Source organism: Macrotis lagotis, chromosome X (genome assembly GCF_037893015.1).
Source record: "Macrotis lagotis isolate mMagLag1 chromosome X, bilby.v1.9.chrom.fasta, whole genome shotgun sequence".
In the NCBI taxonomy this organism is placed as follows: Eukaryota; Metazoa; Chordata; class Mammalia; order Peramelemorphia; family Peramelidae; genus Macrotis; species Macrotis lagotis.
Window position 1 is genome coordinate 376,813,752 of NC_133666.1, and position 144,179 is coordinate 376,957,930.

At 33.9% G+C, this 144,179-nt stretch overlaps 1 pseudogene; it reads left to right on the plus strand.

Annotated features, from left to right (window-relative positions):
• The first annotated feature begins 50,168 nt into the window (after positions 1 to 50,168).
• Positions 50,169 to 50,929, plus strand: LOC141501815 (syndecan-4 pseudogene; annotated as a pseudogene).
• The last annotated feature ends 93,250 nt before the right edge of the window (positions 50,930 to 144,179 follow it).

Genomic DNA, 144,179 nt, shown 5'->3' on the forward strand with positions numbered 1-144,179 from the left:
CCTTGAGTGTATTCCATAGGTTTGATATGTTGTTTCTTTATTTTCATTACCTAGGATGAAATAATTAACTCTTCCTATAATTTGTTGCTTGTTCCACTCATTCTTTAAAATGAAGTTATTTAGTTTCCAATTAGTTTGGGGTCTATATCTCTCTGACCCAATATTGTATATTGTTTTTATTGCATTATGATCTGAGAAAGATGTCTTCTCTGTTCTTTCTGCAATCATTAGGTTTTGACCTAGTACATGGTCAGTTTTTGTGTAAGTGTCATGTACTGCAGGATAATAAGGTATATTTCTTTCTATTCCCATTCAATTTCCTCCCTAACTCTATTATGTCTAGGTTCTTTAACAGTCCACTTATCTCCTTAACTTCCTTCTTGTTTATTTTATGATTAGAGTTTTCAAAATCTAAGAATGGGAGGTTGAGGTCTCCCACTAGTAGAGTTTTGCAGTCTATGTATTCCAGTAGCTCTTTCAACTTCTCCTCTAAGAATTTGGATGCTATACCATTGGATGAATGCTTAGTTTGTATTGAAATTATGTTATTGTCTATGGTATGTTTTATGAGGATGTAGTTTCCTTTATTATCTTTTATTGCTATCTGTTTTGGCAGCTGCTTTGTCTGAGATAAAGATTGCTACCCTTGCTTTTTTCATTTCAGTTGAAGCAAAATAAATTTTTCTCCAGCCTTTTACCTTTACATTCCTCTTCTTCTGATGTAGCATTATTATCAAGTTTATCCTCAAAGTACCTTTCCCCTTATCACTCTTTTAAGACTTTTTTGCTCATTACCACACTGCTCACGTGGTATAGGGAGTATCAACCTATGCTTTTTATGATGGGTGTGGGGTCTGATCCCTGACTTTAAATTGTTCAAGATGTTGCCTTTTCTGAGATGTGTCCCTTCCTTTCCATACTGCTTCTGCCTATGTAGTGATTTGTACCCTACCCAGTCCATGTGTATAGACTTTGTTTGGGTTTGGGACCTTCCCTGCTGGCTAGTTTTCTCATTGCCAGGACCTATATTGCTGTTAACCTGTTGGCACCTCATCTGCATTGTGGCTAAAATCCTTCTGTTGACTTTCCCACTTTCCTGCCTAGGTGTGCTTTTCCTCACCTTTTCTCCCAAAGTGAAATATCTTCACTGGAGTTTCTCCATGATAGCTACATTTCAAACCTTATTTTGGATCTTGCCTCATTTTTTGTTTTTTTGTTTTTGAGGATTTTTTGGAGGGATCTGTAGCTTTATTAGCTCTATAGAGGCTTCATTTAGTATTGTGTAAGGAAAGGTTCCAGAAGCATGCTAGCTTTATGCAATCATCTTGGTTCCACCCTAGCAGTTGCTTCTCATTTGGCTTTCATAAATCACCTCTACTTCAGAACTGAACTCTCCACAGTTCTGATGTTCTCATGATATATATTCTGGAACATATGCTATTATTTGATTCACTTGGTTCATCCACTTAGTTGAAAAGGAAATTCCCTTGCATGAATTCAGACATTTTTTTTTATTGTACCCCACACTTGGAAAGCTCTCTTCCTTATTCCCTCTTTCCATATTCTCTCACTTACTTCATGTCACACTAAAATCATGCATATTACAGGAAACTTTTTCCACATCTCCCTAAATTCTACTGCATTGATTATTTACAGTTATGCAATATGTGACTTATTTGTACATTTCTTTTTGATCATTCTTTTCCTGATTACAATAGGAACTTTTTGAGAACAGGGGCTTTCTTTTGTCTGTCTTTATATTCCCCACCTCTTTTTCTACCACATATACCCTCAACAACTGTTTATTGATTAAATATAGTAACATATAATTTCTTAAATGTTTGCTTTAATCAGACCAACTGTAATAATCAAGTGTGTGTATTTATTCCCCAAATTGCAATATAAACCTAGATGCATAAGTGATAATTATTATCCATTGTAGTATATATATATATATATATATATATATATATATATATATATATGTATATGTCTGTCAGTATATGGACAATGTACTCATAATTTCACAGGATGAGAAGTGTATAGATTGCCTTCTGAAACCTGATAAAATCCTTTCCATACTATCCTTAAAAAGGTTTTTTCATTTGGGTGGCTAGGTGGCACAGTGGATAAAGCACCAGCCCTGGAGTCAGGAGTGCCTGGATTCAAATCTGGTCTCAGACACTTAATTATCACCTAGCTGTGTGGCCTTAAGCGACTTAACCCCATTTGCCTTGCCAAAAAAAAAAAAAACCCTAAAAAAAGGTTTTTTATTTTTACTCTTAATAACATATGTGTATATTGGTAGTATTTTAGATACACCTAGATCTTTTTCCCTAGATGATATAGGGAAAAAAAGAAAAGAACCTATATGTAATAAAATATTTGTAGCAGCTATCTTTTTCATGACAAACATTCAAACAGAATTGAAAATTTAGGAGATGTTCATCATTTAGGGAATGACTAAGCATGTTGTGAAATATAAGTATGCTTGAATATCAGTATACTCTAAGAAACAATTATCTCAATGATCTTAGGAAAAAAATTGTAGACACATAAAATAATGAAGAGTAAAATGAGCAGGACCAAGAGAACAATAACAACAGCATTTTAAAAAGAACTTTGAGTTAATAACTTATTTGAATTTTACCATTATCAAAATAAACTATAAAGGACTTATTTAAGAAGCCACTATCTTCATCAAGAGAAAAAAAACCTGATAAATCAGAACACACACACCCCTACACATACACACACCCACACACACATACACACACACAGAACCACAGTTCAGTGGAAATCTATTTGCCTTTATCTGTCACTCTTTTAATGACTTCATGATGGCATCTTTCAGGCCCTTTCAGAAGATAGTCTAGCATGACATAGTTTTAGAACTGAAAATAAATTTATAGGATTTACTATCCAAATAAGAACAATTTCTTTAGAATAAATTATAATACCTAATTTCATTTCATAATATGTAGTCTAAAAAGAAAATTGGAATATGAGATGGGGGTTCAATACAAATTCACCTATAAATAGTGATTATTGGAATTAATTTTAGAGAGAATGAAATCATCTCACCGTATTATGGGAGGGAGGGAAGAAATGTTTATATAGTGACAACTAGGTGATAAGTGTTTTACAACTGCTGTTTCATTTGATGCTCATATCAACTCTGTGAGATTTCTGCTATTATTTCTCCCACTTTTCAGTTGAGAAAATTAAAGAGACTAAATATTTAGCAATCTTATAGAGCTGGCAGATCATATTTGAACAAAAAGAATAGGTAAGTGCTAACCTTAGAGTGCATTTAGGGGGCATCTTCGGAAAGGCATCTTCATGAGTTCAGTTCCATCCTTAGCTGGGTAGACCTGATCAAGTCATTTAAATTCATTTATTTGGGTTCTTCTTAGATAAAGTGTTCTGAAGAAGGAAATAATAAACCACTACTGTATCTTTGTCATGAAAGCACCAAGGAGATGATTTCACAAAGAGGTATATATGATTAAACAACAATAGCCATGTGTACTCTATCTCTGCCTCTAAAGCAGGCACTATATATATATATATATATATATATATATATATATATATATATATATATATATATATATATATATATATTATATAAAAAATACCATATATATATGCTATTTTTTGATATTTTTTTCAGTTCTGCATTCCACTATTTTGAAAAGACATCAATAAGGAGAGAGTGAGTGGTAAGGGAAAATAGTATGATAAATTAGTTTAGATCAGTACTATATAAGAACTGGTTCAATGAACTCTCTTTGCTTAGTCTGAAGAAGAGGAGATTTAGGGAGGAACCCAAAAGTACCTTAAGGACTATCTTGGGTAATAGAGATTAGAATTGTTCAGTCCAGGAATAGTGGGCTGAATGAGATGACAAGCATAACAATGAGAAAAAGACAATGTGCCACTGCTTTTCTAGAAATATGATCTTAAAGGAAATCTTCAGAGAATTCATTGAGAGTGGGACACTTGTACAATTTCACTACTTTTTGAAATATTTTACTCATTTTGAGTTTTACAATTTTTCCCCTAATCTTGCTTCCCTCCCCCTACTCCCCAGAAAAGGAAGTCTGTTAGTCTTTTCATTCTTTCCCTGGTATACATTGATCTAAATTGAATTTGATGAGAGAGAAATATATCATTAAGCAAAAAAAAATGAAGTATAAGAGATAGCAAAATTACATAATAAGGTAATGTATTTTTTAAATTAAAGGACAGTCTTTGGTCTTTGTTCAAACTCCACACTTCTTTCTCTGGATATAGATGGTATTCCCCATTTCAGGTATCTCAAAATTATACCTGATTGCTGCACTGATGGAATGAGCGAGTCCATTAAGGTTGATCATCATGCCGATGTTGCTGTTAGGCTATACAGTGGTTTTTTGGTTCTGCTCATCTTGATCAGCATCAGTTCATGCAACAACTTCTAGGTTTCCCTGAATTCTCATCCATCCTGGTTTCTAATAAAACAATAGCAAGTTTGTTAAGCCATTCCCCTGTTGAAAGACATACACTTAATTTCCAATTCTTTTTACCACACAGAGGGCTGCTATGAATATTATTGTACACGTGATGTTTTTAACCCTTTTTTCATAATCTCTTCAGGGTGATATTATTGGATTAAAGTGTGCACATTTTTTTGTTGCCTTTTGGGTGTAGTTACAAATTACTCTCTAGAAATGTTTGAGGATTTTATGGCTCCACAAACAATGTATTAGTGTGCCAGATTTCCCACATCCCTTCCAACATTGATCACTGTCCTTTCTGGCCATATCGGCCAGTCTGAAAGGTGTGAGGTGGTACCTCAGAGATGTGTTAATTTGCATTTCTCTAATAAGTAATGATTTAGAGCAATTTTTCATATGGCTATGGATTGCTTTGATTTCCTTATCTGCAAATTGCTGTTGCATATCCTTTGACCATTTGTCAATTGGAGAATGGCTTTTATTTTTTGAAAATTTGATTCATTCTTATGTATATTTTAGAAATGAGTCCTTTGTCAGAAATACTGGTTGTAAAAATTATTTCCCAATTTACTACATTTCTTTTGATCTTGTTTACAGTGGCTTTGTGTGTAAAAAACCTTTTTAATTTAATGTAATCATAATTATGTAGTTTGTTTTTAATAATGCTCTCCATCTCTTCCTTGAGCATAAATGTTTGCCTTTCCAAATGATATGACAGATAAACTACCTCTTAATCTTCTAATCTGCTTATAATATTGTCTTTTATATCTAAATCCTGTATCCATTTTGACCTTATATTGATATGGGCTGTGAGGTGTTGGTCTAACCCAAGTTTCTGCCATACTAACTTCCAATATTCCCAGCAGTTTTTATCAAGGATAGAATTTTTATCCCCAAAACTGTACTCTTTGGGTTTATCAAGAAGCACATCACTATAATCATTTCCTACTATTGCACCTAGTTTATTCTACTTATCCCCCCAACCATATTTCTTAGCTAATACCAGACATTTTTGATGATTGATAATTTATAGTATAATTTTAGATTTGGTAAGGCTAAGCCACCTTCTTTTGCATTGTTTTCATTGAATCCATGGAAATTCTTGACATTTTATTTGTCCATATGAATTTACTTACAATAATTTTTAACTCATTAAGTAAGTTTTTGGAATTTTCTTGGTAGGGCACTAAACAACTAGTTTAATTTTGGTAGCTTTGTCATTTTAATTATCTTAACTCAGCCTATCCATGAGTGGTTGATGTTTGCCCAGTCATTTAAATCTGATTTAATTAGTGTGAGAAGTATTTTGTAATTGTTATCAAAATGTTTTTGAGTCTGCCTTGGCAGGTAGACTCTCAGGTACTTTTTATTGTCTGAGTTTAATTTGAATTAGATTTCTCTTTCTAGCTCTTTCTGCTGTATCTTGCTAGACATTTATAGAAATATTGAGGATTTGTGAGGGTTTATTTAATAACCTGAGAATTTGCTAAAGTTACTAATGATTTCTAGCACTTTTTTAGATGATGCTTTGAGATTCTCTAGGTATACCATCATGTCATCTATAAAGAGTGAGAGTTTTGTCTCTTTCTTCCAAATTCTAATTCCTTCAATTTCCTTTTCTTTTTTGTATTGTTGAAACTAACATTTCTCATAAATATTGAACACCAGTGATAGTAATAGACATCCTTCTTTCACCCCTGCTCTTACTGGGATTGTCTCTAGCATAACCCTATTGTATATGATGCTTGTTGATGGCTTCAGATAGATACTGCTTATTATTCTAAGGAATGATTCCTACACTCTCTAGCATTATTGGTAGGAATGGGTGCTGTATTAAATCAAAAGGTTTTCAATATCTATTGATATAGTCATATGATTCCTGATGAGTTTTTATAGAAAAAACTAATTATTCTAACAATTTTCCTAATATTGAACCAAAATTGCATTGCTGTTATAAATCCTACTTGGTCATTATGTATTATTCTAGTGATAGCTTGTAATAGTTTTGCTAAGATTTTATTTAAGATTTTTGTATCTACATTCATTAGTTCGATAGGTCTATACTTTTCATTCTCTGGTTTATTTCTTCCTGGTTTAGGTATCAGCACTATATTGGTGTCATAGAAAGAGTTAGGAAGACTTCCATCTTCACCTATTTTTCCTAAAAGTTTATATAGAATTGGAACCCATTGTTCCTTAAAGCTTTGAGAGAATTCACTTGTGAATTCATCTGACCCTGGAGTTTTGTCTTAGGAAGTTCAATAATGATGTGTTGATTTTCTTCTACTGAGATAGGGTTATTTAGATATTTAATTTCCTCTTCATTTAACCTGGGCAAATTATTTTTGCAAATATTCATCCATTTCACATAGATTGTTAAATCTATTGGCATAATATTGTGAAAATAATTCTGATTATTATTTTAATTTCATCCTTGTTGGTATTGAGTTCACCTTTTTCATTTGTGATACTAGCAATTTGGTACTGTTCTTTCTTTTTTTAATGAAATTGACCAGTGGTTTATCAATTGACGTCCTATTTTTTTCATTAAATAAACTTTTTATTCATTTATTAGCTCAAAAGTTTTCTTACTTTTAATTTTAATAATTTCTCCTTTACTTTTTAGAATTTCTAATTTGGTATTTAATTGGGGATTTTAATTTGTTCTTTCTCTAATTTTTTTAGTTGGATGTTTAGTTCATTGATTTCCTCTTTCTGTAATTTATTCATGTAAGCATTTAAAGATATAATGTATCCCTTGAGAGCTACTTTGAGTGAATCCCATAGATTTTCATATGTTGTTTCATTATCATCATTATCTAGGAAGAAATATTTGATTCTTTCTAAAATTTGTTTTTTTCCACTCATTCTTTAAAATGAGTTTATTTAGTTTCCAATTAGTTTGGGGGATTTATCTCCTTGGTCCTCTATTGTATATGATTTTTATTGCATTATGATCTGAGAAAGATACATTTATTATTTCTGCCCTTCTGCAATTGATCATTATGTTTTCATGCCCTAGTACATGGTCAATATTTTTTTTAGGTTTTTGCAAGGCAAATGATGTTAAGTGGCTTGCCCAAGACCACACAGCTAGGTATTTATTAAGTGTCTGAAGCCAGATTTGAACACAGGTACTCTTCACTCCAGGACCAGTGCTCTATCTACTGCAACACCTAGCTGCCCTACATGGTGAATTTTTGTGTAAGTTCCATGTAATTCAGAAAAGATGTACATTTCTTTCTACTCCTTTTCAATTTCCTCCACAATTTTGTCATGTCGAAGTTTTCCAGTCCATTTTACCCCTTAACTTCCTTTCTGTTTATTTTATGATTAGAATTATCTAAATCTGAGAGCTAGAGTAGAGTTTTGCTCTCATTCCTACTGTAGTTGTTTCAATTTCTCCTCTAAGAATTTGGATGCTGAACCATTGGGTCCATACATATTTAGTGTTTTTGAAATTACTTTATTGTCTATGGTACCTTTTAGGAACATATAGTTTCTTTCCTAATCTCTTTTAATGCTGTCTGTTTTTTCAGCTGCTTGGTCTGAGATAAGAATGGTTAACCCTGCTTTTTTCATTTCAGCTGGTGTAAAATACATTTTGCTACAATTTTTACCTTTACTCTATATGTATCTCTCTGATTTAAATGGATTTCTTGCCAGCAGCATATTGTAGGGTTCTGGTTTTTAATCCACTCTGCTACTCACTTACATTTTAAGGGAGAGTTCAATCCATTCACATTCAAAGTTGAAAATATTAACTCTTTCTTGTCCTCCATTTTATCTTCCTACTGTTTGTATTTCCCCCCTTTTTCCCTTTATCCATATTCCCCAGTTTTTTTTATTTCTGAATACCACCATCTTCAATATATTTACCCTCCTATATCAACCTCCCTCCCCTTTCTTTCCCCTTTCACTTTTATCCTTATTGCATCGATTCCATCTGTTAGTTCCCCCTTATCCCCCCTCTCCACCCCCTTTTTTCTTTATGATACTTGAAAGGTAATATAAGTTTCTTAGCTTTTACTGAATGTGTGTAAGTTGTCTTTAAGCCAAGTCTGGTGAGAAGAAGATTCAGGTGGTTCTCATCTCTTCCCTTCTTCCCCTCCATTTCCATAGGTGTTTTGTGCCTCTTAAGTTAATGTGATTTACCCCCATTCAATATCCTCCGCCCTCCTGTCTCCCTAATGTCCCCTCTTTTAAGGAGTTGTTGTTTTTAAATCATTCTGAGTCACAGGAAAGTCATGACTGGCCATCACTTCTGGCTAAGTATATTCTTTCTAATAGACTTACAATTCTCAAGAGATATTAGAGTCTTTCTCCCAGGTAGGGATATAGCCAGGTTCATCTTATTGGTTAGTAGTATCATGGATAAATCATGTCTTTCAATGACTTCTGGCTAAGTATATTCTCTCTAATAAAGGTAAAGTTCTCAAGAATAATGAGAAGCTTTCTCCCAGTTGAGGATATAGACAATTTCATTTTATTGGAGAGCAATTTTTTTTTCTTTACTCTTTTATTCATTCATTTATTTGTTATGTTTGTTTATTTTACCTTTTTTGTGTGCCTGTTGAGTCTCCTGTTGGTGTCCAAATTTTCTTTTTATATCTGTTCTTTTCACCAGGAAATGTTGAAACTCTCCCATTTTGTTAAATGTCCATCTTTTCCCCTGGAAGAGGAGGCCCAGTTTTGCTGGATCGTGAATTCTTGCCTGCATTCCAAGCTCCCTTGCTCTTCAGAATATCTCTTTCCAGACACTTCGATAACTTAATGTTGATCCTTCCAGGTCCCGTGTAATCCATACTATGTTTCCTTGGAATTTATATTGTTCATTTCTTGATGCTTGCAGGATTTTCTCTTTTATCTGATAGTTCTGGAATTTGGGCACAAGGTATTTTCATTTTAGGATCCCTTTCCTGAGGGAATCAAGGTATTCTTCCAATAACTATTTGCCCTCATTTTCATCATATCAGGGCAGTTTTCTATCACTAAACGCTGTAATATTAAGCCCAGGCTTTTTTAATCTTCAATGGTTTCAGGAAGAACTATAATTCTCTTGTTTCCCCTTCTTGGTCTTTTCTCAAAGTCATTGGATTTGCTGATAAGGTATTTTACATTTTCTTCTATTTTTTTCCTTCTATTGGTTTTGTTTACTGGAATCTTTTTGTCCCATGAAGTCATTAGTTTCCACAAATTTCATTCTTTTTCTTTAGTGTAGACTTTTGTTCATTTACCTTTAGCACCTCCTTATCCAATTGGTGAATTATATTTTTGAAGCAGTTTTCCATTTGCTCAAGTGTAGTTTTTTTAAAAATTTTTTTAAACTTTTTTTTGCAAGGCAATGGGGTTAAGCGGCTTCCCCGAGGCCACACAGCTAGGTAATTATTAAGTGTCTGAGGCTGGATTTGAACTCAGGTACTCCTAACTCCAGGGCTGGTGCTCTATCCACTGTGCCACCTAGCCATCCCCCCAAGTGTAGTTTAGAGAGAATTATTTTCCTTTTGTATTTGTATGATTATATTTTTCACTGATTTGTTTTCTTGTTGTGAGGTGTTAATTTTCTCTTGCAAGGTGTTAATCTTTTCTTGTGTTTCTTTTCCCAAATTTTCCAATTAATTTTTAAACTCCTTCCTGATTTCTTGAAGGAAGTCTTTCTGGGCTGGAGAGCAATTTATTTTCTCCTCAGAAGTGCTAGATCTCTCTGGGTATGAATCTGTTCCTTCTTAGTATTTCTCCATGGGACCCCTTTTCTGCTGGCCTTTCTTCATTTTCATAGGATTTTATGTTGGGGGAGGGGCTGGCTCTCAGAGGTTTGCTTTTGAAAATCCTAGAGGCTTTGTTCACTTGGCTTAGTAATGCCAAGTGAGCCTGCCAGTAGGAAGTGCTGGTTGCTTTCTCTGGAGTGTTTGAAGTCCTCTCCCTAATCCTGGAGGTTCAACAATGTCTGAGTTGAACAATATGTTGGGCCCTGGGGGTGGGAGTTAATCTCCCTTTTATCTGAGTGAACTCTGTGGCCCACACCTGAACCTGAGGGAGAGGGAGTGGGCATGTTTTCTTTAACTTCTGGAAAGTGGGTTGTGCAAACTAAATGGTGTTCAACTCCTGTGACCAGCTGGTTGTTTTCCAGTGGTACTCCACAACACTCTGTGCTTGAACTTCCCCTCCCAATGACTGGGACTCACCAGAGTTCTTCATCCTTCAGCCAATGATTCCATGGCTAAAATATGTACTCGGTTTTGCTTCTCAGCAGTCTCTGCAGCTCGGGCCAGTTCTAGCGTTTCACCCCACTGCTATCTCTACCTTACCCTTCTGCTCTCAATTCCTAGTTTAACCATAGTGCCCAGAGACAGACTTTTTTGGTATTTAGTTGTTTTCCTAACTTTTTTTCTGGCTTTTGTCAAATGAATTTCTGTTAAGAGGCTTCTTTCATGTTATTTTTTAGGAGAACTAGGAGCACTTAAAACAGTGCCTGTCTTCTCTCTACCATCTTGGCTGGAAGTCTGACAATTTCACTTCTGATGGTGAAAGTATAATTGGTTCAATTCATAAAGATTTTCTCCCTAATTTTCTTCACTGCATTCTCTTTTCCTAGGGCCAAGGGTATAAATGGAGCCAATTCCGAGCTCTTACTTTATAGGTCCCAGGAAAATAGAAGTGATTTAAAGGAATTAGAGAATGACTTTCAAGGCATTGTGTTGTTTTTCATCTACTCTAACTACTGAGTATAATGGATTTTAGCCATTTTCAATTTTATCACTGTTTCTGCATTATTCCAATACATAATATTGTCATCAGCATAATAACTTGGTTTTACCTGTTTTTATTTTTTGATCTTAGGAAATTATTGATTCTGAATTTCACATCAGCTTCATTTGGTTCACTAGTGTATGTTCAGGGTTTCTTTGATTCATTTAATACAATTTTTGTAAACAGTATCTTAGTTTTCACTTATAATATTTTATCAATATTTCCAACATGTATATTGTTTGAATGTTTGTGTTATCTTCTTTGACATCCCAGTGGTCATAGGAATTAATCGTGAAGTTTGAAAATTTCTATGAAACAAAAATTATATCTCACATATTGCACTGTATTGGACAGTTTTTGTTGACAACCAATTCAATGTATTATCTGGGTCTTGCTGAGGTGCCAGGATTTGGAAATTTATTGTTGCCTCATTTAAGATTAATCAGTATAGCATTTGCAAAATTTGTCTTTCCTATCCTTTGCAGATTATCTATTTGGAGCACTACATGCAATAATGTATGAACTGAATCAAAGCAATCTGATACAAATAGGTTCTTCCATCATCAGTCATTTTGAGATCTATGTGTAAAAACCTGTAACATATTTTTGAACATGCTTTACATTTATTTTCCATGAATATTAGAGAGTTGCATGTCTTCTTGTTTATTTACCAAAAGTTCTAACTTATCTGAATTTCCTCAAAATCCCTTCCAATATAGAAGTAATGAGCATGAAATATTATGTAATGTCTTCTGAAAATGCAGTTATTCTTGTTTATCAGGGTCATTTGGTAGGACCATAAGGATTGACATTCACAATCTCTCAATTTCAAGTTTCCATTATCAGTGAAAATTCTAGTAATTTTCACCTCTAAGCCAATCATTTTAGGGGGTCATCATCCTCCACAACTGTTTTTTTAGGGCAGTGAGAATGTACTTGAATCCAATCATTGTCATAGAATAAATTTGTGAAAATGTTCACATTGAACTTTAATTCAAAGGAACGGTGCTTTCAAGGTAGTCATGAATCAATTAATGAGTGCATACATTATCCTGTTCAATTCTTTTCTGGTTTGAGGGAGAGGTTATCATGTTTCTACCTTCATTAAAATAATATGAAGAATCATAGAACTCTTATTTATCTCCAGGGAGGGAACTTGATAGTGTTTTTTTTTCCTGGATGTGATTTAAGGAAAAGCGGGAAAAAGCTAATGCTTTTTTTTAATTAATGGAATTTGAATCAGAACTGTAACTTCCCCTATGCAGAGAAGTGTTATGAGGAAATTTATGCCAATGTAGGTTAGTAGCTCTTCTCCAATACACAGCAACAGGTTGCTTACAGCACCTTAAGATTAAGTGACATGGACACATTACCATTACATGTCATGAGTCTTCCTTGAAATCTTATAAATCTTTATTTAAAGCCAGTTATCTATACGCTCTCTGACTTTACCATTGAATATTAAACAATCAAAATTAAAATTAAAATTTATTTTAGAAGTCTTGTAATTAGTTGATTTAGTCAACAATAAAACACTTCGGAATACTGCAAAAGATATTCATAATTTTGAAAAAAGGATATGGATTCTAAAGATTGGTATCAAATTTTAATTCTGGTACCAGATACAAAATATGAATCTAAAGAAAGAATTTAATTTCTTTTAGCCCCACTTTCTTCAATTGTGAAATGAGGAAGTTAAACTAAGTGATTTCTAAAATCCATTCCATGTAAAAATTTTTATAGCTTTTAATAAAGTCACATAGATAGAAATCTTTCTAAAATCCTCCTTGAGTGTTATGATTATCTTTTATTAGAAATTCTTTTTATTTTCACATGCCCCAAGGAGGGAACTCTCCATTAAGTAGGTGTTGTTAAAAGCCTATATAAGTTCCTGTCTAAAGAGAAGTCTAATTGACTGAGATTTTTCTAGGATTTACAGTTTTCAAGATTGTTTTGCGTATAGTCATATCTGCTACTTTAAATAATCATATGAGTCTGGCATTATAATGTTTCTTCTATAAATCGCAAAGTTTAGATTAATAAAACTGTGCAACTTCTCTGGAAGCACAGTTAAAGGAAATTTCAGGGGAATAATTTGAATTCAGGTCTTTTCTAAATACTGATTGAACACCCTTGTCAGTGTGACTGCCTCTGAAACCTCTCAGGAAGATATACATTGCTTGCTTTTCTATTTGTTTGCTTGGGTTTTTTTGGGGGGGTATTTAATATTAATTTCATCTTTTCACACCAATATATACACATTTCTAGAATGACTAAATTTCTTCTTTATATTTCTAAATACTCTTAACTGAAAAATGGGTTCTTGTAATTATTATTCTATTCTCTGTCTAATTATTAAATGATTATCATACTGGATTTTGTTGAACATATATTTCATTTTTATCTTGACTTTTTGTCATATATATGCAGTATTGATAAGGATGGAGTCATTTACTTCTAGTCAAGATGGTGGAGAGAAAACTCATCTTCCCTCATATGTAATATGAAACACAACTCTTAACAGAAATTTGATTGACAAAACCCAGAAAAAGAAGCTAAGAGACCTTCTACCTCAAGGTTTTACTTTGGAGATTGTGGTGAGAGCCAGTACAGAAAGCAGAGAGACTCCTTGGAGGGGTGAGAGCCAGACTAATCTAGGATCATCCTTGGAGGTGTTGACTGTGGGAACTGATGTCCAAGAGCCAACTGGGGCACAGAAGCTTTGAATGTTGGACTGATGGTCTGGAGCACACTGACAGAACTGGAGGGAAACTTCCAGAATGAAGAGTTGCAGATATATATCCACTGGGCTCCTCTGGTCTGGAGAACCTCAGACTCCATATAATAATTTCAGCTGAACTCTCTTCCCAGAACAAACACAGTAACAGCCCACCAACCCTGCCCCCTCCCCCAACTCCCTACCAGGCTCAGATGAGTAGCATCAGCTGTGAATAAGGATAGTAATTATGTTGCCCCAGGGAATAGCCCATATTTTTCAAGGATAAATGTATCTAGTAGCATCACCCATATGCTCTATGCCAAGGGAAATGTCCTCAAATCAAAGTCACAGCCACTACAAAATAATCAGCACCCCTATTGATCAGCCCACTTGCTGCTACTAAGCCAAGTGATCAGACTCTAGAGATCCCAACACCAAGGCTCTGTGAACCAGCCCCCTCCCCAACACAAGATCTTAGGAAAATGAAGAAAGGCCAGTCAAAAGGGAAGGTCCATAGAAAAATACCTAGAAGGTAAAGACACTAACTCAAAGAGATCTAGAAGCTCTGAGGAGAATATGACTTGGTCTCCAGTCCAGAAAGATGTCCTTGAAGAAATCAATTGGAAAAATTAGGAGAGAAAATTAGAACCTTGCAACAAGAAAAAAATCTTGAAAAATATCACTGAACAAATGAAAAAGAAAACAATTCTCTCAAAACTTCAATTGGCAAAATGGAAAACTATTTCAAAAAGAGAATTTGCTAATTAGGAAAAGTAGTTGTCAAAGGTAAACGAAGAAAATTCTTTTCTAAAAAAAGCCTGGATTCTGTGGAAACTAATGACTTCATGAGACAACAAGAATTTGTTAAAGAAAACCAAAAAATAGAAATAGTAGAGAAAAATGTAAAATGCCTCATCTACCAAAACACTGACCTCACGAATACTTTTAAAAGAGACAATTTAGGAATATTTGGTCTCCCTGAAAATCTGGAATGAAAAAAAAAGCAAGGATTTGGTATTACAGGATTTAGTGATGGAAAATTATCCTGACATCATGGAACCAGAGAGTAAAATAGTTATAGAAAGTATACAACAATTCCCTCTGGAAAGGGATCTCAAAACTAAAACAACAAGGAATATAGTGGCCAAATTCCAGAACTATCCGATAAAAGAAAAATCCTGCAAGCAGCCAGAAAAAAAAGCAATTTATATACAAAAGAACACAGTAAGGATTACACAGGACCTGGATGCATCAACATTAAGGCATGAAAGGACTTAGAATGCAATATTCTGAAAATAAAGGGATATTGGAATGCAGCAAAGAATTCACTATCTGTCAAAAATGAGACTTCTCTTCCTGGGGAAAAGATAGACTTTCATTGAAATAGGAGACTTTCAAAATTTTCTGATGAAAAAGACAAGAGGTTAGTAGAAAATTTGGAATTCCAACCAGAGACTCAAGTGACACAGGAAAAAGATTAAAAAAATGCATAAAGGAAAAAAAAAATCTGCTATCCAATAAGATGAAACTGGATATGTTCCTACCTAGGAGAAAGATTTTAATAACTCTTGAGAATTACAACTACATTAGGAAGAATATACTTAGCCAGAAGTGGTGGACATTCATGACTTATAAATGAAACTGCTATCAAATAAGAAGAAACTGGCTATATGTCTACCTGGGAGAAAGACTCTAAAAACTTGTGAGAATTTTAACTTTATTAGAGAGAATATACTTAACGAGAAGTGATGGGCACTCCTTAATTTTCTGTGACTCAGATAGAATGAATGAAACACAATACCTCCTTAAAAAGAGGGACAGTAAAGAAATGGAAGAATGGAAGAATTTGAATGGGGTATATCTCATTATATTAAGAGGTACAAACAACCTCTTGCAATAAAGGGGAAGAAGGGAGGAGTTGAGAGCCCCTGAATCTTACTGTCATCAGATTTGGCATAAAGTTAGCATACATACATGGAGTTAAATTAAGAAATTTATCTTACCTTTCAAGTTTACAAGGGCAAAAGTGGAGGGGAGGAGGAAAAAAAGGGAACTAATAGAAACAATGGAAGGAAGAAGGAGGAAAGGAAAAGGGGAAAGAATTAGAATTGGGAAGGAAGATATAAAACTCTCACTCTTTGCAGATAACATGATGACATACCTAGAGAATCCCCCCCCCCAAATCTAAACACTATTAGACATAATTAGCAACTTTAGCAAAATTGCAGGATATAAAATAAACCCTCATAAATTCTCAATATTTCTATATATATGACTAACAAGATGCAGCAGAAAGATCCAAAAAGAGAAATCCCATTCAAAATAACTACAGACAGTAAGATATACTTGGGACTTTACCTGTCAAGGCATACTCAGAAACTTTTTTAAAACAATCACAAAACACTTCTCATACTAATAAAATCAGATTTAGATAACTGGAAAAATATCAACGGCTAATGGATGGGAAAAGCTAATAGAGTAAAAATGACATTTCTACTTATTTATTGCCCCACCAATCAAAATTCCAAAATAATTTCCTTAATGGGTTAGAATATAATTTAAGTAAATTCATATGAAGAAATAAAAGGTAAAGAATTTCCAGGAATTTAATGAGGAAAGTGAAAAAGAAGGTGACTTAACTCTAACTGATCTAAAATTATATCATAAAGCATCAATCATCAAAACTGGTATTGGCTAAGAAATAGAGTGGTGGATCAGTGGAATAGAATAGGGGAAATAGCAGGAAATGATTATAGTATTAGACTGTTTGCTAAACCCACAGAGTCCAGCTATTGTGAGAAAACCTCTCTCTTCAATACAATAATATCTATTTGGGAAAATTGGAAGTTAATTTGTAAGAAACTTGAATTAGACCAAAACCTCACACCCCATAACAAGATACGATCAAAATGGATACAGTTGAAATACAATAAGAGATAAAGTAATAGTTTACCTGTCAGATATATGGAAAGGGGAACAGTTTATGATCAAAGATGGGATGGAGAACATTATTAAAAACATACTAGATAATTTCAGTTACATTAAATTAAAAAAAACTTTTGCACATTCAAAACCACTGTAACCAAGATCAAAAGTAATGTAGTAAATTCGGCAACAATTTTTACAACTAGTATTTCTGACAAAGGACTCAATTCTAAAATATACAGATAACAGAGTTAATTAAAAAAATTCCATTTCCCAATTGACAAATGGTCATAGGATATGGAAACTCAGTTTACAGATGATGATATCAAAGTGAATCATAGTCAAATGAAAAATTGCTCTAAATCACTGCTTATTAAAGAAATGCAAATTAAAGCATCTCTGAGATACCACCTCACACATCTCAGACTGGCCAGTATACCAGATATGAAATTGATCAATGTTGAGAGGGATGTGGGAAATTTGGGTCACTAATACATTGTTGGTGGAGCTGTGAACTCATCCAAATTTTCTGAAGAACAGTTTGGAAATATGCCAAAAGGGCAACAAAAATGTGCATAGACTTTGATTCAGCAATACCACTACTGCATCTATACCCTTAATAGATTATGAAAAAGGCTAAAATCATCACTTGTACAAAAATATTCATAGAAGCCCTGTTTGTGGTGGCAAGGAATTGGAAATTAAGTGAAGGTCCTTTAATTTGGGAATGGTTTAATAATTTGTAGTATGTGTATATGATGGAACATTATTGTCCTATTAGAAACCAGGATGGATGGGAATTCAGGGAAATCTGAAAGGATTTGCATGAACTGATGCTGAGCACATTGTGCAGAACCGGAAAAACATTGTACACCCTAACAACAACATGGGGCTGTTGATCAAACTTAATTGACTTCCTCATTTCATCAGTGCAACAATCAGGCACAATTTTGGGGTATCTGCGATGGAGACTATCATCTGTATCAAGAAAAAGAATTGTGGAGTTTGAACAAAGACCAACGACTGCTACCTTTAATTTAAAAAAAAATCTCAGTATGTAAGTTTGCTCTCTCTTATGCTTTATTTTTTTTCCTAAAGGATATGATTTCTCTCTTATCACATTCAATTTGGATCATTGTATACAATGGAAACAATGTAAAGATTAGTAGACTGCTTTCTGTGGAGGGTGGGCTGAGGGAAGAGAAATTAGGGGAAAATTGTAAAATTCAAAATAAATAAAATTTTGAAAAAGTTTGAAGTCATTCAAAATTATAGAGGGGGGGGGGAGAAATGTGCCTGTAAGTATCCTTCCACTGTCTCTGTTAATTAATAGTTGATATTTCCTTTTAACAAGTGTCCCATTGCATTAACCTAGTGGTAACTAATACCTTCAAGATCTTTGCTTTAATCCCATAATAAAAATCAGTTTCTAGAAAGGTTTTATGTTTATCTTCCCAACTTTTCATATAAGTACATTTGAGACAAAGGGATAATGATAATATAGTAGACTTTTATGCATCTGATAATATTTATAGGAAGTTTAATTTTATGTCCTTGAAGTCACAGCATATATTTGTTTCCTATGTGACTTTAGACAAATCACCTCAATTCTGATTATAAAGTCATATTTAAAATATTTATTGTATGATCGTTAGACAGCACATTAAAGATAACAGTAGTTTTGAAATCAGGAAGACCTAAGTTAAAATTCAAACTCAGAAACTTACTTATCCTGACATTGGACAAGTCTTTTAGTATATGTCTGCCACAGGTTCCTCAACTATAAAACCAGGTTGGTATATTTCAAAACACTTTGTATAATGCCTGGCATTTTGTAACTCTATGCATATTAGCTTTTACTGTAACCTCTACTCACTCTATTTACTCAATTAACTATACTATTATTTATTATTCCTCATGAATGGATATTTCAGTGGTATAATAGAAAGACCACTGGGCATGAAGTCAGGAATATTAAACTTTAAATTCAGGCTCAGATATTTTGCCAACTGTATGACTCTTGGAAAGTGACAATACATATATTCCTCAGTTCCTCATCTTTAAAGTAGGGACAAACTGAGGAAGGAAATGAAAAATGACTTAACTATGTTTTTCAAATTTTCCTGGGTTTTAAACAATTCCTGAACAACAACAAATATAGCTCAGTACAAATTATTAAAGACATTCCTTAAGTAATTGATAGCATTGTCAATACAATAAGCAAGCAAGAATGCAAAACATTAAAAATTAATTGATAAAAGAATAATAAGTGAGATTTAGAGTCATATTGCAATTTCTATTTCTGTCACTATTTGTGTGACTTTGTGTCACACATATACCCATTTAATTTAATCATATTAAAAATGAGACAATTGGGATAGATTTAAAATGAAAATATGAGAGCTCGATCTATAAAGCAAAAAAAATAATAACCTCCTTCCCACAAAAAAAAAATGAGATTACAGAAAGAGATGAGGTGGGAACAAGACAGAGAGACAGAGATAGAAAGTCAGGGAGTGAAAGACAGGGAGATAGAGAGACAGAGACAGAGAGACACAGAGACAGAGACACAGACACAGAGAGAATATCCTAGCAATTATGAGCATGTACTTTAGAAGTCCTTTGGGTTTATCATGTTGATACATTCTTTCCAGGATGTGTTAACTTGTCTTGGATTGGATGTTTCATCTTAGGCATGTATAAAATAAATAGCCCAGAGAAATAAATGCTGCATTGTAATTCACAGCAGTTTGGTTAAAGAACATGTGAAAGCAGCAATTTCAGCATGAGAAAGATAGGCATTATGTTGACAGAAATTGAGTTAGTCCTTGGCAATTTGCAAAATTCCATTCATATTCTTATAATATACAGTTTGATACTAGATAAATATATTTGTTATGAATCAATGTGCTTGTTTGTGTACATTTAGGCACACAGATCTGCAAACAATCATAATGGAGGAGTACCTAGACAATGAGCTAGATGGCACCATAGCATGTGAATAGTCTATTTACACAGCAAGGTGACCAGATGAAGGAAGTTCCCAATGTAAATCTTCATAAAGCAAAAGAATTGAAATATGGGAATATTAGATGAGAATAGTTTTTCGTCCTATTATTAGACTTGTTCCTTTGAATGAATGTAAGTTGCTGTCAATTATTTTCTTAAAATCCTTATAAAATGGATAGAATTAAAATGAAATATAAGAGACACATTTCCTCTTAAAACTATGATTAGATTTGAGAGGTTTCCTCTCTGGAGTTCTTTGAATTCATAGCAATAACATGAAGTGGGTGTATGGGATGCTAAAGGAGGACAGATACCTCTGGTGTTGGGACTTTTTAGAACACTTTATCAGAAGCGCACTTCCACCTTTGATGCCCACTGAGTCACCCTACTATCAACAATGTCTCCAAGAAGCTATAGCATGTGTATTTACCTCACCCTCATAAAACTGTCTTAACAATCAGGCTGAATCAAATTGAAGGTAATTGACATGTCTTAACCCTTTCAGTGAGTTATGGGGATATCTTTCCCCTGCATGTGAAGATGTTGCTCTAATGGAATGGGCAAATGAGAAAAATTTATTCCACTGGCCATGATGGCAGTTGAAGTGAAGGATGAAGAACAGTTAGAACTAGGTTAAATATTGAAGATGTCAAGATCATTCACAGCATCCCAGGCTACTTCCATTTGACCCAAAAGTTGTTGTGCCACTTAATATGATGACTTTGGAAGAGAGAGTAAGGTCAGCGATTTTGTGCTGTAAAATCAATTCAAGAGTGAGTCAAGACCTCATCCAGTGATGCCATATTCTTCAAAAAAATAAAAAAGGATGAACAAAATAAGATGAAAGGGAGGATGATGTTATATCTGAACATTTTTAGTATAATATTTTTCTTTTCTTTTTTTCTAAAATGAGCTGTCTTCATAATTTTAACATTCTTATATTATTTTTTGGTTTTTGCAAGGCAAACGGGGTTACATGGCTTGCCCAAAGCCACACAACTAATTATTCAATGTCTGAGGCCAGATTTGAACTCAGGTACTCCAGACTCCAGGGCTGGTACACTATCTACTGCACCACCTAGCCGCCCCAACATTCTTATCTTTTCAAAAAAATTGAATATTTTGGTTATTTGGTTTTTTTTTTACCCAAATACATGCAATAGTAGTTTTTACCAGTCATTTTTACAAGGTTTTTATTTTTACAATTTTCTCCCTACCTCCCTTCCTTGGGCTCCTTCTCCTCACAGAGAGTAATCTATTATAAACACTCTATATTTATAACCTTACTAAGCATATATTGAAATTGAACATGTTTTGAGAGAAGAATCAGAGCCAAATGAAAGAAAGAAAACATTAGAGAAAACAAAAGAGATAAAACATAGCACAACTTTTAAAAATTGAAGATAATACATTTTGGTCTTCAATCAACTTCCACAGTTCCTTCTCTCGATAGGGATGGCATTTTCTCTCATGTCTTTTAAAATTTTTTAAATTGCCTTTGATTATAGTATTGCTGAGATGAACAAATCCATCAGGAATGATGAAGATCCCATATTGTTAAAGTGTATAATAGTCTTCTGGTTCTGTTCACTTCACTCAGTATGAATTCATGCAAATTTTCCAGGTTTTTCTGAATCCCACCCCTCATGATTTCTTATAGAACAATAGTATTCAATTATGTATACATATATATATATATATATATATATGTATATGTGCTATAATTACTTTAACCATTCTCCAATTGATGGACAAGCACTCAATTTCCAAATCATTGCCATCTTGAAAAGAACTGCTATGAGTATTTTTGTACATGTGGGATTTTTACCTTTTTCATGATCTCTTCAGGATACAAACTCAGTGGTGGTATTGGATGAAAGTCTATGAACATTTTTTCTTATCCCTTGGGAATAATTCCAAATTGCTCTCCAGAAAGTTTGGATCAGTTCACAACTCTACTGACAATGCAATAATACCCTAGATTTACCACACCCCCACCAACATTGATCATTATCTTTTTTAGTCATGTTGGTCAATCTGCGGTGGTACCTCAGAAGTGCTTTACTTTACAGTTCTCTAATCAGTAATGATTTAGGTCTATTTTTCATAGGACTCTAAATAACTTTCATTTATTTCTCTGAGAATTGCCTTTGTATATTCTTTGGCTATTTGTCAATTGGGGAATAACCATTTTTAAAAAAATTGAGAGGCGGTTAGGTGGTGCAGTGGATTGAGCAACGGCCTTGAAATCAGGAGTGCCTGAGTTTAAATCCGGCATCAAACACTTAATAATTACCTAGCTGTGTGACATTGGGCAAGCGACTTAAACCCATTTGCCTTGCAAAAACCTAAAAAAAAATTAACCCAGTTCTCTCTATATATTTTAGAAATGGGTCATTTGTCAGAAACACTAGTTTTAAATGGTTTCCCAATTTACTGCAATACTTTTAATTTTGCTTGCAGTGGTTTTCTTTGTGCAAAAGTTTTTAATTTAATGTGATCAAAATGTAGTCTGTTTTTGTATAATATTCTCAATCTCTTCTTTGGTCATAAATTGATCCCCTTTCCCTAGATCTGTCAGGAATACTATTCTTTAATCTCTTAATTGGTTTATGATATTATCTTTTGTGGTGAAATTTTGTACCAATTTGGTCCTTATCTTGGTATAGGGTGTGAGATATTGATCTTTGCCTAGTTTCTGACATATTGTCTTCCAGTTTTCCCAACAGTTTTTATCTAAGCACTTACATCCCAGAAACCTAATACTTGGGTTTATCAAACAGTAGATTACCGTAATCATTTACTGCTATATCTTTTGCACCTAATCCACTCCACTAATCCACCACTCTATTCCTTGGACAGCACCAAACATTTTTGATGATTACTACTTAATAATATAATTTTAAGTCAGGAGTGGCTGGGATTCCTCCCTTTGCATTTTTGTTGCAACAGTTCCCTTGATATTTTTTACCTTCTGTTCCTCCACATGAATTGAGTTCCTATTTATCCTAGCTCACCAAAATATTTTTTTGAAAACTTCATTGGTATGGCACTAAATGAGTAATTTTATTTAGGTAGAATTGTCATTAATCTTTTATTTCCTAGACCTATCAACAAGCAATTGCCATTTGCCCAGTTATTTAGATCTGATTTTATTTGGAAAAGTGTTTTATACTTGTTTTCATAAAGTTTCTGAGTTTATCCAGGCAGCTAACCACCCAAGTAGTTCATGTTGTCTAATGTGACTTTAACTGAGATTTTCTTTCTCTCTCTCTCTTAGACATATATAGAAATGCTGAGCATTTATGTAGGAAGTTGTTAATTTTTCCAGTAGAGTTTTTCATTGATTTTCTACTGTTTTCTAGGTTTACAATCATATCAGCTGCAAAGAGTGAGTTTTGTTTTATCATTAGCAATTCTGATTCCTTCAACTTGTTTTTCTTCTCTTTATTGCTAAAGAGAATATTTCAAGTACAATATTGAATCATAGTGGTGATAATGGGCATCCTTATTTCACCCCTGATCTTATTGGAAATGTTTCTAGTCTATACCTATTACATATAATGTTTTTGATGGTTTTAGAAAGGTACTGGTTATAATGTTTAGAAATATTCATTTTTTCTATGCTTTTTAGTGTTTTTAACAGGAATGAGTGATATATTTTGTCAATTTTGAAAATATCTATTAAGATAATTATATGATTTCCATTAGATTTGTTGTTGTTATTGCCAATTATACTGATAGTTTTCCTAATATTCAACTAACCATGCATTCCTGGGATAAAATCTGCATAGACAAGTGTATTTTTCTAGTGAAAACTTACTACTAAAATCACTTTGCTAAGATTTTATTTAAGACTTTTGCATCAATATCCATTAGGGAAATTGGGCTATAATTTTCTTTTTTCTGTTTTGACAATTCTTGGTTTAGATATCAGCACCATTTTGATGTCAAATAAGGAGTTGGGCAGATTTTCGTCTTCACCTGTATTTCTAAACAGTTTATATAGAATTGGAAACAATTGTTCCTTAAATGTTTGAAGGAATTCTCTTGTAAATCTATCTGGCACTGGAAATTTTTTTCTTAGGGAGTTCATTGATGCTTTTTGAATTATTTTTTCTGAGATAATGTTATTTTGGCTATTTTGGTATTTAATTTCCTCTTTATTTAACCTGGGCAACTTATATTTTTGTAAATATTCTTCCATTCACTTTAGATTATCAAATTAATTGGCAAACACTTGGACAAAAAGTTCTGAATTACTATTTTACTTTCTTCCTCACTGCACCTTTTTCAGTTTTGATAATATTAATGTGGTCTTTTTTTTAAAAAAGAAATTAACTAAAAGTTTATAAATTTTATTGCTTTTTTCATAGAACCAACTCTTTGTTTTACATATTAGTTCAATAGTTTTCTTGTTTTCAATTATATTAATTTCTCCTTTAATTTTTAGATTTTCTAATTTGGGATTTAATTGAGGGGTTAATTCATGCTGCCTATAATTTTTTTTATATGCATGGTTAGCTCATTTATTTCCTCTTTCTCATTTTATTCATGTAAATATTTAAAGATATAAGATATTCTTTAATAACTTCCACTCATTCTTTAAAATGATGTTGTGTACTTTCCAATTAGTTTTAAGTCTATCTCTCCATGGCCCATTATTGCACATGATTTTTGTTGCATGTGATTTTTATCTTCAGTGAACTTTTAATTTATCCTCCTTTCACTGGTTTTTCTTCATTTTCCTAGGACCTTGTGTTGGGAGTAGGGACTGGGTCACGGACCCTTGATCTTGAAATCCCTAGAGTTTGCTCACTGGATTTAACATCTCAAAGTAGACCAAGCAATAAGGGGCACTTTTTATTTTCTTTGGAGAGTCTGTGACTTTTGCATAGTGACCCATTCCCTACACTTGAGGGGGTGGGGAGGCACAGCATTTGCCTGCTTTATCCTTGCACAATGTGGGCTGGGTTCTTGGTCTAGCTAGTTAATCTCCTTAATCCCAACTCAGTATTTAGGGAGTTATGCTGGCCACACATGGTGGGGGATGGTATTATTGCTGTTTTTCTTCTGGGAAGAGTTAGTTTCTCCCATGGCTGTAGGGGGAAGGATCTCAACTGGAAAGATGGGAATTTCCCTGAAAACACCGGGTTCACTGTCCTGGTCTTCCAGAGCAGCTGAACTTACAGGTTTGAAATCTAGCCAGACTTCTTGAAATCTAGCCAAACTTCTGGAACTCTCCTACCCACCACTCAGATAACCAAAACTTCTATGGATCATGTCAGGTTAGTACAGGGCCTCACCCTACCATTCCTGTTCTAGCTTTCTGTTCTCTGCCTTTCTGCTCACCTAGGCTCCCCTGAGACAGACTTTGTTGGTAGATGTTCTTCTAGGATTTTTTTCTGGGTTTTGTGGACCTAAATTCTGTTAAGAAGGTTTGATTCATATTTGTTCTGAGGTAAAGGCAGAAACCTTAGGACAGTGCCTAAATTCTCTCCATCATCTTTGTCAATTTCCCTTCAATTTTCAAATTTTTGGCATACAGTTGTACAAAATAATTCTGAATTGTTACTTTAATTTTCTCTTCATTGGTGGTAAATTCACCTTTTTCATTTCTGTTACTAGAAATTTGGTTTTATTCGTTCTTTTATTAAAATCAAATTAACCAATAGTTTATTTTATTGTTTTTTTCATAAAACCAACTCCTGATTTTATTAGTTCCATAGCTTTATTGCTTTTGAATTTTTTAAATTTCACCTTTAATTTTTAGCATCTAAATATTTAATGTTAAATTAGTACTTTTAAATTAGCTTTCTCTAACTTTTTAGTTGCATGATTATTTGATTTATTTCCCCTTTCTCTATTTTATTCTTGTAAGCATTTCAAGATCTGACAAATTCCCTTTTAACTGCTTTGGCTGTATCCCATATGTTTGGTCTGTTGTCTCATTATTGTCTTTGTCTTGGATGAAATCATTAAGTCTTTCTATGATTTGTTCTTTGATCCACTTATTCTTTAAAATTAGATTAATTAGTTTTCTGATTTTGAGACTTTAAGCCTCTTTTTTTAGGTTGTTTTTTTTTTGCAAGGCAATGGGGTTAATGGGGACTTGCCCAAGTCCATATGGCTAGGTAATTATTAAGTGTCTGAGACTGGATTTGAAGTCAGGTACTCCAGGGCTGGTGCTCTATTCACTGTGCCACCAAACCACCCTAGATTAGTTAGTTTTCATTTGCTTTTAAGCCTATAGTCTTTGATATAGTGTCCACGTACTTTTTTACATATGTTTTTATTGCATCATAGACTGAGAAGTATGCATTAAAAATCTCTTCTTTTCTGTATTTCTTTATGAGGTTTTAATGTCCTAATGTATGGTCAGTTTTTGTGTAGGTGCCATGCACTGCAGAAAGAAAAAGATATATTTCTAAAACATTAAATTTTCTCTAGAGGCTTATCATATATAAATTTTCTAACATTCTTTTCACCACCTCTCTTGTTTCCCTCAAGTGTAATGGGTCCTCTGCACTTTGTCAAGTGATGTAATTTACTCCATTCAACCTCTCCACAATACTCCCATATCTTTACAGCCCCCCCCCTTTTTAAAGAAGTATTTTTTTTAAATTATTGCTTCAAAGTGAAGGACATACTATGAATGTCCATATCTTCAACGTAAGCATATTCCTTCTACTAGGGTTATGAGAATTTTCCTCCCAGGTGGGGATGTAACCAATTTAATTTTATTGGATGACAGCTTTTTTGTTTCTCTCCTGTTTTTCTTTTCATGTACCTCTTTTATCTCCTGTTTGAAGATCAACTTTTCTGTTTACTTCTGGTCTTTACATCAGGAAATTTCAATGTCACATATTTCATTAAATGATCTTGTTTTCCACTGAAAGAGAAGGCTCAGTTTGACTGGATAGTGTATTCTTGTTTGAAATATAAGCTCCATTGCTCTCTGGAATATTACATTCCAGGATCTTCCCCTACCTATTGTTGATGCTGACTGTAACTCTTTGGTATTTGAATTCCTTCTTTCTGGCTGCTTGCAGGATTTTCTACTTCATCTTATAATTCTGAAGTTTGGCCATAATATTCCTTGATGGTTTCATTTTGGCATCCCTTTCAAGATGTGGCAATGGATTCTTTCATTGATTATTTTGCCCTTTGATTTCAACATATCAAGGCAGTTCTCCTTAACATTTTCCTGAAGTATGGAATCCAGACTTTTTGTTTTGATCAAACTTTTCATAAGTCTTATCATTCTTAAATTACTTCTCCTGGACTTATTCTCCAGATCAATTGTTTAACTAATGAAATATTTTGCTTTTTCTTATATTTTTTTCATTTTTAAAAATTTTGTTCAACATGTTCTTAGTGTCTTGTTAAGTCCTTAATTCCCACTGATGCCAATCTGAGGGGTTATTGAGAAAAATATTTTCTTTTCTGCATTTGTCAAATTCTATTCTTAAAGGATTTGCATTCTTCCGTCATTTTTCTTGTAAGATGTTGATCTTCTTTTGCATGATTTTGATTTCCTCTTTCATTTATTTTCCCAATTTTTCCATTTGATTTTTACGACCTATCTGATCTCTTCTAAGAAGAGGCCTGGAGACCAATTCTTATTCTCCTCTGAGGCTTCACATATAGCATAGCTCCTGTCCTTTTCTGAGCTAGTATCCTTATCTCCAATTTAACATTCAATAGACCCTGCTTTGTGCTAGTATTTTTTTTCACTTTAATATATTAGCTATTCCTAGTGTTGTTGTTGAAGTGGTTTGTATACAAATCTTCCATTTTGAGTTCTCTGGAAGACTTGTGCTCTAGAGTTAGGAATTCCAGAGAGGTATTCTGTAAATATTACTAGAAGCTACTTCTGGATTATCTTATTGGGGATGTCAGCTGTCCACTCCCTTTGCCTGCAGTCCTCACACAACTCAGTCACTGAGCTAGGCAGACAGAGTTAGAAGTACCAGAGGATCCCTTTAGAGGATCAGTACTGGGGAAGTCCTGTCACCCAAATCTTGGCCTTGGGGGAAAGGTGCAAACACTTGGGATTATTTGTGTGTATACTGGAGAAAGTCAAGTTCTCCAAAGGGACTATTGGGAGTACCCTTGGTACTCTTAGGGCTCCTCTGTGAACACTGGGGGCTTGTGGTTTGGATTGGTATCCTGGGTAAATGCCATTGTAACTCTCCATGTCAGAAGCCCAGATCTCTCCCATGCTGCCCACCATGCTTACACCAAAGCTTCCATTTCCATTGTTGCTCAAGTAAGTCCCTTGCCACTGGTGCTCTGGGTATCTGCTCTCTGCACTGAACTAGCCCATGCTCACCCCACAAAAGACCTTCCTAGAACATGTTACCCTTTGTTCTTTTTGGCCTCTGTCAATCCAAAATCTCATAAGAGTCCTGGTTCATGTCAAAGAAACTGAACAAAAAAGCCAAGAGAGTTTAAAACAGTGCCTGACTGCTCTCTGCCAACTTGGCTGGTCATCCTTATCTTTTTTATTAAGCAAAAGTATATTTGCATGCATTTACATGGCTTCAATTCAATTTACTACATTAGGTCTTGTTTAGAACAGATTTTTCTGGATTCTTAATATCTTTCAGTAATAATTTGTATAGTTTAACAAATTGTTTCACAATATGTAGTTGAATGAAGTTCCAATGAAGAAAAATAAAATGGTTATATAACAAAGCATAGGGGATTTATACTCTCTAATTTAACTCTCTAAGAATTTCAAGTTCTAATTCTGGTACTATTAAAATAGAAAGACAGTTGCTTTGACAACTTAGCTACTCACTCCCTCACACACACCTTCCCCCTTTTATTTCCACCCCCACTCCTGCTAAGAAATAGAGAAGTAACGAATTTATCAAACACTGAACACAAACATTCATAAGGTATAGCTGAACTAACTTTATTAATGTGAATTTTAAAAAATGGTCTGAGATTCCTTTTCTATGTTTTATTCTTTTTGTTATATTCAATGAATCATGAAGTGGATGTTTGATAGGCAACTCAGACTCCCAGATTTCAAAGCAGAACTCATTATCTCTTTCTCAAATTCTCAAACATTCTAAGATACACTATTTTTGTCAAAGGCATCAACAACGTCCAATTTATTCAGGCTTGAAAACTGGATTTCATTTTCAACTTTTCAATCTTACCCCACATAAACAAACTCTAACCAAATTTTGTCTTTTGTATATAGGATGGTGTTCTTTTTCCCTAGTCTTTCAACGACATCCCTAGTTCACCTCTTGCCTGCAATACTATAATAGTTTTCTTATTGATCTCCCTGACTTAGGTCTTTCCACACTCCAATTATTTATCCACTCACCTATCCAAGTGATTTTTCTAATGTACAGGTCAAAATAGGCTACCTCATTCCCCTATTTATGCCATTTAATGAGCTACATTTGTCCTCTAGTAAAGATAAACTCTTTTTTTGGATATAGGACATTCCTGTCCTGACTGCTTCTTAACTTTCTAATCTTTTTTCAATTTTTCCTAGGTTTCAAAATCTATAATATAGTTTTACTGAGTCACTTGCGGTTCCTTGAACATGTATATATTTGTATTGCCTTGCCCTGGTACATAAAATGTTCAACTTCCTCACACATATCTTTTAATATTCTCTGGATTCATAAAAATAAGAGCCCCTCTCCAATTGATAAATAATTAAATGACATGAACAGCTTCAGATGAAATAAAAACACTCTATAGTGATATAAAAAGCTGTAAATCATTATTGTTGGAGAAATTAAATTTAAAAAAATTATGAGGTGCCATCTCACACCTATTGTATCGACTAGTAGGACAGAAAAGGAAAATGTCAAATGTTGGAGAATATGCAGTGTTGGTAGTGTTCTGAACTTATTCATGCATTTTATAGAGCACTTTGAAACTATTCACAAAATATATAAAAACATGCATATTTTTGACCTAGCGATAGGATATGCTTCCCAAAAGATAAAAAACAAAAAGGCAAGAGCTAAATTTTCAAAAAATATTCATAACAGCTCTTTTGGTTGTGGCAAATAATTCTAAATCGAAAGGATGACAATCAATTAGGGAATGTTAGGACAATTGTGAGGTATATCATTAGTAGGGAATACAATTATTCAACTAAAAATTAATGAACAGGAGGCTCTCAGAACAAACTGTAAAGACTTACAAGAACTGATGCAAAGTGAAGTGGACTATGGAAAAAGTAACAGCATAATTGTAACATGATCAACTGTGAATGACTTAATCATTATATTGCAATGATCCACACATTCTGATGGAGTTATGATGAGAAATGCTATCCACCCCTAGAGAAAGAACTGATGGTGTATGAACACAGATTGAAGATTATTTTTTACTTTATATTTCTTGAGATTTTTTAATTCTGTTTACTTCCACAAAGTGACTAATATGAAAATCACTTCAAATGTATATAGCCTATAGCATATTTCTTACCTTCTCAAGGGGTGGGGGAAGCAGAGAGGAGACAGAAAGGATAAGATTTTGCAACTGCAATTTTTAAAAAATGATTGTTGAGGGGAAGAGGGGAAGAGTCAAGATGCCAGAGTGAAGGCAGGAAATACCAGAAGCTCACCTCCAGACTATTCTAAAGTGGATTTAAATTGCTGCTTTGACTAATTTCTAGAGAGGCAGAATCCACAGATATTCTGAGTGAAACAATTTTCTCTCCCAAGACAATTTGCAAGATATGGAGGAAGGGTCTTTTCCAGCAGGGTTGGACAGGGTTGCAGTCAGCTTGGGATGTGCCAGCCAGTGAAACAAAATGACTCCAGCCTTCTAGGAATGTCCTGCAGAGAGCCTGGGTCCTTGGGAATGCTCAAGTTTATCGAAACCAAATTACCAAGGACAACTCAAAAGGCCAACAGGAAAACTCTTCCCCAACAGAGTGAACCTGGGGCTCAGTTGCACGGGCCTCAGCACAGCCCTGGGAATCAGAATCAAGTCTGTATCAGTCCATAGACAGTAAGGGTTCAGGGGAGACTTCAGTGTTCTCTATTATATTCCTAGGGCAGGACCCTGTTGCTTTCCTCATTCTCAGATACAGATCACAATCTGGGGTCCCATATTGACATAGTGGATCAGGAATGACCCTCCTCAAAGTTCCAGGTTTGAGGGGAGTTTTTGTGGTCCTCCTCCACAGACTTCAGCACAAACCAGGATTGCAGTCAGAGCCTCTCGTAAGATCTAAAAGGAATTCAGAACCCTGGTGGGAAGGTGTCCTTATAAATGCTCAAAGACTGGGAATAGTGTGTTCTCTACCCTGGAACCAGAGCCCACTTTAACAAAGAATTAAAATCAAGTCATATATTGAGTAAATGAACAAACAGAAGAAGAAAAAGGAATCTGACAGGAGATAATTACTTTAGTGCCATAGAGGATAAAAATACATAATCAAAACATGACAAAGTCAAAGCATTTGTATACAAAGCTTCCAAGAAAAACAGGAATTGGTCTCAGGTTATGGAGGAACTCAAAAAAGTTTTTGAAAAGCACATAAGGGAGATGGAGGAAAAATTAGGAAAAGAAATGAGAACATTCCAGCAAAAATTATGAAAACTAAGTCATAAGCTTGGTGAAGAAATTACCAAAAAAAAATACTGAAGAAAATAAAAATCTTTTTTTAGGTTTTTGCAAGGTAAACAGGGTTAAGTGGCTGTCCCAAGGCCACACAGCTAGGTAATTATTGTCTGAAACCGGATTTGAACCCATGTACTCCTGAATCCAGGTCCTGTGCTTTATCCATTATGCCACCTAGCCACCCCCAGAAAATAAAATCTTAAAAACCAGTTTAGGTCAAATGGAAAAAGCAGTCCAAAATGTTCATGAGGAGAATTCCTTAAAAAGCAGAACTGGCCAAATGAAAAAGGAAGCATAAAAGTTCTTTCAAAAAAAATCATTCCTTCGAGTGTGGAATGGAGATAAAAGAAGTTGAAAACTTTTTGAGGAATTTAGAAACAATAATACAAAACCAAAATAATAACAATAGTAGAAAATATGAAAATCTCATTGAAATAAGCAAGTGACCTGGAAAACAGATGCAGAAGAGATAATTTAAAAATTACTGGCCTTTCTGAAAGTTGTGTTCAGGAAAAGAGCCTAGACTTCCCTTTCCAAGAAATTTTATAGAAAAAAAATGCACTTTTTATACTAAAATAGAGAGTTAAATAGAAATTGAGGGAAACCACTGCTCACCCCTGAGAGATACTGCAAAATTAAATCTCCCAGAAATGTTATAGACAAATTCTAGATCTCCAAAATCAAGGAGAACATAATCTGAGCAAGAATAAAGAAGCAATTCAATTAGCATGAAGCCTCAGTCAGGGTTATACAGGATTTATCAGCTTCTACATTAAGGGCTCATAGGACTTGGAATATTATATTCTGGAAGGCAAACGAATTAGACTTACCTTTGAGAATCAACTACTAATCAATATTATTTCATAGGAAAAGATAAACATTCATTGAAACTGAAATCAGACATGAAAAGAAAGTTTCATCTTTAAGTATCAGGACTGAGGTGAAAAATAAAGAAGTTGGGCAGAAAAGGCAAATTAAAGGTAATTTAATAATGTTGATCTTTTATTGTATTTCTGTATGGGAAGATAATTCTGTTAACTCATATGAACATTCTCATTTATTAGGGCAATTAGAAGGAGCATATATAGACAAGGCTCAATAGGGAGCTGATGATTAAGGAGTGACATATTATAAAGATAGAGATAATGGGAGAAAAGGAAACATCCTGGCAGAAAAGGAGAAGGAGAGGCAGAATTAGGTAAGATATCCAATGTAAAAGTAGCAAGAAAAAGTTTTTGAAATGGAGTGGAAATGGGGAAGGTGAAGAAGAATGAGTAACCTTTCATTTTTGTTGAAAGTGATTAGAAAGGAAATAATATATACATATAAAATTGTATAGAAATCTATCTTACCCTAGAGGAAAAAAGAAGAAAACTTTGGAAGAAAGATGATGGGGGAGGAGAGGGGTTGTAATTGATAGAAGAAAGGGAAGATCAGTGGATAGAGTAGTCAGATACAAGTCATTTTTGAGGATGAACAGGGTGAGAGAGAGGACAGAATAACTAGAGGTTGAAAGGAATAGGATGGAGGGAAATTCAGCTAGCAATAGCAACTGTGGGAAAAATATTGAAGCAATTTCTCTGATGGACTTATGATAAAGAATGAGAATCCTCCCAATTATAGAGATGTTGGTATCTGAAACAGACTGAAATACACTTTTTTCCCCTTCTCATTTTATTTTTCTTGAAGTTTATCTTTGTGAGGAGAAGGAATATATTTACTTTTAAATCAAGACTGTAGCAGCAATGTGAATCTTTCTCTCTCTCTGTATATATATATATATATATATATATATATATATATTATATATATATTAATGTACATATACTCACACACACAGACACATAAATGAATTTTGAAATTGTCTTTTCATATATATGGGTGAAAATAAAATATTAGTAAATTAAAAGAGAAAAAAATCAGAAGGAAATCAGAAAACTAAGGAAGCATTTGAAAAGAGAAAGCATTCAAAGCAGAAAGAAATGATAATGAAAATGTCCATTGCAAACAAGCAAACAAGGTTCAGTAAGGAGGAAACCATCACTGAATTACAGGTTCTAGGGACCAGATCAAGTATAAAAATCCTAAAAATTGTTAGGAAATAGATTGTGAAGAAACTTATTCTTTTCTATTTTTTTTATCTTTTTAAATGCATGTAAGGTTAGTTCTCAACAGGCATTGTTGTAAGATTTTGAGTTTTACACTTTCTACCTTTCTTCCATGTTCTCTTTCCAAAGAGAGTAAGTAATTTTGTATAGCTTACACATGCACAGTCATATAAAACCATTTCCCTATCAGTTATGTTGTTAAAGAAGAGTAAAAAAAGGTGGGAAATTGAGGGAGAAAACAAATATACAAATAAAAAAGTAAAAATAACATGCTTTAGTTGGTAGTCAGATTTCATAGCTGTTTCTCTGAATGTAGATGACATTTTATGTTGTGATTTATGGGTAATTGCATAAAATCACTGATGTTAAGAAGAGCTAAGCATATTGGAGCTGATCATCAAAAGACATTGCTGCTAATGTGTACAATATTTTCCCAATTCTTTTGATTTCACTCAACATCAGGTCATGGAAGTCTGTTTTTCTGAAATTCAACTGCTCATGATTTCTTCTAGAACAATAGAATTGTATCACATTCATATAATACAACTTGATTATTGATTGCTCAATTAAGGAGATTCCCCTCAATTTACAATTTTTTGCCACCATAAAAAGAGCTGCTATAAATATTACAAATATGAGTTCTGTCCATTTTTTTCATGATGTCTCCAGCTTACAAACTAGTATTGGAATTCTTGGATAAAAAGGAATGCACAGTTTTATTTCCCTTTTGATATAATTAGAAATTGCTCTCCAGAAAGATTGTATTGGTACACAACTCCACCAACAATGCACAAAGGGATAATTTTGATTATATTAAATTAAAAACTTGTGCACAAATAAAACAAAAGCAACCAATAGGAGGCAGAAAGTTATATATCAATTATTTTATTATATAAATACTTTGATGATTACATATAATAGTAGTTTCTAAAAAACATTTTTGTAAAGTTTTGAATTATAAAAATTTCTCCTTCTTCCCTTCCTCCCCACCCCTCAACAGAAGGCAATCTGATAATCTTCACACTGTTTCCATGATATGCATTGATCAAAGTTGAATGTGTTGAGAGAAAAAAAACATATCTTTGAGGAAGAAATAAAATATTAGAGACAGAAAAATTATGTAGTATTTGAGACATTCTTAAAAAGTTGAACATAATAATCTTTGGTCTCTGCTTAAATTCCACAATTCTTTCTCTGGAAACAAATGGTATTCTCCATCATTGTGTAAATTGTCCCTGATTATTGCACTGCTGGGGTGAGCAAGTCCATTGAGGTAGATCATAAGTTCCATATTGCTGTTAGGGTGTATGATATTCTTCCAGCTCTGCTCATCACCCTCAGCATCAATTCATTCATGTTTTTCCAAGCTTTTCTAAAATCCCATCCTTCCTGATTTCTGATAGAACAGAAGTTTTCCATCACATACATATACCACAACTTGTTTAGTCTTTCCCCAATTGATAGACATCCCCTTGATTTTTCAATTCTTTGCCATTACAAACAAAACTGTTATGAATATTTTTGTACAAGTGATGTTTTTTTCCCTTTTCCATGATTTCTTTAACATATAGACCCAGTCATAATAGTGCTTAATTAAAGGGTATATACATTTTTATTGCCCTCTGTGCATAATTCCAAATTGCTCTCCAATATGATTGGATCAGTTCAAAGCTCCACCAACAATGCATTAGTGTCCCAGATTTTCCTCATCCCTTTAATCATTGATCATTTTCCTTTCTGGTCTTATTGGTCAATCTGAGAGTTATGAGGTGTTATCTCAGTAAAGATTTTGAGGAATTTTTCATATGATTATAGATACCTGATTTTCTCATCTGTAAATTCTCTTCACATATCTTTTGTCATTTGGGAATGACTTGTTTCGTTTTACAAATTTGATTCACTTATCTAAATAGTTTTTAAATGAGTTCTTTGTCAAAAACATTACTTGGTAAAATTGATCCCAATTTACTACATTTTTCTGATCTTTGAGTGGTTTTGTTTGCACAAAAGTTTATTTTTAATTTCATATAATCAAAATTATATTCTGTGCTTTTAAAGTATTTTTTTAAATTTTCAACCAATTTTACATGCATATTTCCAGGGGTACATGATTTCCCTCCACCCTTCTTTCCCATCCTTCTCCCCTCAGTAGGGAACAGCCAGGTTAGCACTTTACATATATATTTTGTTAAATCTATTTACAAATTAGCAAATTTGTCACGAGGAATTAGGATTAAGGGAAAGAGATATATGGGATGAATTTTATGAAGTGTTCATCAGATTCAGCAGGAGTAATTTTTCTGTATGTTTTATTTTATTTTGTTTTTCTTCCTCTAGTTGGGAATAAAATAGTCCATAATTAGGCCAAAACAGTTTTCCTAGGTCACTGGGCTGTCTAGAAGACTTGCTTCCATCAAAGGTTGTTCATCTCATAAAGTTGTTGATTTTCCCATTGTTCTCTTGTTCTACTCCCTCTGCTCAGCATCAGATCCCAAAAGTCATTTCATGCTTCTCTAAAGTCCAACCACTTATGGTTTCTTATAGAAAGATAATATTCCATAGTATTCATGTACCATAACTTGTTTATCCATTTCCCAGTTGATGGATATCCCTTCAATTTCAAGTTCTTTGCCAGTACAAAAAGGGCTGCTCTGAATATTTTGGAACATACAGGACTTTTCTCAGTTTTTCCAATTACTTCAGGATATAGTCCTAGAATTGAAATTGCTGGGCCAAAGGATATGAACAGTTTTATTGTTCTATAGGAATAGTTACATAGTGCTTTCCAGAAAGGTGAATCCATTCACAAATCCACCAACAATGCATTAGTGTCCCAATATTCCCACAACTTCTCCAACATTGATCATCTTCACTTTTTCTCATCTGGACTAATATAATGTGTGTGATGTGATACCAAATTGTTGTTTTAATTTGTATTTCTCTAATCAACAGTGACTTGGAGCATTCATTTTCTTTTTAATTTTTTTATTTAATTCTTTAAGGTAATAGTGTTAAGTGACTTGACAAGGCAATTATTAAGCATCTGAGGCCAGAATTGAACACAGGTCCTCCAGTCTCCAGGGCCAGTACTCTATCCTCTCTGCCACCTGGCTTCCCCATTGGAAAACTGTTTGTTCATATCCTTAATCTTTTATCAATTGCAACCTTATAAATGTGATGCAATTCTCTATATATTTTAGGAATGAGACCTTCATCAGTACTCCTAGATCTGAAGATTGTTTCCCAGCTCTCTGCATTTCTTTTAATTTTGGCAGCATTGATTTTATTAGTGTTAAACCTTTTTAATTTAATGTAGTCAAAATCATGTTGAAGTTTATTATATTCTCTAATTCTTGTTTGCTCATAAATTTATCCTTTTTATAGATCAGATATGTAATTTGTTGGTCTATTAATTTATTTATATTATTGCTTTTTATGTCTAAATCTTGTACCCACTTTGACCTTATTTTGCTATAGGGTATGAGATGTGCATCTATGCCTAGTTTTTGCCACACTATTTTGCAGTTTACCCAACAATTTTTGTTAAATAGAGAATTCATCTCCCAGAGGCTGATGTTATTGGGTTTGTCAAATAGTACATTGCTATAATCAGCCATTGTGATTACTTTTGAACCTATCCCAATGTATTTATCCATTAATCTATTTCTTACTAATACTAGGAAGTTTTCTTAACTGCTGCTTTTAGTATAGTTTTAGATCAGGGAGAGCTAGGCCATCTTCCTATACATTTGTTTTTCATGAGTTCCATTGATATTCTTGCCCTTTTTCTTACTCCAGATGAATTTTGTTACTATTTTGTCTAGCCCAGTAATGTAGTTATCTGGTATTTTGATTTGTATGGCACTGAAAATTTATTTAGTCTGGGGTGAACTCTCATTTTCATTTTTTTTTTGTTTTTGATTTTTGGAAGGCAAAAAATTCAGTGACTTGCCCAAATTCACACAGCTAGGTAATTATTAAGTGTCTGAGACTGGATTTGAAGACTGGTACTTCTAACTCCAAGGCTGGAGCTCTATCCATATACCATGTAGCTGACCAAGAATTGTCATTTTTATTATATTAGCTTGACCTAACAATGACCATTTGACATTTTTCTAATTATTTAGATCTATTTGGGGTGTCTAGGTGGAGTAGTGGATAGAGCACCGGCCCTAGAGTCAGGAGTCCCTGAGTTTAAATCCGACCTCAAACACTTAATAATAACCTAGCTGTGTAGCCTTTGTCAAGCTACTTAACCCCATTTGCCTTGCAAAAATACCCTAAAATTTTAACTATTTGGGTTAGGGAAACTTTACAATTCAGTTAATACCATTTCTTGGTTTCTTTTGGGACTTAGATTCTCAAGTATTTTATGTTCTCTACAGTTACTTTAAATGGAATTTCTCTATCATTTGTTCTTAGGTTTTGTTGTTCATATATAGAACTGCTGATTTATATGGTTTTATGTTATATCTTGCTACTTTGCTGAATTTGATGATTGTTTCAAGGAGTATTTTAGATGATTTTTCTCTGACTCTTTTAGGTATACCATCATATAATCTACAAAGAATGAAAATTTTGCTTCCTCAATGCCAATTCTGATTCCATTTTTTCCCCTCTCTTTTTGTTACTGCAAGCATTTCTGATACTATATTGAACAGCAATGGCGATAATGGGCATCCATGTTTTACCCCTGAATCTGTTGGAAATGCTCTGAGTTTAATCTCATTAAATATAATATTTGTTAATGATCTTAGATAGATATATTTATTATTTAAGGAAAACTCCATTTATTCCTAAATGTTCTAGTGTTTTTAATAGGAAAAGATGTTGTATTTTATTAAAGGCTTTTTCTTCAGCTATTGAGATAATCATATGATTTGTGCTGGCTTAGGTGTTAATATGTTTTAGTTATGTTGAATGTTTCCCTAATGTTGAACCAACCCTGTCTGTCTGGTATAAATCCAACCTGATCATGGTTTATTATGCTACTAATATCTTGCTGTAGACTCTTGCTAAAATTTTATTTAAGATATTTGAATCAATTTTCATTAAGGTTATTGGTCTATAATGTTCTACATCTGTTTTGGTTCCTCTTGGTTTAGGTATCATCACCATGTTGGTGTCATTAAAGGAGTTTGGCAATGTTCCTTCCTCTCCTATTTTTTAATTAGTTTATGTAGAATAGTAACTAATTGTTCCTTAAATGTTTGATAGAATTACTTGTAAATCCATCTAGACTGGGACACTATTTTTAGGGAATTTATTGATAATTTCTTCAATTTCTTTTTCTGCAGTGGGTTTAATTAAGTAATTTATTTTCTCTTCTGTTAATCTGGACAGTTTGTATTTTTAGAAATATTCATCCATTGCACTCAAGTTGTCCAGTTTATTTTCATATAGCTCTGCAAAGTAACTCCGAATGATCTCTTTAATCTCCTCCTCATTGGTGGTTAGTTCACCCTTTTCATTTTTGTTACTGGCAATTTGGTTATCTTCCTTCTTTTTTAAATCAGATTAAGCAGATGTTTGTCTATTTTGTTGACTTTTTTCATTAAAACCAACTCATAGTTTTATTTATGAGATCAATTGTTTTCTTGCTTTCCATTTTATTGATTTCACCATTGATTTTCAGAATTTCTAATTTGTTATTTAATTGGGATTGTTTTATTTATTCTTTTTTCTGGCTTTTTAGTTGTACATCTAATTATTTGATTTTATCTTTTTTACTTTTGTTAATATAGGTATTTAGAGATATATAGTTTACCTTCAAATCTGCTGTTGCTGCATTCCATAAATTTTGTATGATGTCACATTATTAACATTTTCTTGGATATAATTATTTATTATTTCTATTATTTCCTGTTTGATCCACCCATTATTTATGATAAAATTATTTCATTTCCAATCAGTTTTTTGTTTATCTTTCCCTGACCCTTTATTACATGTAATTTTTATTACATCATTGTCTGAGAAGTGTGTATTTATAGTTTCTGCCTTTCTGCATTTCATTTTAGGGTTTTTGTGCCCTAGTACATGGTCAGTTTTTGTTAGGCTGCCATGTACTGCTGAGAAAAAGTTATATTCTTTTCTATCCCTATTAATTTTTTCTCCAAAGTTTTATCATATCTGAATTTTCTATGTCTTCATTCACCTTCTTACCTTCCTTCTTGTTTATTTTGTTGTTATAATTTCCCTTCCCTTTTATCAGTTCCTTCTTCCCTTATCTTTACTTTTCCCTGTGCCCTCTTCATATCGATTAAGTTACATTTTTAAACCCAAGGGGGAATTTATCTTATTCCTTCACTGAGTTAAATATATAGAATAGAATTTACTCAGCATTCACATTCTCCCTTCTTTCCCTCTATAGTTAGAAATCTTTGTACCACTTCCATTCATGCTCTAATATTATTAATCAGGTATCATCAATCACATTTCAATTATTTGATTGCTTGATTACCTCATATTGTTATCAAGACATCATCACAGATTTTTACTTGATTGCTTAATAAGCATCATTGACTCAAATTGCATCAACTTATAAATATAATCATTTTTACCTTACCCGCTTTTCAAGTATCTTTCACATACTCATATCATCCAAAATATCAAACATATAATTTCTTGAACTATTGGTGCTCCTCCCCCAGGCCTATTTTCTTTCACACTTTACCACCCCCTTGCCAACCAGGTTACTTAACCCCTTTTTACGTGAAACACTGGACGTTGATCTGATTAAATGTAAAAATCTTGAAGACCTCTGAATACTGTGAGGCTCTTGAGGTTCCACTGAGAACTTTAGAAATGATTGTAAGTAACAGAGATACTATCTCAGGTCCTCACAGTTTATGATTCCCTGATTATACAAGGTGCTTAACCCCTTGTGATTAAAGTGAGTCAAAGTATGAGACACCTAATTTAATGTTAACACCCTCACATTTTTTTCAGGGCCTTTCGATAAAACATATTGATGTGATCTTGGACCTCTTCCATTGAGAGACAAGACACAATTATACCCATATTCTTCAAGTTCATTTTCTTCAGTTAGAATCTACCTTCTTATTTTCCTTAGAGAAGTAAAGTTCTAAAGAATTAGAATTGTCATATCTTCCCTTTTAGGGACCAATGTTTGTTTAAAACAATTTTCCTGCTTTTTCACTCAGTCTTGTATTTGACGATTGAATTCTTTTTCAGTTCTAGTCTTTGTGTCAGGAAATTCTGGAAGTACTGTATTTAATTGGACATCCATCTTTTCCTCTGACAAGCATATGCTGAATTTTGCAGGGTAATACATTCTGGGTTGTAATCCCTGGCCCTTAGCTCCCTAAATGTATTATTTCCAGTTTTACAGATCCTTCAGTGGTGAGGCTGATTGTGTTCCCTATGTATTTGAATTGTTTTCTTTGTGCTCCTTACAATATTCTCTTTTATTTCAGGGTTCTGGAATTTGGCTATTAGAGTGCTTGGAATTTTTACCCTGGGGTACCTTTCTGAAGGGGTTTTGTGGATTCTTTCAATTGCTATATGGTTATCTTGTTCTAGTAGTTTGGGGAAGTTTTAGTTTCTAGCATGACCAGGTTCTTTTGTTAGTTCAGGCTTTGTGGTAATTCATTCATTCATAGATTGTCTCTCCTGGAACTATTTTTAAGGTTGTTCTTAGAAGGTACTTTACATTTTATTCATTTTTTCAGCTATTTTATATTTTTTGATGTAAACTGGTATTCTTGTAGATTCATTAGTTTTTAACTGTTCCATTCTCATTTTTAGGATTTTTAATTTCTTCAATTATCTTCTGTGTTTCCTTTTCCAGCCAGTTATTTTTACTTTTAATGGAATTGATTTCTTTGGTCAACTTCTCACAGATTCCTGCATGACTTTTATTTCTTTTTTTCATTCTCCTTCCTCCTTTCTTTTTTTGTTTTTTGCATTCTTTTTTAAGCTCTTCAATGAACTTTTGTATTTTAGTCCAATTCATAGACTATTTTGATACTTCTCTTTGAGCTATTTTTCATAGCTTTCTTCTTGAGCCATGGCATTGCTGTCATGTTTACCTGTGAAGTACTTTTCTATAATGAGCTCTCTTTTAGCTTGTTTTTTCATTCTTCTTGTTGTATTTATGCTCCTCAGCATATGGTATATAGATATAAGTTTTTATCTTGCTGGGACTGGGATCTGATCCCTGGCTTGTTCTTGGCCAGGATGCTGCCTATGCATTCCAGACCTAGCCTGTGCATTGGTTTGTTTCCTCCTTCATGGCCCGGTTCTGTTTTGACAGAGGATTGTTCCTGACCCAATCCTGTCTTTTACCCTGTTGCTCTTAGGGTTCAGACTTTGTTTGGGTTTGGGATCATCCCTGCTCAATTGCTTTCTAGTTGCTGGGAACTCTGTTATTATTAAGCTATTGGGACCTGACTTGCATTGTGTTTAATAGCCTTCTGCTGGCTTTTCCTGTTCTTCTGTCTCATGGATTTTACTTCTCCCTTTCCTCCAAAGAGACAGACCTTCACTGAAGACCCTCTATGATGTCTACAATGGAAAATTTCTTTGAATCTTCTCTTTTTCTTGGTGGGATGTATCATGTGAATGTCAGAGTAGAAGCTTCATTTATCTTCAATAAGGAAAAACTCCAGGAGCAGGTTAGCTACTGGCCACCATCTTGGCTCTGCCCCTGAAGTCCAGTTTGATTTTTATGATGTTTTCTATCTCTTCCTTGGTCATAAACTGCTCCCCTTTCCATAGATCTCACTGGGAAGCTATTCCTTTTTCTTTCTGTTTTCTCATGATATTGTATTTTATGTCTATATCCTGTATCCATTTTGATCTTATAATGCTATAGAGTATGAGATGTTGATCTAATAAAAGTTTGTGCCATAATATCCTTTCAGTTTTCTCACAAGTTTTTTTTTTTCAGAGTGAGTCCTTTATTCATAAGATGGACACTTTGGATTTTCAAACAGCAGATTCCTTTACTCATTTCCTGCTGTCTCTTTTGTACCTAGTCTATTTCACTGATTCACCACTCTGTTTCTTAATCAAAAACAGTTTAGATGACTGATGTTTCATAATGTAGATCTGGTAAGAGGATAAATCATCTTCTTTTACATTTTTTCATTAAATACTTGATATTCTTGGCTTTTCTCTATATGAATTTAATTGCAATTTTTCCTAGCTCACTGAAGTAATATTTTGGAAATGTGATTATTGTGGCACTAAATAAGTATTTTAATTTAGGGAGAATTATCATTTTTAGAATATTATCTTGGTCTATTCATGATCCCTTAATATTTGCCAGTTATTAGAGATATGATTTTATTTCTGTGAAACAAGTTGTAAAAATATTTTCATAGAATTTCTGAGTCTGCCTTGGCTTGTAGATTGTCAAGTATTTTGTGTTGTCTGCAGTTATTTAAATGGCATTTCTTTTTCTAACTCTGACTGCTGTATCTTGCTAGTAATATACAGTAACTCTGAGGAATTATGTGCATTTATTTTGTATCTGCAACTTTACTAATTATTACCAGGAGTTTTTTTATATGACCTTTTGGGTTCTTTCATTATACCATCATGTCCTCTGTAAAGAATGACTTTTCTTTCTTCCCTCCCAATTCTAATTTCTTCAATTTCTTTTTCATCTCCTAATACTCAGGCAAATATTTCTAATAAAATATTGAATAGTAGTGGTGATAAAGAGCATCCTTGTTGCAGCCCTGATCTTATTTGAAATGCCTCTAGCTTATTCCCGTTGCATATAATATTTGATGGTTTCATATAAATACTCCTTATCATTCTAAGGAGCAATCGTACTTCCTCTAGTGTTTTTAGTAGTAATGGATGTTGTATTTTGTCAAAGGTTTTTTGAACATCTCTTGAGATAATCATCCAATTTCTGTGAGGTTTTTTATAGGTCAATTACGTTGACAGTTTTTCTAATATAGAACCAAATCTGCATTCCTGGAATAAATCCTCCTTGGTCATAGTGTATTATCCTAGTCTTAACTTTAATCACTTTGCTAAGATTTTATTTGTACTTTTGTACCCATATTCATTAGGGAAACAGGTCTATAACTTTCTTTCTCTATTTTGACTATTCCTCATTTAGGTATCAGAACTATATTGGGATCATAGAAGATTCTGTCTTTAGCTATTATTTCAAATAATTTATATAGAATTTTAACCAATTCCATCAATGTTTGATAGAATCAACTTGTGAATCCAGCTGGCCCTGGAGATTTTTTCTTAGGATGTTCATTGATGGCTTGTTGAATTTCCTTTCCTGAGATAGTGTTATTTAGGTATTTAATTTATGCTTCATTTAAACTGGGCTACTTATAGTCTTCTAAATATTCCTCCATTTCACTTAGATTATCAAATTTACTGACTAACATTTGAGCAACATAATTCTTAATTGGTATTGTAATTTCCTTCCATTGGTGGGGAGTTCCTCTTTTTTCTTCTTTGTTACTAATAATGTGGTTTTCTTCTTTTTTTTTCAATCAAATTAACCAATGTTTATTGATTTTATTGATTTTTTCATAACAACAACTCTAGTTCAATAGTTCTCTTGCATTCAATTTCATTAATTTCTCTTTTAATTTTAGTGTTTCTAATTTGCTAAATAATTGGTTTTTTCAATTGTTCTTTCTCTATTTTCTTAGTTTTGTGCTTAGTTCATTGATTTCCTCTTTCTTTATTTTATTCATTTAAGCATTTAGATATATAATGTATCTCCTAATAACTGCTTTGTATCCCATAAGTTTTGGCATGTTGTCTTGTTATTGTCAATATATAGGATGAAATCATCAATTCTATCTGTAAGATGTTGCTTAATCCACTTGTTCTTTAAAATGAGATTATTTAGTTTCCAATTAATTTTAGATCTATTTCTTCCTGGCCCATTATTGTACATGATTTTTATTCCATTATGGCCTGAAAAGGGGAGTATTCACTAATTTCTGCCTTTATGAACTTAAATATGACGTTTTTATGATCTAGTTGATGGTCAATTTTCATGTAGTTGTCATGTACTTAATAAACAAGTATATTCATTTATATCACCATTCAATTTTCTCCAAAGGTCTATCATATCTAGGTTTTCTAATATTCTATTCCATAACTTCCTTCTTGTTTATTGTATTGTTAGACTTATCTATCTGAGAGAGACTGAGTTTGAGACATACTACCAGTAGAGTTTTTCTATCTATGTCATTCTGTAACTCAGCTTCTCCTCTAAGAATTTGGAGGATATCCAGTTTGGTGTATAAATATTTAGTATTGAAATTGCTTCATTTTTTTCCTATGGTTACTTTTAGAAGGATATAGTTTTCTTCCTTTTCTCTTTTAGTGAGATCTATTTGTGCATCTGTTTTGTCTGAGGTAAAGGTTGCTACCCCTAACTTTTCCACTTCAGCTGAAACAATATATTCAGTTCCAGACTTCTTTTACCTTTTTACCTTTCTCTCTCTCTCTCTCTCTCTCTCTCTCTCTCTCTCTCTCTCTCTCTCTCTATATATATATATATATATATATATATATATATATATATATATGCTTCAAATGAGTTTCTTGTAAGCATCATATTGTAGGATTCTGGTTTTTAATACAATCTGCTATCAATTTATGTTTTATGGGAGACTTCATTCCATTCACATTTATCATTATAATTACTAATTCTTTATGGTCTCCATGCTATCTTCCCTCCATTTATATTTTCACCTTTTTTTCACCTTATCCCTACCACTTCCTTAAGTGGGTTTGCCCCATCTTAACCTACCCACACTTTCTTTACCCTTTTGCTTTGCTCCTTCTTTGTTCCCCTCCATCAATTCCACTTTTCGTCCTGTCTCCCCCTTTCCCCTCTTAATATTTGAAAAATAAGATAAGTTTCTAAATTCAATTGAGTGTGTGCATTTGTGTGTGTGTTTTAATCTCTCTTTGAGGCAAAATGGATGAGAGGAAGATTCAGGCAGTTCCCTCATCCTCCCTTCTTGCCCTCTATTATAATAGATCATTTGCACATCTGCATGTGATGTAATTAACCTCATTTAATCTTCTCAATCCTCATATATCTTTACTGTCATCCCTTTTAAAAGAAATATTGTTTAAAATCATGTCATCAGAGTCCTGCACAAGTGATGAGTATCTATTAATTCTGGCTAATTTTATCCCCTCTAATAAGAGTTACAATTCTCAAGATTTATGAGAATCTCCCAGGTGGAGAAAAAGTCAGTTGCTTCTTATCAGATAACAATTTTCCCCCTTTTTACCTTTTCATGAACCTCTTGAGACTCCTTTCTTTGTTTTTGTTTTTTAAAGATTTTATTTATTTTGAGTTTTACAATTTTCCCCCAATCTTGCTTCGCTTACCCATCCCCCACAGAAGGCAGTCTGTTAGTCTTTACATTGTTTCCTTGGTATACATTGATCTGAGTTGAATGTGAAGAGAGAGAAATCATATTCTTAAGGAAGAAAAATAAAGGATAAGAGATAGCAAAATTGTATAATAAGATAATGGTTTTTTTTTTCCTAAATTAAAGGTAATAGTGTTTGATCTTTGCTTAAACTCCACAATTCTTTCTCTACATAAAGATGGTACTCTCCATCTCAGACAGACCATAATTGGCCCTGATTGTTGCATTGATGAAATGAGCAGGTCCCTGGCAGGGAACATTTAGCTTTGCTAGATAGTGAATCTTTGACTGCATTACAAGCTCCCTTGCTCTTTGGGATATTTCATTCAAGGCCTGTTGATCCCTTAATGTTGGTACAGCCAGGTCCTGAATAATCTTTTCTTTGGCTTCTTGTTATTTAAATGATTTGTTTCTGACTTCTTGCAGTATTTTCTTTTTTATTTGATAGTTCTGGAATTTGACTACAACATTCTTTGGTGTTTTCATTTTGGAATCCCTTTCCAGAGGGTATCCATGTATTCTTTCATTTATTATTTTGCCCTCTTATTCCATGATATCAAGACAGTTTTCCATTACTAAATCCTATAATATTCTAGGCCTTTTTTCTCTTCAATGTTTTCAGAAAGTCCTATTATTCTCAGATTGTCCCTTCTTCATCTATTCTCAAAGTCAGTTCAAATTACTGATGAGGTATTTTACATTTTCTTCTATTTTTTGATCTTTTAGTTTTGTTTAACAGAGTTTTGTTGTGTCATGAAGTCTTTAGTTTCCACAGATTCCATCCTTGTCTTAGAGAAGAGTTTTCTTCATTTACCAATTGCAAATTCTTTTGCAATTGGTCAATTCTATTTTTGAAAGAGTTTTCCATTTTTCTAATTGATGATTTGAAAGAATTATTTTTTTTGTATTTGTCCAATTGTATTTTCCAATGTTTTGTTTTCTTGTTGCAATGTGTTAAATTTCACTTGTGTTTGTTTTCCCAACTTTTCCAATTGGTTTTTAAAGTCCTTTCTGATTTCTTCAAGGAAGTCTTTCTTGGCTGGAGACCAATTCATTTTCTCCTCAGAAGTGCCAGATCTCTCTGGGTTAGAATCTGATACTTCTATGTTTTTCTCCATGGGTCCCCCTTTCCACTGGTTTTTCTTCATTTTTCTATGATCTTGTGTTGGGAGGTGTCTGGCTCAGAGGTTTGCTTTTGAATGTCATAGAGACTTTGGTCACTTGTCATAGTAATTCCAAAGGCGGGCCAGTAAGGGATTCTGGTTGCTTCTCTGCAGTGATTGAAGTCCTCTCCCAATCCTGGAATGAGGGAGGAGGGTAGTAGTATCTGAGCTGACCTTTAACAATGGGTAGGAAGCCAATCTCCCTTTCAGCTGAGTGGGCTTCTTAATCCACAGTTGTGCTTGTGGGGATTGTGGGAGGGACTGGATGGCTACCATTTATTCCTGGAAGAATACTCCAAAACTATGGTGTTCAGGTCCCACAAATATCTGGAAGATTTCCAGGATGCAGACCTCCCCTTCCCCTGGCCAAAGACTCCACAGCTAAAGTTGGTTCTCGACCTGCCTCTCACCAAATTCTCTGAGGCTAACACCTCTCACCAATGTCTATGAGGTTAATATCTCTCACCAAGGTCTCTGATGCTAATGACAGTGCTATGGCTTACCCCCCATTTCTGTCCCTGCATTGATCCTCTGGTCCCCTCTCCCAGTTCACCCATGGTTCCTTGTGAATGAACTTGTTGGCAGGTGTTCCTCTCCTAGGTCTTTTTCTGGGTTTTGTTGATTGAGTTTGTGTTAAGAGGTTTCTTTCATATTATTTTGAGGGGAAACAGAGAATGCTTAATGCAGTGCCTGTCTTCTCTGTGCCATCTTGTCATGAGACTCCCATTTGAAGTCCAAGTTTTATATCTAATTCTAACCTGTTCATCAGAAAAAGTTGAAAGTCTTCTATTTCATTCAATGTCTAGCTTTTCCCGTGGAAGAGAAGGCATAGATTTGTTGGGTAGTAAATTCTAGACTGCATTGCAAACTCTTTTACTCTTTGGAATATTATATTCCAAGTTTTCAATCCCTTAACTTTGGTGCAGCCAGGTCCTACATAATCCTTACTGGGACTCATTGGTATTTGAATTGTTTCTTTCTGAATGCTAGAAGAATTTTTTCTTTTATCTTACAGTTCTGGAGTTTGGCCTCTATATTCCTTGGAGTTTTCATTTTGGGACCCCTTTCAAGAAGGGATTGGTGTATTCTTTCAATAGCTAATTTGCCCTCTGTTTCCATAAGATCAGGGCAATTCTCCTTCACTATATTGTGACATCTAGATTTGTTTTTAATCCTCAAAGCTTTCAGGAAGCCCAATGATTCCTAAATTGTCTCTTCTGGATCTATTCTCCTGGACAGTTGTTCTGTTGATAAGGTGTTTTGCATTTTCTTCTATTTTTTAATTTTTTAAATTGTGTGTAACAACTTCTTGGTGTTTCATGAAGGCATATATTTCCATATATTCCAATCTCTTATTAGATAAGAATATACCTCATTTTTATTTTGCAACTGCTTTTCCAATTGGTCAGTTCTACTTTTAAGGAGTTTTCTATTTGCCCAATTGTGCTTTTGAGAGGATTATTTTTTTCTCTTGTCCAACTGTATTTTCAAAGAATTGGTTTTCATGATGTAAGATGTTTAGTTTCTTTGCACAGTTTTAATTTTCTCTTGTGTTTCTTTTCCCAATTTTTCCTGAAGTCTTTCTGGGCAGAAGACCAATTCATATTCTCCTCTGAAGTCCTAGTCCTCTCTGAGTAAGGATCTATGACTTCAAGGTAACATTTATTGAAGCCATATTTTCATTGGCCTTTGTTCATTTTGGGCTAATTTCCAAGGATTTTGTGAAGAGGAAGGGCTGATTCACAGTCCTTTGGTGTTGAGATCCCTAGGGACTTTACTCACTGAGCTTAGTAATTCCATGTGGCAGGCCAGTAAGGGATGCCAGAAGCTTTCTCTACAGTGTCTGTGATCTTGATTAGTGGCCCACTCCCTAGACCTGGGGGAGCAGGGCAGGTGACAGGAACTGGATTATCCTCAAATAATGTGGAACTCAGGAAATATACTTAATCTACCTAATCCTCAGTCAATACTAGGGGAGATCTGTCATCCATACCTTAGATGGCATAGGGGAGCAGGTGATGTGTTGGCTGCAGGGAGAGTCACTTTCTCCCCAAGGAAAGGGGGGGTGAAGGGATTCAATTGGAAACACAGGGTCTTGGTAGAAAACATGGAGGCTTATAGCCTTGGTCTTACAGACTAGCTGTGTTTACTTGATAGATGTCTAGCCACCTTGTTGGAGCTTTCTTGCCCACCATGAACACAGCCAAAGCTTCCCTCGGCTTAGACCCCAGGCTTCATCCTGCTGCTCCTGCATTGGATCTCTGCTCTCTGTCTTGAGCTAGCCCACACTGCCCTGTAACAGACCTTGGCATATGATGCTCTCCAAGGTTTTTTCCTCTGGGTTCTATGGATCCAATTCCTGTTAAGAGTCTTGGTTCATGTTAATTCAAGTTAGAAAAAGAAGCTAGGAAAATACCTTCAGGTCTGTCTCAAGGGACTGTGGGAGAACTAGAAGACTAGAACAGACATCCTGTGCAGGGGTAGCAGTGGTGGTGGTGTAAAGATAGATGATTGGCCTTAGCTATGGTGAGTGGAGGCTCTGAGGATGAACTTTAGCTGAGTGAACTTTTCCTTGGGGAATGGAGGTCTGGTGAGTCCCAGCCAGGGTGGAGGGAGAGTTCTAGTACATAGAATTGCCGAGCATAGATGGACTTCAACCCTGGGGTTGGGGGCCTGAGCTCCATACTTTTAGGTGAGCCCTATTCCCAGAACAAACAGTAACTGCTCCTCTATTACATCCCTCAGATGAAAGGGCTATTAACTACATCCCCCCGGGCCTAACCCATTTTTCAAGGATGATTCAGACTCTCATACAATTCCTTACTCCGCTAGGTTTAGGGAGAGGGCCTCATATATTCCATAGAAAGCAACAAATGCTCCATACTGGTTAGCCCAGTTGTAACTACTAAGCCAGACTTTTCCGGATCCCTGCCCCAAGCCTGCCTGCCACCACCGGGAGGCTGGCTGGCACCATGCCCCCACTTGGCCTTTTTTCTCTCTTGGTCCTGGCCTCCAGTGCCCTAGCCGAATCGATCCATGAGACAGAAGTGATGGACCCTTGGGATCTCTATGAAGCCCGCTACTTCTCTGGCGCCCTACCAGATGATGAGGATGTGGGAGGGGCCTATCCTGGAACAAGAACCTGATGACTTTGAGCTGTCAGGCTCAGGAGATACTGATGATAATGAGTCATCTGAGACATTCCTTAATACAGTTCAGCCCTTGGATACTCTTGATAACCACATTTTTGCGAAAGAGGACCCTTCAAATCAGGATCCCAAGGATTCTGAAGAACTGGAAGACAATGAGACCTTCTCCAAGAAAAACTTTTCCTTTGAGGAAGAAAATATAAGCAACAAAGTATTAATGTCAACTACTGCCCAAGACAGCATCTTTGAGAAGATGGAAGTCTTGGCAGCTCTGATTTCTGGTGGTGCTGTAGGTCTTCTGTTTGCCATATTCCTGGTCCTGCTGCTGATTTACCCAATGAAAACAAAGGATGAAGGCAGCTACAATCTGGGCAAGAAACCCATCTACAAGAAAGCCCCTACCCAGGAATTCTACACATGAAGCCCTCCAAGGGGCAGCAGAGCATAGACTTAGGGGTGGATAGGGAGGGTTGGCACCCCTGGGTGGGAGGGGGAGGCACTGACCAGCCAGTGTGTGTCCACTGTTTCTTTCTTCCTATTTCCCCCTCTTCCCACAGAGTGGTTACTTTTACATTGGGGGGGGGGGTAGGTTACATAAGAGAAAATTTTCCTCTTCCTCATCTCCCCTGTTCCTTTATCAGTTCCTCATATCTCTCCGAGCCTCATTGTTTCATATGAAAAATGACAATAATTCTCTAGCCTGAAAGTCAGAGCTGGATAAGGAAATCTCTTGAAATCCTTCTTTGATCTTTGAATTTGATCATACCTTATCTATTATTGGCATTATGGAGTCTGATTTGAGAGGAGACACTTTAGATGGACCCCAACCATTTCTTGGGGTACGAAAGGGTTTTTTAGTTCCCTTATTTCTGTACAGGGAAAGCTGTCCTTTTATGTTAGGGTGGTCCCCCCATATTTTTAATGCATTGCATTTGTTGGAAGAGAGGGAGATGGAATATTAACAGACAGTGGATTTCACTACTCTAGGGTGACTTCAGGGAAAAGAGATAAGGGGAAACAAGTAAAAGCAAGGAAAAATAGGCCTGGGATAAGATGTAGTGTCCTGTTGAGGACTGGGGGCTGGGTGAGTAGGTAAGAGAGAGCATACAAACACAGGTGAATGCTTATAAAAAAGGCCATTGTCAAGGTTTCTCTTAAGAAGAAAAAAAGTTAAGAACTTATCTTTCCATTTTGAAGACTTCATTCCTTGGGGTGGAGGATGCTTCTGCCCTGGTGCATGGTAGGAGATAACAGCTTGGGTGGCCCTTGCCTCTAGCATATTCCTAGCACCTGCTGTGGCCTGTCTATTTATGTGTCTTTATATATATATATATATATATATATATATATATATATATATATATATATATATATATATATATTTTGTTTTTTTGCTTTTGTTTTGTTTTTGTTTGAAATGAGGTGTGAGGTGTGAAATGTGAAATGTGAAATGAGGTGTGAAATGAGGGGTGTGATTTTTATGAAATTTTTTTTATTATTTATGGACACCTACCTCTCTGATCCCTTCCTTTTTGATACTTCAGATACTGTCCTCAACTTCAACCCCTTCCAAGGTTATCCTCCACATCAAGATCCCAAATTGTGTTGGTGTTGTAGGCTATGATGGGCCTTTATCTTAGCATGTAATATATTGTTCTTTTTCCTCAGTTCTAGATAGAGAGACATATTTTTTGAATAAAGTATGTGATTTAAAGAATATAATATAGACTGGGTGGGTGAGTGGGAATTCAAGAATGGTTGACTTCCACTATCAATTCTTACCTGTTCTTTTTCTCTGGTGCCTTCTCCCAGTTTGGATGATGGCAGTAGTTATGGTGTTTAGAGTTGGTTGGCCTTTGTCTGAGATTCTGGAGGGAGGGGACTTTCCTGGGACTGTAGATGGAAACACAGTCCAGAGCTGTTTCCTTATGTGAGAGCAGAAAAATCCCATGGAGCCAGCCCCAAGGACTCTGTGGACTCCCTTTCCTATCACCACCCTGCTGGTTGGGGTTGGTAGATCTTTCTAAACTGCCTTTATTCTTACTCTCTTGGGACAGCTTGTCCTCCCTGTCTCCTACCTGCCCCAGGACTTCAGCTGGATGAGTCTCTGCCTTCTTACCCCCTTGATAACCCTCCCATCCCCCAACTCTCTGTTGCCCACTACTATAACTTGAGTGGTGGGAGTGGGCACTTCCTGCCTTTCTGTAGCTGCCTTTCTCTGTGTCTGTTACTGATATATTGGATAAAAATAAAAAGCTTTCTAAAAAAAAGAAACTACTAAGCCAAGTGAACAAAGCCTTTATCATATTAAACAGCAAAACTCTGAGAGCCAGCCCTGACTCAATCATAAGGTCATAGGAAAATGAAGAAAGGCCAATAGTGGGGGGGGCATTGAAAATTATTTTGAAAGCACAGATCCTAAGGCAGAGAAATATAGATCTTGTGAGAATATAAGTTGGTCTCCATCTCAGAAAGACTTCCTTGGAGGAACCAGGAAGGAACTTAAAAACCAATTGGAAAAATTGGGAAATGAAACTCAAGAGAAAATGAACATGTTGTAAGATAAAATTAACATTTCACAAGAAAAAAAATACCCAATCCTTAGAAAATAAAATTAGACAAAAACAAAATGAGGATAATTATCTCAGATCCTCAATTGGGCAAATGCAAAAAGAAAATAATGCTCTCAAAACTACACTTGGGCAAATGGAAAAGTTCTTCAAAAGTAGAATTGACCAACTAGAAAAGGAGCTGCAAAAGTTAAATGAAGAAAATTTATTTTCTAAAAAAGAGAAGGGAATCTGTGGAAACCAATGACTTCATGAGGAAACAAGATTCTGTTAAACAAAACCAAAAGATCCAAAAGAAATAGAAGAAAATAGAAAATAAATCATCAGTATAATCACTGACATTGAAAATTGATCAAGAAGAGACAACCTAAGATTTAATGGTCTTCTTGAGAACTTTGAAGTGAAAATAAAAACCTGGATTTAATATTAAAGGATTTAGGGATGGAACACTGCCCTGATATCAAGGAAATGGAGAGCAAAATAGTACTTGAATGAATACATCAATATCCTCTGGAAAGGGATCCTAAAATGATAAAACCAAGTAATGTTGTGGCCAAATTCCAGAACTACCAACTAAAAGAGAAAATCCTGCAAGCAACTAGAAAGAAATATTTTAAAAACCAGGGACCCACAGAAAGGATTATGCAGGACCTGGATGCATTAACATTAAAGGATTGAAGGACCTAGCATGAGATATTCCAAAGAGCAAGGGAGCTAAGAATGCAGTTAAAAATTGACTATGCAGGAAAACTTAAGCCTTCTCTTTCAGGGAAAAAGATGGACAATTAATGAAATAGGAGGCTTCCAACATTTAGTTTTGAAAAGAACAGAGCTAAATAGAAAATTTGGACATCAAACGGAGACTCAAGAGAAACAAGAAAAGGTTAAAAAAACAAGATAAGGGAAAAACCCTGCCAACTAATAAGATGAAAATGGCTATATCCCAACCTAGGATAAAGATTCTCATAACTCTTGAGAATTGTGACTCTTTTAGAACAAATATACTTAGCCAGAAGTGATGGACACTTACGAATTATCTGTGAAACTATGCTCCAAAGAAATGAAATGCACTATATTCTTATCTGGGGCAAAGACTAATAACTCTTGAGAATTGTAACTCTATTAGAGAGACCATATTTAGCCAGAAGTGAAGGACACTCATGACTTCTGTGACTCAGACAGAATGATTTAAAACCAATATCTACTTAAAAAGGGGGACAGTAAGGAGATGGGAGGGTGGAAGAAATAAAATGGAGCACATTTCATTACATTAAGAGGTACAAAGAACATATTGCAATAGAGGGGAATAAGGGAGGAGGTGAGAACTACCTGAACCTTATTCTCATCAGATTTACATTATAAAAAGCATAAAAACACTCATAAATTTAAGTAATTTATCTTACCTTTTAAGTATACAAATAGGAAAAGGGGAGGTAAAGAGTTAGAAACAGAAGGAATGGAAGGAAGAAAGGGCAAAGGACAAGGGAAAAGGAAGTGGAGGGAGGTTGGACATAGGAGGGCAAATGCACAGAAGGTTGTGATATTTAGAAACAAAATGCTGGGACATATACTTAAAGTGAAAAAAGGGGGAAAATAAAATGGAGGGCACTAAAGAGTTAGCAATTATAACTTTGAATGTGAATGGGAAGAACTCTCGCTTAAAATGTAAGTGAATAGCAGAGTGGATTAAAAACCAGAATCCTACAATATGCTGCTCACAAGAAACTTATCTGAAGCAGAGAAATACACATACAGTAAAGGTAAAAGGTTGGAGCAAAATATATTTTGCTTCAGCTAAAGTGAAAAAATGGGTAGCAATTCTTATCTAAGACAAAATAGTTGCAAAAATAGATGGTGTAAAAAGAGATAAGGATGGAATCTATATCCTCATAAAATGTACCATAGACAATAACTTAAATTCAATATAAAATATTTGTGAACCCACTGGTATAATAATCAGATTTTTAGAGGAGAAGTTGAAAGAGCTACAGGAAGACATAGATAGCAAAACTACAGGTGGGAGACCTCAACTTCTTGCCCTCAGATGTAGATGAATCTAATCATAAAATAAAGAAGAAGGAAGTTAAGGAGGTAAATAGATTGTTCAAAAATCTAGACATGATAGACTTATGGAGGAATTTGAATGGGGATAGAAAGGAATATCCATTTTTCCTGTAGTAAATGGCACTTACACAAAAATTGACCATGTACTAGGTCATAAAAACCTAACAAACAATTGCCTAAAGGCAGCAATAGTGAATATATTTTCCTTAGATAATATTGCAATAAAAATCACATGCAATATTGGGCCAGGGCCATGTCGACCCAAAATAATTGGAAACTAAATGACCTTATTTAAAAGAATAAGTAGCTTGGTGGTGCAGTGGATAGAGCACTGGCCCTGGAATCAGGAGGATCTGAGTTCAAATCTGTCCTCAGACTCTGATGAATTACCCAGCTGTGTGGCCTTTGGCTAGCTACTTAGGACCATTACCTTGCAAAAAAGAAAACAAAACAAGAATTAAATATTTTATCCTAGAAAATGACAATAACGAAACAATATAACAAAACCTATGAGGTACACTCAAGGCAGCAGTCAGGGGATATATTATATCTTTAAACTCTTTTATGAATAAAGTAGAGAAAGGAAAAATCAATGAACTAAATATACCGCTGAAAATTAGAGAAAGAACAAAATAAAAAACTTCCAGTTAAATACCAAATTACAAATTCTAAAAAAATTAAAGGATAAATTAATAAAATTGAAAGGATGGGGGCAGTAGGTGGCACAGTGGATAGAGCACCAGCCCTGGAGTCAGGAGTACCTGAGTTCAAATCCAGCCTCAGGCACTTAATAATTACCTAGCTGTGTGGCCTTGGGCAAGCCACTTAACCCCATTGCCTTGCAAAAACTATAAATAAATAAATGAATATGCAAATAAATAAATAAATGGATGAATGAATAAATAAATGAATAAATAAACAAATAAACAAACAAGCAAATAAATAAATAAAATTGAAAGGAAGAAAACTATAGAACTAATGAATAATACCAAGCATTGGTTATATAAAAAAAAACAATAAAATTTATTTATAAACCTCTGGTCAATTTGATTAAAAAAAGAAGAAAACCAAATTGCTAATATCATAAATGAAAAAGGTGAACTTACCACCAATTAGGAAGAAATTAAAGTATTTATTTATTTTGACCAACTCTATGCCAATAAATTTTATAATCTAAATGAAATGGATAAATATTTACAAAAATATAAGTTGTCTAGGTTAAATGAAGAGGAAATTAAATTCCTAAATAACTCTATCTCAGAAAAAGAATTTCAACATTCCATTATTGTATTCCCATAGCAAAAATCTCCATTTTCTGGATGGATTCAAATGTGAATTCTATCAAACATTTAAGGAACAACTGGTTCCAATTATATAAACTCTTTGAAAAAAACAAGTAAGGTACCCACTCTGCCTAACTCTTTCTATGACACAAATATGGTGCTGATAAGTAAACCAGGAAGAGATAAAACAATGAATGAAAATTACAGACCTTTCTCCCTGATGAATATATATGCAAAAGTCTCAAGGAAAATCTTAGCAAAACAACTACAACAAGTTATTGCTAGGATAATACATTATGATCAAGTGGGAATTATCTCAGGAATACAATTTTGGTTCAATATTAGGAAAACTGTCAGTACAATTAATTAAGTCCATAAAACTCTATCAGAAATCATAGGATTATATCCATAGATGCTGAAAAAGTTTTGAGAAAACACAGCACCCATTCCTACAAAAAACTCTAGAGAGTATAGGAATAAATGGATTATTCCTTAGAATAATAAGAAGTATCTATCTGAAACCATCAACAAGCATTATATGAAATAGAGATAGGCTAGAGGTATTGCCAATAAGAACAAGGCTGAAACACGGTTGCCCTTGTATCACCACTACTATTCAATATTGTATTAGAAGTGTTAGGTTCAGCAATAAGAGAACAAAAAGAAATTGAAGAAGTTAGAATTGGGCAGGAAGAGCCAAAACTCTCACTCTTTCAGATGTCATGATGGTATACCTAGAGAATCCCAAAAATTCATCTAGAAAACTACTAAGAAATAATTAGAAACTATAACAAGGTCTCAGTATTTAAAATCAATCCTCATATATCCTCAACATTTCAATATATATGACTAGGAAGATGCATCAGAAAGAGCTTGAAAGAGAAATACCATTCAAAGTAACTTCAGACAATATAAAATAATTGGGAATCTACCTGCCAAGGCAGACTGAGAAACTAAAAAAACATTACTAAACACTTGTCCTGCAAATAAATTCAGATTTAAATAACTGAGCAATTATCAACTGCTCCTGGATAGGCCAAGAAAATATAATAAAAATGTCAATTCTACCAAAATGAAACTACTTGTTTAGTGCCCTACCAATAAAATTTCCAAAAAAAAATTCTTTGATGAGTTAGAAAAATTTGAAAGTAAATTCATATGGACAAATAAAAAGTCAAGAAATTCCTGGGATTTAATAAAAAAGTGCAAAAGAAGGAGGCTTAGCCCTACCATATCTAAAATTATATTATATAGAATCAGTCATCAAAACTGTCTGGTATTGGCTAAGAACAGACTAGCTGCAATAGCAGGAATTGATTATAGTAATGTGTGGTTTGATATACCCAAAGAATCCAGCTATTGGGATAAAAACTCATTCTTTGATAAAACTGTTGGGAAAATTGTAAGTTAGTATGGTTGAAATTTACATTAGAACAACATCTTATACACAATAGTAAGATCCAATCAAAATGGAAACAGGTTCTAGACATAAAAAACAATGTTCCAAGCAGATAGGATATCAAGGAATAGTTTACTTGTCAGATCTATGGAAATGGAAGCAGTTTATGAACAAGGAAGAGACGGAGAACACCATTAAAATAAACTATACAATTTTAATAGTATTAAATTAAAAAGCTTTTGTACAGACAAAACCATTGTAATTAGATAAAAAATGTAGTTAATTGGGAAATTATTTTTATGACACATTTCTGACAAAGGACTCATTTCTAAAATATACAGAGAACTGAGTCATTTTTTTAAAAAGACAAGCCAATCTCCAATTCACAAATGGTCAAAGGATATGAAAGGCAATTTAACAATGAGAAAATCAAAGCAATCTATAGACATATGAAAAATTGCTCTAAATCACCAATTAATAGAGAAACTCAAATTAAAACATCTCTGAGATTCCACCTCACACTTCTCAGACTGTCCAATATGACCAGAAAGGAGAATGAACAAAGTTGGAAGGGATGGTGAAAATCTGAGATATTAATATATTGTTGGTGGACCTGTGAACTCATCCAACCTTTCTGGAGAGCAATTTGGAATTATGCCCAAAAGGCAATAAAAATGTGCATACCCTTTGATCCAGTGATATCACTGCTGGGCCTATACCCTGAGGAGATTATGAAAAAGGGTGAAAACATCACCTGTACTAAAATATTCATAGTAGCCCTGATTGTGGTGGCAAAGAATTGGAAATCAAGTAAATGTCCTTTGATTGCAGAATGTCTTAGCAAACGGAGGTATATGTATGTCATGGAACACTATTTTTCTCTTAGAAACTAAGATGGATGGGAATTCAGGGAAGCCTGGAATGATTTGCATAAACTTATGTTGAGTGAGATGAGCAGAACCAGAAGAACATAGCATACCCTAACAGCATCATGGGAGTGATGATCTACCTTAATGGACTTGCTCATAACAATAGGGCAAGAATCAGATGGAATTTTGGGCTATCAGAAATGGAGAATGTCATCCATATCCTGAAAAGGAATTGTGGAGTTTGAACAATGACCAAAGACTATTTCCTTTAATTCAAAATAATTGCTATTTTTATTATGTAATTCTTCTATATCTAATAATTTATTTCTTCCATAAGGATATGACTGCTCTCTCATCACATTCAATTTAGATCAATGCATAACATGGAAACAATGTAAAGACTAACAAACTGCTTTCTGTGGAGGGTGGAGGGACTTCTGCAAGATTAGGGGTCAAATTGTAAAATTCAAAATAAATACAATCTTTCAAAAACAAAAAAGAAAGTGTTCTCTGGGGCAGCCAAATGGCTCAATGGAAATAGCACCAGCCATAGGGACAGGAGGCCCAACCCTACATCCCACCCCATAGACCCAGCAAACACTCTGCCCTTTGGTCCTGGACAGGCCACTAAATCCCACCACCATGCAAAACATAAAAAAGAAAATGTGTTCTTATTATCATTCAGTTTTTTTCTGTCTATAGTCAGATATAATCTCTCCTCTATCCCCAAGATTCCCCCTCCCTTCCTCTTGTGCCTTTGCTCCCATTCCCTTTCTCTCCTATTTCTTCTGGATTTCTATACCCTAATATTTGTTGTACCCTTTATAAGCATTTCCTATGACAGTGAAGGTTACTTCATTCCCCCTCACCTGCCCCCACTGTGTCATTGCAAAATCTATTTCTTGACTCTTACATGAAATACCTTGGCTTATTCTACCTCTCTTTTCCTTTCTTGAAGTACATTCTCTATTCACCCACTGACTACACTTTTGCATGCAAATTTGGCTCTCTCCTGTGCCTCATTTATATATGCTCTTTCTAACTGCTCTAAGAAATGAGAAAGTTAATGTGAGTTATCAGTATCATCTTCCATTGCAGGAATACACATAGTTCAAATCATTAAATTCTTCATAATTTACCTTTCTTATCCACCCTCCCTATGTTTCACCTGAGTGAAGATCAAACTTTCTGTTCAACTTTAACTGTTTCAGCAGGAACATTTGAAATTCCCCTGTTTCACTGAAAGTCCATCTTTTCTCCTGGAAGAAAATTCTCAGTTTTGCTGGGTACTTAATTCTCTGTTTTATTTCAAGCCCTTTCGCCTTCAGGAATATTATATTCCAAGCCTCACAAGTACTTATTGTGGATACTTCTGAGTCCTATGTAATCCTAACTGCAGATAAATGATATTTAAATTGTTTCCTCTGACTATTTGTAATATTCTCTCCTTGAATTGGGAATTATGGAACTTGGCTATAATTTTCATGAGGGCATTTTTTTTATTAGGAGATTGGTGAATTTTCTCAATTCCTATTTTACCCTCTGCTTCTAGAATATCAGGGAAATTTTTGTTTAGAAATTCTTTAAAGATGAAGTCAATGCTCTTTTCCTGATCGTGACTTTCAGGTAGCCCAATAATTTTTAAATTGTCTCTTCTGGATCTGTTTTTTCCAGATCAGTTGTTTTTTCAATGAGTTATTTCATGTTTCCATCTAGTTTTTCATCCTTTTGGTATTGTATTATTGTTTCTTGATTCCTCTCAATTTTATCAGCTTCCTTAAATCCAGTCTATCTCTGAAGGAATCATTTTCTTCACAGAACTTTCTTATCTGCTTTTCCACAAGGCAATTTTGCTTTTTAAGTTATTTTTCTTCTCATTAATTTTTTGGACTACTTTTTCCATTTGACCTAAACTGGTACTTAAGACATGCTGTTTTCTTAAGCATTTTGGGGGATATTCTTAACTGAGTTGCTGACTTGGCTTTCATGTTTGTCCTGCATCTCTCTATTTTCTCTTTCTGTTTTACCCTTGCTGCTCTACTTGATTTTCAAAATCTTTTTTGAGGTCTACCATAACCTGAAACCAAGTCCTATTTTTCTTAGAGGCTTTGGATATAGAAGCTTGGACTTTGTCATCTTCTGAATCTGTGTTTATTTCCTCTGTAGAACCAAAGTAATTTTCAATGATCATTTTCCTTTTTTTCTGTTTACTCACTTCCCCAGGCTGTGCCCTGGTTTTGGGGTGGTACCTGAGTTTTGAATATTATTGTCACACCCTCTCAAATACCTCACTTCCTTCAAGGACTTATGAGAGACTGACTACTTTCCTGCCTGTGTTCATCTTTGTGGATGAGCACAAGCACAGCCCTTTGCTCTGGAGCTGTGGGGTGGATCCCTGCTCAGCTATGGCAGTGGGGGACCCAAGATTGTGATCAGGGTCTAAATATGGACAAAGCACCAGATTCCTGTCTCAGGGAGAAAGGAAAGACCTTGACAATCTCCTTCCCACCTCCTTAACTTCCAAGTGCTGAGTCTATTATACTGTTGAAATGAAGAAGCCCAACATAGTTCATCACCACCCCGTGTTGTTGCTAGTATGTTTAATGTTCCTCTGATTCTGCTCATTCTTTCAGGTTGAACTTGTATTCCTTTTTTAAGTGATATTTCATTTTATTTTTCCAATTACATATTATGAAAGAATTTCAACATTCATGTATATTCACATACATATTTGTAGTTAAATAATTTCCTTCCACCCTTCCCTCCTGCCTCCTTCCCTTTGAACAATCAGGTGAATATTGTACTTACACATCTGTGTTTAGCAAGCTTTGAGAATAGTAATATTTGATATTAAAAATTAGGATTAAGGGAAAAGAAAGGAAATGATGATATAGGAATTAAATCCATAAGAGAAATTTTTAAAAAGTTAATATGGTGTTCATTCAGATTCTATTATGTATGATTTTTTGGTTTATTTTCATTTTTTTTGTTTTTCTTTCTTGGAATGGGGATACCATTGTCTTCAATTATTCTCCTTGGGTTGTTCCATCTCTCTGAACTGATGCGAGGACCTGCATCCATCAAGGTTGATTAACTCACAATGTTGTTGTTAATGTGTTAAATATTCTATTGGTTGTCCACCCTTTGCTCCACATCAGGTGCTATAATTCATTCCAAGCTTGTCTAGAATCTGAACATTCACAGTTTATTAGAGAACAATTGTATTCCATAAAATTCTTATACCATAACTTGTTCAGTTATTCCTCAATTGATGGATGTTGACTCAATTTTCAATTCTTCACCATTACAAAAACAGCTGCTATGATTTGGAACATGTGGGACTTTTCCTATTTTCCTGATTTCTTCTGGATATAGACCTAGTATTGGAATTGTTCAGTCCAAGGATATAATATGGCTTGTTACACTTTATGGGTAGTTCCATATAGATCTCTAGAATGGATGAATCATTTTCACAACTCCACTATCAAAGTAATAATGTCCCAATTCTCCCACAACTTCTCCAATGCTGAATGTTTTCCCTTTTTGTCATATTAGTCAATCTAACAACTGTGAGGTGAAACATCAAAGCTTTTTTTAAATTTGCATTTCTCTAATCAGTAATGCTTTGGAGCATTTTTTCAGATACTTGTAGCTTTAATTTCTTCTGTTCCTATATTTTGACCAATTATTAATTGGAGGATAACTCAAAACTTTATAAATTTGATGCAATTCTTTAAATAATGTGGAAATGAGATCTTTTTTCAGAACTTCTACTTGTGAAAATTGTTTTCCATCAATCATTTTCATTCTATATTTGGCAAGATTGTTTTTATTAGTACAAAAACTTTTTAATTTAATATAGTCAAAATTATCCATTTTGCATTTCATATAGTACTCTATTTCCTGCTGGTTTATAAATTTCTTCTCTTTCCATAGATATGATAGATAGAATATTTCTTGGTTGGTTAATTAATTTATGGTGTCACACTTTATGTCTAAATCCTGTACCCACTTGAACTTATTTTGATATAGTGTTATAGGTAGATCTATGCCTTTTGTTTTGTCACACTAGTTTCCATATTTCCCATCAATTTTTGTCAAATTGGGAGTTCTTATCCCAGAAGCAAATGCCTTTGTGTTTATCAAGTAGAAGATTGCTACTGTTTCTTTTGAAGCTATTCTCTTCCATTGATCCATTACTCTATTTCTTAAACCCGTACCAGGCAGCTTTGATGAGTGCTGAATTATAAGATAGCTTTAGATCTGGTAGAGTTTCCACAAGGTAATCCACTTTCTTTTACATATTTTTCATCAGTTCCCTTGATCTTCTTGATCTTTTGTTCCTCCAGTTGAATGTTGTTAATATTTTCCTAACTTGGTACAATAATTATTTGATTGTTTGATTGGTGTAACTTTGAAAAAGAAATTTAATATGGGTAGAATTGTCATTTTTATTATATCAGTTTGACTTAACCAGGAGCAATTGATATTTTTCCAATTATTTAGTTCTGACTTTATTTGTAATTGTTTCATACAATTTGTTGGCTTTCCTTGGAGGTTAAATTCTCCAGTATTTTATATTGTCTGTAATTTCTATCTGTATGCCTTGCTCTTGAAAATTTCTCTAAATATATAAAAAATGATGATTTATATGGATTTATTTCATATCCTCCTCTGAGGATTTTGTTAATTGTTTCAAGGAGTTTTTACAAAGATTTTCTCAGATTCTCTAAATATAACATTATATCATTTACAAAGAGTGAAAACTTTGCTTCTTCATTGCCAATTCTGATTCCTTCGATTCCTTTTTCTTCTCTTATTGCTAAAGCAACATTTCTAATACAGATGGACATTCTTGTTTCACACCTGATAATGTTAGAAAAGTTCCATGTTTAACCACATTACATAAAATATTTGATGATGGTTTTAGATAGATACTGCTTATTATTTTAAGGAAATAATTATTTTTCATAAATTTCTAATTTTTAATATGAATATATTTTATCAAATGAATGATATTATAATTTCTTTTGTTTTTGTTACTGAGATGTTCAATTATGTTGAGTGTGTATCATGTATTATCCTTGTAATAACTTGCTGTAATCTCTTTGCTAAAGCTTTAAGATTTTTGCATCAATTTTTTTTGGGGGGGGTTTTCTAAGCAATTGGGTTAAGTCGCTTGCCCAAGGCCCCACAGCTAGGTAATTATTAAGTGTCTGAGACTGGATTTGAACCCAGGTACTCCTGACTTCAGGGCCGGTGCTTTATCCACTGTGCCACCTAGCCGCCCCTGCATCAATTTTCAATGGGGAGATTGGTCTTTAGCTTTCTTTTTCTGTTTTGGTTCTTCCTTGTTTAGGCATCAACACCAACCTGGTTCTATCCCAGAACAAGAAACATATTTGAAGCAGATAGATATAGAAAGGAAGGAAAAAAGATTAAAGATAGGAGCAAAAAAAAAGGATGCTTTAGTTAAAGTAAAAAAATAAGAATTTGGCAAAACTCCTATTTTTGAAATAGTTCATGTAGAATAGGAATAATTATCATTAAAGTATCTGGTAAAAATCACTTGGAAATGCATCTGGACTTGGAAAATTTTTCTATAGGAATTTATTGATGGTTTCTCCAATTTCTTTTTCTAAAATAAGAATATTTAAGTATGTTATTTCCTCTTCTGTTATTCTGGGTAGCTTGTATTTTTAAATATTCATTCATTTCACACATCTTATCAAATTAATTGGCACACAGTGCAGCAAAATAACTCCAAATTTCCTTTTTTAATTTTCTCCTCATTGGGAATTACTTCACCCTTGTCATTTTTGACACTGGTAATTTGGTTACCTTCTTTCATTTTTTTTAAAAATCAGATTGACCAAAAGTTTATCTACTTTATTGGTATTTCATAAAAACCAACTCTTTTATTTATTAGATCAACAGTGTTCTCCCTTTAAATTTTATTAATCTCTTCCTTGCTTTTCAGCATTTCCAATTTGGGTATCTTTAATTTGTTCTTTTTCAAGGTTTTTTATTTTTATGTCCAATTGATTTACTTCCTCTTTCTCTATTTTACTCATATTAGCATTTAGAGATATATAAAATATAGCCTGAAAACTGCCTTGACTACATAACATAAATTTTGGTATGATCTCTCATTGGTATCATTTTCTGGATGTAATTCTTTATTATTTCTATGATTTCTTGTTTGATCCACTCATAATTTAAAATTAAGTTTTTTAGTTTCCAACTAAATTTTGGTTTATCATTCCATGACCTTATATTATATGTAATTTTTATTGCATCATGATATGAAAAGTTTGCATTTTTTGTTTCTGATTTTCTGCATTTAATTATAAAGTTTTTGTGTTATAGTAGGTGGTCAATTTTGGTATAGTTGCTATGTACTCCGGAAAAAAAATGCTATATTCTTTTCCATTCCCATTAAGTTTTCTACAGAGATCTATCATATCTAAACTTATTAACATTTTATTCATCTTCTTAGTGACCATCTTATATTTTCATGTTTATAGTTATCTTGTACTGAGAGAGGAGTTTGAAGGGCCCTGTTATTAAAGTTTTGCTCTCTTAGTCCCTGAAATACACTCAGAATATCTTCTAGTAACTTAAATACTCTACCACTAAGTGAATCCAAATATATTAATCATATAGTTTCATTGCCAGCTGTGCATTTTAAAATGATGTAGAATTTCATCCTTATCCCTTTTAACGAGATTGATTTTTGCTTTTGCTTTACCTGACATCAGGATTTTTACCCCTTATTTATTTTTACTTTAACTGAAGCATAATATTTTTGCTGCAATCTTTTACTTTTTTTATCCTTACTATATCTATCTGCCTCAAATGTGCTTCTTGTTTTTTCCCAGATAGAACCAAGATTGCAGTGTGAAGGTAATATGCTCTGGAGCCTTGTTCTAGCAAAGATAAATGAAACCTCTTAACATTTAACATCTTCACATTAAAGTTTCAAATGCTACCAAGAAAATGTGAATATCCCTAGAAGTTTTCAATGGTAGACACTGTGTAGATCTCCAGTGAAATTTTGTCTTTTTTTGGGATAAAGGGGAAGCAAAATACAGCCAGGCAGAGAGCAGGAAAGCAACTGTCACAGTGCAGACCAGGACTCAACATTTTGAACACAATATATATTCCATAAGCTAGATAGGAAGCCATCAGAGGGTCACAACCCAAAAGAAATCTGGACCCTAGGAACACCAGAGCAAAAGACAGGACTGCGTTGGGAAAAACCACTGCATAATCAGCAGCTGGACCCTGGACTACATAGGCAGCATTTTTGCCAATGTAATGCAGGGATCAGACCCCAGACCCAGCATAAAATACTTGGATATATATGCCTATAAGCAAATTACCAGAATAAAAAATGAAAAGACTGAACTAACCACCAAGGAGGAGGAAATTAAAAAGATAAATCAAAGCTTCTTTGCTGAATTATTTGCCAATAAATTTGCTAACCTGAGTGAAATGGATGTTATATAGAAAAATACAACTGCCTGGATTAGAAGAAGAGGAAATAAAATACTTAAATAACCCCATTTCAGGAAAAAAACAAAATAAAATGTTGAACTCCCTAAGAAAAAGTCTACAGGTCCACATAGATTTACAAATGAATTCTAATAAAAATTTTAAGGGACAGTTAATTCCTATTATATATAAACTATTTTAAAAAATAGGAGAAGAATGGGGTGGCTAGGTGGTGCAGTGAATAGAGCACTGACCCTGGAGTTAGGAGGACCTGAGTTCAAATCCAGCTTCAGACAATTAATAATTACCTAGCTTTGTGGCCTTGGCCAAGCCACTTAACCCCATTGTCTTGCAAAAATACCTTAAAAGCAAAGAGGAGAAGAAGAAGTCATGTCGAAATCCTTTTCAACAATATGGTACAAGAACCAAAACAATGAACATTATGGATCAATCTCCCCAATGAACATTGATGTAAAAACCATAAGTAAAATTTTAGTAAAAAGATTATAGCAAGTTATTCAAAGGATGATATAAGATGATTAAGTAGGATTTATACCAATTAGTCAGGGATGGTTCAATATTAGGAAAACACAAGATACTTGAACATATTGTTAACAAAACTAACAGAAAATATTATCTCAAGAGATGCAAGAAAAAAACCTGATAAAATACAACATTCATTTCTGTTAAAAAATACTAGAATCTATAGCTTCTTTAAAAGGAGTTTTCTTTAAAATAGTAAATAGCATAAATCTATAGCCATTAACAATTATTTAATGGGCATAAACTAGGATCATTTCCAATAAGATCAGGGGTAAATGAAAGATGCCCATTATCACCAGTACTATTCAATATGGTATTAGAAATACTAGCTTTAGGGGTGGCTAGGTGGTGTAGTGGATAAAGCACCAGTCCTGGAGTCAGGAGTACCTGGGTTCAAATCTGGTCTCAGACACTGAATAATTACCTAGCTGTGTGGCCTTGGGCAAGCCACTTAACCCCATTTGCCTTGCAAAAATCTAAAAAAAATACTAGCTTTAACAATAATTGAAGAAAAAGAAATTGAAGGTATCAGAATTTCTATTAAGAAAGCAAAGCATTCAAATCTTTCCAGATGATTTGATTGTATTCTTAGAAAACCTGGTAAAATTCATCTTAAAAACTAATTGAAAGAATTAACAAATTCAGCAAACTAGCAGGATATAAAATAAACACACATAAACCATAAGCATTTCTATATATGAACAACGAAACTCATGAGATAGAAAGAGAAATTCCATTTAAAGCACCTATAAAAAGCATTGAAATCTTGGGAATCTACCTCCCAAGAAAAACCCAGAAACAATGAATATAATTACGAAGCACTTCTCACCCAAATTAAGTCAGATCTAAATAACTGGGAAAATGTCAGTTGCTCATGGTTAACTTGATTTAATATAATAAAAATGACAATTTTGCCCAAATTAAATTATTTATTCAGTGCCCTACCAAGGAAAATAATAACAAAATTCATCTGGAGCAACAAAAGGTGAAGAATATCAAGCTAGCTGATGAAAAAATGTAAAGGATGGTGGCCCAACTCTACTATATCTAAAACTAAACTATAAATAGACAGTCAATAAAACTTAGTACTGGCTAAGAAATGGATTAGTGGATTAGGATAGATATAAAAGAAACAGTAGTAAATGACTCCATGAATCTACTGTTTGACAAATCTAGAGACATTAACTTCTGGTATAAGAATTCAGTATTTGACAAAAAATGTTGTGAAAACTGGAAAATTGTAATGCAAAAACTAGGCATAGACCCACATCTCATACCCTATCTCAAACTAAAATCAAAATGGCTACAAGGTACAGAAAAGATAAATTAAGAGACCAAGAAATAGTCTATCAGACCTAACAGGAACAATATAAATTACAAAATGTATGATGTTGACTATATTGAATTAAAAAGTTTGTGTACTAATAAAATCAATGCTGCCAAAATTAGAAGGAAAGTAGCAGAAAGCTGAGAAACAATTTTCCCAACTAGGAGAACTGATAAAGGTCTCAATTCTAAAAAAATATGGGGAATTGCATCAAATTAATAAGGTTAGAAGTCATTCCTCAGGGGTGGCTAGGTGATGCAGTGGATAGAGCACCAGCCCTGGAGTTAGGAGTACCTGGGTTCAAATCCAGTCTCAGACACTAAATAATTACCTAGTTGTGTGGCCTTGGGCAAGCCACTTAACCCCATTTGCCTTGCAAAAATCTAAAAAAAAAAAGAAGTCATTCCTCAATTGGCAAATTGTCAAAGATTTGAATAGCCTTGTTGAGAAAAAAAGGAAAATGATCAATGTTGGAGATGTTGTGGGAGTATTGGGATATTAATGCATTGCTAGTGAAGTTGTGACTTGATCCAACCATTCTGGAGAGCCATATAGAAATTTATCCAAATATCAATAAAATTATTCATACCCTTTGACCCAGAAATTCCAAATCTAAACCTAAATTCAGAAGAAATATTCAAAAATGAAAAAAATCCCACATGTCCCAAAATATTCATAGCAGTTGTCTTTGTAGTGGCAACAATTGTAAATTGAGGGTATGTCCATTAATTGGGAACTGATTGAACAAATATATGAATATTATGGATTACTATTGTTCTATGAGATGCCATAAATGTTTGAAACCTAGAGAAATATGAAATGCTTTACAGAATCTGATTCTGAGTTAAGCGAACAATACCAAGAGAACATTCTACACATTAACAAAAATATTGTGACATGATCAATATATTCAGGTCCTCTCAGCAGTTCAAAGAGTTTGTAATATCATGTCAGATTGGCAAAATGCTATCCCCATCCAGATGAAGCAAGACAGAAAAAGCAAAATAAAAGAAAAAATATTCTTCAGAATCTGATGAACATTTATTTTTAAAAATTCTCATGTATTTATTTCCCTTAATTCTAATTCCATATGCTGAAAATGACTAATTTGTAAACATGTTTAACAGAAATATGTATTACAACCTTAACCTGAGTTTTTTCAGTTGAGGGGAGGGGAGAGAGAAGGGAAGATGGAAGGAAATTCTGTATCTTAAAAATAGATATGCATCTGGATGAATGTTGAAGACCTTTCACAACATGTGTTTGAAAAAATAAAATATCAACAAAAATATAATCACATAAAAAAGTTTTCATTGGATTATGATATTTAATCCTGTATGCTATCCACTTTTGTGATAGGAGAGAGTAGACCTCATTCAGTTTTACATTTAAAATTAGTAATTCTGACCTTTTCTCCACGTTCTTTTTCCCTGTTTTTATTTTTCTTTTTCCTTTCCTCTTATTCTTCCTCAACAAAGTTTTGGTTCCTTTCTCCTTTAACTTTTCTTTTAAAAATTTAACTTTCATTTGGTTTTCACTTACACCTTCACCTTCCCTTTTATCAATTTTTCCTTTTCTTTCCATTTCACCCCCTTCCCTGTATAATAGGATAGATTTTTAAACCTAAGTGGCAATATATCTTATTCCCCCCTCTGGGTCAAATCTATTGAATACAAATTAGTCAGTTTTCAAACCCTCCCTTCTTTCCTTCAATTATAATAGATCTTTGTGACTTTTTACCTGGTGTTATTTATAGATAGAAGGATTATTAATCAAATATCATCAATCTAAATACCATCAATCAAAGGATGACCATTGATTGCTTGATAAGCTCAGAGTATTATTAATCAATGTATGTTCACAGGTGGATTTATTGCTTGTTTGTTTGATAAACAACACTGCCTCATATTCACTAAGTACCCTTTCCTCTTCTGTCTCATTAGAATTACACTTCTCAAGAGTCATGAGTCATATCAAATTGGAATCATTTTATAAAATATCCCTTTTTCAAAACCTTCCAAGGATACATAATCCTCATGAGCCAAAGCACCATGCAAAAGCAAATCATTTCATGAAGTATATGCACCCCCTTATGCATAATCTCTCCCACACTCCACTCTCCTTTACTGCTCTAACCACCACACTTAAACAATTTGTTAAGTGAAGTATGGATTAAGTCCAAACCTTATAAATAGGTCCCAACCCACTACCACTAAAGTAATTTCTGATTTAGCTATCTCTTGAGTCTCTAAGTGTTCTAAGTATTGGGACCCTCTGAAGGACTCCCTTAGAAATTTTACTATTAATTGTAAAGTAAGCAAGACACTCATGTCTAGCCAAGATGGCAGAGAAAAGACAAGTGCTGTGCTAAGGTCTCCTGATGTTCCCTCATTTATAACAAGAAACAAACCTATTAACAGAAATCTGATTAACCAAACCCAGAAAAAGAAACTAGGAGAAAAACATCTACCTCAGTGTTTGACTTTGGGATCATGGGTGAGCTGGTAGTAGAGAGCAGAGATCCTGTTGGGTAGGGGTTAAAGTCTGTCTAGCCTAGGATCAGCTGTGAAGGTGTTGATTGTGGGAACCACAGTCCAAGAGCCAACTGGGGCACAATGGATTTGGCTGTGGGACTGATGATCTGGGGTACTCTGCAGGGGAGCCTGGAAGGCAAATTCCAGTGTAGAGAGATACAGATGTTTGTCCACATGGCTCCTCTGGTCTGGAGCACCTCATACTCCATACTGTAATTTCTGTGAGTCCTCTTCAATGACAAACACAATAACAGTCCCCTCATCTCCCTGCTAAGGCATAAGCAGTAAAGCTCCCTCAGCTGAATAAGGAGAGTAATTAACTTACTCCAGGACATAGTCCACATTGTTCAAGTATAAAAGGAGCGCCACCTACGTACTACATGCCAAGGGAGAGGGTCTCAAATCAAGGTCACAGACACTCCAGAGAAAGCATTCAGGACACACTACTGGCTGGTCCACTTGAAGTAAATAAACTTCGTGAGCAAAGCCTCTAGGTGATATCAACACCAAACTTCTATGACCCAGCACCTTCCCCAAAGCAAGATCTCAAGAAAATAAAGAAAGTGCAGTGGAAAGGAGGGTACATTGAAAGCTACCTTGAAGACAAAGACCCTAACTCAGAGGAATCTAGAACTTCTGAGGAGAATATAATTTGTTCTCCAATCCAGAAAAACTTCCTTGAAGAAATCAGGAAGGAGTTTAAAAATCAATTGGACAATTTGGAAGAGAAAATTAACAACTTGCAACAAGAAAACAAATCCTTGGAAAATACAATTGGACAAATGCAAAAAAGAAAATAATTCTCTGAAATCTTCAATTAAGGCAAATGGAAAACTCTTTCAAAAATAGAATTGACCAATTGGAAAAATAGTTGCAAAACATAAATGAAGAAAATTCTTTTCTAAAAGAAAGGATGGAGTCTGTGGAAACTAATGACTTCATGAGACAACAAGAATCTATTAAACAAAACCAAAAACTCAAAAAAATAGAAAAAAATAGAAAATACCAAAAGCACTAACCTTGAAATTAGAATGAAGAGAGAAAAGCTAAGAATCATTGTGCTTCCTGAATATATTGAAGACAAAAAAAGACTGGATTTAATATTACAGGAATTAGTGATAGAAAATTGCCCTGACATTATGGAAGCACAGGGCAAAATAGTATTTGAAAGAATACATCAATCCCCTCCTGAAAAGTATCCCAAAATGAAAACACCAGGGAATATTGTGACCAACTTCCAGGACTGTCAGATAAAAAAGAAAATCCTGCCATCATCAAGAATGTTACAATTTAGATACAAGAAGCCATAGTAAGGATTACACAGGACCTGGTTGCATCAACATTAAGGGATCAAAGGGCCTGGAATTAGATATTCCAAAAAGAAAGGAAGCTTAGAATACAGCCAAGTATTCACTACCTGGCAAAACTGAGCCTTCTCTGACAGGGGAAAAGATGGACATTGAATGATTAGAAGACTAAAAACTTTTCCTGTTGAAAAGAGCAGAACTTAATAGAAAATTTAGATTTCAAACAGGAGACCCAGGAGACACATGAAAAGGTGGAAAAAAAGGGTAAAGGAAAAAAAAATCTGTTGTCCAGTAAGATGAAACTTGTTAGATCCCTACCTGGGAGAAAGATTCTAATAACTATGGAGAATTATAACTCTATGAGAGTGACTATACTTAGCCAGAAGTGATGGACTCATGAATTTCTGCAACTCAAAATGATTTAATTACAATACCTCCTTAAAAGGCAGACAGTAAAGAGATGGGAGGTTGGATGATATTGAATGGGGTAAATCTCATTATATTAAGAGGTACAGGGGCGGCTAGGTGGTGTAGTGGATAAAGCACTGGCCTTGGAGTAAGGAGTACCTGGGTTCAAATCCGGTCTCAGACACTTAATAATTACCTAGCTGTGTGGCCTTGGGCAAGCCACTTAACCCCATTTGCCTTGCAAAAAAAAACCCTAAAAAAAAGAAGTACAACAGATAGATTACAACAGAGCAGAAGAAGGGATGAGGAAAGAACTGCCTGAATCTTACTATCATCCGATTTGCCTTAAAGTTAACATCATACACTCAGTTAAGTTAAGACGCATTTGTAACCTATCAAGAATTAAAAAGGGAAAGGGGAAGAGTGGAGCAAAATGGGAAATAACAGAAGGAAGGGCAGGAAGAAGGGGCAAATGGAAAAGGGAAAGAAGGGAGGTGGGTTGGATATAGGAGGGCAAACACACTGATGGTGTTGGTATTCAGAAACAAAATACTGGGGAATATGGATAAAGTGAAAAAAAAAAAGGGGAAAATACAAAGGGAAGATAGCATGGAGTTCACTAACAAGATTGTAACTATAACTTTGAATATAAATGGGATGAACTCTGCTATAAAAGATAAGTGAATAACAGAGTGGTTTAAAATCCAGAATCCTACAATGTGCTGCTTGCAAGAAACTCATTTGAAGCAGAGAGAAACACATGGAGTAAAGGTAAAAGGTTGGAGCAAAATATATTTTGCTTCAGCTGAAGTGAAAAAATGCAGACTAGCAATCCTTAGACACAGCAGCTCCAAAAATATATATTGTTGAAAGATATAAGGAAAGAAACTACATCCTCCTAAAAAGAACCACAGACAATAAAGTAATTTCAATACTAAATATGTATACAACCAATGGTATAGCATCCCAATTTCTATAGGAGAAGTTTTACAGGAAGACATACACAACAAAACTCTACTGGTGGTAGACCTCAAACTCCCACTCTCAGATTTCAAAATAAAAAATAAACAAGAAGGAAGTTAAGGAGGTAAATAAACTATTGGAAAACCTATGTATGATAGACCGATGGAGGAAATTGAATGGGAATAGAAAGTAATATACTTTTATTTCTGCAGTACTTGGCACTTACACAAAAATTGACCATGTTCTAAGGCATAAAAACCTAATAATCAATTGCAGAAATCAAAAATAGTTAATACATTTTTCTCAGATCATAATGCAAAAAATCACATTCATATTGGACCAGGGAGATAAAGATGCAAAAGTATTTGAAAATTAAATAACCTCATTTCAAAGAATTAGTGGATCATACAACATATTATAAAAAGAATTATTGAATTCTTCCTAGATAATGACAATAATGAATCAACATACCCAGACTTATGGGAAACAGCCAAGGCAACTCTCAGGGGATACATTACTTCTTTACATGTTAACATGAATAAATTAGAAAAAGAGGAAATCAATGAACTAAACATGCAACTAATAAAAACAGACAAAGAACAAATTACATAACCCCAATTAAATACCAAATTAGAAATACTAAAAATTAAAGGAGAAATTAATAAAATTGAAAGTAAAAAAACTATTGAACTAATAAATAAAACCAAGACTTGTTTTATGAAAAAAACAATAAAATTGATAAACTTGTCATCGATTTGACTAAAAAAGAAGAAAACCAAATTGCTAATATCATAAAGGAAAAACGTCAACTCACTCAATGAGCATGAAATTAAAGTAATTTTTCAAAATTATTTTGCCCAACTCTATGCCAATAAATTTAATAATCTAAGTGAAATGGATGAATATTTAAAAAATATAAATTACCCAATGTAAATGAAGAGGAAATTAAATACCAAAATAACTCTATTTCAGATAAAGAATTTCAACAAGCCATTATTGGACTCATTAAGAAAAAATCCCCTGGCTCAGGTGGATTCACAATTGAATTCTATCAGACATTTAAGGAAGAACTGGTTCCAATTGTAAATAAACTCTTTGGAAAAATAGGTGAAGATGGAACTCTGCCTATCTCTTTCTATGATACCAATATGGTGCTGATACCTAAATCAGAAAGAGGTAATCTCCCTGATGAACAGAGATGTAAAAATCTTAAATAAAATCTTCTCTAAATGATTACAAAAAGTATCTCTCTAGGATAATGCATGATGAGAAAGTAGGATTTATCAGAGGAATGCAGGGTTGCTACAATATTAGGAAAACTGTCAGTATAATTAATTATATCAATAACAGTTTATCAGAAATCATAGGATTAGAACAATAGATTCTGAAAAAAACTTTTGACAAAATTCAGGACCCATTTCTACAAAAAAAACTCTAGAGGGCATAGGAATAAATTGATTATTTCTTAGAATAATAAACAGTATCTGTCTGAAAACTAGCAATAAACATTATATGCAATAGGGATAGGCTAGAGCCATTCCAAGTAACATTAAGGGTAAAAAAGGATGTCCATTATCACCACTACTCTTCAAAATTTTATTATAAATATTAGCTTCAGCTATAAGAAAAGTAATTGAAGTAATTAGAATTGAGAAGGAAGAGACAAATCTCTTGCTCTTTGCAGCTGTCATGAGAATCCCCCCAAAATCATCTAAAATACTACTAGAAATAATTAGCATCTTTAGCAAGGTTGTAGGACATAAAATAAATGCTGATAAATCCTTGATATTTCGATTTGTCTTTGTTTTTATTTTTTTAACAAGGCAATGGAGTTAAGTGACTTGCCCAAGTTGACACAATTGGTAATTCTTAAGTGTCTGTGACCTGATTTGAACTCAGGTCCTCATAATCTAGGGATGATGTTCTATCCACTGCACTACCTAGCTACCCTTCAACATTTCTAAATAGGACTACCAAAATGCAGCAGAAAGAGTTTGAAAGAGAAATCCCATTCAAAGTAACTTCAGACAATATGAAATACGTGGGAGTCTACCTGCCAAGGTAGACTGAGAAACTTGAAAGAAATTACAAAACACTTCTCATGCAAATAAAGTCAGAATTAAGTAACTGGTGAAATATCATCTACTCATAGATAGGCTGAGCTAATATAATGAAAATGAGATTTCTTCCAAAATTAAACTACTTATTTATTGTTCTACAAATCAAAATTCCAAAAAATTTCTTTAATGAGTTAGAAAAAAAAAATTAAGCAAATTAGTGCGGAGAAATAAAAAGTCCAGAATTTCCAGGAATTTGATGAAAACAAAGATGCAAAAGAAAGTGGCTTAGCCCTACCAGATCAGATTTATATTTTATAGTATCATTCATTAAAACTGTGTCATATTGATTAAGAAAAAGAGTGGTGGATCAGTGGAATAACCCAGGTGCAACAGAATGAAATGATTTTGAGAATCTGCTGTTTGATAAACCCAAGTGTCCAGATATTAGGATAAAAACTCTCTCTTTGATAAAAATTGTGGGGGGAAAATTGGAAATTAGCATGACAGAAACTTGGATTACACCAACGCCTCAAACCCTATACCAAGATAAGATCAAAATGGATACAGGATTTAGACATGAAAAACAATATTGTAAGCAAACCAGGAGATCAAGGAATAGTTTACCTGTCAAATCTATGGAAAAGGAAGCAGTTTATGACAAAGGAAGAGATGGAGAACATCATTAAAAACAAACTAGGTAATTTTGATTACATTAATTTAAAAAAAAACTTTTGCACAGACAAAACCACTGTAAACAAACTCAAAAGAAATGTATTAAACTGGGAAACAATTTTTATAAATAGTACTTCCAACAAAGGACACATTTCTAAAATATACAGAAAACTGAGTCTTTTTTTTAAATGCCATTCCCCAATTGACAAATGGTCAAAGGATATGCAAAGGCAATTTACAGGTGAGGAAATCAAAGGAAAACTTTCTCTAAGTCATCTCTTATTAGAGAAATGCAAATTAAAGCATCACTGAGGTACCACCTCACACCTCTCAGACTCATGAACATGACCAGAAAAGACAATGATAAATGTTGGAAGGCATGTGGGAAATCTGGCACACTAATGTGCTTTTGGTAGAGCTTTGAATTCATCCAACCTTTGATTGAGTAATACCACTACTGGAATCATGAAAAAAGGGTAAAAACATCACTTGTACAAAAATTTTCATAGCAGTTCCGTTTGTGGTTGCAAAAAATTTTGAATTGAGTGAATATCCAACTATTGGGGAAATTCTTAATGCACTGTGGAATATGTATGCCTTGGAAAACTATGTTTCTTTTCAGAAACCAGGAGGGAGAAGAATTCAGTGAATCCTTGAAGGATTTGCATGAATTGATGCTGAACAAGATGAGCAGAACCAGAACAGTGTACACCCTAACAACAACTTGGGGTTGAGTTTCAAACTTAATGCACTTGCTCATTCTATCTGTGCAACAAACAGGTACAATTTTGGAGTATCTGTGATGGAAAATACCATCTGTATCAAGAGAAACAGTTGTGGAGTTTGAACAACAGCCAAAGACTGTTCCTTTAATTAAAAAAAAGTCTTATTATGTAATTTAGCTATCTCTTATACTTTGTGTTTTTCCCTTAAGGTTATGATCTCTCATCACATTCAATTTAGATCAATGTATACCACAGAAACAATGTAAAGACTAGGAGACTGACTTCTGGTTCGATGGTGGGTGGTGGGAAGCGAGATTACAGAAAAATTGTAACATTCTAAATAAATAAATTTTGAAAATAATATGGGAGACAGTTCCTCTGGGCCACCCAGTAAAGGATGCCCTCATTAGATAAACTGTTAATCATAAGCATAGGGATCAAAGCAGATTTAAAGGAGAGCAAAGAAAACTGAGACATATGAGTTTAGAATAAACGCCCCAACTTATCATCTGGGCTTTTTGTCTGAAACATAAAGATGCCATCTTGGTCCTTTCCAATGGAAAGACAAAAACCATCCATTCCCATTTCCTCTAAATCCAACCACTTCAGTTATATTCAAATCTTTAACTTTACTAAGAGAAATTCAATTCTCAAAAGTTACAACTTCTATCTCCTCTTAGTGGTTTGTATACAATTTGATGTTCCTGACTAATATTTGTTTTGTTTTCTGCATCTCTTAAGCCCTGTATTTAGAGATTGAATTCTCTGTTCAGTTGTGGTATTTTAGTTAGGAAATTTTGGAAGTTCTCTTTTTCATTGGGCATCCATCTTTCCCCCCCTGAAAAAAATAAGAATTTTTCAGTTTAGCATATTCTTGGATGTAATTTAAGATCCCCTTTCCTCCCATATATGGTATTCCAGGTTCTCTGGTTCTTCAATGTTTAAATTAATAAATCTTGTGTAAGTTTGATTGCCTTCCTTTTATATTCAAATTATTTCTTTTTTTTTTGATGCTTGCACTATTTTCTTCTTTAATTGAGATTTCTGGTATTTGGCTATGATTTGAAGTTTTTATCCTGGGGATATTGTATTCTTGCTCTAGCAGAAAGTTGTCCCTGATCATTTCCTAGAAGACTTTTTTCAGGTTCTTTTTTTGATCTTGGCTTTCCACTAGTTCAATAATTTATAATTTTTTTCTGCTGGATTTCTTTTCCAAGGACCTTTGTTTTATGTAAAAAGTACTTTACACTTTCTTCATTGTTTTCAGCTTTTTAACTTTGTTCAATGAAATCTTGCAGTTTCATAGATTCATTGGTTTCTGTTTATCCAATTCTAATTTGTACTTTTTATTTTCTTGAGTTTGCTCTTGGGAGAGTTGCATTCCTTTTCCAGATGGTTGATTTTACTTTTAGAAGAGTTACATTCTTTTTGCAGTTACTTATTTTTATTTTTAAGGAAATTGATTTCTTTGATCAATTTTTCATAATTTTCCTGAAAGACACTCATTCCCTTTTTTCTCTTTCTTTTACCTCTCTTCTGAAGTCCCCTCACTCATGATTTTTTCTTTGTTTTTTATTGACTATTTATTTATTTATGTATTCATTAATTTATTGCAATGCAATATAATTAAGTTACCTTGCCAAAGGTCACACAGCTAAGTAATTAATTATTAATGTCTGAAGCAGGATTTGTACTCAGACACTCCTGATCCCAATGTCTGTTCTCTATTCACTGCACCACCAAACTCCCTCTTCCCTCATGATTTCTTATAGAACAGCAGTGTTCCATCACATTCATATACCAAAATAGTTTTTGGTCCTTCCCCAATTGATAGGCATCCCCTCATTTGATAATTTTTAACATCATGAAAAGAGTTGCTATGAATCTCACTTTACATGTGTATGTTTAACCTTTTTTGATATGACATTGGGATTCACACCTAGTAGTGGTATTGATAGATTAAATGGTAAGATTAGTATTATTGTCCTTTGTTCATAATTCTGAATTACTTTCCAGAACTTTTGTATCATTCAGAAGTCCACCATAAAAAAAGCATCAATTTCGCAGTTTTCCTATATTATCTCCTACAATGATTAATTTCCTTTTTAGTCATATTAGCCAATCTGATCAGTGTGAGGTAAGAACCCAGTTGTTTTAATTTGCATTTCCCCAGTTAATTATATTTTATAGTAATTTTTCAAATGACTATAGATACCTTGTTTTTTTCTTTTGGGAATTTCCTTTTACCATTTATCATTTGGAGAATGACATGTTTTTATATACATTTGACTCAGTTCTCTTGCTTGGTTGCTTCATGTCCTTCATCATGTAGAAGAGCAAAATGAAATCACTATGTTTGAGACATGTCAGCATGGCCCACTGTGGCTGGTCAGATCAATATGAGCTTGAAATGCTCCATCACAGGTTGGAGAAATATACTCCATGTGAACACTTGGGATGGGAACTCTAAATTTATGTGTTTCCTTTGAATTGCTTCAATGCTATTTTCCTCATAGAGTACAGCACCACCCCCCCCAATAGGGACGATCATAACCTGATAGGTGATTTGTACCAATATATCCCATGTTATACAACCAGTGCTAAAATTCTTCAATGAGAATTCAGGGTGTCTCAGCATGACTTCTTCTGACAGCACTGTAGTACTTGCCCTGTGGGAGTTCTCCATTAAATAGGGTTTAGGTTTTCTTTTTTTTTTTGGCAAGTATACATCTGGCATTCTAACAGCATGCTCAACCCATCATGGTTGCACTCTGTAGTAATATTGAAAAGTTAGGTAGTTTAGCTCATGACAGGACCTCAGTGTCTGCTATCTTCTACTAACAGATGATCAACAGAATTTTTCTAAGAACATTTAAATGTAAGTGATTCAATTCCTTGACATGGTGCTTGTAGACTGACAGGGTATCATTGGCTTATAGCAATGAGCTCAGCAAAATGTCAATGTGTATCTCTTTAGAAAGGATACTGCCAAGGTAACTGAACATGTCAGCAGAATTCAAAACTTCTCCTTTTGATGTAATTGATGGCTCCACATATGGATAGTATGATGCTGACTGATGGAACTAATGTGGTTTCTTGGGGTTAATTATTAGTCCAAAATTAACAAAAAACAATAGAGAATTGATGGACAATAGTGCACAATTGTATTGAAAAATGAACATATAATACAATTTGTTCATCCATTCTCCAATTGTTGGACATGTGCATTCATTTAATTTCCAGTTAATCTCCACCACAAACAGGGCTGCTATGAATATTTTTGTTCAAGTGATATTTTTACATTTTTCATAATCTCTTCAGACTATAGCCCCATTAGTGATATTGTTGGATCAAAGGATATGCACATTTTTGTTGACCTTTGGCCATAATTCCAAATTGCTCCCCAGAAAGTTTGGATGAGTTCACGGCTCCATCAACAATGTATTAGTGTTCCAGATTTCCCACATCCCTTCCAACATTGATCATTGTACTTCTTGGTCATATTGGCCTGTCTTAAAGGTGTGAGGTGGTACCTCAGTGATTCTTTAATTTGCATTTCTCTAATAAGTAGTGATTTACAGGAATTTTTCATATGATATGGATAGCTTTGATGTCCTCATCTATAAATTGACTTTACATATCCTTTGAATTTTTGTCAAATGGGGAATGGCTTGTTTATTTTTATTTGGATCAGTTCTCTGTATATGTTAGAAATGAGTCCTTTGTCAGAAATATGAGTTGTAAAAATTGTTTCCCAATTTACTTACATTACTTTTGATCTTGGCTACAATGGTTTTTTCTGTGCAAAAGCTTTTTAATTTAATGTAATCAAAATTGTATAGTTTGTTTTTAATGATGTTCTCCATCTCTTCTTTGGCTATAAACTTCATCCTTTTCCATAGATCTGACAGGTAAACTATTCCTTGATCTCCTAGTTTGCTTGGTTTTTTTTTTGTATCTAAATCCTGCATCCATTTTGTTCTTAAATTGGTGTAGGGGTTGAGGTGTTGGTCCAGTCCCGTTTCTACCAAACTAACTTCCAATTTTCCCCACATTTCTTTTATTGAAAAGAGAATTTGTATCCCAATATCAGGACTTTTTGTGTTTGTCAGATTACTATAATCATTTCCTGCTATTTCACCTAATCTATTCCATTGATCCACCAATGTATTTCTTAGCCAATACCAGTCAGTTTTGATGACTGATAAAAATATAGTTTATGATCCAGTAGGGTGAAGTCACCTTGCTTTGCACTTTTTTCCATATTTCCCTTGAATTTCTCGACTTTTTATATCTCTATATGAATTAAATTACATTTTTTCCTAACTCCTTAAAATAATGCTTTTGGAATTTTGATTGGTAGGTAATTTGGTAACTAATTTAATGAAAATGATAATTTTAGCAAAACTAAACAAGTAGTTTAATTTTGCTAGAATTATCATTTTTATTAAATTAGTTCAGCCTATCCATGAGCAGTTGATATTTGCCCAGTTATTTAAATCTGATTTTATTTGTGTGAGAATTGTTTTATAATGGTTTTCAAGTTTCTCAGTCTGGCTTGGCAGGTAGACTCCCACGTATTTTATATTGTCCGAAGTTACTTTGAATGGAATTTCTCATTCAAGCTCTTTCTGTTGCATTTTTCTAGTCATAAATAGAAATGTTGAGGATATATGGGGGTTCATTTCAAATCCTGCAGCATTACTAAAGTTACTAATTATTTCTAGTAGTTTATTAAATGACTTTTTTGGATTCTTTAGGTATGCCATCATGCCATCTTCAGAGAGTGAGAGTTTTATCTCCTCTTTCCCAATTTCTTTCAATTTCTTTTTCTTCTCTTATTGCTGAAACTAACATTTTTAATACAATATTGAATAGTAGTAGTAACAGTGGGCATCCATGTTTCCCCCCAACCTTATTGGGAATGCCTCTAGCCTATCCCCATTTCATATAATGCTTGTTGATGGTTTCAGATATATACTGTTTATTATTCTAAGGAACAATCCATTTATTCCTATGCTCTAGTGTTTTTAGTAGGAATGGGTACTGTATTTTGTCAAAAGCTTATTCAGACTGTTGATATAATCATATGATTTCTGATAGGTTTATTATTGATATAATTTTTTATGCTAACTCTTTTCCTAATATTGAATCAGTCCTGCATTCCTGGGATAAATCCTACTTGGTCATAATATATTGCCCTAGTGATAACTAATTGTAATCTTTTGCTAAGATTTTATTTATGATTTTTGCATCTACATTCATCAGCGAGATAGGTCTATAATATTTTTTCTCTATTTTAACTCTTCCTGGTTTAGGTATCAGCACCATATTGGTGTCATAGAAAGAGCTAGGCAGAGTCCTATCCTCACCTATTTTTTCAGAGTTTATATAGAATTGGAACCAATTCTTCCTTAATTGTTTGATAGAATTCAGTTGTGACCCCATCTGACCCAAGAGATTTTTTTTAGGTAGTTCAATAATCACTTGTTGAATTTCATTTTCTGAGATAGTGTTATTTAGTTATTTAATTTCTTCATTTAACCTGGGCAACTTATATATTTTTGTAAATATTCATCCATTTCATTTAGATAAACAAATTTATTGGCATAGAGTAGAGCAAAATAATTCAGAATTATTACTTTAATTTCCTCCTTATTGCAGGTGAGTTAGCCTTTTTCATTCATGATGCTAGCAATTTGGATTTCCTCTTTCTTTTTTAATCAAATTGACCAAAGGTTTATCAATTTTATTGGGTTTTTTATAATTCCAACTCTTCCTTTTTATTTATTAGTTCAATAGTTTTCTTGTTTCTAATTTTATTAATTTCTGCTTTCATTTTTAGAATTTCTAATATGGTATTTAATTGGGGGGGTTAATTTATTCTTTCTTCAATATTTTTAAATGCATATTTAGTTCATTGATCTCCTCTTACTCTAATTTATTCATGTAAGCATTTAAAGATATAATATGTCCCCTGACACTTGCCTTTGCTATATCCCATAGATTTTGGTATGTTGTTTCATTATTGTGATTTTCTAAGGTGAAATCATTAATTTTTTCCTATAATTTGCAGTTTGATTGACTCATTCTTTAAAATGAGGTTATTTAGTTTCCATTTAGTTTTGGGTCTATATTTTCCTGGCCCAATATTGCATGTGATTTTTATTGCATTTGATCTGAGAAAGATGTATTCACTATTTCTGCCTTTCTGTAATTGATCATCAGGTTTTTATGCCCTAGTTCATGGTCTACTTTTGTGTAAGTACTATACACTGCAAAAAAAAGTATATTCCTTTCTTTCCCCATTCACTTTCCTCCATAAGTCTACCATGTCTAGGTTTTTTCACATTCTATTTATGTCCTTAACTTCCTCCTTGTTTATTTTATGGTTAGATTTATCTAAATATGAAAATAGGAGGTTGATGTTTCCTACTAGTAGAGTTTTAGAATTTGGATCCTATACCATAGTGTGTATACATATTTAGTATTGAAATTACTTTATTTTCTATGACACCTTTTAGGAGGATATAGTTTCCTTCCTCATGTCTTTCAACATCATATATTTTTTGCAGCTGGTTTGTCTGAGATAAGATTTGCTACTCCTGTTTTTTTTCACTTCAGCTGAAACAAAATATATTTTTCTCCATCCTTTTGTCTTTTTGCAATATGTATCTCTCTGCTGTGAATGAGTTTCTTGTAAGCAGCATATTATAGATTTCTGGTTATTAATCCACTCTGCTATTCGCCTTTGTTCTAAGGGAGAGTTCATACCATTCATATTTAAAGTTATGATTATGAACTCTTTAGTGTCCTCCATGCTATCTTCCCTGTTTGTATTTTCCCATTTTTTTCCTTTAACCATATTCCCCAGTATTTTGTTTTGGAATATCACTAACTTCAGTGTGTTTGACCTTCTATTTCCAACCACCCTGCACTTTCTTTCCCCTTCCCCTTTGCCCCTTCTTCCTTCTTTTCCCTCTATTAGTTCAACTTTTCCTCCTTTCCTCCAGTTTTGGCCAGTTAATATTTGAAAGGCAAGATAAGTTTCTTAAATTAATTCAGTGTATTTATGTTAACTTTATGGCAAATTAGATGATAGTAAGAATCAGGCAGTTTTCTCCTCCTCCCTTCTTCCCCTCTATTGAAATATGTCCTTTATACCTCTTAATCTAATGAGAGTTTTCCATTCAATCAAAAGATTACTCCATTCAATCTTCTCTATCTTCCTGTCTCCTTACTGTCCTCCCCCTTTTAAGGCAGTATTGTTTTTAAATCATTCTATCTGATTCACATAAAAGTGAGTGTCCACTTCTGGCTTACTATATTCTCTCTAATAGAGTTACAGTCCTTGAGGCTTATTAGAGCCTTTTTCCCAGGTAGGGAAATAGATAGTTTTATCATGGTTCACCCACAGTCCCTTGAGACAGACCTTTTGTTGGGGGTTCTTCTCCTTGCTTTTCTTTCTGGGTTTTGTCAATTGAATTTCTGTTATGAGGTTTCTTTCACATTATTTTTGAGGGGAAACCAGGAGACCTTAGCACAATGCTTGTTTTCTCACTGCTATCTTGCCCAGAAGTCCCTTAAAAAGGACTTTCAACCAACAAAAAGCAAAAAAAGCTAAAAAACTTCTAATATTGAAGAAACAACATACCATATGGCATAAGAGAAAGACAAGTTATAAAAATACTTAAAGAATCAAAAGTGAAAAATATAATAAAGGTTCTATCATTGACATTCATGTCTTAGTCTGAGACATCTTATGAGCCCAAATCAACTTTGTTCAACAAACTGTTTTAGACTGAATATAATAGGATTTTCGTACTGTAAGCTAAAGAAAATCCTAAACTCTAGTCTTTCATCACATTTTGGGTCCTTATTTTGAAGCAGTGTCATAGGAACTATATTTTTCTTTTAATTAAGTATATCAGTTGGCTCAAGGAGCTCTTGATAACACCATTGGAGTTTTCTTGTATAGATACAAGAGCATTGTCATTTCCTTTTCTATCTGATTTTATAGATTTGAAAACTAAGACAAACAAGGCTAAATAACCCGTCCAGGATCATAAAGTTGCTAAGTTTCTGAGGCTGCATTTGAATTGAATTCTTCCTGATGCATCTTGTTTCTTTTCCCACTGCACCACTAAGTTTTCCCAACATTTATAAAACTGCAGAAGACTAGGGCTAACATCAGTTTAAGTAAAAAAAAATAAGTAAAACAAAATAAACAAAACAAAAAAACAAAAAAAACCCCACAATCATCGAATCATTTAGACTTCACTTTATCTTACCAGTTGCATTCAATTTATTGTCCACTCACTAAAATCTCATGTACTTGAATAGAGACCTTTTAAATTTTGTCCTAAATCAGTCTGATCTAGTATGTCTATCAGATAAGCAATGTTTAAAATTAACAATATTTTTTGTAAGCCAAGGGGTTAAGTGACTTGTCCAAGGTCACACAGCTCGGTATTTATGAAGTGTCTGAGGTTGGATTTTAACTCTGGTTCTCCTGACTACTGATCTGGTGTTCTATCCACTGTGCCACCTAACTGACCCAATTAACAGTATTTTTTAAAGCCACCACATATTTCCATCAGTAAGTAAGATATGAAAATTTGTATGGAATTTCTCTTCTTGTCTTGTAGGTTTCTCCTTAAGTCATATAATAGCCTCCAGTGCACCACACCCTGATTTTATTTATTTCTTAAAAATATTCCCCTTTCTCTTTTTCTAAAGTGTTTACAAGAGAAAATTTTTTGGGACAACTTGAACAAATATCAACATTCCTAGATGAATGAAATAAGGTTAAATAAAAAGGCAACAATTAGAGGTGACACCTATTGAATAGCAGAAATTAAGTGATGTCATAAACTAAGGTTACCTTTGTAGTATACTTTAGTAAGCTATAGTTGATATTATTTAAAAAAAAATATATATATATATCATATTCAAATTTATGTAGAAAAGCAAAGTCTTGCTCTTTCTCTTCTTTTATTGTGTGACTTAGTTTTTACTTCAACATTTAACTAATGCAATTTAGTTGAATACTTATGAAGTTTTAAATTTCTCTGATAAAGTTCAAAAACAATTGGGGAGAGACAAGTGGAAAACTGTAACAGGTGGCAATGTGAACTGATTTTACTTTTATTAACTTATAAAAGTTCTCATTTTTATCTTTTGTGGTCCTTGTACTTCTCATCTTCCAGTCCCTCTTAAAGAATATATTTAATGGCCTGGGGATTTAGTGGAAAATGAGAATCTGTTGGATTAAAAAAATTGTAAATTTAAGAATTTAAAGAGATCATACAGGTGGAATGGAGAAAAGATGGTGGCAGAACAACCTTTCCTAAGAACTCTCTCCAAAATATTTCACAATCTTTAAAATTATGATTAACTAAATTTTTGAGATACAAAACACATAGAAAGATCCAGTGAGGCAAAGCTTCTGTCCAAGGTAACCTGGAAAATAGTGGGAAGGCTCTGTTCCATGGGGTTGGAGGGGGCAGCATCATGCCAGGGTGAAGGAGGATCAGCCTTCTGGGAATAGACCCAGAGAGCCTGGGTTCCTGGGAGCATCAATGCCTGATAACAGGAGTTTCCTGACCTGTCATCACAAGGAGCACCAAGCACAACTTGGAAGAGCACCAAGGAGACCTCTGTCACAGGAAGGGCAAAGCTGAGTCTGGGGTGGCCCTCCTCAGTGTGGCCACAGCCCTCAACACAGCCCAGATCCCAGGAAGTGGAAATAGGCCTATGGAGCTGCCCAGCAGAAAGCCTCCCAGAAGCTTCTTCCTGAGTGCTCAGTCCTAGGGAAAGTAAGGGAGTAGAGGGAGACTGTCTAGGTTTGTCCTCTTTCCCTGCCCTGGGACAGTATTCTGGGGCTTATCCATATTCAGATCCTGGGTGCAGTTGAAGTCCCCATAAAGCAAGGACCTTCCACACAGTCTAGGGGCAAATGGGTGAGCTTGTGGTCATCCACAGACCAGAGAACAGCAAGAGAGTTCTTAGAGTCTCTCATAAGAACTTGAAGGAACTGAAGTCCTTGTAGGGATCTCCCAATAATATTCAAAAGCTCAGGAAGCACCCCACAACCAGCACATATGCTGGGGAAATAAGTAAACAGAAAAAAATAACCTGATTATAGACATTTACTTTGATCCCTTGGAGGACCAAAAACACACTCTGAAGATGAGGAAAGTCCAAGCTTCTGCATCTAAAGAGTTCAATAAATATAGAAGTAGGACCCAGGCTGTGACAGAGCTCAAAAAAGATTTTGAAATTCAAGTAAGGGAGTTAGAAGAAAAATTGGGAAGAGAAATGAGAGAGATGCAGGAAAAACATGAAAATGAAGTCAGCAGTTTAGGCAAGGAGATCCAAAAAATGCTGAATAAAATAACATATTAAAAACCAATTTAGATGAAAGGTATAAAACAGTTCAAAAATTTTATGAGTAGTAAAAGAATGCTGTAAAAAGCAGAATTTGCCAGATGGAAAAGGAGATAAGAGAGCTCTCTGATGAAAACAAATCCTTCAAATGTAGGTTGGAGCCAAAGGAAGCTGATGACTTTGTGAGACATCAAGACACACTAATTAAACATCCAAAGAATGAAAAACTAGAAAATGTGGAATATCACATAAAAAAAAAAAACAAACAAATGATGTCGAAAACAGATTCAGAGGAGATAATTTAAAAATTATTAGATAACCTGAAATTCAAGATCAGGAAAAGAAACTTGACCTCATTTTTTTAGGCTTTTTCAAGGCAAATGGGGTTAGGTGGCTTGCCCAAGGCCACACAGCTAGGTAAATTATTAAGTGTCTGAGACCGGATTTGAACCCAGGTACTCCTGACTCCAGGGCCGGTGCTTTATCCACTAGGCCACCTAGCCACCCCTTGACCTCATTTTTAAAGAATTTCTACAGGAAAATTTCCTTTATATCCTAGAAACAGAAGATAAACTAGAAATTGAGAGAATCTACTGATTTCCTCCAGAAAGAGATACAAAAATAAGAAAAACAACTCACAGGAATATTATAGCCAAGCTACAGCACTCCCAAGTCAAAGAGAATATATTACAAGCAGCCAGAAGTTCACAATTCAAATAATGTGGAGCTACAGTCAGTATTACACAGGATTTAGGAGCATCCACATTATGGACTTGTAAGTCTTGGAATATAATATTCTTGAAGGCAAAAGAGCTTGGAAGGCAACCAAGAATCAACTACCAAGCAAAACTTAATATCCTCTTCCAAGGGAAAAGATGAACCTTTAATGAAACAGGGGAATTTCAAATGTTCCTGTTGAAATAGCCAAAGCTGAACAGAAAGTTTGATCTTTGAGTACAGGACTTAGGTGAAGCATTAGAGAGGGCAAATTATGAGGCACTTAATAATGATGAACTACATGTATTCCAACAAGGAAAGATGATCTTGATAATACTCATATGTATCTTCTCTTTTATTAGAGCAATTAGAAGGAGCTTTTACAGATGAGGCACAGGCGAGAGCTGAATTTGAACTTATAATACATATATATATATATATATATATATATATATATATATATATATATATATATTATGGAGTAAATAGGTAAAAGGGAAATGTACCTGCAGTAAGAGAAAGGAGAGAAAGAATAGGCTAAGATATTTCATGTAAAAGAGTCAAGAATTAGCTTTTGCAATGTTTTGGAAGAGGGGAAGGTGAGGGGGAAAGAGAAAGGCTTCATTCTCATTGGAAATGATTCAGATGGGAAACAACTTACACATTTAATAGGGTATAGAATTCTAGAAGAAAAAGGAAAGAAGAGGAGCAGGGAGAGGAGAGCAATGATGAGGGTGATAGAGGAGAGGTAGATTGTGGGAGAGGAGAGTCAGATATAACATATTTTCTCTTCTTTTACTTTTTGCAAGGTGGTGGAATAAGGTAGTCTGTCCCAGGACCATAGGGCTGGGTAGTTGCTGGGACTCTGAGGTTGGATGTATGCTTAGGGCCTCCTGGCCTCACAGCTGGTGCGCTGTCCACTGCACCACTTGACTGCCCCACGAGCACATTTCAGAAGAGGGACAGAGTGAAAGGAGAGAGAAAATATAATTGATGGTAGTAGGGAATAGCAATAGCAAATAACAATAGCAAAAATATATGGAAAAATATGGAAGTAACTTTGCTGATGGACTTATGATAAAGAATTTGATCCAACCAAGACAGAACTGATGGTATCATAACACAGATTGAAACATACACACACACAAGAGAGAGAGAGAGAGAGAGAGAGAGAGAGAGAGAGAGAGAGAGAGAGAGAGAGAGCATAGAGGTCATTTTTTCTAATCCATAAATATATATTGCCATTTTAACATAGACAACAATAGAACCTCTAGTATCTATTCGATTGCCTCCAAAGAAGGGAAACCCACCAGCCCATATTACAGTCTTACATTTATGTACAGATCTAATTGTTAGAAAGCCATAAAGCTTACATTGACCTCTTTGCAACTATCATCTGTGCTCTTGGTTCTGTACTCTGAGGAATATCAAATAGGTATTATGTCTCATCCTCAATCCCACATTTTTTCTTGAAAAATGATCATGTAGTTTTTCAGATGATTTCTTGGGATTCTCTAGGTAGACCATTATGTCATCTGCAAAGAGTGAGAGTTTTGTCTCTTCCTTCCCAATTCTAATTCCTTTAATTTCTTTCTCTTCTCTAATTGTTTGATGCTAACATTTCTAATACAATATTGAATATTAGTGGTGATAATGGGCACCCTTGTTTCACCCCTGATCTTATTGGGAATGCCTCTAGCCTCTCCTCATTGAATATAATGCTTGTTGATAGTTTCAGATAGATATTACTAATTATTTTAAGGAACAGTCCATTTATTCCTACACTCTCTAGTGTTTTTAATAGGAATGGGTGCTATGTTTTGTGAAAAGCTTTTTCAGCATCTATGGATATGATCATATGATTTCTGATAGCTTTGTTGTTGATATAATTGAGTATACTAACAGTTTTCCTAATATTGAACCACCCTGCATTCCTGGAATAAATCTTACTTGATCATAATGTATTAGCCTAGTGATGACTTGTTGTAATTGTTTTGCTAAGATTTTATTGATGATTTTTTCATCTATATTCATCAAGGAGATAGGTTTTTCTTTCTCTGTTTTAACTCTTCCTGGTTTAGGTAACAGTACCATATTGGTTTCATAGAAAGAGTTAGTCAGAGTTCCATCTTTCCATATTTTTTCAAAGAGTTTATATAGGATTGGAATAAATTGTTCCTTAAATGTTTGGAAGACTTCACTTGTGAATCCATCAGGCCCTGGAGATATTTTTAGGGTGTTCACTAATGGCTTGTTGAATTTCTTTTTCTGAGATAGGGTTGTTTAGGTATTTAATCTCTTTTTCATTTAACCTGGGCAACTTATATTTTTGTAAATATTCATCCATTTCACTTAGATTATCAAATTTATTGGCATAGAGTTGGGCAAAATACTATCGCATTATTGCTTTAATTTCCTCCTCGTTGGTGGTGAGTTCACCTTTTTCATTTATGATACTAGCAATTTGGTTTTTTCTTTCTTTTTTTTAATCAAACTGACCAGAGGTTTATCAATTTTATTGGTTTTTTCATAATACCTACTTTTGGTTTTATTTATTAATTCAATAATTTTTTGCTTTCAATTTTATTAATTTCTCCTTTAATTTTTAGAATTTCTAATTTGGTATTTAATTGGGGATTTTTGATTTCTTCTTTCTCTATTTTTTTAGTCGCATGTTTAGTTCATTGATTTCCTCTTTCTCCAATTTATTCATATAAGCATTTAGAGCTATAATATATCCCCTGAGAGTTGCTTTGAATGAATCCCATAGGTTTTGTAATGTTGTTTCATTATTATCATTATCTAGGATAAAATGGTTAATTCTTTCTATAATTTGTTTTTTGGTCCACTCATTTTTTAAAATGAGGTTATTCAGTTTCCAGTTTGTTCTGGGTCTATATCTCCTTGGCCCAGTATTGCATATGACTTTTATTGCATTGTGATCTGAGAAAGATGTATTCACTATTTCTGCCTTTCTGCAGTTGATCATTAGGATTTTATGTCCTAGTACATGCTCAATTTTTGTATAAGTTCCATGTACTTCAGAGAAAAAGGTATATTCCTTTCTATCCCCATTCAGTTTTAGCAAAGTTGCAGGTTATAAAATAAATCCTCATAAATACTCAACTTTTCTGTACATGTCTAGCAAGAAACTGCAGGAAGAGCTAGAAAGAGAAATCCCATTCAAAATAACTTCAGACAATATAAAATATTTGGGAGTCTATTTGCCAAGACAGACTCAGAATCTTTTTGAAAACAATTATAAAACACTTCTCACACAAATTAAATTAAATTTAAATAACTGGGGAAATATCAACTGCTCATAGATAGATAGAGCTAATATAATAAAAATAACAATTCTAGCAAAACTAAACTGTCTGTTTATTGCCCTACCAATAAAAATTCCAAAAAATTACTGTAATGAGTTAGAAAAAATTGTAAATAAATTCATATGGGGAAATAAAAAGTCAAGAATTTCCAGGAGCTTAATGAAAAAAAAGTGCAAAAGAAGGTGGCTTATCCCTACCAGATCTAAAATTATATTATAAAGCATCTGTCATCAAAACTGTTTGGTGTTGGCTAAGAAATAGAGTGGTGGACCAGTGGAATAGACTAGGGGTAAAAGCCGGGGATGATTATAATAATCTGCTGTTTGATAAACCCAAAGAGTCTGGCCATTGGGATAAAAACTCCCATTTTGATAAAAATTGCTGGGAAAATTGGAAGTTAGTATGGAAGAAACTTAGATTAGACCAACACCTCACACCCTTTACCAAGATAAGATCAAAATGTTTACAGGATATAGACATAAAAAACAATACTATAAGCAAATTAGAAGATCAAGGACTAGTCTACCTTTCAGATCTATGGAAAGGAGAACAGTTTATGACTAAGGAAGAGTTGGAGAACATCACCAAAAACCAATTAGATGATTTCGATTACATTAAATTAAAAAGCTTTGGCATAGATAAAACCAATGTAAACAAGATCAAAAGAAATGTAGTAAATTGGGAAATAATCTTTACAACTAATGTTTCTGACAAAGGACTCATTTCTAAAATATACAGAGAATTGAGTCCTATTTTTAAAACAAAAAGCCATTTCCCAATTGACAAATGGTCAAAGATATGCAAAAACAATTTACAGATGAGGAGATCAAAGTAATCCATAGGCATATGAAAAAATGCTCTAAATAATTAATTATTAGAGAAATGCAAATTAAAGCTTCCCTGAGTTACCACCTCACACCTCTCAGATTGGCCAGTATGACCAGGAAGGATAATGATCATTGTTGGAAGGGATGTGAGAAATCTGGGACACTATTACACTGTTGGTGGAGCTGTGAACTCATCCAACCCCCTCTGGAGAGCTATTTGGAACTATGTCCAAAGGGCAACAAAAATGTTCATACCCTTAGACCCAGCAATACCACTACTGGGTCTATACCCTGAAGAGATGAGGAAAAAGGGTAAGAGCATTACTTGTACAAAAATATTTATAGCATCCCTGTTTGTGGTGGCAAAGAATTGGAAATCCAGTAAATGCCCTTCAATTGGGGAATGGCTTAGCAAACTGTGGTATATGTATGTCATGGAACACTATTGTTCTATTAGAAACCAGGAGGGACTGGATTTCAGGGAAACCTGGAGGGATTTGCATGAACCGATGCTGAATGAGATGAGCAGAACCAGAAAAACACTGTACACCCTAACAGCAACATGGGAGTGATGTTCAAGCTTGAAGGACTTGCTCATTCCATCAGTGCAACAATCGGGAACAATTTTGGGCTGTTTGCAAAGGAGAATACCATCTGTATACAGATAAGGAGCTGTGGAGTATGAACAAAGTACAAGGACTATTCCCTTTAATTTAGAGGGAAAAAACCAGATAGCTTATTATCTGATCTTGTTACCTCTTAGAATTCTCTTTAAGGATATGATTTGGATCAAGGTACAACATGGAAACAAAGGAAAGACTGACAGAGTACATTCTGTGGGGGGGTGGGGGGAGGAAAGCAATATTGGGGGGGAAATGTAAAACTCAAATACTATCTTTAATAAAAATAAATTTAATTTAAAAAAAAGCAAAATGATCATGAACTTGTAGCATTTAATTTTATGGGTGCCCCCTTTTGAACTTCTTTAGTTTAGCAATAACTTCCCTGAACACATAACTAATCAGTGTCCAGATTAGATCTATAAAGGTATAATTGTTGTTTGTTATTCATTTTTGAAGAGGACCAATGAAATCACAGGCAAAGTTTAGTCTTGTGCATGAAATGGATTGTAGTGAGGAAGAATTATAGAATATTGCTAGCTTCACTCTTTTCCCCATAAAGAAAAAAGTCCAATGACAGGACAAAATTCAAGACAAATGAAATTGATTTGGAATGCAGTGCAAGTGTTTTGCATCTTAGAGGTCTCACCAAGCTCTAAGCTTTTCACAGCACCTAATTCTTCCTCCTCCATGACCATTGGAACATACTGTTCTCATTCAATCATTCCACCAAGGGAAAGCATTCACTTGCTTAGAGTAGACACTCTTCTATCTCTCAGATGGGTTTAAAGTTGGTCAGTTGCCCTCAACCCATTTAACACATCTACTGATACAATTTTATTGACATGTGGCTGCTGTATATTCTAAAACTTCTCACAGCCAATGGTGAGAACTGTTCACTGATCCAAGCACTGTGAAGAGTAATTTGGAACTATGTCCAAAGGGCTATCAAATTGTGTACACCCTTTAATCCAGAAATACTACTATTAGGCTTCTATTTCAAAGAGACCATAAAAAGGGGAAAAGACCCACCTATTCAAAAAAATATACAGAGCAACTTTGTTGGGGTAAAGAATTGAAAATTGGGGGGCCTATCCATCACTTGGATAATGAATGAACAATTTATGATATATGAATGCTTTGGAATGCAATTGTTCTGTAAAAATCCATGAGTTGTTAGACTTCAGAAAAGTTTGAAAATATTTACATGAACTGATACAAATGAAATGAGTAGAACCAGAACAATATTATTCACTTTAATAGCAAAAGTGTGTGATGATGAATTGTGAGATGTTTATCTCTTCTCGGCCATACAACAATCAAAAATAATACTTTAAGACATTCAGTGAAAATATCATCCACATTCATTGAAAGAAATATGGAATCTGAATGACAATCATACTATTTTAACCTTTTTAAATTTATTTTTTTGCATTTTGCTTATTCCCTTTTTGTTTTTTCCTTTTTTGTTCTGATTCTTCTTTAACAGAGTGACTGATATGAAAATATATGCAACACATTTGTACATGTATAACCTGGAACAGTTTACTTGCTATTCTAGAGTATGGAGAGGGAAGTGATAAAGCTTTATAAAATTGAATGTTGAAAATTTTCTTTATACATAATTCAAAAAATAATAAAAAGCTTTGAAAAAGTTACAGGTAAGAGTTGAGTGAGAGGTAGACATCAAAGGTGGTGGAGTAGCACTGAAAAGGCCTCAAGAAGACATCACACCAGAGGGGCTAGTCATCCCTGAATATCCCTGCGTATCTCTTGAAGGCAGAGAATCATCTTATTTTCCTATAACATATGCATTTAGCATATTCTATAACCTAAACCTAAAAAATGCATCTGGATCTCTTTATTTTTTATTTTTAGTTTCTTTAGGGGAAGACATAAGGACTTCTGAAAAAGTCTTTTAAGGATAATGAGCTAGGGAAGTCTGCCAATTTTTGGAGGAAAAATGTATCCACGGATTTGAGAGAAAATAAGTTCAATTAAATAAAATAAAAGCTAATGATGATGAAGGAGACATAACAAATGCATGATTTCAGGCAGTCACTTTAACTCACTAGAATTCAGTTTCTTCTTCATCAAGCATAAGGACATGGAATTGATTATCTTTTTTAGACATGAATTAATCTATGCTTCTTTTATTGTACATGTTCATATAGCAAGAAACATTATCTTATTTCACTGTTTTTAAGATTTTTAGTAAATTTTGACCAGATATTTTTATGGGAAATGCTATATACATGGATTCTTTTCCCCCTTAGAGTTAGATTCGTGATATAGTTTGTAAAATACAATCATAAAAGGTGAAAAAAATATAGATTCATGAATTTATTTCCTTGGCTTAGGTGTCTCAAACAAAAAGATTTTGTTCAATGACAAAGTGATTCAAGAGTACTGGATGAGAAGTGCATTTACATAATATTACTCATTTCTTTGAAGTGAAAAAGATAGGACCAACAATTCCAAACCATTAAAAAAACTAGAATCTAGTCCAAATAATTACTATAACAGATAAAGAAATTGATACCCAGGAAAAAAGAAAACATTAAGAGGTTTGTCTCAGGGAACACAGGTAATAAGGAGTAGAGTCAGTGTTTTTACAAGGAGTAGAGTCAGTGTTTTTACTGAGAGCTGTCTATTTGTAATTCAAAAATATTCTTTGACATTTGGAGGGAAATATTACTACAGTAAAATATTGTCTCTCTCATTTAAAGGTTTAGTCTACAGTTATAAAAAAATACCCAAACATAAACTTGCTTCTTTAATATCTATCTGGATACACCAAATGATGTTGACATTTTTCTTTTCATGAGATTCATCCACCCCAAAATGATGTTCATTTAATCAACTGTTTATATAGCATGATGTATATAACAAACGATATTGGGTTGAAGATCACCCTCGAGACTTTCTCTTATTTTGTAATGGGTCATCACTCACTTCTGATTCTTACATTTTAACTTCACATATTCTTAACAGAAAACCTGTTGTGGCTTGCTTCCTTGGGGCCCACAGCGGCGACCTCCCTCCAGGAGGGGAGCTGAGAATAAGGAGTCAAGCCACTACTGCCTTATGCCTCCAGCTCAATTTTATTATTGCTTAGCTATTACATATATACTGCTAAGTCTTCCGGGGTAGAACAAAGAATAATGAGGTAATGGTTAGGGGGTGCAAACGATGTGTATACGCAGCTTCTTGCATTACAGGGTAGGAGGGTACGTTAGGGAGGAGATGATAAGGTACAGCTGTGTCTAGTGCCCTTGGACAGTGGGGCGGAATGTCCAGCTCCCAAAGGCTCTGGCTCCCAAAGACTCCAGCTCACCTTATCTCTCAGGTTGGCAAGCCAGCTCCTGAGACTGTCCAGGTGGCGGTTTACTTGGAGATGATTTGTGTCATGGCTGTTAGAATAGCCTGTGTACCCACAAATACCTTCTGTGCATTAGATGAGTTTAGCATGGCATCCTCTCACATCATCTGGTTTTAGTGTTTGATCTTCTTGCTATCATTCAAACAAGTTCAAGTCAGATAATGTTTGTTTGTTGGGCTATGTATGAGATAGTAAATGAGAAATGTTACATTTACAGCTCAGTTTATCTGCTCATATTTTGCCTCAAGACTTGTTTCCCATTTCATGTTCTTCTGTCTCTCTGTGTTACCCTAGGGCATGAATAACTTTTACAATATTTTTATTCATTTGTAATAGTTATACATGCAACGTGTACATATATATATATATATATATATATATATATATATATATATACATATGACACTTTAATATTAATGCAATCTTATTTTATCTTCTTTTGCAGTACAATTCAGGCTATTTAATGATTATTTGGTGAAAATGATCTCTTTTCTATTGGACGTTTTTCCGCTTTTTACTTGGATACTGGATTGAATTCTGGGTGTACCAATTAAGTGAACTCAGTGTCATACTATCTTTATTATTAAGAAATAATATTTGAATCTGTGAGTTATTTTTTTAACAGAAAGTTCCCAATCTGATGAATGGGTAAAAATTGGACTAAATCAACAAATTGACTAAGAAAATAGAAACATTAGAGAATGTGAGACAATAAAAAAGCAGTACAAATAAGTCATAATTCTCAAATAAATCAGTTATTAATCAGAAACTAATGTACTATGAGATTTGTTCTATATTTTACATGGAAAGTAATTGTATTTTTTAAATGGGGAAACAGCACCTGAAGTTACTTTAATAACTTGAACAATATTATTAACTTAAAAATATTATAGAGTTGTAAAACCCAATAACTCTTTGCTTTGACAATCTATTCAACTAGCAGCATTTGCAAAGTACTGCCTTCATGCTCTTCTCTGGGCATACAAAAGCTCCCCCAGGAGTACATATACTTTTTACAACTGCTAAGATTATCTTTAACTGTTGATAAATACAGGCATAAGGAGTATTTAACATCTGTCCTTAAATGTGACCTAACGAAAATTCTATTTGACTTGTCATTCACTTTTAATTTTCCTATCTTGGTATTCTCTGTGTAAAATATCAAATATACTAAAGTAGCAAATTTGATTAACAAAGATTTTCTATGGCTACCTAATTAAAAGAAAAAGAAATCATTTTTCTCAGAAATTCACATTTATAGATTTGCTTGCATATCCTTATTTGAATTTTTGTTCAAGCAGTTTTTTTAATTTGAAATATTATGTGACACTTTAATTAAATAATTCAAGTATTATCTACAGGTTTAATGTCATTTTCAACGTACGTTGTTAGGTATTTTCATAAAATTCATACATTTTCCATTTGCTTCAGAAAAAAAAGACATAATGAGGTCAACTAAACTCAGAATTTTCCCTTTATATATGAAAATGTGCACATGTGGTAGAGTCACTAAGAATCTCAAATATTTTATCTTGTGTCCTTGCTTTAATCCCCTCCTCCTCCCTTTGATTGTACAGTCATGTCCTTTCTTAATCTTATGTTAATTTCATATCCTGTTTTCCAACAATTAGAATTCTGCTAGACTTATAATAGCTACAAAATTTGTTCTTCTATAAAAATGATTCTGGAACCTTTCCATTCACTGCTTATATCTGAATTTTAATAGGGTTTTATGAGTTTTAAAGTTCTCCATGGTGATATCCTGGTATATCCAGTTAATATCATTTATCCCTAAATATAAGTATCTATAGCAGTCAGGTAGTTCTTCTTTGTTATCCACCTTAAAAAAGGGGAAAGGTATGTTCCCTTTTTATCATTTCACTGGAGAAAACTCTCCCAATATGAAATGGTCCACAAGAAAATCGTCATAATCATTTAACCTGATCTTAACTCTGCTTTTTCTAGAGATTTGAGACAAATTTTTTTTTTAACCTGTAGCCATCATTTAAAATATTTCTAGAGACTTCCAGCCAAGATGGTAGAGAGAAGACAGGCATAGTGTTAAGTGCTCCTGATTCGCTTCAAAAATAATATGAAAGAAACCTCTTAACAGATATTTGATTGACAAAACCCAGAATGAGAAGCTAGAGGAACACCTACCAACAAGAACTGTCTCAGGGGACTGTGGATGAACAGGGAGCGGAGACTTCAGGGTCAGTGCAGGGACAGCAGCTAGGGGAAAATAGAGGAATGGAGTTAATCACAGAGTTATTGATGTGTGGATAGTGTGAGAGCCACATTTAGCCATGGAATCTTTGACCCGGGGAGATGAGCAACAGGAGTGTAAGTTCCAGCACAGAGAGCTTCAGAGCACACCTAGAAAATGACCAGCTAGAGTGGTACCTCAGCACCATACTTTCAGCAGAGGTTTCTACCCAGAACAAATGGTAACCAACCCCCAACCCCTCAGGCTCAGGTGTGGGCAACAGAGTTCACTAAACTGAAAAGGTGATTAATTCCCTCCCTCAGGGCTCAGCCCCTTGTTGAAGGTCAAGTCAGACCCTGTTGCTGAGGACCTCAAACAGTCCAGAGGAAGCAAACAGCACTCAGGACTGGAGTTACTAACCATGTGAACAAAGCCACCAGGATCTTCAAACCAAAGCTCTGACAGCCAGCCCCCGCCCTCCCAACACAAGATTGTAAGAAGATGAAGAAAGGCAGGTAGAAAAGGGGGCCCATGGACAAATACTTAGAAGAAATATATTCTAACCCAGAGAGATCTAGCACTTCTGAGGAGAATATGAATTGTTCTCCAGCCCAGAAAGAATTCTTTGACAAAATCAGGAAGTTTAAAAATCAACTGGAAAAATTTTCAAGAGAAAATTAGCACATTGCAAGAGAAAGTTAACATCTCGCAAGAATAAAACAAATCCTTGGAAAATGCAATTGGACAAATATAAAAAGAGAATAATTCTCTCAAATTCTCAATTAGGCAAATGCAAAAAGAAAATGATTATCTCAAAACTACACTTGGGCAAATGGAAAACATCAAAAAATATAATTGACCACATAGAAAAATGAGTTGTAAGGTAAATGAAAAAAAAATCTTCTCTAAAAAAGTGGAATCAGTGGCAAATAAACAAAACCAAAAGATGGAAAAAATAGAAGAAAATTTAAAATGCCTCATCAGCAAAACCACTGACCTCGAGAATAGATCAAGAAGGGGCAAGCTGAGAATTATAAGCCTTCCAGCAAAAATTGAAGAGAAAAAAGCCTGGACTTAATATTACAGATTTAGTGATGGAAAATTGCCCTGATATCATGTAACCAGAAGGCAAAATTGTTATTGCAAGAATACATCAATCCCCTCTGGAAAGTGATTCTAAAATTAAAATACCAAGTAAAATTGTGGTCAAATTCCAAAACAATCAGATAAAAAAGAAAGTCCTGCAATCAGCCAGAACGAAACAATTTAAACAACAAGGAGCCACAGTAAGGATTACACAGAATCTGTCTGCATAAACATTAAGGGATCAAAGGGCCTGGAATGAGATATTCCAAAGAGCAAGGGAGCATAGGATGCAGCCAAGAATCCACTATCTGGCAAAGTTGAGCATTCTCTTCAAGGGAAAAAAGATGGACATTTAACAAAGTGGTAGACTTCCAACACTGCCTGGTGAAAAGGCCAGAGCTAAGTAGAAAATTTGAACATCAAACAGGAGGCTCAATAGACACATGAACAGGTTAAAAAATGTAAAGAAAAAAAAACTGCTATCCAATAAGTTGAAACTGGCTATATCCCCACTTGGGAGAATGATTCTAATTACTCCCAAGAATTGAAACTCTATTAGAGTCATTATATTTAGCCAGAAGTGATGGGTGCTGATAACTTTTCTGTGACTCATATAGAATGATTTAGAAACAATACCTCCTTAAAAATTAGGATAGTAATGAGATGGGAGGATGGAAGAAATTGAATGGGATAAATCTCATTACATTAAGAAGTACAAAAGACCTGTTGCAAAACAGGAGATGAAGGGAGGTGGTGAGAACTGTGTGAATTTTCATCTCATCAGACTTGGCTTAAAGTTAACTTACACACACACGTAGGTTAAGAAATTCATGTTACCTTTCAAGTATTAAAAGGGGAGGAGGGCTGATATAGGATTACAAACACAGCGAAGGTGCGAAGGTAGTGGTATTAAGAAACAAAACACTGAGGAATATGGATAGAAGGGGAAAGGGAAAAAATACAAAGGGAGGACAGCATGTAGGGCAATAGTTAGGAATTATAACTTTGAAAGTGAATGGGATGAACTATCACTTTAAATGTAAATGAAAAGCAGAGTGGATTAAAAACCAGAATCCTACAATATGCTGCTTGCAAGAAATTAATTTGAAGAAGAAAGATACATATAGAATAAAGGTAAAAAGTTGGATCAAAATATTTTTTACTTCAGCTGAAGTGAAAAAAGCAGGGGTAGCAATCCTTATCTCAGACAAAGCAGATGCAAAAAAAGATACCATTAAAAGAGACAAGGAAGAAAACTATATCCTCCTAAAATGTACCATAGGAAATAAAGTAATTTCAATACTAAATATGTATGCCCCCAATGGTATAGTATACAAATTTTTAGAGGAGAATTTGAAAGAACTGCAGGAAGACATAGACAGCAAAACAGAGTGGGAGACCTCAACTTCCACTCTAAGATTTAGATGAATCTAATCATGAAATAAACAAGAAGCAAGTCCAGGAGGTAAATAGATTGTTAGAAAATCTAGATATAGATTTGTGGGGAAAACTGAATGAGGATAGAAAGGAATATGCCATTTTTTTCTGCAGTACATGGAATTTATGCAGAAATTGAACCTGTACTAGGGCATAGAATCCTAATAATCAATTGCAGAAAGGCCAAAATAGTGAATTCATCTTTCTCAGATCAGAACACAGTAACTGTCTTATGTAATATTGGACCAGGGGGATACAGACACTAAACTAATTGGAATCTAAATAACCTCATTTTAAGGAATGAGTGGATCAAGCAACAAATTATAGAAATAATTTATTATTTCATCCATTCATTTCATGTCAATAATGAAACAACATATCAGGGCATATAATAAATTAGAGAAAGAAGAAATCATTGAACTAAATATACAATAAAAAATGAGCAAGAACAAATTAAAGCACCAAATTAAATACCAAATAAGAAGTTCTGAAAATTAAAGAAGAAATTAATAAAATAGATTGCAAGAAAATTATCAAACTAACAAATAAAACAAATAGTTATTTTTATAAAAAACACAAAATCGATAAATTTCTTTTCAAATTGAATAAAAGAAAGAAAAAAGAAAACGAAATTGCTAGTGTCATAACTGGGAAAGGTGAACTCAAAACCAATGAGGAGCACATTAAAGTAATATTTCAAAAATATTTTGACCAGGGGCGGCTAGGTGGCCGGTGCTGTGGATAAAGCACTGGCCCGGGATTTAGGAGTACCTGGGTTCGAATCCAGTCTCAGAAACTTAATAATGACCTATCTGTGTGGCTTTGGGCAAGCCACTTAACCTCATTTGCCTTGCAAAAACCTAAAACAAAAATTTGCCCAACTCTATGCCAATAAATTTGACAATCTAAAGTGAAATGGATGAATATTTACAAAAATTTGTAGCCCATGTTAAATGAAGAGTAAATTATATAATTAAATAACCCTAAAGCAGAAAATGTAATTCAACAAGTGATTATTGAACTGTCTAAGAAAAATTCTCTCTGGCCAGGTGGATTCACAAGGAAATTCTATCAAACATTTAAGGAACAATTAGTTCCAATTCTATATAAACTCTTTGGTAAAATAGGGATGAAGATGAAACTCTACCTAACTCTTTCTATAACACCAATATGGAGCTGATACCTAAACCAGGAAGTGTTAAAACAGAGAAAGAATATTATAGACCTACTACCTGATGAATATGGATGCAAAAATCTTAAACAAAATCTTATCAAAATGAAGTTATCACTAGAATAATACATTATGATCAAGTAGGATTTATATCAGGAATGCAGTTTTGGTTCAATATTAGGAAAGCTGTTTCTACAGCTAATTATATCAATAACAAAACTATCAGAAATCATATGATTATATCAATAGGTGCTGAAAAACCTTTGACAAAATACAAAACCCATTACTACTGAAAACATTAAAGAGTGTATGGATAACTGGATTGTTCCTTTGAATAATAAGCAGTATTTATTTGAACCCATCAACAAACATTATATACAATAGGGATAAGATAGAGGCATTCCCAATAAGATTGGGGTGAAACAAGTATGTCCATTATCACCATTACTATTCAATAATATATTTAGAATGTTAATTTCAGCAAGAAGAGAAGAGAAGAGAAGGAAATTGAAGAAATTAAAATTGTGAAGGAAGACGAAAATCTCTCACTCTTTGCAGATGATATGATGGTGTACCCAGAGAATCAAAAAAAAATCTAAAACACTACTAGGAAAGAATTAGCAACTTCTGTATAGTCGCAGGATATAAAGTAACCCTCATAAATCCTCAACATTTCCATATATGAGTAGCAAGATACAGCAGAAAGAGCTAGAAAGAGAAATACCATTCAAAGTAACCTCAGACAATATAAAATACCCGGGAGTCTACCTGACAAAAGCAGACTTAGAAACTTTTTGAAAACAATTACAAAAGTCTTCTACAGAACTAAAATTAAAATTTAAATAACTGAGCAAACATCAGCTGGCCATGGATAGGTCGAGCAACTATAATAAAAATGACAATTCTACCCAAACTAAACAACTGTTTTAATGCCCTACCAATCAAAATTCCAAAAAAAAATACTTTAAGGATTTAGAATAAATTGTTAATAAATTCATATGGAGAAATAAAAATTCAAGAATTTCCATAGATTCAATGAAAAAAAGAGCAAAATAAAGTGACTTAGCTTTACCAGATCTCAACTTATATTATAAAGCATCAGTCATCAAAACTGTCTAGTATTGGCTAAGAAGCAGAGTGGTGGACCAATAGAATAGATTAGGTACAATAGAAGGAAATGTTTATATTAATCTGCAATTTGATACAAAAAATCAAGTTATGGGGACAAAAATTCTCTCATTATTAAAAGCTGTTGGGAAAATTGGAAGTTAGTATTGATTAAACTTGGATTACACCTCACATGCTATACCAAGATAAGATCAAAATAGATACAGGATTTAGACAGAAAAAAAAATTATAAGCAAACTAGAAGACCAAGCAGTAGTATACCTGTCAGATCAATGGAAAGGGAAGCAGTTTATGAGCAAGAAGAGATGGAGAATATCATTACAAACAAAGTGGATAAATTTGATTACATTAAATTAAAAAAAAACTTTTGCACAGATAAAAACACTGTAACCAAGATCAAAAGAAATGTAGTGGATTGGGAAACAAATTTAACAACTAGTATTTCTGACAAAGGACTCATTTCTAAAATATGCAGAGAAATGAGTCAAATTTTCAAAGAAACATGCAATTCTCCACTTGACAAATGGTCAAAGAATAACTAAAGGCAATTTATAGTTGAGGAAATCAAAGTGATCCATAGTCATATAAAAATTGCTCTAAATCATTACTTATTAGAGAAGTGCAAAATAATGCATCTCTGAGGTATCACCTCACATCTCTCAGACTGGCCTATATGACAAGAAAGGGCAATGATCAGTGTTGAAAGGTATGTGGGAAATCTGGGACATTAATATATTGTTGGTGAACTTATCCATATTTCTGGAGAGCAATTTGGAATTATGCTCAAAGGGCAACAAAAATGTGCATACCCTTTGATCCAGCAATAGCACTACTGGGTCTATACCTTGTAGACATTATGAAAAAGGGTAAAAACATCACCTGTACCAACATATTCATAACAGCCCTGTTTGTGGTGGCAAAGAATTGGAAATTAAGTGAATGTCCTTCAGTTGGGGAATGGCTTAACAAACTGTGACATATATATATATATATATATATATATATATATATATATATATATATATATATATACATATATATATGTATATATATATGTCATATGTCATAGAACTATCATTCTATTAGAAACCAGGAGTGATGGTAATTCCAGGAAGTCTGGAATGATTTGCATGAACCAATGCTGACTGAGATGAGCAGAACCAGAAAAACATTGAACACCCTAACAGCAACATGGCTGTGATGATCAATCTTGATAGACTTGTTCATTCCATCAGTGCAACAATCAGGGACCATTTTAGGATATCTGCAACGGAGAATAATATCTGTATACAGGGAAAGAATTGTGGAGTTTGAACAAAGACCTTCAGTTTAGAAAAAAAATTCCCATTATCTTTTGTAATTTTGCTATCTCTTATAATTTATTTTTCTTCCTTAAGGATATGATTTCTCTCTCATCACATTCAACTTATAGTATATCTTTGTATACCATGGAAACAATGTAAGGACTAACTGACTGACTTCTGTGAGGGGTGGGGAGAGGGGAGCAAGAATAGGGGAAAAATTGTAAAACTCAAAATATATATTATCTTTCTTTAAAAAAATAAAATGTTTCTAGAAGTTCAGATTTACTTCAGAGAAAGTCAATTTTGAAGTAAAATATACATTCCTTCTAATCAATTTTGGTGTGAGTAATTTGATTTTAAGTTCATTTTTTGGCAACATGGAATTAAATATATTTTTTAAATGACTAACTCTTCATGATCCCACTTTGAATTTTGATGGATATTAATTGAATTGAATTTGATTGATATTAATTATTATGTGAGTCCACTGCTAACAATTTTTTTCATAATCTATGAAAATCAGGCAAAATCAAATATACAAGATTTGTTCTGTGGGATTTATGTGAATCACAACTTCATCTGGATTTTATTCTTGTTTTAGCTCATTTCCTTTTCTATTCCATTTAGGGGTTTGTATAATTTGTGTCTTGTGAGAAAATTTTATCTAATATTCTAACTGAACTGTGAAAAAATGTTATTGTGTTTTTACATCTTGCCCTGTGTGGCTGAAAATCCAGTACACTACTACCTGTAGTTTATAGATCAATTTTAAGGACCCAGATTGCACTTTTTAGAAAGCCAGTCAGATACATTGATTTTTGCAGGTTTTCTCACAATAGTGCATCTCTAACAACCCACATATCTTATCTGAAAATAGTCCCTGTCTTGGTCAATAAGTTGCTATTTCTCTATTCCTTTGGATGCAGATACATGATCTAGAATAGTAAATCTCTCTCTTTCTTTTAAATTTCAGGGAATTGCTCCTGTTTGCTTTCCCTTTTTCAGATCTGAAAATCTCTAATGTATTTCTCACTTAAAAATAAGATTGTCTAATCTTGTGAACTGGTTTATATTTTTTCATTTTTTAAAAATGCATAGAAATCTGTCTCCCCCTATATTTGTGGTGCAATGCCAAAGGAAAGATGCCCGATCTTGATCTGTAATTGGCATGTATTCCTTAGTAATTCAATATGCTCATGAAAATTGAATCTTTGGTTCCTAAATTATTTCAAATTTTACATGCCACACCTGAAATAATTTCTTATTGGAACATATAATTATTACTTCTTTGATCTGCTTTGATTAACTTTTAATAGTCCTTAAACTTAAATCAAGTTAGTCTTAAAGATATCTACTTTTCCTTTTTAGATTGTTTTGCTTAGTTTTTTTCAAAGTACATACAGTAAAATAGGTATATGAAGGACTAATATTTAAAGCTGATTTTATTTTCAATGATCTTGAAAATTCTTGTGTGCATATAAGCTTTTGAATTCTATTATATGTGGTATTAACTGCAACCCAGCAACTTCAGACATTTAGAATTTTTTACTTTATGTCATAAGGCAGAAGAATCATTTCAGAAGTTGATGTCAAGGACAAATATATTAATTAACTTTTAAGTCATATTCTTTATTATCAAAAATGGTTTAAATGCTCTCCATGATTTCATAATTTTTAAGAGAATTGGCTTCCATGCAGAAATATACATGGCAATGCACAAAGAACAGGAACATCACAGCCATAGACATACTCAAACATCTAAGTCATGCTGCTATTTGCAACGAGGTTTCTACTCCTTAAAGTTCTCTCATCCCATAATTTTATAACTACATAAACAGTATTGCAGGTGTTAGTATGCAAATGGGTAAGTTTTAATCTTACCTATAATCTAAATAACTATTATCATATCTCTTTTCTAAATAATGACTATAGAATCATTGTATTTGTCTGAGTTCCTTAATAGTAAGTTGGTTGCTGCAGGAGATATATCATGCTTAATATCATTCCCAGTTGGTATTGTTTTGAAAACACGGTTAGGCATACAAATACCACCAAAAATGTCTATACAAAAACAATTTCCTGAAATGAGGAAAATATAATGAGAGTCTGGATGTCTAATTGTTATTCCACCATAAGATTTGAATTCATTGCTTTTTTATTGTTTAATTGAATACAATGAGAAGGAATAACAAGATGTTTTCAAACTATGTATATAATTCAAAACAATATATCAAAATAGCTGCATAGAAAAAAAATTTAAATAGTTTTTACATTCTTTAATTTTCTTAACATTTCAAAGGGCTTTGTTATGTGGAGGTGCAATAGTATTTTCCAGTGTATATTCACACTGAAAATTGGTTTATGTACACAGGGAAAATTCACAATGATATGAATAGCTATGAAGAACTAAAGAATAATTACTAAGGCTGTCTATGATTCCAAGTAGGCAAATTGGGGAGTAATTTGCCACCCCTTTCAGAGAAGCAAAGATTGGTATTTGAACCCTGATTATCAATCCCTGAGCAATCAATAAAATTTTGCGGAATAGGTATAAATATACAAGTGACAGAGATATTTAGAGTCTTGAATCTTTATTGCTTATGATAGGATGATCTAAGATTAAGGTACACATCATACTTCTATGGATGAGATATCTTCTAGGCCAGGATTTACTCCATTTTGGAAAAGAATATCATCTTTTTTGTGGGGTGCTCATGAGGTTGTTTCCCTCCACCCTCCCTTCTCACCCTTCTCTCCTCAGTGGTGAACAGTTAGGTTACCACTGTAGACACATGTTTTAATAAACATGTTTATAGATTAGTATTTTCAGTGTGAGAAATTAGGATTAAGGGAAAGAGAGATATGAGAGAAGAGTTCAACATATTCTGAAGGATTATTATTTTCTTTGCATGTGTGTGTATGCTTGTGTGGTTTCTTTTGTTCTGTTTTTCTTCCTTTGGATGGGGATAATATATTCCATAGGCAGTCTAATATATTTGTCCTAGCTCTCTGGACAGCTGAAAGGAGTTCCTTCCATTAAAGTTGTTCACGTCATAGTGTTGTTGATGTGTACATTGCTCTCTTGTTTCAAATCCATTCACTCACCATCAGCTCCCTTAACTTTAAGTTATTCCTTGCTTCTCTAAAGTCCAAGCAATTATATTTCCTTATTTTCCAATTGATGAGCATCCCCTTGGTTTCCAATTCTTTGCCACAAAAAATAACTGTTATGAATATTTTGGAACATATAGAACTTTTCCCTTTTTCTATAATTGTTTCTGGAGATGGACTTAGAATTTAAATTACTGAGTCAAAGTTTATGAACAGTTTCATTGCTCTTTGCGCATAGTTCTATATTATTCAGAAAGGTTGGATCCATTTACAACTCCACCACTAATGCATCAATGTCCCAATCCTCCCGCAAACTCTCCAACATTGATCATTTTCCCTTTCTTCTCATCTTGGCCAATCTGATAGGTGTGAGATGGTAGCTTGTTGTTTTAATTTGTATTTCTCTAATCAATAATGATTTTGAGCATTTTTTTCATATGATTATATATAGCTTTAATTTAATTTCTTCATTTGGACACTGTCTGTTCATATCCTTTGATGACTTATCAGTTGGGGGAGTGATTTCTGAGCTTATAAATTTGATGCAATTCTCTATAAATTTTAGAAATGAGACCTTTTTCAGAATTCCTGGTTCTGATTGTTTCCCAGCTTTCTGCTTTCCTTCTAATGTTGGCAGGATTGATCTTTATTATTACAAAACCATTTTAATTTAATGTAATCAAAATCATTCATTTTGCGTTTATAATCTGCTCAAATTCTTGTTTCATCATAAATTTATCCCCTTTCCACAGATGTCATATATAATTTCATAGTCTATGAATTTATCCATGGTCTTGCTCTTTATGTCTAAATTCTATACCCATTTTGACCTTATTTTGTTATAGGGTATGAGATGTGAATCCATACCTCGTTTTGCTATTCTCAACAATTTTTGTCAAATAATAAGATCTTATCACAGAAGCTGATGGCTTTGGGTTTGCCAAATAGTAGATTGCTGATGTCAATTACTGAAGTTTCTTTTGAACCTATCCTAATCCCCTGATTCATTACTCTATTTCTTAACCAGTACCAGGCAGGTTTGAAGATGGCTGCTTCATAGTATAGTTTTATATCTGGTAGAGCTAGGTCACCTTCCTTTACATTTTTTTCATCTTGCTATTCTTGCCCTTTTGTTTATTCAGATGAATTTTGCTACTATTTTTCCTAGCTCAGCAAAGTAGGTATTTGGTAGGTTGATTGGTATGGCACTGAATAAGTAATTTAATTTTGAAAAACAATAGACATTTTCATTATATTAGCTTGACCTAAGCATGAGCATTTGACATTTTTTTCAATTATTTAGATCTGACTTTATTTGGTTGAGAAGTGCTTTACAATTGTGTTCATACAGATTTTGGGTTTGTCTTAGGAGGTATATTCCCAAGTATTTAATATTGTCCATTTACTTTAAATGGAATTTCTATCTCTTGTTCTTGGGCTTTGTTGTTCATAAATAGAAATGCTGATGATTTATGGGGGTTTATTTTATATACTGATATATTTTTGAATTAGTTAAATGTTTCAATGAGTTTTTACATGGTTTTATGGGGTTTTCTAAGTATGCCATCATATCATCTTCAAAAAGTGAAAGTTGTGCTTCCTCATTGCCTATTCTGATTCTTTCAATTTCTTTTTCTTCTCTTATTGCTACTGCTAGCATTTCTAATACTATGGTGATAATGAACATCCTTCTTTCACCTATAATCTTATTGGAATTGCTCTGAGTTTATTCCTATTACATATAATATGTGTTGATATTTTCAGAAAGCTACTACTTGTTATTTGAAGTTGTTGTATCCCAAAAAGTGAGATAGAGACCAAGCTATGAAATTTGGGCAATGCAGTTTATTATCAATGGCTATGCAGGATAACATCCTCAAAGCACATAGCACTGAGTGTCAAGAGAACAAGGTTCTCATAGTATTTTATGGGGGGTGGTATTGTGAGCAAGCAGGATACAGAAGCAAGTCAATTAAGATTGATCATTACCCCCATGTAGCTGTTAGAATGTACAATGTTATTCTGGTTCTGCTCATCTCACTTCACATCAGTTCATGCAAATTTTTCTAGGCTTCCCATCCGTCCAGCTTTCTAATAATAGAACAATATTGTTCCATCACATGTATATACTATGTTTATTAAGCCATTCTCTAATTGATAGACATTCACTTAATTTCTAATTCTTTGCCACCACAAATAGGGCTGCTATGAATATTTTTGTACAATTGATGTTTTTAACCCATTTTCATGATCTCTTCAGGGTACAGACCCAATAGTGGCATTGCTGGATCAAAGGGTATGTCTATTTTTGTTGCCCTTTGTGCATAATTCCAAATTGCTCTCCAGAAAGTCATTGCCAACAATTCTTGTCTCTTTATTTGCCTCTTATTTATATGTAAGTGATCTATGAAATATCTTGGATGTTTTCTCAGTTTTTTTATGATCTAATAGGGATGCCACTGGAACACATGAACTGTCCACACTTGGTCTCATTGCATCTTTTATATCATATTTTAGACATAATTTCCTTACTGTTATCCATTAGGATGCATCACAAACTTTTCACTAGAATAGACCTAAGAGAATACCAAGTCTAAAGCCTTCATTTTACTGATGAGCCCAGTGAAACATCTAAAGGATAAGCTACACAGGTTGCTAGGGGCAGAGACTTTTGAAATCATAATTTCAATATTGATTACAATCTCAGTTTTCCTTAGATCTTCACTTCTCAATTTCAATTTCATGCTATACTTACACACAAACACACACATTTCTCTATGTCTGTACATAAGAATCATGTACTTTACTTCTCCATTTCAATGTGCATGATGGTGATATTTTTCTTCAGATACTAAGTCATATGTAGAATTTTGGTGTTGCAAAGAGGATTGAACTTCAAGAGCTAACATAACAGAGTTGGAAACCTCTTGCCATCAGCCGTATTGGTCTGAAGTTGCCAAGTAAACTAAAGACAGGTCTCAAAGTCAATAAATCTAGGAGCTTGACCTAGATTATTTGACCAAATCTAGCCTGGGAATGATGTTATAATTTTCCTTGTGGCCCTTGGCTGAAAAAAAATTACTACAACCTTGAAATATATAGAAATGAGTGAATAAAGAAGTAATTTGCCAATAGTGTATTGAGATATTCAATTTACTCTCTGCAAAGAAGACAGTACTTTTATTGTATGTATGTAAATTTATTGTACATATGTATCTCTTCTTTATATGTATGTATGTATGTATGTATTTAGGAAGGTAGGTAATTATGTATGTATCTGAATTGAAGAGTAATCCATTGAGTAGAAACAGAGAGAAGGACCTTTGAAAAAAACATGCTTTTCAGGTTTACATCACACTCATAGGATTTTTGATAGAACTTTTGCTTAGAATCTCATCTGACAGTGACATTTTCATATACAATATTTATTTCAATATTTGTATATTACAAATTTCTCATTGTATTATTTTTTGCATTTTTCTTTTTACTTTCCCTATGGCATTTCATTTAATAAGTAGCATTTTTAATTGTAGTGATCAGAAAAAATATATTTTAGACTTGAACTTGGATGTTTCTTTGGGGTAATAGGTTCCTAGCCAAAATGGATATCTTCTCTTGCATGGAATTAATTTAATTTGTAATTCATATAGATAGAGAACTAGATGATTGATGAATGAAAAATCCATCATAATAAACTACACATCAATTTGAGTAATAGTATTTTTTCACTTTGTCTTTTCTTTTATAAATCTTTTTTTAGGTTTTTGCAAGGCAAATGGGGTTAAGTGGTTTACCCAAGGCCACACAGCTAAGTAATTGTTAAGTGTCTGAGACCGGATTTGAACCCAGGTACTCCTAACACCAGGACCAGTGGTTTATCCACTACGCCACCTAGCTGTCCCTAAAATTTTATTTTTCAATAAAATGCATAGATAATTTTCAGCTTTCATCCTTTTGCAAGTTTTTGAGTTCCACATTTTTTACCAGCCTCCATTTCTTCTTTCCTCCCCATGGCATTGAACAATCTGATATGGGTGTCATATGTACAAATGTTTCCATATTAATTTACTATATTTCCATATTAGTCATGTTGTGGAAGAATTAGAACTAAGACTAATATAGAGAAATAAATATTCATGATTTATGTGGCTCTACTATGAATTCTGCAAATTTGCTAAAATTATTGCTTCAAGTAATGCTTTAATTGATTTTCTAGAGTTCTCTAATTATATCATAGTATTATCTAAAAGGAATGAGAGTTGTGTTTCCTTATTACCCACTCTAATTCCTTTTTCTTTTTTTTTCTTCTTTTCTATTATTGATGTGAAATTAACATTCAAATAAAATATTGCATAATAATGGTGAAAATGGGCATCCTTTTTTCATCCCAGATTTTACTGGGAATACTTCTACCTTATCCATATTACATGTTATGCTTACTGATGGTTTTAGATAGATACTACTTATCATTTCAAGGAAAACTTCATTCATTATGAAGCTCTTCACTGTTTTTAATAAGATGGGGTGCTGTAATCTGTCAAAGACTTATTCATCACTTATTGAGGTGTGGGTCACCCCATACTCTCACCAGAAGAACAAGCAGCCACACAGTATCCCAGGACTCTTAAAGTTTCCAATTCTGTTGGTCCTTTGCATATCTGTACTGATTCCCACTAACCTGCTCATTCCAAGGGGACCTTTTTGCCTTTGACTCCTCCGCTATGAGGATCAAATTCCACACACTCCTCCCTGACCTTTTCTCCCTGACACTGGACACTCCCTCTCCCACTTCTGGTCCCCACAGATCCCCTGGACCCCGTGTAAAAAGCCCCTGTGTGTTTCGTGTTGTTTATTAAGTTTATTATTATTATTTCTTGGTGCTTATTATGACTATCCAGGTCCCCCGGCCCTAAATGAAAAGCCAGCGTGATATGTGGGTAGACAGGCTATTCTAACAGCCATGACACAAATCATCTTCAAGTAAAACCACCACCTGGGTGCTCTGGGACCTATCCCGAGCCTTCGCCTGGATACATACCTTTCCCCGGTCTTCGCACGTCACGGACCCGTCGGTCTTCGGACACACGGACCCTCCTTTGGGGAAGGAGGGCAATAACTGGACAGAACACCCGGTTGCAGTCTAACAAGCAGGTCTTTATTCCTTAAATAGCAGCGAAAAAAAGCCTCTCCTCTTCCCCAGTCCCCTCCCTTATCTAGTCTTCTGTTCCTCCCCCGAGCTCCTCCCCTGTTCCTCCCTCATGGGCGGAGCCACTCCTGTTACTGGGGCGTTCCCAGCACCCATGTGGTCGGGTTCACACCCCCAGGCGTCTCCTAACCCATAGGTGGCCAAGGTCCAGAGCTGGGTCCAGAGCAATTCCCCCTTTTTGTTTAGACAGGGGTAGTGTCCATTTTTGGTGGTTCTCTGAGATTCTGGAGAAGAGCACGAGGGTCAGCCTTTGATAGCGTATTTTTGCAGCAAGCATATGTAGCAAAAGAGGCAGGATAGAAATAATCATAGTCTTAATATCCTATAATAATACTCAGTGGTAAAAACCCGCAATATTTGCTTTTGTGGGACGTAAAAGGCTGCCCGTTTATTTTTGGTGGCATCTGTGAACACATTTGGTCCATCAAAAGACAGCTATAAAATTTAAAGCATAAAGTGCAACAGCTAGACTGTAAAAACTATGACTCATCCCCCCCAAAAAATGAGGGTGAATGCTTGCTACCACAGTAGACACACTTCCCTTTCCATAGGACAGTAGCAACAGAACCACTTTAATTTAAGAATAAAGTAGCACTCTTTGATTATATATTGCAGATACAAAAATATGAAAGGTTGACTTAGCAAATATATGAAAAAAAATGCTCAAATAGTGAGAGATTAGTTTAGGAAGGTAGAAAATATTTATAAAAAGAGAATTCAGCTAGTTAGAATGACTTCTAAGTTGGATTTGATAGCACCCAGATAAAGCTCTTGTTTTTGAAAGGTCCAAAACCTGTTTTGGAAATAACATTTTCTGGGTGATTTTGCCAAAATAAGTCTTAGCCTTCACATGCCCTAGAGGTACAGTAATTCTATAAACGTGATTGCTATGTGACAGTATTATTATTTTATGCCAAGGCAAATCTGAAAAGGATTCATAAAATCAGAGTCCTACCAAGGGTTGAACAAACAGGGCAAATGGTGGAGCACTGGTCTGGTTCTATTCTAGTCTAAATTTGCATTCTGATCTTTTCCTATCCTCTGGGGAAAAAAAAAAAACCAAGGAATTGGATAACTTTGTTTTCTTACATAATGCTGTTTTCTAGATGCTTTGGACATGCTGTATCAGTGACAGTAAAATAGCAAATAACCAAAAAACATAATAAAGTACTTATTGATACAGGATGATTGAAGAATTTTCATGATGAATTAGGCAAGTTCATCAATTAACAGGAAAAAAAGTTGTTAAAAATATTTTAAAATCCTGTATATGCTAATAATTTCTATGCTGTCTTACCTCAGAACAAGAAAATTTTTCCTAACCTAATGTCTCAAACTACTGTCTTTTAATGCGGTGAGCTTCTCCGTAGAAAGGGGCCACTGTTCCACCCACACAGGGTTATCACTCCTCCAAGTAATCTTTGGGCAGCTCACCATAACAGTAGCCCCTAGGAGTTTGTTGCCAAATGTTCAGGGGTGGTAAGATACAATTGTAACTGATGTAACAAATCTCTACCCCACAGGGCAGAGCCTAGTCCCGTAATCTTTAAGGGACGAATAAAACCACTTTGTCCTTCATAACTCCATCTTAAATGACGCTCTGCTTTTCTAGCCCCTTGGTGGCCTCCCACCCCCAAAATAGGGGTGGTAGATGACATAAGTGGCCTAAATACTTCCTCCTTTCTCAATGTTTGCTGCGCCCCAGTCCTGGGTCTTAATTTCTGCTGCGCCACAACCCTGATTCTAACTTCCTCCATATTCTTCCTAGCTCTTGCTCTGTCCTCCAAATAGCTACTTTCTCCTTCTTCTTCCCCAACTCCATATTTATTATGTTTCTTATAAGTTTCTCTAAGTTCTGCCCAAGGATAAATCGGAGGAGGATTATTACAACCCTCCTCCACAGAACATTCTCCTAATGATTCTCCCACTGGTGTGCCAATTGTTTCTCGCCCACAGGGACCAGGACCCCCCTGTAACATTGTATTTATGAGAGAATAAAAGGAGAAGTCCTGGTCAGTTAGGATTCCAGGGCATGACTCATCAAAAGAAGCCAACTGTTGCCCAACTGTCTCCCAGTTCTCTTTGGTAATCCCTGAATGTTCTAACCAAGGGGAGAACCCCCATACCTTATCTACAAATTCACGGCACTGCTTAATATGTGGCTTAAATTGATGCCGCTTGCCTAATTTATATAACTGACAAGCTAGAACTGCCTTTTCTTCGGGTCTAATCAGGGGAAAACCCATTCCCTGCCCCATAACTTCATCTCAGATTAATCTCAAATTAATCTGAGGCTGTCCAGCTCTTCTCCCTGTTAAGGGAGGCCAGGCGGAAATTCCCTTGGTCCCTGTTCTGGGCACAAGCTGCTCGGGGACCTATCCCGAGCCTTCGCCTGGATACATACCTTTCCCCGGTCTTCGCACGTCACGGACCCGTCGGTCTTCGGACACACGGACCCTCCTTTGGGGAAGGAGGGCAATAACTGGACAGAACACCTGGTTGCAGTCTAACAAGCAGGTCTTTATTCCTTACATAGCAGTGAAAAAAGCCTCTCCTCTTCCCCAGTCCCCTCCCTTATCTAGTCTTCTGTTCCTCCCCCAAGCTCCTCCCCTGTTCCTCCCTCATGGGCGGAGCCACTCCTGTTACTGGGGCGTTCCCAGCACCCATGTGGTTGGGTTCACACCCCCAGGCGTCTCCTAACCCATAGGTGGCCAAGGTCCAGAGCTGGGTCCAGAGCACCTGGGCAGTCTCAGGAGCTGGCAAGCTGCCCTGAGAGATAACGTGAACTGGAGTCCTTGGAAGCCGGAGTCCTTGGGAGCTGGACATTCTGCTCCACTGACCAAGGGCACTAGACACAGCTGTGCCTTATCATCTCCTCCCTAATGTACCCTCCTATCTTGTAATGCAATACGCTGCATGTACACAGTGCTTACACCCACAATCCCTCATTATTCTTTGTTCTACCCTGGAAAACCTAACAGTATATATGTAATAGCTAAGCAGTAATAAAATTGAGCTGGAGGCATAAGGCAGTAGTGGCTTGATTCCTTATTCTCAGCTCCCCTCCTGGAGGGACGTTGCCACTGTGGGCCCCAAGGAAGCAAACCACAACATTAAGGTAATCATATGATTTCATAATTTTATTACTTATATGGAAATATGCTGATGTTTTCCTGATTTTGAACCATCCCTGGATACCTCATATAACTCCTGATGGTTTGAAAGTAACTATATTAACAAATAAAATTTGCAGAAAGTATGCATTTTACAATATAGCATGCTCCTGCACCAAAGAAGTTAAAGGGAGTGCTTTTTTTACCCCATTTGGTCAATTTTACTTTTAAAGGTATTATTTTCTTCATTTAATTTTTGGTTCTGCAAGAATCATTTTTTTAAATTTTCTTCTTCCTCTCTATTTTTTGTTTTTAAAACCCTTTTTGAGCTCTTCCAAATGGTCTTTTTGCATTTGGAATCAATTCAAAATCCACTTTGAGGATTTACATGTAGCCATTTTATCATTGCTTTCCTTTTCTGTGATAACATATTTTTTATGTCCTATGAGAACAATAATTTTCTACTGTTAGCACACTTTTGAGTTTTTGCTCATTTTCAAAGTTGCCTTATGCTCCTGATCCACAGGTAGAATAGTGCCAAACTTCTTATTTCAGATATTCACAGTAGTCACAAGACTACTAGGGTAGTCCAACCCAGTCCTGCCTGCTAAGCCTGCACTGCTGGCCTTGAACTTTGCCTTCTGAGCTGATATTTGGACACTCAGTGCTTGCCTGCTCTACCACTGGTCTGCCTAACTGAGATGGGACTAAGAGCATCCTGTTGAATTAGAAACACTTCCACATATTCTTGGCTTCACTCCCCTTTTACCCCTATGAGACAGATATTTTCTGAAGTTCTTCCAAATAATCTGGAGCTGAAAAGTCCTTTTTTGGTTGGTTTTGTTGCTTTAGGGTCTATTTAGAGGATTCATTTAAAATTGGAAAAGCTTCAGGAGCCTCCTAGCTTCGCACAACTATCTTGGCTCTGCCCTCTGTTTTGAATTTAAAATTTTAAACAAATTATTGAAATCTATTTTCTTTTCTGATAATATTTTAACTCATTGACAAAAAGAAAGTAAAAAAAAACCAGGTGACTTTGTCAAACATATCGAAAGAAATAAACCAATATATATGATCTGTATAATGGGTGATATTAATTTAGATGTTAGCGGAGGTAAAAATTGAGATATGCTTTCATTCTACTCACTAAATCTGATTTAAAGACACTGAAAAGGCAAAGGAATTCACAGCTCTCTGCTCCAGATTATATTTTAGAATATCAAAGTAAACAGATTAAAAATACTTTTCTGGAAGTTTTAGAAGCACTTAATACAGATTGAATAATTAAGATTTAGTAGAGGAAGAGAGGGATAGGTAAAGAAAGAGACAAAGATAAAAGAACAGTCAAGCAAAGCCAGATGGAGAGAGGTGACTGGCCTTGAGTTGAGGTACAACTCAACTTTTATAGTCTTGCCCCTTACCCCAGGCAAAGGGGAAATTCCTTTCCCCAGGCAAAGGGGAAATTCCTTTCCCCCCTTAAGGCATTAGATAGAGATTTGAAGACTAAGGAGATCTGGATATAAATTTTACATTAAACAATGCAACAATGGCATTAATTTCCATCTCAAGAATGGGAAACCTCTGGGACAGTTAGGTGGGGCAGTAGATAGAGCACTGGCCTTGCAGTCAGGAGTACCTGTGTTCAAATCCAGCCTCAGGCACTTAATAATAATTATCTAGCTGTGTGGCCTTGGGCAAGCCACTTAACCCATTTGCCTTGAAAAAACAAAAAAAAGGAAAACCTCTACCCATTTAACAGGATTTAACAGCATTTTAGATGGTAGATTTTCTTCAACTATTCTCTGCATCACATTTTTGTTGCTTACAAGTATACCCCTTTCTACCCCATCCTCAAATTAAATCTTTCTAGTTATCTCTTCTATCCTGTGACCATACTCTTGGAAAAAAAAAAAACAATCTAAATATATTCATTCTCTTCTCACACTCTTGTAATCATTACACAAAGTGGCTTTGAAAGAAATTCAACTAAATGTTTCATCTAAAGCTGCTCTCTCTAAAGTTATCAATGATCTCAATACATTTCATGAACTTGTTCCTCATATTTTTGCCTCTGATACTGTTGTTCCTTCTTTTCTCCAGGATACTTTCTTCTCTCTGGATTTGTATAACAATGTTTTCTTGAAGATCAGTCCTTAATCTACATTGTCTGTTCTTATTTTAGATCAGAGTTGGGGAATATCCAGGTCATAGACAGTAGTAGAAATCATTGAGTTTGGCCCTGCCAAGGCAACCACCAGCTAGACTCAAAATTTAAAAAATCTAGGAAAATTTTAGTTCCTCTCTCATCTGTCCTTATTCAACTATATCCCAAACTCAACTGTCAAATTGATTTTCCTAAATTAAATTAAGTTCATGAAAACTTCAGTTTGCTCATTTTGGAATAGAATAAAATCTAAGATTCTTCATTTCACTTTTAAAGTCCTTCTCAACAGCTTCACTTTTTCCTACCTGTCTAGTCTTTTGATAGGGCTTTGCTCCCTTCTATGTTTTATTGTTTGTTGCATGGAGTTGTGGACATAGGAGATGTGATTGGAAACAAAATTTGTAGAATGAAAAAATATTCTCTCTCTCTCTCTCTCTCTCTCTCTCTCTCTCTCTCTCTCTCTCTCTCTGTCTCTCTCTCTCTCTCCTTCAATCTACCTTTTTCCCTATAAGACAAGCATTATGACTCTCTCTCTCACATTCAACACATTCAGGCCTCCTGACTATTTTCTGCTTCCCATTTTTTTCCCCTTTAAGCATCTGTCTGGTCCTTTGCTTTTAAGCTGCCCTCAAGTTGCTTGCCTTCATATAGAGAATAGCTTTCTGACTATTTTACTATTTATTATATTATATATTATTATATCATTGAGAACATGCTAATTGCAAATGCATTGGTAAGTTGGGCTTCTTTCAGGAAGAAAGTGAATCCCTCTAGATAAAAGCTGAAATATTCCAATTTTAAATGCAAAAAGATTAGTGGAATATTCCCAAATAAGACTTTCTTAAGGGTTAATATTACTAGTGAAGTTCTCTCAGGATTAAAAAATGATATGAGAAGAACAGACTATTACCCTTAAACTGTTCTTAGAAGAGAAAGAGAGATCTTGCATTTCAAGAAAGGCACCTATCTCCTGATTTTTTTTTTTTTATTGGTGGGAACAGTAGACTATTTCTAGAGAGAACTTGCATTTTAAGTTAGCCACCTATTTGTTGACAAAACTGCTTTTACTGGTAGAACAGTAGACTGTTCTCAGGGGAAAAAAAAACTTTCTATTCCAAAGGAGCTCATAAGCCTCTTCTTGTTTGATGATAAGTATTGAATAAGAAGATAGTAGACTTCTTTTAGAAGACCTTGCATACTCAGACATTGCAGATATTGATATCCTCACCATATTGATGGTGAGGAAATATTTTATGAAAACACTTTATTCTTCTCTGTTACTGGGTAGACTTCTTCATGTAACAACTGTAACTTTGAAAACCTTAACCAATAAGTTTGAAAGAGAAAATAAAAAAATATTAAAAAATAAAATAAATAAAAACAATAATAAATTAATTAAATTAATAAATTTAATAATAAATTAATTAATTAAATTAATAAAGAAAATAAAAATAAAAAATAAAATAAAAAATAAAATAAAAAAATATTTTAAAAAATTATTCCTTCAAAAACTCTAATATTCTTTCCCAACATCTTCAAATAATATATTTTTACCTTCACTAGACTGCTAAAAATATCACTAGTATTGTTATTCTCTTAATCTTACATTTACAAGTTTCTTATCTTTTTAGCTTTCATGATAAATAACTCTAAACTTCCTCTATCTGGCAATATCTCCCTACTTTTTTTTTTTTTTTAACACTCCTTGCATTTAATTTTCAATATTTTATCCCCATTCTCTCTATGAACTAGTTAATCCACAAATACTTGTTCTTTGACATTATTATTCATGCCTCGACCTTACTATAATCTACCTGTGTCATTCTGGTTAACTTCAATCCAATAAAGGCGGTTTTCACCCTTTGATATTTATCTATTGATAATTAGACCTTGCAGAATTTCAGAACCAAGTTATTTCCATCAACTGTTCTTTTTCTTCTATCTTTATGGTGTATGGTGCTGCAGGAAATCATTTAGCCATACTAAATATTGATTTTACTGGCCATATGACAATTATATTATTCTTTTCCAACTGTTTCTCTGTTACACTATTCAGACTAGCTAATCAAAACTTTCTTTGTGCTCTTCAGTCATAACCTAGAGCATTACTTCTCTTACAGTAAAGGGGGTCACTTTAATCATTCCTAAGAATATAGACATCATTCTGTTAATTTTCACTATTCTGTGCCTAAAAAAAGCCCAATTCTCTTTGTCTCTTTCTAAGCTTTTAAAAATTTTGTAAATCTTTTCTCATGCTTCACTTATTCCCTTGATCTTATCATGCAATGTCTACTATGATATATTATACCTCAAATATCTGCTTCTTTAATTTCCAGTCTCTTTAATCTTTTAACTATCAACTGATTGTGTAGTTTTATTTCTGCAAATTTTTCCAATCCCCCAATACTCAAGGGACAAGAAATACACACTTCAAATACACACTTCTATGTGAAATCACCATGCAAGTTAAAACCTCATCACCCAAAACCAGGGAACACTAAGACCTGTTATGAAAAGAAAATCCCACAAAATGATAAAAAGAATGGAAGGATGTAAAGACAGAATATACAACAAGATGGAAGACATATTAAAACATGGATTTGCTGTCTGTAGAGTGGAAAAGCTTTCAGTTCTGAGAAAAAGGGACTGCCAACTTATTTTGCAAGCAGTTTAACACATCCCTCCCCGAGAAAACACAGCAAATTGCTCTGGAAATCTTCAAACAAGAGACTGAAACATGAGATGTAAATAGGACAAGAGAATGGGAACAAAAGTCAAAGAGAAATAACATGAGGTACTAAGACAATTAAAGAAAAAAAGCTAACAGAGAAAGATATCACTTTGTCAAATACATAACTATAAAGAAGAAAATGTAGTAGAGAGGATCATAAATCCAGCAGAGGGAATATGAAAAAACCTGGAAACAATTGCCAAGGCATTTTTCACAAATGTTACACAATCTAATGGGAAAATGCACTGAAATTTTTTATGAAAAGAGAATCCTAACATATCTACATGAATCAGTTTTAAGAATCTAAAAAAAATAAAGAGAATTAAAATACAGAACAAGAAATTAATATAACATTTTGGTAAGAAATAAAATATTTTTATTTTCATTTTATTTTAAAAACAATTAAATCAGAACCTAGAGAGAAAATATGCTGAGTTTGAAATATTCAATTTAACAGAATCAATTCCATAATGTTAAAAAAATCAAAACAAAACAAAAACTTCACATGAATCTTTCAAAAATCAAATTTACTGACCTTAATGATTATGCAAATTTAAAAAACCACTTAAGTAAATTAACTTCCCTGAATCACATGATATAATATATACTCAATACCAAAATTCATATACAATTAAAAAAATATCCAAAATATTGAAACTTTGAAAACAGATCAATGTATCTAGAGAAAATATAGAAATCATTACTTGTAGAAAAAATATGAAATTAAATTCAAATTTATTATCAGAAAGCATTTAATTTTGCTATATATTTACAGTATGAAGCTTGCCACTCCTAAGGGGAAGGACACTCCCCATCACAGTTTTTGAAGAAACCAGAATGAATTTTTAAGTGTCAAAAAATGCAATTTGAATAACTGAGGATTATTCACATTCCAAAGGAAGCAAAATCAAAGCTATAACAACCACAAATAAATTTAATATTCTGCACATTTGATACTTATCATTTATTTTAAAAGATTATTGATTTGATGATTTATGGCTTGCATTTGCTTTACTTTGTGATAATCTTATAGTTTGATTCATTTAGAACTTTGTCCCTAGCCAATATTGTGAAAGATTCATGATAAGCCAAGCAGGGAATCATTCTATAGAATATTTAAGTTTTTGTTTAAATGGAATTTTTGCTTATTCATTTGATAATTGTTAATTTTTTGCTAGAATTTTGTGACTCTATATTCATTAGTCACATGCTTCCCCTTTTTTGCTTATGAAACAGATATTTCCTGATCTTAAACAAACAATTCTTTAGCTTTCATGAATCACAGAGTCACTAAGTACCCATGAAATGCAGTATTCCAAAGAGTGGCATACAACCTTTGCTAAATTAATATTCACATGATGCTTATAATTATAAAGTTTAACGTTATTTGGTTCTATTTCTTTGACATAACATTATGGATTATTACCATCCTATCTTGGCCCTATATTTTAAAAATGGTATTAGAAATAATAAAATTGAATCTCCAATAAGAGTGAAAAATAAGAATGATTAGAAGACCAAAAACTATTCCATAAGATAAATGGTTGAATGAACTGTAATTTTTAGTCAAAAAAGAAAATATAAATGAGGAAAATAATATAGTTTTTTAAGTGCATGAAAAAATTTTCTGTCAAAAGGATTGCATTTTCTTTATTTGATACCAAAGGAAGAAAAATAAGTAATTAGAAAGTAATTGCAGAAATATAGAACGATAGATAGATAGATAGATAGTTAGATATAGATATATAGATATTTAGACATGAAGTAACGACAGCAAGCAACACAAAACCAAGAATGAATAATTAAGAACAAAGTTCACCAAAGCAATTATGATTTACCAAATTTGATAGTTTTTGGAAATCAAACATTTAGAACTGCAAGGGAATTCAGAAATCAACTAGTTCAATGCCTCCATTTTATAAATGAGAAAGATAATCCATGAGGTTGCTAAGTGGCATACTGGATAGAGAACTGATCTTGGAGTTAGGAGGACAGAAATTTGAATCTGGCATCAGATACTTGACACTAGTGGGTGACCTTGGGTAAGTCACTTAATTCTGATTGCCTTACTTCCAGAACCATCTCCGGTTGTCCTGGTCCACATATCTTCACTGGATCCAGATGACTCTGGAGAAGAAAGTGAAGCTGGTGATTTAGCAGAGCAGTCCATTCACTAAAATTCAATTCATGTTTTTATCATGGTATCACCTCCCCAATGTCCTGTTTTTTTTTTTTTTTTGAGAACAAGGGACAACTATCATCAAATAGCTTTGCCAGAGTGACATGTATAGTTAATTTACTCTGTAGTATATGGAGCTTTGTTACTTGATAGCAAATCTAACTCTATTTCCACTACACCCCATTTAGGGGTTTTTGGATTTCCTCATATGGAATTTGTTCTAGAAGTGGATGACTACTTCCTGGCAGTGATGAGGGCATTATTGTTTGGATATTGGATAGATTAGTTGGCAATCTGTGAGACTCCGAAAGCTGGGATGAATTGATTCTTTTGCAAGTGAAGCTACTTGAACCATTTAGGTAACAATTTTGTCCAATCTTCATTGTTAAACAACAAAGAAGCTTAATAATTTCCTCTATCTTTTGTTTTGGATAAATATTTCCTCTCTCTCTCTCTCTCTCTCTCTCTCTCTCTCTCTCTCTCTCTCTCTCTCTCTCTCCTAGTTCAAGTATGGTCATTGCTTAAATGGTCTCCATCTATTGGTTTAAGTAATAAAACCCAGAGGAGAAAACTTTTAATATCTGCCTATATTTTCTGTTCATTTTGTTTTGACCTTTTATTTTTGAAGTTTTTACAGTTTTGGGTTTCACATACACACACACAGATATAGCATTACCAATATTTTTGTAAATTTGATAAAATAGCTGTTTCTTTAGATAATATTAAATTGAAGTTGACCTCTTTTTCTGATACTTTCTGCACAATGTCCAGGAATCCATCTGTTCCTCTTCTCATTCTTCCTGTAATCTCTGATATCTCTGCTATCCTGATCATGTTAATAATGTTGATTCTATCTCATAGTACTTTTTTCCCTAACTTCAATTTGAAATATCAAATAATATACCTGGGTAACATTTAGTTATCCACAATTGTCCATAATTCTAAAACATTGATTGGAAATTCAATAGTTATGTGATCATAAGCAAGTCACTTAAGTTTCTTTGAGAAGCTCCTTATAAATGGAAAGATAGTAAGGTGAAGTAAACAGAGTGTTGACTCTTGGGAGTCAAAAGAATACTTCCTTTGATGATTATTTGCTGCAAGACTGTAGTGAAGTTATATAAATTTTTATCCTTGGCTTATTTATATGCATAAAAAGGAAAAACAAAGATAATACTGGTTGCTGTGAGGAACAAATGACAGAATAAAAACCATATATGCTGTTGAGCATCAAATACATTGTTCTTCACTTTAGCAATCTCAAAACCTTACATTAAGGTGAGTTATTTATTAAATTTTTATAAACCTATTACATTGACTTTCTAGTGATTGCAGGGAAATGATGTACAGAATGATGAATGGAACTTTAATGCTTTTAAAATCTTGTTGATTGTGGAGGGCTGTTTGCTCTTCTTGTACCCCTTTTCTCCTTCACTTTACCCTTGTCCTAGACACTGTTGTGTCTAGTAGATGACATATTGAACTTGGGGATTGAGCACCTTGGGACAGGAATAGTATTTAGCTTGCAATTGGAAGATACCTGGCCCAAGGTATAAGACTACTACTACTCCGCAAATGCCACACTCTGTCCAACCTAGCATAGAAGGATATTTAACAGGAAGCACCACCCCTTCCTCTGGCTTCTTCCAGTCTCTCATCCAGAAGGATGAGGTTTTCTTTGACTCTTCCTTAATTCATGTAGAGCACTATGGGTCTCACTATGTGTCCTGGTCAAACCAAGTTCCATGGCTGCCTGCCCTTTCATCTCTTTGCCTGTTTCTTTCCTCTCTCTCTCTCTCTCTCTCTCTCTCTCTCTTCACTTTACCTGGTTTCAGGGTGCTTACTGATTTTCTTACTAATTTTGGACAATGTGCTTTGTAACAATATTTTGCCAAAATAAAAACCTGAGCAGTTATAATATCCCAGAGAGCTGCAAATTTCTTTGCCTTTTTAGTGGTCTTAGATCTTCTGTCTTCAATCTCCAAATCTTTAATAAACAGCAACAGCTAGTCTGATATTCCATGCTTTACACTCTTGTGTGAAAAGTCTTGAAATTCAAGGATGTTAAGCTTCACTGAACTCTGCTTGTCTCAAGTACTTTGTCAATTCTGCCTCCCATTTTTTCAATGCCTATGCAATTTTCAGTCTTACATCCATAGTTTGTCTTCCCTCCCCAAGTTAATTACTGTGAATTTGTCCCCTTGACTTCTCAAGGTTATTTTAAATTTAAATCCATATGAAAAAAAGCTAACTACCCCACCCATCTTGATGTCATTGGCAAAATTAATGAGTATTCTATCTATTCTGTTCCCCTCTTAATAATTTATAAACTCCGTTTTTTAAATAGGTTTCTTCATAATGTGACAGTGTATTCGGACCTTATTTAAGACTATGATCAATTTATATTCAGTCATTGTAAGTCCTTTGGGACCTATCATTTTTTTGTTTATTTACTTCTACATTTTGTAGTTAATGCAAAATCTTAGCTCAAATACAAAAATTAATACTTCCTATAAATAAAGAAGATAATTTTCTTATGAAGTGATGAATTGTATCCCATGCCACTTCTTTTAAATTATGCATGCATATAATAAGTATTTACACACATATGTGTGTGTCCCACATAGTACTTTCAAAGTTGTCTTGCTTGTCTGTTTCCTTCTAAAGTACTTTCAATTTTCTTTTTTGATTGTTTTTTGAAATTTCAATGTCTCCCTTTTGTATCACTTTTATTAACCCTCTTTTTTCTATTTCATCAGCACTCAACTTCATTTAAAAATTGAGTGAGGCAAAGAAAAACCTAGTATAACAAAGAAGTATAGTTAAACAAAATGAATATGCATAGTGATTATATTAAAAATTTCATATATATTTTTTCTCCATTTTTGTATTTTGGTCTTTTGAGGTCAACTCTCTCTCTCTCTCTCTCTCTCTCTCTCTCTCTCTCTGTCTGTGTGTGTGTGTGTGTGTGTGTGTGTGTGTCTGTCACTGTTACATCCTGATTTTGTTTGTCCTTCATTTTTGAAGAACAGTAGGACATGCATGTGAATTGGATTTGAGGGCGGGGACTGCTGAGCTAAGGCACTGATCTCACTTTCCCATTTGGAGTCATCTGTCCAGTGGCCAGATATATTACATCTTCATATCTTTTGGAGATATGGTTAGTTAATTTAATCAGACTGCTTCAAATTTTAAAAGTTTTTTGACTTCACAACAGTGTTATACTCATATAAACGATTGTCCTGTTCTTCTCATTTCATTTCTCAATCATTTAACATTACCTGGGAGTCTCTGAAATTATGTCTTTCATCTTTTCTAACAACACATTAGAAATCCATTATACACACACACACACACACACACACACACATATGTTTACATACACATATTATGTGTATGCACATGATGTAAAAGTATATATATATATATATATTATATACTGTATGTGTCTGTGTGTGTGTATGTGTGTGTATGTATGTATTTCACAATTTGGGTATTTCAGTTAGTGGACACCCCTCTAATATCTGAGTTTTTTTCCCTGTCAAATCCTCTTTCAAGAACAGAAGTTTTATTTTGCTCAAGAATAATCATTCACCTATGTTATTTTCCCTCAACACCATTAGCGTTTCTTCTGTCCCTATTAACTTTGACATCTTTCCACACTGAGATGTGTTTTGTGTGTGTGTTTTTATTCAATTCTCTTTAGTTGGATTCAGAAAAAATGAGGTACATTTCATTCATGCTCCTTCCACCTGTTCTTTCATGCTTTATACTCTTTATATATCCAGTTATAAGAGATAACAAGTTCCATCCTCTTCATCATTCATTTATATCACTGAAATTATTTTACCTTTCCTTTTCTTTTCTTTTTTATAACCATCAAAGCAGATCCAATGACCCCCCCTTGATATTTAAAAAATAAAATAAAGCAAAGAATTCTCAAAACTTTTTGAATTTATTAAGGTTCTGAGGTAACTTTTCTTCTAGCTGGATGGTAATGTCAGCAGTATATAATCATATGACTCTTTAATTACTCAAATGTTTAACTGAGTTTCTCTTGACATGTTTTTAATTCTAATATTATCTCTATTATTTTCAACATAAATAGTTGAAAATGGAATATATATATATATATATATATATATATATAATTAAAATATTTCCCCTCAACTTTGCAGGACAAATTATTCTTGATTGCTTCTAATTTTGCGTTTAAGCATTCCTAATATTCTAAATTCTCTTATTATTTAAGATGGAAGCTATCCATTATGGTGTGATTCTAATTTTAGTTTCTATTAGTTGATCTCCTTTCTGTTTCTTTACATTTTTTAAAATTAGATTTAAAAGGTCTATATTTTGGTATTCCTGACTTTTTACTTTTAGGAATTCATTCAAGAAGGAGATAGATAATGATTTTTTTTAAACTAAACTTTGCCATTTTAGTACAGAATAATTTTTATTTATGATTTTCTCATAATCCCCATTTTTAATTTGTAGTTATTTTTAAATGAGAGATTCTTAGATGATGTGTTTTTTAAGTAAAGATTTTTATTTGAGGAATCACTCTTCCCAGGAAAGGGCTGGTTCCCCCAAAGATAGAGCCAGCAATTCAACTGAGGAGGGTGTGACTTTTAAAAGGGCCAAAGATATAGGAAAACGAGATAATCAAGGTCTTGCAGATTAGGGACAGTATATAAGAGAACAAAAATGAAGTAACAGGGACATGTAGATGAGGTACTGTAACTTAGAGATAATCTTTTCTGGTTATGGAAGGTTTGTGCAGACTACCTCTTATGTCTGGGGCAGGAATTTACTGTCTTATTGATAGGGGGATTATCTTGTGCCTAGGAGAAGGGATTTCCTAAGTCCCTTGTTAGGGAGAGTAAGAACTTTTTCTGAGGTTATTGAAGTTATTATTCCCCCTCTCTTAAGGAGTAGGAACTCAAACTGATTTGGAGAATACAGTTTAAGGTCTCCTCTTCTGTATCTGCTTCAGTCTGAAATCAGACATAGAGATCTTTCTATCTCAGAGATGATTTAAATAGAGTGTATGTGGAATCTAGGAGATGAAGGGAAGTTCTTATGTAGGTAGAGCTATCCTAGTCTAGCATCTGAATTTAAAAGAATCTTAGCCTTGAATATTCAATCATAGTGATCAGATTCATGATGTAGGAACCAAATATCAAAAATGGGAAAGGGGAACAGAGATTGCATTTTGAAAAATCAAAGGGGGCATAAGTATTTCACAACAGATTATCTCACAGATTATTATTGTTAGTTTGTTTACAATGCATTTCCAATTGCACTGACTCATGTAAATATTTCCAGATTACACTGAGAGCATTTTGTGAATCATTTCTATTTTTTAATTTAGTTAAATTAAAATTTTTCCAATTATATGCAAAAATTGTCTTAAACATTCATGCTTTATCAAGTTTTTGAGTTCCAAATATTTTTATCACTCTCCCTCCCCACCCCAGTCTCTCTGTATGAGTTATTAATATAATATTCCCTTGGAGGAATATAAATAGTATATAGGTTGTACACACACAAAAAATCATGTGCAATTTTTTAGAACAGTATAGTTTTCCATCATAATCACATACCACAATTTGTTTAGCTATTCATCAGTGGTTGGACATCCTCTCAAATTTTAATTCCTTGCCTCAGTAAAGAGGTGCTATAAATATCCTTATCTACACAGCTCCATTTCCTTCTTGTTTTTCATCTCTTCTGCATAACAGACCTAGTTTTGACATTACTGGGTCAAGGGGTAAGCATGTTTTATAGACTTGGGAATAGTTCTAAATTGATCTACAAAATGATTCAAATAGATTCCAACTCTACCAACAGTACAATAATGTCTCATTTCCATATATTCCTTCTAATATTTGTCATTTTCCCTCTATGTATTATTAGTCAAGTCAACTGGTATAAGTTAATACTTCAAAAAAGTTCTGATTATATTTCTCCCATTTATTGTGATTTATGATTTTTTAAAAAAATAAGATCAAAGATAACATTGATAACCTCATCCAAAAACTATTTCTACCTTTTGATTATTTATCATTTGGGGAATGGCTTTTATATTTTTTATATTTATGACACAATTGTCTAAGTTTGAGAAATGAAACCTTTATCAGAGACAGTTGTCTCAACTTTTTTCACAATTGAAATTACTAACTGTATTTCACTCCAACTTATTTTCCCTCACTTGCATTTATTCTATTCTCACTCTCCATTCTCCTTAACCTTCCTCAAAAGTATTTTGCTGCTGACTAACTCCTTCCTCACCTGTCACCCCTCCCATTTCTCCCAACCTCTTCCCCTCCTACTTTTCTTGTAGGATAAGATAGAATTCTAGACCCATTTGATTGTGTATGTTAATCCCTCTCTAAATCCATTTTGATGAGCATATGACTAATTAATCCTCCCTAACCTCCCCCATGTTCCACTCCACTGCAAAACTATTTTATTGCCTCTTTTATGTGAAATCACTTACTCATTCTACTATCCCCCTTTCCCTGTCTCCCAGGGCATTCCTCTATCAACTGTTAACTTCATCATTGTACTATATCATCCCTTCATTTTCAATTCCCACCTGTGCTTGTGTATATATTATCATTCTAACTGTTGTAATAGACAAGAGAGTTTGTATGAGTTATTAGTATAATATTCCCTTGGAGGAATATAAATAGTTCCACATCATTAAGTCCCTTACATTCTGCTTTTCTTGTTTACCATTTTATGCTTCACTTTGATTTTTGTATCTGAAGATCAAATTTTCTGTTCAGTTCTGAACTTTTTATCAGGAAAATTTGAAAACCCCCCATTTCTTTGAATTTACATCTTTTCCCCTGAAAGAATATGCTTGTTTTTTTTGAGTACTTGACAATTAGTCATAATCCAAGTTCTTTTGCCTTCTGGAATATCATATTCTTAGGCTTATGATCTTATAATGTAGAAAATGTTAAACTTTTTTTCATAAAACAATGGGGTTTAGCAACTTCCTAAAGGTCACATAGCTAAGTAATTATTAAATGTCTGAGACAGGATTTAAACTCGGGTCCTTTTGACTCTAGGGCTCATGTTCTAGGCCCTATGCTACTTAACTGCACCAAAGCTTCTAAATCATTTGTTGCTGTTGGGGCTGTGTCTATTTGATAATTGAATTGCTTATTTCTGATTGATTTCAAATTTTTCTCATTATCCAGGGAGTCAGAAATTTGACTATAATGTTCCAGGTAGTTTTCATTTTGAGATATCTTTCAGGAAGAGATTGGTGGATTCTTTCAACTTATATTTTACACGTTTGTTCTAGATTATCAGGGTGCTTTCCCTTGATAATTTTTTTCCTTTTTTCTTAATTATTTATTTTATATTATTATAATAATCTTGTTCTGAGAGTAAATGTAAAACTCCCCACCCCCCCAAAAAAGATGAGAAACCTTAAGAATAGTGTGAGAGAAAAAATGTACTTCAGTCTGTGTTCAGATTCCAATGGTTCTATTGCTGGAATCAATTTCCTTCTTTATCATGAGTTCACCAAAGAAGCTGCTTCAATATTTTTCCAACAGTTGCTATTACTAGCTGTATTACCCTCCCAATCCATTCATTCCAGTCTCTCTGTCCTTTCAACCTGTAGCTGTTCAAAAGTGTACTGTACCTGAGTACCCTCTCCCACTATCTTCCCTCTCTTCTATCACTTATTCTTCCCTTCCCTCCTCCCATTCTCCTTTATCCAGTCTCTTTCCTCTCATTTTTCTCTAGGCTAAGATAGATTTCTATATCCCATTAAATGTGTATCTTATTTCCTCTCTGAGTCATTTCTAATGAGAATGAAGGCTCACTCATTTCCCCTTACCTTCCTCCATTCCACTACACTGAAAAAGTTCTTTCATGACTCCTATGTGAAATATCCTAGCCTGTTCCTTTTCTCCTTTCTCTTCCTCCCACTATATTCTTTATCACCATTGACTCCATCTTTTTACTATATTATACTATTATATTCAGGTCATTCCTATTCCTTGTCTATATGTTCTCCTTCAAACTGCTCTTACAAGTGAGAAAGTTCACATGAGTTAACAATATCTTCTTCCCATGCAAGAGTACAAACAGTTCAACATCATGAAGTTCCTCATAGTTTATTCTTTCTGATCCACCCTCTCTATGGTTCACATGAGTACTATACTTGGAGATGAAACTTTATGTTCAGCTCTGGCTGATTCAATAGAAAAGTTTGTAAGTTCCCTGTTTCATTGAAAGGCTATCTTTCCCATGAAAGAGGATGTTCAATTTTGCTGGGTAGTTGATTCTCAGCTGTTGAACCAAGATCCTTTTCCTTCCAGAATATCATATTCTAAGCCAAGGAGGCCTTAATGTAGGTGCTGTCAGATCATGTATAATCCTGATTATAGAGCAATGGTAGTTGAATTGTTTGTTTCTGGCAGCTTTTAGTATTATCTCTTTGATTTGGGTGTTTTTGACTATAATATTCCTAGAAGTTTTCCAACAGGTGCTATTCCTAGCTGTATTACCTTCCCAATCCATTCATTCCAGTCTCCTCTCCTTTCAACCCGTCCCTGTTCGAAAGTGTGCTGTACCTGAGTAACCTGGAAGTTTTTTCTTTTGGGATCTCTTTCAGGAGGTGATCAGTGAAGTCCCTCAATTTCTATTTTACCCTCCTCTTCTAGGATCTCAAGCCAATTGTGCTGTATGATTTCTTGAAAAATGAAGTCTAGTCTCTTTTACTGGTCTTGACTTTCAGGTAGCCTGACAATTTTTAAATTATGTCTTCTGGATCTGTTTTTGAGATTGGTTGTTTTCCCAATGAGATATTTCACACTTTCTTCTCATTTTTTTAGAAATCATACTGATTTCTTGCAGTTATCAGTTTCTTTTAGTTTCATTCTTCATTTGAAGGAGTTATTTTCTTCTGAGAACTTTTTTAATCTCCTCTTTCAGCTGGCCAGTTCTGCTTTTTTAATGCAGTCTTCTCATTTGTCTTTTATGTTGCTTTTTCCATTTGGCCTAAACTAGATTTTATTATATTATTTTCTTCAGTCTATTTTTTTGTATTTCTTTCACAAAGCTACTGATTTGGTTTTCATGACTTATCTGCATCACTCCCATTTCTCCTCCTAATTTTTCCACTACCTCCCTTAATTGATTTTCAAGAATTTTTTGAGCTCATCCATAGTTAGAGCCCATTTTCTATTTCTCTTGGAGGTTTTGGGTACAGCAGCTTTGATTTTGTCATATTCTGAATCTTGCATGGGACCAAAGTAATTTTCTATGATCAGATTCTTCTATTTGCTCCTTTCCTTAGCCTATGACTGATTAACTGCACTTCCAAAGCTTTGGGGGATTTGGGGCAGAAATCATAGGGACTTTAATCCCTCCAAGGTCTTATGAGAGTATTTGACTGTTCTCTTGCCTGTACTTTCATATTTTTTCTCTTTGAAATTTTAATCCACTTTTTTTATTTGACCCAGTCTATTTCTTAAAAGATTATTTTCTTTAGCTAATTCATTTTCCAAATCCTTTTCGAGCTCTTTCATTGCCTAACACCAATTCATATTATTTTTGGAGGTTTTGTATGTAGGAGTTTTAATTTTGTTGTCTTCTTATGAGTGTATTTTTTATCTTATCATCAGAATTACTTTTTATATTCAGATTTTTTTTATTCTGTTGTTTGTTCATTTCACCCATTTCTGACTTCCAGGGAGATTGTCAGACTGTCCAAACTTTTTTATTTACTTTTTTGCAACATTTGTAGAAATACTTCCAGGTACCTTCAAGTTTTCAGTTCTTCCTAGGTGGTTTTATATAAGGCAATTTTTTTGTTTGATTGTATGTTCATTTATTTGTTGGTTTGTTTATTTGTTTTTTGAAAGGCAGTGGGATTAAGTGACTTGTTCAAGGCTATAGAGCTACTATGTATCAAGTGTCTGAGAACAAATTTGAAATCAGATCCTCCTGACTTCCACATGAGTGCTCTATGTCTTGCACCATCTACCTGACCTAGGAGAATTTTTTGACCATTCCAACTGGCCTGTGCTTTGGTCTGTGGATGAACACAAGTACTCCTGTCTGCCCTGTAACTGTAGGAAAGGCCCTGCTACCCTGTGGCAATAAGCTCTTTTGTGCTACTGCACCTCCTCTTCCTAAGTCTTTGACCCAGGACTGTGAGAAATATATGAGTTTGTGCAAAGCAGCAGAGTCCTATATCAGTGACAGAAAAGAGACCCCTCCAATCTATTTGTCATCCCCTTTCCATCTGAGGATTGAGTTTCAGAAGCAACTGCCAAAGTTGCTGATTCAGTGATTCCTGAGGACTGTTACTGTTTCACTGTCTCTCATTATGTACTGCTGAGGCCTGTCCTGGATTTTGCCCCAATCTCACCCTGGTGTAACAGGCTTTTCCTGCTGACCTTTCAATATGTTTTAGCAAAGCATGAATTGGAGTTCTGAAAACCTACAACTGCCCCTGACTCAGTCAGTTTGTGGCATGAAATTGGAATGTCTGGGGCTCTCCTTGATGGCTCAGACCAGTCTATACTACAGTCTACTCTCACCTGGTTCAACAGAACTTTTCCACTGATAATCGAGTTTTTGTGTTTTGGGGCTTGAAAATAGTTTTACTCTCTTATACTCTAGAATTTGCTTACTGTCATTATTTAAAAGTTTTGGGAGAGATTTGAGGAAGAGTTCAGATGAACCCCTGTCCTTATTCTGCTATCTTAAGGCTGCTTCTTAGATTTGTTACACACACAGACACACACACATAGATATTTGAGTTATTCCTTTCTTTATTTTTAATACTTTTTGGTTCTTTTAATAATTTTAAAATTATCTAAATATTTTATTTACTTTTATTCATGCAATGTTGGCTTCTACAAATCATTTTTATGCAAACTTTTGAATTTTATAATATTTTTTATCCCTCTCTCCTTCCCTATCCTCCCCTCACCCCCCAACAAAAGGCACTCAGATATAGTCTTTACATTTGCTTCATGATACACATAGATCAAAGTTGTATGTATTGAGACAAAATAAAAACAGATCCAAAAGGAAGAATGGAGATATAAAATTATACAGTACATATGACAACTTTTAAAAATTGAAGATAATAAACTTTGGTCGTCCTTCAAACAACAGAGTTCCTACTCTGGATACAGATTGTATTCACCATCACATATACTTGATTAAGGCACTGATGGATTGAACAAGTCACTCAAGGTTGATCATCACCTGATGTTGTTGCTAGTGTGTATAATGCTTTTCAGTTTCTGCTTATCTTGCTCAGCATCAATTCATTCATGTCTTTGGCTTTTATGAAATCCCACCCTTCATGATTTATTAAAGAAAAATAGTGTTCCATGATATACATGTACCACAATTTCTTCAGCCATTCTCTAACTGATGGATACCCACTTAATTTTCAAATCTTTGTCACTACAAACAGAACTGCTATGAATATTATTGTACATATGAGATTTTTACCTTTTTTTCATGATCACTTTCAGGAAACAGACCCAGTATTGGTTGGATCAGTCCACAACTCCACCAACAATGCATTAGTGTCGCAGATTTCCCATGTCCCCTCCAAGATTGATCATTATCTTTTCTGGTCATATTGATTAATCTGAGAGGTGTGAGATGGTATCTTAGAGATGCCTTTATTTGCCTTTCTCTAATCAGTCATGGTTTAGAGCAATTTTTCTTATAACTATAGATAGCTTTAATTTCCTCAGCCAAGAATTGCCTTTGCATATCCTTTGACCATATGTCCATTGAAGAATGACTTTTTTTATAAATTTGACTCAGTTCTCTATATATTTTAGAAATGAGTTCTATGTCAGAACACTAATTGTGAAAATTGTTTCCCAATTTACTACATTCTTTTTGATCTTGGTTACATGCAAAACCTTTTAAATTTAATGTAATCAAAGATAACTAGTTTGTATTTTGTAATATTTTCTATCTTTTCTTTGGTCATAAATTGCTTCCCTTTACATAGATCTGTTTGGTAAAGTATTGCTTGGTCTCCTAATTTACTTTTATTTTTTTTTTTGGTTTTTGCAAGGCAAACGGGGTTAAGTGGCTTGCCCAAGGCCACACAGCTAGGTAATTATTAAATGTCTGAGACTGGATTTGAACCCAGGTACTCCTGACTCCAGGGCCAGTGCTTTATCTACTGTGTCACCTAGCCACCCCTCCTAATTTACTTATAATACTATATTTTATGCATAAAATCTGAGCCCAGTTTTACCTCATCTTGGTGTAATAGGGTGTGACATGTTTGTCTAATCCTAGTTTCTGCAAAATCTTCCAGTTTTCCCATAAATTTTTAATGAAGAGTGAATTCTCATCCCCAGAAACTGGAGTCTTTGGGTTTATCAGTCATTAGGTTACCATAATCATTTCCTACTCTATCTTTTAAATCTAATCTATTCCACTGATTCACCTCTATTTCTTAGGCAGTGCCAGACAGTTTTGATAACTGATGCTTTATAATATAATTTTAGATCTGCTATGGCTAAACCACCTTCTGTTGCAGTTTTTCATTAAATCCCTTGATATTCTTGACTTTTTGTTCCTCCACGTGAATTTAGTTACTATTTCTTTCTAGCTCTCTAAAGTGATTTTTTTTGGAACTTTGACTGGTAAGTAGTTTAATTTAGGTGTAATTGTCATTATTTTATATTACCTGGGCCTATCCATTGTTAAATATTTTCAGTGCTTATTTTCCTCACCTCCTTTTCTTAACATCCTTGGTTTATTTCAAATGTCAACTCACTTGTCACTTCCAATGACAAGTTTTTAGTGATCTTGCTAATTAACTCTCTTTAGCAGTGTTCACACTAATTTCTTACTTATTTGAAGAAATAATATAATATCCATCCTCTTCCAACCTATCCTACCGATGAATATCAGGGGAATATATGTTCTTTGGGAAACCCTTTATGTTTGTTTGGTTTTATTTCTTTTTATTCACTTTTCCTTTTTTATTTTCTCGAGGATATTATACATAGTAGGAACTTAATGAGTGTTTGTTGATTGATGAACAGTAAGATGAATGATAAGATGTCTTTTCAGTTACAAATAGGTCATGAAGATATGTTAATAAATTAAAATGATAAACACCATTTTTTTACATCTTCAAAATGTCTAAACCTATAGGAAAGGCAGGCATACATGAAGATTGATCATATATTTTAAATCTGGAAAGGACTTTAAAAATCATCTATTATAACCTTCCCTCTCATTATATATATATATATATGAGATTAATATAGACTAGTAAGCAAAATTTGTGATTTGAAGCTCTATATCTAGGGTTTCCTTTTTCCTACCAGATTGCCTGTTTTATGCATATGCATTATGCATATTGATATAATAGCAAGTTTATATAGCATATGCATAGTACAAAACACTGCAATTAAATATTGTTTTCCTAAAATATTATTCATGCTTAATTTATTGTGACAGTGTCTCATAGTTTTTGAATGCTATGTTAGTATAACACAAACTGAATTATGCTTATCTGGGACTTAGAAAACAGATGTATAGGATCTGTCAGAGAAACTTATACTGTGTAATTCTTGTTTTCCTACTTACAGAAGCTAATAAAAACATTTGTATGAATCAAATCAAACTTTTCACAATATTGAAATGAAGAAAATTACTCAGATTCTTCCTTTTCAAATTCATAGGTAAATTATTTTGTTCGTGGTTAATAAAAATGGACAAAGGCATGATAGCTAATTTGAAGCTAGTTTCAGGTGCATTTGTCACTGAATCTTGCTCATATAGTTTATTTTTAAAGAAGATGAGGTATATATATATATATATATATATATATATTTCTATAATCATGTAGATGTCACTTGTGTCACTTGTAAATTGATTTTTAGTCTAATGTTCTTGGTAGTTTGCTATTGATTTACAATTCTGTAAAAGTTCAATAAGATTATGTATTTCTATAAGTATCTCCAGAATTAAAAATCATTCTTTGTGCTAATCACAAGCCTATCTAAGCAGCACGTCCATCATTTGATGACAAGTACTAAAAATAGTGAAATTGATCAATGCTAAAAGAAAAAAATTCTCTTAATCTGCTTGATAAGTAGTTATGATAGTTTCACTTGTTATTTTTTGTCTTCATTCTTCTAACATATTTTGTAAACTCTATAATCTGTCCCCAATTACTCTTAATTTAAGGCCAAAATTGATATCAACTCCTTCCATCATATCCTCTATTTCTTAATGTAACTTTTTCTGATCTTCCTCCAGTACCCTTGCATTAAAACTTTTTATTCTGAACACAAAATTTTGAATGTATTTTAAACTGCTACATCATTTGGTTTGCTTTCATGTGTGCTAATCATTCCTCTTTTAGGAGTACTTGAGAAGATAAGAATTATGTCTTCTGCATTTCCAATATAATAGAGCAGAGTATATAGTAAGAATTCAATACATTCTTTGGAAGGCTAGGCTGTACAGTGAATAGTGAACTGAGTTTAGAATCAGTTAAACTAATCTTCTAGGAGTTCAAAAAAACACTCACTTATTAGCTGTGTGATACTGGATAAGGTAGGTAATCCTGTTTCCCTCATATTTTTCTTCATAGCTGAAATGAGCTGGAAAAAGAAATGCTACATTACTCTGATATCATTGCCAAGAAACATAGTATTAAAATGCTAATAAAATAACAAAAAATAACATATAATTGTTGTTCAGTCATTTAGTCAGACATGACCCAAATCACTGAACAACAATAATGTCCTCTTCTTCTTTGTTATTATATTGCCATTAATGTTAGGAGAAACATTTTAAATCTGCACCTTACTTTATAACTATAACTGGTTTCACACATATGTGATATCAAATAATATATAAATAATGTGGTTCAAAAGAGTGAGTATTTGATTTGAAATGAACAATTAAATAAAATTTCATTAATGGAAAATTTTGATTTACATCTTTAAACTTTCATTTCTATTATATTTCATATTTCCATATATTGTATTTATTATTTAATGTTAGCAAGGAATATATTAGCTTTCCCCAAATCATTTACATTCTAATGGCAGAATACAAGATATACAGAAGACCTGGAAGATGAGGAGCAGCAAAGAGTAGCAATGTTTGCAATTGACCAAGACACTACAAGATGTTTTGTCTCTGTCAGTATAAGTAGAAAACTCACCTATAATAGCTGAAAACAGTGGCAGAAGTTGGAATTAAAGTAGAAGACAAAGAACAACTTTTGTCTCTGTGATATGGAGTGAGGAGACATGGACTTTGTGGTTTTTTTATTTATTTTATGAATATTTCCCAATTACAAGTAAATCTGCATGATTTTAGTAGTTAATCTTTCTCTGTCCTACTTAAGTGAATATGACAAAATTGTTTTTGCAATCTCTTGGCATGCATTTCCCCATTTTGTAGAATGAAATTGAAATATGGTACTTTTAGAACCCTTAGCTCTCTAAATATATGATCAAACTCAATATGTTGAGGCAACTATGAGGTAGGTAATGAAATTATCATCATTTTATAAATGAGGAAATCAATGTTCCCTGAGATTTTGATGATTTGTCATTCACAATGGTATATCTTATAAGTGGTAGAGAGCTGATCATCCTATTTTCTATCCAGTCCTCTTCAAATAAGATAAAGCCGTGCTTAATTCATACAGTCTCTGCTAACAAGGGGAAAAGTGATGACTGTAATTGTGATAATAAAATTAATAATTAATAATAATTATAATATTGTGTTATATTCTGAGCTCGACACAAGTTCATTTAGTATAGGTAAACCAGATGTAGCTAACCTTGTTAAAGAGCAATATAGTGTTGCAAAAATATAACTCATAGAAACAGAAATGATTTCAAAGCATAAAATTCTGTGTCTCCAAAGTTGTGTTCTGGAGTAAATAAAATGGCTATAAAAAGTAACTTTTTTCTGCATAAAATCATGTCTTTATAGAATATTCTGTGTGAAAAGGATAATCATAATCAACATTTTCCAGAAAATCATCAATTAAAAGTAGTTATTAAAGCATGTTTAGAACAATTTTTCAAGAATGTAAAATAGTCTTGTGAGATTATTCTGTCTCATTTGAATGTGAGAAAAGTAGCAAAAACTTGAGAAACCAGCTTATAAATGCAAAAAACAAAGATTTAGAATTAATAGGAGCAGAAGTTTTTATTGAGAAAAAATATATATGAAATAAAAGCAAGGGTAAAGCAGTTTACAAATGAAAACATTTGTGTCCTCTGTACTAAACATAAGCACAGTATTTGTCATTCATTATCAGTTTGCAAAACCTGCTTTTAGGTAAGTATATTTTAGTATTTTATTAATATTCTCTTAGTGAATTCTTTCCTTTACTTTTCCAACTGCATGCTATGGCAGTTTTCAATGATTATTTTTTTTTCATGGTTTTGAATTTTACATTTCCCCCCATCCCCTTTTCCCTTCCCCTCCCAATGACAGAAATCAAGGGGATACTGGTTAGACATGTAAGGAGGATCGATCAAATTGGAAAGAAAATTGTTTTCATGAATTTGTGAAATTATGTAAGTGAGGAGACATATGAGACATAATTATCACTTGTGTGATAATCCTCTTTGAAAATTTTCCTTTATCTGTTCCATGGTCATTATTGGAACCATAGCAGGAGTCTTTCTTCTGTGATAGTATCTACTGAGACATGAACTTCATTGAAATCACTTTGTTGAGTTCAGGATTACTTTCATGTGTGGATGAGGTGTCAGTCTGTGACTTTAATGGAAGATAATACAAGCAAGTGACCTAATTATGAAATCATAATTTCATAATAATATGTCAGTAATACTCATTTTTAGATTAAACATTGAAAATTAGGGACAGCTAGGTGATGCAGTGGATAAAGCACCGGCCCTGGAGTCAGGAGTACGTGGGTTCAAATCCTGTCTCAGACACTTAATAATTACCTAGCTGTATGGCCTTGGGCAAGCCACTTAACCCCATTTGCCTTGCAAAAACCTAAAAAATTTGAAAATTAGCAAATGCTTTCTAGTTGAACAGAAAAACTAATTGAATTGTCCTTTATTTGGTGGCAAATTGTGGTGATAACATTTCTAGCTTCACAGAAAAGTTTGTTTCATCCTTATAGTAGTCTATGTGTACATGAATAGAAAGTTATTTGACAGAACACTTAACCAAGAGTCATAGTGATTAATAAATACTAGTTTATTGACTATGATTAGTGTGATATTTTAAAAAAATTATATACTATATAGATATTATATATATATATTTATAATATATAGACACATATGCAAAAAATTAAATTTGTGAAACAAGAAGCATTGTTATCTCATTTTAAAGCTGAAACTTTGAAGTTTCTAGTTTAAGTAATTTGTCCTTGGTCATCCAGCTAATAATAGTGGTTGTAGAATATGAACCCAGTTCTTCCTTGACTAAAAGTCCAATCCTGATAACTCATGCTTTCATTCTAGTCAGAAGTAGATAACATCTTTTACATGTCTAAAATATTAGACTCAATTCAACAAATTGCAATCAGTTTCAGGCACTTTGGCAAGAAGAAAGTAAAAGTATATTATTTTTTCTTTCAGTGTCATTAATCAACTCAAATATATGTGATTCATGGAGTACACATATACACAGATATATGGATTTCACCATAATTAGGAGAATGCTGAGAAGATTGATGAAAAAAATGAGCAATAAATGAATTAATGACCTGACATAGAAAATAGTAAAGCACATCGCAAATAAATATTAAAATGATTGGTGTATTTATCATCCAGAATCTACAATATACTAGAGATTTACAATTAGATATTTCTAAAATCTCTTGACAATTCTATATACTATTGAAATTAGCTACTACAATTATTGCTTAATTTAGAAAGGAATTCATTGTTGTTGACTCCAAAATACTATTAACTCAGGGAAGAATACAAAAAATAAAAAATCCTCACAAAAAAATCTTCATGTTTCCATACACGACTGATTGCATCCCACTGTATAAGTTTTTCTTAAGGTCAAATGGAACATCAGGAAACTCAAAAATAATAGTGAGTAATACTTAAAGCATTTATCACATCCTATGTAATACCATGTATTTTCTATGGTAATAAATCAAACAAGATAATAGGTCTGTGTTTTTTTCTAATTTTTTAAAAAAAATTAGTTCTGTGTTTTGAGTTCTCCTTTGCACCAACCCAAATCTTCTCCACTTCTCCTTTTCAACTAGCCATGTATGAAACTTTAGCCAGTCACCTGGATTGAGGCTGGTGAATACCCCTGTTCCACTTCCTGATTCAAAGGGACCAGCTATGGCTCTGTGCAACTGTGAACCTTCCCTGAAGTGAAGAGTTAATGTCAAAGAAACCATCTCATTGGACCTTCACAGCAGAATGTTCTGCCCACAGTGGGGGGTGTGGAGTGGGCAGGCGTTACATTGGTCCAGGTTCCCAGCAAGTGATTAGAATCAGCTGTCCTGTCCCATATATCAAATCTTTCTCCATTGGACTGTTCCATTTGTGACTCTTGGATCCAGTGGAGCCATTCTCCATTTTCTCCCAAAAAGCTTTCCCTCAAATAGAATTCCATTAAGCATTCCCACCATGCACCAGCCACCTAAACAACCTTATCCAATTCAATCCCATTTCACTCTTCTTTGATCCAGAACATTTTCCTCATTCTACCTCCAATGCTGCAGCAAGAACCTGAAACCCACACTTTGTTGGTCGTGCCAGACTTGGCTGCCACTGCTTCCCTTGCTTCCTGAAAAATCAGTTGGAAAAACAACAGCTAGAACCATTCTATGTGGGGTGATCACCCTCCCTGGTTTCAGCTGGTATCTCTGCTACTCGCCTTGTCCTTCCTACCTTCCTTCTTTCCTTTCCTCCTTCCTTCCTTCCTTCCTTCCTTCCTTCCTTCCTTCCTTCCTTCCTTCCTTCCTTCCTTCCTTCCTTCCTTCCTTTGTTCCTTCCTATCCTCTGCACCAAGGTTAGCATGACCATCTGCACAAGGAAGACATGCAAATTCGTGAAACTTTCCATATTTTTTCTCCTGTTAATAATTTATTAGTATCTACCATATTGTTTTCCTTTAGTTTTTTATTTGTTTTTTATTTTTTCCAATTATATATGAACATAGGCTTCAATATTCATTTTTTAAAGAATTTTCTCTCCTTCTATTCTCCCCCACCCCCCAGAATAGCAAGCTTTCTGATATTGGTCTTTCATGGCAAACTCAAGTTAAATATATTCCTTATTTGTCTTATTTTCAAAGAAAAATCAGAAAAATGGGAGGGAAAATTAGGAAAACTAAAAATAAAAATCAAAAATGTGAAAATAGTATGCTTTGATCTGCATTCCAACTCCATTGTTTTCTGGATATGGATTGCATTTTCAATGAATGAATCTTTTGGAATTACCTTTGATGAATGTTTTGTTGAGAAGAACATAGTTGATCATCACACAATGTTGCTGTTTAGGTGTACAATGTTCTGATACCATTCAGTTCATTGAGCATCAGTTCATATAAGTCTTTCCAGGTTATTTTTCCTGAAATACACCTTCTCATCATTTCTTATAGAATAATAATATTCCATTACATTCAAATACCAAAATTTGTTCATCTGTTTTCCACTTGATGGGACTTCACTCAATTTCCAATTCTTTGACATAAAAAAGAACTGATATAATTTTTTGGTACATGCGTAAAAAAAATTCCCCCTTTTTATGCTCTCTTTTAACTTCAGATACAACAGTATTGTTCTTAGTTTTCGGGTAGCCCAATAATTCTTAAGTTATCTTTCCTGGATAGATTTTTAAACCAATTGTTCTTTTAATAAGTACTTTGCATTTGTTCTATTTTTTATTCTTTAGATTTTTTTTGACTAATTCTTGTTGTTTCATAGAATCATTAGCTTCCACTTGCTCAAAACTAATTTTTAAAGAAGAAATTTCTTCAGTTAACTTTTTGATCACCTTTTACATTTAACAAATTGTAGTATAATGAGTTGTTTTCTCGGTGGATTTTGCCTTTTTGGTCAATTCTATTTTTTAAGGAATTGTTTTCTTCAATCAATTTTTGTGCTCCTCTTCCAGTTTTCCATAATTCTACTTCATAGCTCTCATTTCTCTTCCAATTTTTATCCTACATTTCTTATTTGATTTTTCAAATTCTTTTTGAGTTCTTCTAAGAAACTTTATGGACTTGAGATATAATCATATTCTCTTTGGCTGCCTCACATGTAGACATTTTTTTCTTTGATTTCCTCTTCTAAGTTTGTTTATTTTGATCTTCATCATCTTGTTAGGGTTCTTCCTTTCTTCCTTTGCTTTTCTTCTAAGTTTTGCTCAAAGGGTAAGGGTGCACTGTTTCACACATCTTGTTTTCTAAGCTTCTTGTGCATCGAGATTTTGGGAGTAAGGAACTGTTTACGGAGTTTTCAGGATATGACTGTAGGTGTTGGCAGCTTGCTACTTGCACTGAAATGGCCAGGACTAGTCTTATCTGTTTCATTGATGTTTTGGAATTTTAATAATAAATAATTTCATCTATACAATATGTCATTTGCACTGGGAATGTATCTTTCTGAGATGGCCTATTGTTACACTAGCCTATTGAGTTGGACCTGAAGGCTTTTGATTCCTGACTTTTCTGTGGCTAGGAGATTTCAACTGACTTCCTTGAATCCCAGTCCTGCACTGGGCTTGTCCCCCTTTTATCAAGTGAGATAGACGTTTTCTGAAATCTTTCTAAAGTATCTTGAGTTGGAAAATTGTTTCACTCTGTCTTGTTGTGGGTTATATAATTTCTTAATCTGTTTAGAGGTTTGATTTACCATTATTTTTTTTGCTAAGTGGAAACAGGAAAAGCTCTGGCAACTTCCTAATTTCTCTTAGTCATTTTCACTCTGCTTCCAGGAACTTTTGTTATTAAATCATAGACTTTATTGTCATAGGAAAATGTCTACGTAATCCGCTTTTCAACATCTGGTTATATGTACCCTACCTGGCTTGCAAAGATTTTGGAAGAGCTAATACTTTTATATGAAATAGAATTGGAAGGTAATGCAACTAACATTTATTTCCTTACCATTTTTGCCGAAGTGGAGATCTCTGGTGAACCCATTTCTGTATGGTATGGACATTTGAATGACTCCTTTGGGAATAGATCAATTCTGCTGTAGCAATGTATCAGTATCAGACCTGATCAATCTTGCCATTCCATTTGACTTCCTCAGTGAAAGGACTAATATTTGGTAGATAAATTTTTGACTAATATAAAGCTATTTCCCCCCTCTTAATTTATTTTCAAGATCATAGAGTTGTCTTGCACATTCAATAGGAACTGTGTTTCCAGATAGATAATAATCCCAAAATTTTGCCACTATTGTCCATTAATAGGCTAAAATAGTACAAATGTGGATGTCATTTTAGTAGGGAACTTTAACTATTCGATCCAAAAAGAGTCTGG